The sequence below is a fragment of the Phyllobates terribilis genome, unplaced genomic scaffold, assembly GCF_046119375.1.
Source record: "Phyllobates terribilis strain yellow unplaced genomic scaffold, ASM4611937v1 Scaffold_364__1_contigs__length_1914224, whole genome shotgun sequence".
NCBI lineage: Eukaryota > Metazoa > Chordata > Amphibia > Anura > Dendrobatidae > Phyllobates > Phyllobates terribilis.
Genome location: NW_027363124.1, coordinates 1,545,190 through 1,667,085, shown reverse-complemented (window position 1 = coordinate 1,667,085; position 121,896 = coordinate 1,545,190). Strand labels below are relative to the sequence as shown.

Genomic DNA, 121,896 nt, shown 5'->3' with positions numbered 1-121,896 from the left:
CGGCTTCGCTCCGTACACCTTGCACACACACGGCTCTGCTCCGTACACCTCGTACACACGGCTCCGCTCCGTACACCTCGTACACACACGGCTCCGCTCCGTACACACGCGGCTCTGCTCCGTACACCTCGTACACACACGGCTCTGCTACATCCACACTGTAAACCCCTCCTGACCCCACACATAAACTTCAGCTCATCCAGCACCATGACAACCAGCACAGCAGAGTCCTGCATCCACTGAGGCCCCTGATCATGTGACCCCTGACTCCTCCCCTCCTGTGACCTCATCACAGCTCCTGTGCGCACAGAGCAGCCATATATGTGGTGGCGGCTCTGCAGGTGGAGGTATGTGGAGACCCCATTACTGGGCGCAGGGGGCATTAACCCCTTCAGCACCGAGACTCTTTTAGGGTCTTGTGTTGCCCCTTTATAAGAATCATAAGGTTTTTGATCTGTTTCCTGTAATAGATACATACGACCCAACTATGGAGACAGGAAGGGAGGAAACGTATTGTTCTCATAGTACAGGACCCCTTTACTGCCCCCACAGTGTAATGCCCCCATTATGCCCCTTATGCAGGATGTATGATGCCCCACACAGTGTAATGCCCCCATTATGCCCCTTATGTAGGATGTATGATGCCCCCACACAGTGTAATGCCTCCATTATGCCCCTTATACAGTATGTATTATGCCCCCACAGTGTAATGCCCCCATTATGCCCCTTATGCAGGATGTATGATGCCCCCACACAGTGTAATGCCCCCATTATGCCCCTTATGCAGGATGTATGATGCCCCCACACAGTGTAATGCCCCCATTATGCCCCTTATGCAGGATGTATGATGCCCCCACAGTGTAATGCCCCCATTATGCCCCTTATGCAGGATGTATGATGCCCCACACAGTGTAATGCCCCCATTATGCCTCTTATGCAGGATGTATGATGCCCCACAGTGTAATGCCTTCATTATGCCCCTTATGTAGTATGTATGATGCCCCCACACAGTGTAATGGCCTCATTATGCCTCTTATGCAGGATGTATGATGCCCACACACAGTATAATGCCCCCATTATGCCCCTTATGCTGGATGTATGATGCCCCCCACAGTGTGATGCCCCCATACAGTGTAATGCCCCCATTATGCCCCTTATGCAGGATGTATGATGCCCCACACAGTGTAATGCCCCTTATGCAGTATGTATGATGCCCCACACAGTGTAATGCCCCCATTATGCCCCTTATGCAGGATGTATGATGCCCCCACACAGTGTAATGCCCCCATTATGCCCCTTATGCAGGATGTATGATGCCCCCCACAGTGTAATGCCCCCATTATGCCCCTTATGCAGGATGTATGATGCCCCCACACAGTGTAATGCCCCCATTATGCCCCTTATGCAGGATGTATGTTGCCCCCCACAGTGTAATGCCTCCATTATGCCCCTTATGCAGTATGTATGATGCCCCCACACAGTGTAATGCCCCCATTATGCCCCTTATGCAGTATGTATGATGCCCCACACAGTGTAATGCCCCCATTATGCCCCTTATGCAGTATGTATGATGCCCCACACAGTGTAATGCCCCCATTATGCCCCTTATGCAGTATGTATGATGCCCCACACCGTGTAATGCCCCCATTATGTCCCTTATGCAGGATGTATGATGCCCCACACAGTGTAATGCCCCCATTATGCGCCTTATGCAGGATGTATGATGCCCACACAGTGCAATGCCCCCATTATGCCCCTTATGCAGGATGTATGATGCCCCCCACAGTGTAATGCCTCCATTATGCCCCTTATGCAGGATGTATGATGCCCCCACACAGTGTAATGCCCCCATTATGCCCCTTATGCAGTATGTATGATTCCCCACACAGTGTACTGCCCCCTTTATGCCCTTATGCAGTATGTATGATGCCCCACACAGTGTAATGCACCCGTTATGCCCCTTATGCAGGATGTATGATGCCCCCCATTATGCCCCTTATGCAGTATGGATGATGCCCTCACACAGTATAATGTTCCCACAGTATCGCCTGAGGTCCTGCAGTTGGAATACGTCCTGAATTTTTACTGTTGGAATAATCCCTCCGGCAATGGTTTTCCCTTTGCCTGCTCCCCTACATGTAGACCCTCGAGCATGTATACATGCATGTAGGGGAGCAGGCCTTACTAGATATCGAGGCTTTGTACAGTAATATATCGCATGAGAATTATATCAGAGGCGTAAGATGTTTATAGAAATCGAGATCCGTAGAGTGTAGCAGACATAATGACTTTGTGGAGGATCTTCTAAAATTAATTCTTACTCATAACGTCTTTCTTTTGGCAGGAAGTACTTCCACCAGCTCAGGGGTACTGCGATGGGGAGCCCCTGTGCCCCCTCATTTGCTAATCTATTCCTGGGCTGGTGGGAGGAAACCAAAATACTCAGGGATGATTATAAGTGGTGGCAACCATATATTAGGTCATGATATAGATATATAGACAACATTTTTATCATCTGGTCAAGGACGAGTGAACAATTTCTTGAATTTGTCAGGGAACTCAATATCCATAGAGTGGGGCCTTAGATTTATATCAGTTTAATTATTACCAGTTGCCTTTCCTGAATGTACCAATCAAGAAAGTACGGGATGGGAGCCAGGGCTGTGGAGTCGGTAAGCCAAACCTTCGACTCCTACTTCTAAATTTCCATGACACCGTCTCCGACTTCACGACTCCAACTCCCTCATACATGGCTCATGTTTAAGTGATAAATTTACAGTAGGACACATTTTTCTCAGCTAAAAGTCTAGACCCTTAGATCAGGAATAGGACAGGCATTTATAAGACATTTCATAACTTTCCCAAATTCTTATGAAAAAATATTCCTCACAAACTGCATTGAACTATTGTACCCAATTTACTACATATTTTAGGCGTCGGAGTGGGTCCCTTTTATACCGACTCCGACTCCACCAAAATGGGTACCGACTCCGACTCCACAGCCCTGGTTTGGACCCTAGGGACACTCATCTACCATAAACTATTAAAGTGGGATAGCCACCACCCCATCCTCCTTAAAAAAAAAACAATATCCAAGTGCTAATGTTTACAGTTGCGAAGAAACTGCTCTAATGTCACAGATATTAATATACAGGCAATAGACATAAACACCAGATTCAGGGAAAAAGGTACCCACAGTACATTTTGGATTCCGCACGATTGTTTGCAGAAAAACAAAGAGAGACACTCCTCCATACCTAACCAAGACACCAAGAAAAATATGGGATAACACAAGTAATAGGAACTTGTGACAATCAGAGTGACCATATCTTTAATATCCTCAGAAAACACTAGGATGTACTTGTGGCCGACCTGGACCTGAGGGTGCTGTGTGATCTACTCCCACAATAACTTTCAGAAAGGGTTGGTCAATTAGGGACCGTTTAGTGCATAGTTTCTAAAAAAAAAACTGCACCCAAGGGGACATGGCAAGATAGAAGAATCTGTGGTTTATTTAGATGTGTAGAAAGTTGTACATGTACAGTGCTGGCCAAAAGTATTGGCACCCTTGCAATTCTGTCAGATAATACTCAGTTTCTTCCTGAAAATGATTGCAATCACAAATTCTTTGGTATTATTCTCTTCATTTAATTTGCTTGCAAGGAAAAAGCACAAAAGAGAATGAAGCAAAAATCAAATCATTGATCATTTCACACAAAACTCCAAAAAAGGGCCGGACAAAAGTATTGGCACCCTCAGCTTAATACTTGGTTGCACAACCTTTAGCCAAAATAACTGCAAACAACCGCTTCCGGTAACCATCAATGAGTTTCTTACAATGCTCTGCTGGAATTGTAGACCATTCTTCTTTGGCAAACTGCTCCAGGTCCCTGATATTTGAAGGGTGCCTTCTCCAAACTGCCATTTTGAGATCTCTCCACAGGTGTTCTATGGGATTCAGGTCTGGACTCCTTAGAAGTCTCCAGTGCTTTCTCTAAAACCATTTTATAGTGCTTTTGGAAGTGTGTTTTGGGTCATTGTCCTGCTGGAAGACCCATGACCTCTGAGGGAGACCCAGCTTTCTCACACTGGGCCCTACATTATGCTGCAAAATTTGTTGGTAGTCTTCAGACTTCATAATGCCATGCACACGGTTAAGCAGTCCAGTGCAAGAGGCGGCAAAGCAACCCCAAAACATCAGGGAACCTCCGCCATGTTTGACTGTAGGGACCGTGTTCTTTTCTTTGAATGCCTCTTTTTTTTCCTGTACACTCTATGTTGATGCTTTTTCCCAAAAAGCTCTACTTTTGTCTCATCTGACCAGCGAACATTCTTCCAAAACGTTTTAGGCTTTCTCAGGTAAGTTTTGGCAAACTCCAGCCTGGCTTTTTTATGTCTCGGGGTAAGAAGTGGGGTATCCTACCATACAGTCCCTTTTCATTCAGACGCCGATGGATAGTACGGGTTGACACTGTTGTACCCTCGGACTGCAGGGCAGCTTGAACTTGTTTGGATGTTAGTCGAGGTTCTTTATCCACCATCCGCACAATCTTGCATTGAAATCTCTCGTCAATTTTTCTTTTCCGTCCACATCTAGGGAGGTTAGCCACAGTGCCATGGGCTTTAAACTTCTTGATGACTCTGCGCATGGAAGACACAGGAACATTCAGGTCTTTGGAGATGGACTTGTAGCCTTGAGATTGCTCATGCTTCCTCACAATTTGTTTTCTCAAGTCCTCAGACAGTTCTTTGGTCTTCTTTCTTTTCTCCATGCTCAATGTGGTACACACAAGGACACAGGACAGAGGTTGAGTCAACTTTAATCCATGTTAACTGGCTGCAAGTGTGATTTAGTTATTGCCAACACCTGTTAGGTGCCACAGGTAAGTTACAGGTGCTGTTAATTACACGAATTAGAGAAGCATCACATGATTTTTCAAAGGGTGACAATACTTTTGTCCACCCCCTTTTTTAGGTTTGGTGTGGAATTATATCCAATTTGGCTTTAGGACAATTCTTTTTGTGTTTTTTTCATTGAAGACAAATTAAATGAAGAGAATAATATCAAAGAATTTGTGATTGCAATCATTTTCAGGAAGAAACTGAGTATTATCTGACAGAATTGCAGGGGTGCCAATACTTTTGGCTAGCACTGTAATTGAATGAGACCATGTAAATCTTTCTCGAGTTCCTCTACAGGTGAAACCTTTTTTCAGAGAGATTATTCCAACTGTAAAACCTCAGGACTTGTATATGTGGCCACATGCCCCTACCTCCTAGATTATGTATGCACGACCAAGAGGCAGTCTAAGAGGAGTGTGAAGGGGGCATTTGGGCGAAATACGCCATGGTTGGGTGTCACGGTGTGTCAAAGGTGACAGTCGCCTTGCAGGGGTTTGCAAGTGATCTCCACGTTTGGCAATGCAGACATCTGCCTAGATGGGAGGCTGTGTTTAGGACCCAGATTCTACTTCCATTTAGTCTGGGTGTATATATACCTGGTGTGTCTATGTTGGCGTCGCCGGGTATACTCATTTCTACTTGGAACTTGGCTGAAGCAGCATCACGTCCTCTTTGGAGTCTTGAGGCCGTGTGCCCTGTTGGAGTTTCCTCTAAAGCGAAGTTGTAATTCCCCTGTGTTGTCTTCCCCTTTTGTCTTTAGAGTGCTAGTGGAGGTAGACTAGTGCTCATCTCCTTCCACCCCCAGCTATAGCCTTATGCCAGGGATAGTTGGGCGAGGCATGTGATGGGCGACAGCTGTGGAGGCTGTATAGGGACGTTAGGGAGAGACAGGGTGATGCTAGTCCAGATTAGGAGGTCACCTCTTCCCCCTTTTCCCTAGTATCTGGGCTCCCTTTCCCTTTCTCCTCTGTGTTGCACTCACACCTGGCGTGACTCTCTGCGTTGCACTCACACCTGGCGTGACATCAGGACACCCCATTAGTGAGACACATGAACAGTGCACAATGAGGTGAAACAAGAGAAATCTCCTTTTGCATCATTGAAGTGGTTAAACCCAATGTGATAGGTGGTGATCTTAATAGATGTATCCTCAAAAAGGAAAGTGAGTGGATTTCCAGACTGGATTCACTAGGCCCTAAGGGACTGAATGAGCAAATTTCCTATGCCTGTTTTGTATGACCCATTCCGGATTACATTTTATACTCTACCCATTGCTATTCAGTTCCCTGTGAACGAGGTTCACATATTGTTTTACTTCATCAAGAGATCTGAGCTTCTATATCAGAATTATTTCTTATCCGTTATATCCCAATTATACTATTTAGTAACTAGCAAGTGTGGTGTTCCTTGTGTATCTCTAATTATGCAATAGGGGTCAAATATGACCATTTAGGAGTATACTGTGGGCCACCATCCCATATATTTTGTAGTGATAAAGTAGATCCACATGCCGATTGCATGATGGGGGGATGTGCAATACTTATTTTTAGTCTCCCATGATACTGATCTCAGAGAGAGGATTTTTCTGTTGGTGGAATGCAATCCAATACCATATGCGCTCCGGTGTGGAACGCAGACATCTGGGCATGCACAGTTGTGGATAATGATCCTAGATGGAATGATAACTACGGGCATGCGCAGTCACAGGTACGAGTGGCGCGGCGGCAATCAGTTTATCTGGTGTTTCAGCATAAAGCACGTCACTTCCCGACATGCACATTAGGTGATGGACATTATCGGACCTCTAGCTCATGAGAAGTAGCGTAGGCGCAGTATATTATTGTAGACAGACTCTATTCTGTATATCCTGTGAAAATTCACCTCTAGGAATGGGAATGAGCCTCCTAATCTGGGAGGGATTTTGGATGAAGTGGGATATTTAAACATGGACACCTGGCTATTAGGCACACTATGCTGAACATCATGAATTATTATCCCTCTATCAAGCCTCCTAATGAACCTGTTGGGAAAATGTGTTGAGGCGGATTATTGAAACATTCTCTGAGTACCATACCCTTTCCTTTATACATATTGTAGGGGTTTTACTCACTGGGGCACAATGGGAGGAAAACAGGAGGCATGTTCCTTTAAAATTTCATGTGGGTTTATTACTTCATAAACCCAGAAGCCAAACAGAAAAGCAAATGGCCTTTAGATCAGGCAAACAAAGTAAATGTCCTTAGCAGGTCTCTGCTCAGCCAGGCCTGTGTGGCACACAAGCTGGGGTAGCGTCCAGTGTCCTGGCTTGGTCTGAAGACAAACATACACAGTAGGCCTTCTACCTCCAAACATACAGACCATGTGCCAAACAACAGCCTTCATTTTATAGGCTGTTAACCACACCCAGAGGTGAGGTATGTGGGTAGCTGGACTCACCCATTCTCTCCTAGCTACCCGTAACCCGACTCCCAGGTGCACCAAACGATCCTCTTAGTGCTTATGTGCCCTAGAGAAACACTCTGGGTTACATCACAGAGACCAGCCATCTCTGTGACACATACCTCTCATCGACTACGCGACCATTTGCCACCTTACATACCCCCCCCTCTGCCTAAAGCCGTGGGCTTGACACCTTTTACTACCAGACAAGGGATTCTCGAGAGAGCATCGGCATTACCATGTAGCTTCCCTGCTCTATGTTCTACAGGGAAGTAGGAGTCCTGTAGGGCTACAAATTCAAGGGTGACTCTGGCATTTTTTAACTTTTTTCCCTCATCCATCTGAGTGGAGCATAGTCGGATAATAATCTAAATTTTCGACCTAACAGATAGTACGGTAAGGTGTCCACTGCACACTTTATAGCAAAGCGTTCCTTCTCTATGACCGAATAATTTTTTTCGCTGGAGGACAGCTTTCTACTCAGGTAGAGGACTGGGTGCTCCTCCCAGTGTATCTCCTGGAAAAGGACTGCTGCTATCCCGACATTTGAGGCATCTGTCTGGAGTATAAACTCTTTATTGAAGTCCGGGGCAACCAGGACCGGTTGCCTACACAGAGCCAATTTCATCTTTTGAAAGGACGTCTCCGCCTCTGCAGTCCACTTGGCCTTGGCTGATTTTGTCCCTTTAAGGAGGTCAGTCAGGGGTGCGGCCATCATGGCGAAGTTTGGGATGAATTTCCTGTAGTATCCCACGATTCCCAGGAAGGCTCTGACTTACTTTTTCGACACCAGTCTCAGCCAATTTTGGATTGCTTCTACTTTAGTATTTTGGGGTTTTATCTCAACTCTACCCACTACATATCCGAAGTACTTGGCTTCTTATTTCCCCATGCCACATTTCTTCGAGTTTATTGAAAACCCCACCTTCCTCAGAGCATCAAACACAGCCTGAATCTTTTCCAGATGACTCTCCCAGTCTGGACTGAAGATAGTATTGTCCAGGTATGTTGTGCATATTTCTTATGGGATGCAAGGATGCAATCCATAGCTCTCTGGAATTTTGCAGGGGCCCCTGCAGTCCAAACGGCATCCGGGCATACTGGAAGCATCCGTCGGGCGTAGAAAACGCAGTCTTCTCTTTGGCTACCTGTGTCATGGGGATCTGCCAATATTCCTTCGTCAGATCCAAGGTGGTTATGTGCCTTGCTGGCCCAAGCCTCTTGATCAGCTCGACGACGCGTGGCATTGGATATGCATCAAATTTGGTAACCTCATTCAACTTCCGATAGTCGTTGCAAAATCTCCACTCACCATTGGGATTTGGGACCAAGACGATCAGGCTCGACCAACTGCTCTTGGATTCTTCAGTGACACTGAGCTTCAGCATACAAGCTACCTCTTTGGATATCAACTCTCGTCGGGCCTCAGGTATCAGATAGGGCTTCAAGTTCACCTGCACATGTGGCTCCGTCAGAATCTTGTGTTCTGTGACCCTTGAGCAGCCCGACAATTCCGAGAACATATCCCTGTTCTTCTGCATCAACTCCCGACACTGCTGTTTCTTGGCCTTCGTTAGCGTTTCCGCTATTGCGACTCCTCCAACGTCACCTTCTAGCTTGCCCAGCAAGTATGGAGCTTCCACAGCCTCTCTGTCTTGGCACGGCTTGATGAGGTTGATGTGGTATATCTGGTACGGCTTACGTCGTCCCGGTTGATGAACCTTGTAGTTCACTTCACCCACTTTTTCCACCATCTTATACGGCCCTTGCCACTTGGCCAAGAACTTACTTTCCACCGTAGTTATTAGCATGAGGACGCCGGTCTCTCGGATTGAATTGCCTCACTCTGGCTGACCGGTTGTAGACTCTGGCATAAGCTTCTTGTGCCTGGAGAAGATGTTCTTTTACGATGGGCATCACCTTCACATTCCTCTCCTGCATCAGAGCAACGTGCTCAATGACACTCCTGTGGGGCATGAATTCGGCTTACCAGATTTCCTTTGTGACATCCAGAAGACCCCGCGAATGTCAGCCATACAGAATTTCGAATGGCGAGAACCCTGCAGAGGCCTGTGAAACCTTTCGGTTGGAGAACAACAGATACGGTAGGAGACAGTCCCAGTCTCTACTGTCCCTTTCTATGTCCTTCCTCAGTATACTCTTCAGAGTCTTGTTAAACCTTTCGACTAGGCTATCTGGCTGAGGATGGTATACTGAAGTCCTCAGTTGGGAGATTTGGAGGGCTTTGCATAACTCCCTCATCACCTTACTCATAGAGGGAATTTCCTGGTCGGTGAGTATCTCCCTTTGGTAAGCCTGTTGGGGATAAAACTCACAGGATATATTCTTTGCGGAGGAGTTTCTCAGTGGAATCACTTCAGGATAGCGTGTGACATAGTCCAGGATAACCAATATAAATTGATGCCCACGAGCACATTCAACCAGGGGACTGACCAAGTCCATAGCAATTCTCTCGAACGGCACTTCAATAATGGGCAATGGCACGAGGGGACTTCAAAAGTGAGAGGTGGGGGCGGTTAACTGGCACGTAGGGCAAGACCTGCAATACTTAAATATTTCCCGGGCCAATAGAACCTTTGTAAAAGATAATGCCTTACCAACACCAGATGCAGCAAGCCTCCATGACAAAGGCGGGGCCAGCACATGTGCAAAATACTGATGCAGACAGCCACTCACTAACCTACCAATTCATGAAGGGGGTGGCTGTATAGTATTATACACGCACACCGATGGAGTCTGCATAGGGCGCCAGTCACACAGATATGTGCGATGCACAGTTTCTGGCTTTCAGCTTGTTGATGACGCCCATACTATTAGATCAGGTGGGCTGCCCAGCACTATATACGTGCACCCCCACAAGACAGACGCCCCAATTCACCCAGCCAACACTAAAGAGGCCTGGCCGCATCCTGCAAAAAAATGTGCAAAAAAGATGAAAAATAGTGTAGAAGATAAATACACCACATGAGGTATTGGTCGATATTTTGGCCAAAATACACAAGCTCGCAACCCAAACGTCAAGGGTCCTCATACTTGCGAGTCCTAACACTAAACATTAAAAATGGTGAACATTGGACATGATTTCAAAAAACATCACAGTAAGGCTGTATGCCCACTATGCGTTTTTTAAGCGTTTCCGCAGCGGCAATTCCGCTGCAGAAGTGCTTAAAAAACGCTTGGTAGAAGGTCTGCCATGTTCCCCAATGATAATCCCATGTGCTGTGCACATGCTGCGGAAATTTCCGCTGCGGATTATCATTGCGGAAAATTCCGCAGCACTACCAATTATTTTGCGTTAGCGCGGCATTTTCGCCGCCATTGACTTACATTGGAACACATGGAATCCGCATCATAGCATCTGATGATGCGGAATCCATGCGTTTCAATGTGCGGATGGTACCCAGGTTTGGAGAAGAGGAGACTCTCCTCCGGACCTGGGTACCATAGAACCTGTAAAAAAAAGAATAAAATAAAAAATATACATTATACTTACCTTCTGATGGCCCCCGGTGTCCTTAGCAATGCTTCTCCGCTTGCCGGTAGCTCGCGATGGTCTGAAAAGGACCTGCCATGACGTCAACTAGTCATGTGATGGGTCACGCGACCGCTGACGTCAGCAGGTCCTTTAGTCTACCGCGAGCTGCCGGCAAGCCAGGACGCATTGGATAAAGACACCGGGGGCCATCAGAAGGTAAGTATATATTTATTTTTTATTTTTTACCATTCTTTCGGTCACCCTATATAAATCCATGCCGGTTGCATGTATTTATATAGTGTGACCAAGTTGTCAAGCATTTTCCAAGTGATGCTAAAATGGCTTGGAAAGCGCATGACAACCCGCTTGCGGAAATGCATGTGAAGAACGCTTCACTTCCGTACAATCCACATGCGTTTTTTCTGCCAGGGAGATGCCGAAACACTAAGGAAAATATCCGGAGCATTTCTGCATCGTGGGCACGTGACGGCGCCTCTTGAGAAAGAAGAAGCGAAACGCGCGTCGGGGCGCGTCCTTTACTACCTGCACTTTCTGTGGCTCCCCTGGGATCTGGCCGACTGTTCTATACTCAGGTTTCTACCCTTCTGCTTGCTTGGGTGAGTGCCATGTACTAGACTCTAGGTGCGTCCTGGACACTGCAATCTACTATATATTGGTGCCTGATATGGGTGCATTTTTTATTTATTGCTTTAAGTCCTTGTCAGTCACTAATTATTGCATTAGACTCAATATACTGTTTTACTGACTGTATTGGATTTCCCGCCCCACAATGGGGCTGTTTCCCTCTCAATTGAGGGTTTTTGATTGATCTATCTATGCACCCATATCTGGACTCCTTGTCCTCCTGTTAGATGTACCTGCCAGGGTCGGATATCCCACTGTATGATCTCCAGGAGATGCCTTAGTTCTGGCACCTCTTTTTACCTCATTGCTGTGTTATCTCCATATGACTTTTAACACTTTGTTAATGTATTTTTGAATAAAATTGCTGTCTGTTTTGCCATATTGCTCTCTTTGTTCTCCTTTTTTGCATCTGATCAACGAGTAGGCAATATGAACCTGGTGTCTGATTCATTGTTTTCAGCTCCAGGGTTCGTCTTATATTATGCATTTGGCCAGTTTGTTTCTCATCGTGGGCACATAGCTTAAAAGATAATGCCTTACCAACACCAGGTCAGATCACCAATGCACTGCAGGATGCGGCAAGCCTCAATGATAAAGGCGGGGCCAGCACATGTGCAAAATACTGATGCAGACAGCCACTCACTAACCTACTATTTCATGGAGGGTGTGGCTGTGTAGTATTATACATGCACACCAATGGAGTCTGCATAGGGCGCCAGTCACACAGATATGTGTGATGCACATTGTCTGGCTTGCAGCCTATTGATGACGCCCATACTATTAGATTAGACGGGCTGCCAAGCACTATATACATACAAGCCCACAAGACATATGCCCCAATTCACCCAGCCAACACTAAAGAGGCCTGGTGGGGTATTTATCATGTGGTGTATTTATCTTATACACTATTTTTCATCTTTTTTGCACATTTTTTTGCACTGTGCATCACACATATCTGTGTGACTGGCACCCGCCCTATGCAGACTCCATCGGTGTGCATGTATAATACTACACAGCCACCCCCTCCATGAATTTGGTAGGTTAGTGAGTGGCTGTCTGCTTCAGTATTTTGCACATGTGCTGGCCCTGCCTTTATTATGTAGGCTTGCTGCATCCTGCAGTGCATTGGCAATCTGACCTGGTGTTGGTAAGGTATTATCTTTTACTGTGATGTTTTTTGAAATTATGTCCAATGTTCAACAATAGAACCTATGCACGATCCGTTCCTGCGTTTTTTCAACTCCCAGATGTCCCCCCAAGACATGTGAATGGGCCATGTCCAACACCTTCCGTGTAAAAGGGCCCAGCACTATTAACTGCTCCACACTCTCCTCCCTCACTTTCTTGACCCGGTACAACAACTCCTTACTCATCATAAAATGGGGAAACCTTGTGTCAGCCCCCGACTCCTGTGCAACCCCATTTATAATAGTGACATTATTAAAGGCTTCCTTCAGAGTTAGGTCCCTATGTTGGGCAGACCCAAGGCTGTATGGGCCTCGGCAGGGAGTGCACAAACCAGTCCATCACTACCCACTGTACCAACTGCGCAGGCATTGAGGCCTCTGGCTGCGCCACTTCTGGACCAGGTTCAGCAGGTCAAACATTTGGGACGGAGGTGGTTTGTTCCGGTGATAAGAACCCGCTGTGCCCTGATAGTCATTGTCAACCCCAAGGGTGCGAGAATCTCACTTTTTAGCTTGCCATACTCTTTGGCATCCTGCAAAGCTAAATCATAGTACACCTACTACGCGTAATTCTGGGGCTCTCCAAGTCAAGTATGGCAACAGTACCTCTGCCCACTGCTCTTGTGTAAATTTCTCCCTCTCGATGACCCTTTGAAACATCATCAGGAAGGTCTCAACATCATCCCCCCAGGGTCATTTTCTGCAAAGCCCGTCATACCGCCTTCCGGACATGGGAGTCATCAGTCGGACCTGGGGTTGGAGCGCTCATCCTGCCCTGGATGGCGGTTGCCAGAAGCTGCATCTGCTGATGTTGTTCCTGCTAGTGCTGCTGGATCTGCTGTAACTACAGCCTGTTGGTCTCCTGTTGATGCTGCTGCGACTGGACCTGGTGTTTCAGCTGGTCCTCCATTTTGTCTGGCGATGCTTGCTGGCTTGCGACAGACTTCACCCAGGGCATGCAGTCCATCCTGTAGCAGTCACACTTCTCTGCTGGGAATGCTGCCCGCAAGTCTAACACTAATTGTGGAGGTTTTACTCACTTGGGTGTGACAGGAGGAAAACAGGAGGCATGTTCCTTTAAAAGTTCATGTGGGTTTATTGCTTCATAAACCCAGAAGCCAAACAGAAAAGAAAATAGCCTTTAGATCAGGCAAACAAAGTAAATGTCCTTAGCAGGTCTCTGGTCAGCCAGGCCTGTGTGGCACACAAGCTGGGGTAGCGTCCAGTGTCCTGGCTTGGTCTGAAGACAAACATACACAGGAGGCCTTCTCCCTCCAAACACACAGACCATGTGCCAAACAACAGCCTTCATTTTATAGGCTGTTAACCACACCCAGAGGTGAGGTAAGTGGGTAGCTGGACCCGCCCATTCTCTCCTAGCTACCCGTAACCCGGCTCCCAGGTGCACCAACCGATCCTCTTAGTGCTTATGTGCCCTAGAGAAACACTCCTGGTTACATCACAGAGACCAGCCATTTCTGTGACACATGCCTCCCATTGACTACACAACCATTAACCACCTTAGAATACCTTGATACATATCTGGTTTTATGATTACCCCACGGCTGATGAAAGGGAATCTGTCACGCCTTGGGACTTATCTGACCTTTAATATTGATATACAGGTGATAGAAATGTGAATCTATACATACCTGTATGCCTCATATTAGAGGTCTGTTTGCTGAGAAATGGCTTTTTATTCAGTGAAGATTCTGATGCTTGCTGGCCGTGGGGTAGTCGGTGGAGTGGATTCCCTTTAATAAATACTCACTTAGCCCCATTCTTCGTGCAGATACTAATAAATCCAGGACCTATGAGATTTTTACCATATGATAGTTGGATAGTTAGGGGTGTATCATCCATAGCAGCAGCCCACAGGGCCACTATGGTGCCCGTGAAAAAACACAGAATTTGAGCTTGGTTTAAGTTGGTATCCATGCAGCACATAAATGCATGTTTACTATGGCCATAAATCAGAAAAAAAACTATAAGAAGAAAAATGATCATAAACCCTGCTGTAAATAAATAAAAACCAAAAGTGCATTTAAATAAAATAGGGTTCTTAGTAACACTGTTTTTGAGCATGAAAGCTATCCCACCATGGTAAAATGAACCCATTCGGCATAGTCCTACACTGTTTAATATTAAAAACCTTACCATGTATCAAACTTCTGTGTGTGAATCAGACATGAGATCTAACGTGATAGAAGATTACAGTCCGGGGAAGACGGGAAACATTCATATAGACGGCCGGTGGAGATGTAGTCAGTGAAGAACTCTGGCTAAATATGTTTGTAGAGCCGTAGTAGAAGATGAAGATGTCGTCCTCCTCATGAAGTAGTTATTTCTCATGTCACGTGTAATGAATATCTCCTGCAGTATTGCTAATGCCGATTGTAGTGTCGGTAAATGAGATGAGAATTAGCTTTATGGAAGATGAGTCTATGAGAAACGTATTCAGCTACAGACTCCAAGGAAGAAACTTCTTGTTGTCTGTGGCATAAAATATATAGGTTTTATTACTAGATGTAAAGCAGAAAACTAAATACTGTAAAATAATATATCTCCTCATATGTTTCCCCTTATTATCTCCAGTAATTGTATTATTACACAATTTCAGATCCTCTCAGTGAAGATCTTCTACTTAAGAGAATTTTCCTTATGGACCCATCAAAGATGAATATGAATAGAGACAAGATGGCAGAGAGGATATTAAACCTCACCCTAGAGATCCTCTTCCGTCTTACTGGAGAGGTGAGAGATTCTGATGACGTCACATTACATCAATTTTATCTATGGGAATAACAGATGGACAGAACTGGAGAGGTGAGAACTCTGGAAATGTCTGGAGTGAGAGTTATTAATGTGTCTTTCCATAACCAGGGTTACACAGTAGTGAAGAAGACCTCTAGTGAGCGCAGTCAGGCCCCTGTGTCTGAGGGATGGGGAAGACCTCTGAGCCCAATCACTGGGCCTCCATCTCACCCCCTGATACATGAGAACATCAATGATCAGAAGATCCTAGAACTCACCTACAAGATGATTGAGCTTCTGACTGGAGAGGTGACACTGCTGGGAATGCTGGGACATTATACAGTAACTCTATGAAGGGATCGGGGGATGACGGTATCATTGTATGTGTCAGGTTCCTATAAGATGTCAGGATGTCGCTGTCTATTTCTCCATGGAGGAGTGGGAGTATTTAGAAGGACACAAAGATTTGTACAAAGACGTCATGATGGAGGTTCCCCAGTTCCTCACATCACCAGGTAATAGACAGGACTAAATACACACGGCCTATAATTATCTGTATCTAAAGAATAAATTCCGTCCCTGTATGTGTTTCCTCCAGATCTATCCAGTAAGAGGACAACACCAGAGAGATGTCCCCGTCCTTTTCTTCCACAGGACTGTAAACAAGAAGATCCCAATGTTCCTCAGGATCATCAGGTAGATGGAGAGAAGGTGTCATGAGATCTCCCCTATGATGTGTAGACGGCTGTGAAGGTCTTGTGCTCAGTCTTGTTTTATCCACCAGTATTATGTGTTTTCTATTTGTGTAATGAGAACGGTGGAGATGGCAGGATTAGAGCTGATCATAGATGGGACTTCTCATCTGTTTGTGACTTTTACAATATTTGTTTCAGGGTGAAGATCTGACCCATATTAATACTACAGAGACATATGTAATGGGTGATGAGCGGTGTACAGAGGAGATTCCTACATATGACTACCCAGGTGAGTAGTAACCACTAAATGCAGAGAAGTCACAGATTCTTCTCAGTCACCGGCTGTGGCTGCTTTATCGGTTGTGTAGTCCGGCTCTATCACAATCGTGTAATCACCATTACTTTTTCATTTTTACGAATCAATTTGTGAAGCACTTAGGGGTTCCAAGTGCTCACTATGCATCTAGATAGGTGCCTTGGGGGGTCTAGTTTCCAAAATGGGGTCACTTGTGGGGGAGCTCCAATGTTTGGGCACACAGGGGCTCTCCAAACGCAACATGGCGTCCGCTAACAATTTGAGCCGATTTTCCATTCAATTTGTTAGCGGACACCATGTCGCGTTTGGAGAGCCCGTGATGTGCCTAAACAGTGGAGCTCCCCCACAAGTGTCCCCATTTTGGAAACTCTACCCCTCAAGGATTTTCTTAAGGTGTATAGTGAACATTTTGAACCCAGAGGTACGGCACAGAATTTGTTTACATTAGGTCATCATATTGAATAAGTTGTCATTATTCTTGAGCGCAAGTGCTCGCTACTTGAGTTTGCATCGGGTACTCAGGTATGCACCATGTACAGCGTGTGCTTGAGTGACATGCTCGAGTCCCTGCTCCACATGTTTCACGGTTATTAGACACCCAAAAAAAACATGCAGGGATCGCTCGTGCATGGCAGGCAATCCCCGTAAAGTTTTTTGGCCGCGAAGCATATGGGGCAGAGACTCGAGCATGTCACTCAAATACCCACGATACTCAATGCATACCAGAGCACCCGATGCAAACTCAAGTAGCGAGCACTTGCTCTCAACACTAGTCGCCATATCGTCATCTTTTTTTCTTACTTTTGAAAAAAATCCCAACCCCAGCCCTAACCCTAGCACAACCCTAGCCCTAGCACAACCCTAGCCCTAGCACAACCCTAGCCCTAGCACAACCCTAGCCCCAGCACAACCCTAGCCCCAGCACAACCCTAGCCCCAGCACAACCCTAGCCCCAAACCCAGCTCTAACCCTAGCCCAATCCTAACCCAAGAGTTTATTTTTGACGCCGTTCCTTGTGCGGTATAAGTGATTAGACAACTTTATTCTTTGGGTCGGTGTGATTACAGCAATGCCAGAATCATATGGGGTTTTTATGACTGACAGCTGTCACACACTAAAAGACGCATTTTTTGTAAAATCTAGTTTTTGCATCGCCATATTTTGAGAGCTATAATTTTTCCAGATTTTGGCAGACAGTCATGTGACGGCTCGTTTTTTGCGGGATGACTTGACGTTGTTATTGGTGCCATTTTCAGGCACGTGACATTTTTTGATCGCTTTCTATTCCGATTTTTGGGAGGCAGAATAAACAAAAACCAACAATTCAGGAATTGTGTTTTTTTTTTTTTTTTTTATTCTGTTCCGCGTGTTGTAAAATTGATGAGGTAGCTTTATTCTTCGGGTCAGTACGTTTACAGCGGTACCACATTTGTATCATTTTTCTATGTTTTGGCGCTTATACACAATAAAAGCTATTTTATAGAAAAAAATATTTTTTAGCATCGCTTTATTCTGAGAGCTATAACTTATTTATTTTTCGGCTGATGGAGCTGTATGGCAGCTTGTTTTTTGTGGGACGAGATGACGTTTTCAGCGGTATCATTTTTATTTATATGCGTCTTTTTGATCGCGTGTTATTCCACTTTTTGTTTGGCAGTATGGTGATAAAGCATTGTTTTTTGCTTCGTTTTTTTATTTTTTTTTACCGTGTTCACTGAAGGGGTTAACTAGTGGGACAGTTTTATAGGTCAGCTTGTTCCGGACGCGGCGATACCAAATATGTGTACTTTTATTGTTTTTTTTTTATTTTTTTTATAATAATATTTATTGATGGGTACATTATATTTTTATTTTTGGTGTATTATTTTTTTTATTTTTTTATAATATTTTTGCAAATGTTTTTTTTTTTTTTTTTTTCCACTTTCACACAGTTTATACACTTTATTACTTTGTCCCACTCTGGGACTTTCACTTTTTTTTTTCTGATCGCCTGCATGGCACAGGAATGGAGCACCATCCCTATGCCATGAAGGCTGTCAGAAGTGCACAGTGTGAAGATTGCTTGGAGATGCACTGCGCATGTCCAAGCAATCTTCCTGCTCTCTGGTGACCCAGATGTTGTCATGACGACATCGGGTTGTCATGGCAACACCCAGGAAGCCTTTGCAGACTGCGCTGGAAGCCGGAAGAGGAGGTAAGTATCGCCGATCACCTCCCCTTGCCCCCGCAATGCCGCGATCGATTTCGATCGCAGCATAGCGGGGGTTAATGTGCTGGGAGCGGTGCAGGACCGCTCCCTGCACATAGTACCGGGTGTCAGCTGTGACAATCAGCTGACACCCGGCGGCGATCGCGCCCGCACAGCCTGTGTGCGCGCGCGATCGCCATGACGTACTAATACGGGTCTGGGTCTTAAGTCCCAGGGCACAGACGCGTATTAGTACGTCAGATGTTATTAAGGGGTTAAAGATGCACACAGATGAAGCTTGCATAGGACGCCAGTCACACAGGCAGGTGTGATGCACAGTGTCTGGCTTAGGATAGTGATGATGCCCATACTATTAGATCAGGAGGGCTGCCCAGCACTATATAAGTGCACCCCACATGGACAGACACCCCAGTACACCCAACCAACACTAAAATGCTAGTGCATTTGTTATCTGATTTGGTGTTGGTAAGGCTGATTTTTTTCTGTGATATGTTTTCTTGTTAAATAATGATACTTACTCTGTCACCTCATTGGGGAACACAGGACCTTGTGTGTTATGCTGCTGTCCACTAGGAGGCGACACTATGCATAATCTGGAAAAGATTAACCGTGGCTCCTCCTCTGCAGTATACACCCCTGAAAGGCATCAGCCTTCTCCAGTTTTTGCTTAGTGTCGCATAGGAGGCACACGTAAAACCTTTACTCCGTTTTCACTGATGGGATTACAGATGAAAAAAAGTGGGTCTAGTGCGAGACTCCCGGCATGGCTCCTTCCTCGGCCCCTTGATACAGGGTGCACGGTTGAAGTCAAGATGGCTATTCCCCATGTCACTTCTTCCCCAGCCCCTCGTGTGCTGGTTCGAAGTCGAGACCCCCCTCCTTCCCCAGTTCCTTTCGGTTTCTGGGTTGAGGTCGAGGCGAGGATATAGCCCCCTGATGGTGACGGCCAACCTCCCTAATCCCCCCCTGGGGGTATTAGGTTGAAACGCCTCAGGTAGGGCCTGTACAGGCACCAAGGACCCCAGCCCTACTGCGGGCTCCTGTTGGGGCCGGGGAAGCGCAGGCAGGCATGATACAACAGAGGCACAGGCCTTCCTGCGCCCTGTTTCTGCGGCAGCACCAGTTCTATGGTGCCTCAGGGGGACTCTTCACAGGTTCACAGGGCCCCCCCCCCCTTTCGCTTCTACCCCACCGCTACCCTGCCTTTAAATCCGGGGAGGTCTGGTTCAGATCCAGCCCCCCTCCCGGACTTCTGCGCCGGCCTGGAGTCCCTTTGGGCATCAGGCACCCAATTTAGGCCGCGACTTCGGCCTAGCCGAAGCCGTCACCTCCTCTCCCCAGCCCGCCCCCCAAATGACAAATATTACACTTTACAGTGTCATAGAGGTGGCAGATCGAGACTGAAAGGGCGCGATTTTACACAGTTCTGTCGCCCTTTCAGCTCTCCGCCCCCCTTCTTTCTTAACTTTACTCCAGCGGCCATTATCTGCTGCTGAATAAGGGACACAGCCAGTCTCTGGGGGGCACAGGACTGCGGATCTTTGGCTCTGGACCTAGGGGCACACTGGTGGGATAAGATCACAGCTGGAGTTCTTCCTCGACTGTGAATCCATTATTCCTTATAGGCTCCTCTGCATAGCCTCCCCTGTAGGGCCCTCTGCATAGCCACCCCAGTGCACTATGCCGGGGTCAAGGTCCAAGAGAACCAGGCAGGACTGCTATTATGCACTCTGTACAGCCTGCAGCAATACTCTCCCCAGCGGCAGCATGTATCCGCACTGCCAGGACTGCATCCATACTACTGTGCCAGAGCCCCAAGAAGCCCCTTCCAATGCTTCGGTGTCTAATGCCACGCTGGAATGGGTCACTCGGATGTCGCAATCTATGACACAGTCTATAGATAACCTAACTTCCACATTGCTTCAGGCTCTGCAGAGTCATGCCTCGGCTATGAACGCTACCCAGCAAAGGGAAAGCTCGACTCAGGGACATGTCGACTCAGGCACATCCAGGTCAGGACGCAAGCGGACCCACAGGTCATGTTCATCTGCGTCATCCCATAGCACACGGTCATCCCCTTCTAGGGAGACATACCGTAGTTCCAGATCATCTAGACCGTCCCCTACCAGGGACAAACAATACAGTTCTCTGCAGCGATCCCTGACCAGAGAAGGCCTCCACCCCGGTTCACCCAGCAGGAGACGCCTTAGCGATACACAGGATTCAGAAGGCATCTGTGATTCCGACTCAGACAAGGAAACTGAAGGGTCCCTGATCCCAATTCCCCCTAGCAATAGAGCGCTAGTTGAGGACGTAATCTCGTCCATCCATCAGGTGCTGGACATTTCTGATCCGCCCCTGGAGGCACCACAACATAAGATTTCCTATGAAGGAGTTCTGAAGCCGCCTAAGGTCTTCTTTGACCACCCAGAGCTTAAGTCGATTCTTAAAAAGCAGTTCTCACAGCCTGAGAAGAAGTTTACCAATCGGAAATATCTGGAAGCGCGGTACCCCTTCCCACAGGAGACCACCAAGGAATGGACAGATCCACCCAAAGTGGATCCCCCAGTCTCTAGGCTAGCAGCACAGTCACTCCTTTCACTGCCAGATAGCTCAATCCTCAGGGACGCAGCAGACCGGCAGGTAGAATGCATGGCTCGTTCAATTTTCGAGGCTGCAGGGGCCTCCCTGGCTCCCGCGTTCGCTTCAGTTTGGGTTGCCAAGGCCATCCTGGCTTGGGCCCAAAATTTACAAGCTGGCCTCCAAGTATCTGTTCCTGAGCTGTCGGACCAAGCGGTTCAAATAGCAGTTGTAGCTGATTACATGCTTCATGCAGCTCTGGATTATGCAAGGGGTGCAGCGGGGATAGCATCAAACGACATCACGATTCGGCGTATCCTCTGGCTGCGGGAATGGAAAGCAGACGCAGCCTCAAAGAAGTCCCTTACGCACCTCCCGTACCGCAGTGCTCGACTTTTTGGTGAACAGTTGGACACGATGATATCCAACGCCACCAGGGGTAAGAGTACCTCTCCTCCCCCAACTGAAACCCAAACGCACTTACAATAAGCATAACCAAACTCGATTCCGATCCTTTCGGAACTCTTCTGGCTTGTCCGCCTCACGGCCAGCACAAAATAGCAACCGCCTCCCACGCAGGGACAACTCGCGGCTGACGCAAAAGTCGGACAAGACCTGGCAGTCAAAAGCAGGCCAGTCAAAGTCCAAAGGAGGAAAACCTCAAACCTTCTCCTCATCATGACTCACTGACTCCGAAAGACACCCCACCTGTAGGTGGCTGACTTTTGCTCTTTCATCAAGTATGGTTGCCTATTACAGAAGACAGGTGGGTCAGGGAACTAGTGTCTTCGGGATACAAGATAGAGTTCACTTCCAACCCACCAAACAGACTCTTTATTTCTGTTCCCCCAAAACCGCCACACAAGGCTCGTGCCTTCCGCCAAGCGGTCTTCTCTCTTCTTCAAGCAGGAGTCATAGTACCAGTCCCCGCGGCCGAGCGCTTCCGAGGGTTCTACTCCAATTTATTCGTAGTCCCCAATAAAGGAGGCGGTGTACGGCCCATACTGAACCTAAAGCAGCTCAACAAATATGTACGGGTACGTCACTTCCGCATGAAGTCCCTTCGGTCCATCATTGCGTCTATGGAAAAGGGAGAATTTCTCGCCTCCATAGACATACAAGACGCATACCTGCATATACCAATTGTGCCTGCCCATCAGAGAGTTCTCAAGTTCGCAATTGACCAGGACCACTACCAGTTCGTGGCTCTCCCGTTCGGACTCGCCACGGCTCCCATAGTGTTTACCAAAGTCATGGCAGCCACCATGGACGTCCTGCACTCCAGAGGCATAGTAGTCATTCCATACCTGGACGATCTCCTTATCAAGGCTTCCACCTTCAAGGACTGCGAGCTCAGCGTCTCAATCACAATCGACACTCTGAGTCGCCTGGGCTGGTTAGTCAACCTACAAAAGTCATCACCAACCCCGAGTCAGTCTCTGACCTTCCAGGGAATGCTATTCAACACCTTCAGGGGTCTAGTGCTCCTTCCCAAGGACAAGGCACTGCCTCTCTGTCTAGGAGTTCGCACCCTCCTCAGCAAACCCCCTTGATCTCTCCGGTTTGCCATGAGAGTCTTTAGCAGGATGGTGGCGGCAATAGAAGCGGTCCCATTTGCCCAGCTTCACCTCAGGCCTCTCCAACTAGCCATCCTCAAGTCATGGGACAGGAACCCTCTTTCTCTTGACAGGGAGTTCCAGCTGACATCGTCAACCAAGAGGTCCCTCCACTGGTGGCTCAACCCAACCTCACTAACAAAGGGGAAATCCTTTCTCACTGGTCAATGGAAGGTTCTGACCACCGACGCGAGCCTGACGAGTTGGGGTGCGGTACTCCTACACCACAGAGCACAGGGCAAGTAGTCCCCAGTGGAAGCGACCATGCCCATCAACATCTTGGAAATTCGTGCCATCCTCCTGGCATTGAGAGCCTTCCATCACTTACTGGCAGCCTCTCACATCAGAATACAGTCGGACAACGGCACGGCTGTGGCATATGTGAATCACCAAGGGGGGACCCGCAGTGCCCAGGCGATGCGAGAAGTGACACACATTCTCCACTGGGCGGAAGACACAGGTTCGGTTCTCTCTGCGGTCCACATTCCGGGTGTGGACAACTGGGAAGCAGACTTCCTCAGCCGGCAAGGAATGGACTCGGGAGTCCCAGTTCCAGTTCCTGTACATTTTTCCACCTCTTCCCCTGATATCCAGAGTGGTGAGGAAGATCAAGTAAAAGGGAGTTCCAACCATCCTAATCACACCGGACTGGCTCAGACGTACATGGTACGCCGAAATTGTACAGCTCACAGCAGATGTCCCCTGGCGTCTCCCCGACCACCCCGATCTTCTGTCACAAGGCCCGTTCTACCACCAGAACTCAGGGGCCCTCAATTTGACGGCGTGGTCATTGAGACCTGGGTTCTAACCCAGTCAGGGTTCTCGCCTGACGTCATTGGAACCATGTTCAGGGCACAGAAGCCAACCTCTGCTAAGATTTATTACTGTACCTGGAAAGCCTTCTTTACCTGGTGCAAATCTCTAGTGGCCAGATCCCATTCCCTTATTCCCTCCCCAGGGTACTTGGGTTTCTCCAATCGGGTCTGGAGGCCAGACTGTCCCTGGCCTCCCTTAAGAGCCAGGTGTCAGCTCTCTCAGTGCTTTTTCAGAGGTGCATCGCTAACAAGCCGCAAGTAAGGACATTTCTTCTGGGGGTTTCCCAATTGGTTCCCCCCTACAGACGACCACTAGAAACGTGGGACCTCAACCTGGTGCTGACAGCATTGCAGGAAACACCCTTTGAACCCCTTAGGGAAGTCCCACTCCGCCTTCTATCCCAGAAAGTGGTTTTCCTGGTGGCAATCACCTCGCTACGCAGGGTGTCTGAACTGACAGCACTCTCCTGCAGACGGCCTCCCTGGCTTTTCACCAGGACAAGGTAGTCCTCCGTACGGTCCCATCCTTCCTCCCGAAGGTTGTGTCCAACTTCCACCTCAATGAGGAAATTTCACTGCCATCCTTCTGTCCGGTCCCGGTTCATAGAGTGGAGAAGGCTCTGCATACGCTTGACCTTGTCAGGGCATTGCATATCTATGTGTCTAGGACTGCGCCCTTCTGGAAGTCTTATTCTCTTTTCCTTCTTCTGGAAGGCGGCAGCAAGGATCTGCCAGCTTCCAAAGCTACCCTTGGCAGGTGGATCAAATCCACCATACAAGAGGCCTACCACCTCAAAAATTTTCCTCTTCCAGCTGGTATTATGGCACACGTAAGGTAGGGGCCTCCTGGGCCATTTGGCACCAGGCTTCAGCACAAGTGTGTAAGGCAGCCACCTGGACTAGCCTACACACGTTTACCAAACACTACAGTGTTCATACCCAGTCCTCAGTAGACGCGAGCCTGGGCAGACGTGTTCTGCAGGCAGCGACCGTCTACACAATATTCGTCCATTGCTTCCCACCCAGGGATTACTTTTGGACGTCCCAAGCTCCTGTGTCCCCCAATGAGGCGACAGAGTAAAGGAGATTTTTGTGTACTTACCGTAAAATCTCTTTGTCTTAGCCTCTAATTGGGGGACACAGCTCCCACCCTGTTGTCCGTTCTGGGCCGTTGTTATGTTGAGTTCTCATATTGTTTTTCCTTTGAGCTCGTACATAGTTGCCTTCTTATAGGCATGGTTATGTTATCCATGTTACGTTCCTCCTACTGCTTTTGAACAAACTGGAGAAGGCTGATGCCGTCCAGGGGTGTATGCTGCAGAGGAGGAGCCACGCTTAATCTTTTTCAGATTATGCATAGTGGACAGCAGCATAACACCCAAGGTCCTGTGTCCCCCAATTAGAGGCTAAGAGAAAGAGATTTTACGGTGAGTACACAAAAATCTCTTTTTTACATAAAGTACATTTTTACGGAGAGTTTAAGTAAAAATATTCAACAACATAAATTTTAAGGATATGTTACTCATAAATAATAATTGGTTTTATTCTTGGCAGATGACTGTACCAGGAGATCAGAGGGACAGCTGACATCTTCAATTTTTAAATCAGATGATCTTGAGATCCCACAGGATACAATTGAAGTGAATGCCATTACTCCAGATTTACCATCATCCCTTCACTGCAAAGATCTGTCATCTGATCATTTGAAACAGGTTCTGTCTTCTGATTCATTACCGACTACTAAGGAAAATCAAAGTCACAAAATAAGCATTAAAGAACAAACTGCTCCTAAAGCAAAGAAGCCATTTTCACGTTCAGAATATGGAAATAGTTTTTCCCTCGAAAAGTTTTTTCTTAAATATCAAAGCATTCACACAGCAGAGAATAGATTTTTTTGTTTCAAGTGTGGGAAATTTTTTAACCAGAAATCAAATCTTGTTAATCACCAGAGGAGTCACACAGAGGAGAAGCCATTTTCTTGTTCTGAAAGTGGAAAATGTTTTACAGAGAAATCAAGTTTAATCAGACATCAGAGAACTCACACAGGGAGAAGCCTTATTCATGTTCAGAATGTGGGAAATGTTTTAGCCGGAAATCAGGTTTGGTTGAGCACAAGAGAACTCACACAAGGGAGATGCCTTTTTTCTGTTAAGACATGAGATCTAACTTGATAGAAGATTACAGTCTAGGGAAGACTGGAAACATTCATATAGACGGCCGGTGGAGATGTAGTCAGTGATGAACTCTGGCTAAATATGTTTCAAGAGCCGTAGTAGAAGATGAAGATGTTGTCCTCTTCATGAAGTAGTTATGTCTCATGTCACGTGTAATGAATATCTCCTGCAGTATTGCTAATGCTGATTGCAGTGTCAGTAAATGAGACAAGAATTAGCTTTATGGAAGATGAGTCTATGAGAAACGTGTTCAGCTACAGACTCCAAGGAAGGAACTGCTTGCTGTCTGTGGACTAAAATATATAGGTTTTATTACTAGATGTAAAGAAGAAAACTAAATACTGTAAAATAATATATGTCCTCATATGTTTCCCCTTATTATCTCCAGTAATTGTATTATTACCCAGGATTTTTATGATGTTACATCAGCTCATCATCTTCTCATTCAGGTCCGTACAATATCAGATCATCTCAGTGAAGATCTTCTATTTAAGAGAATTTTCCTTATGGACCCATCAAAGATGGATATGAATAGAGACAAGATGGCAGAGAGGATATTACACCTCACCCTAGAGATCCTCTTCCGTCTTACTGGAGAGGTGAGAGATTCTGATGACGTCACATTACATCATTCTTATCTATGGGAATAACAGATGGACAGAACTGGAGAGGTGAGGACTCTGGAAATGTCTGTAGTGAGATTTATTTATACGTCTCTCCATAACCAGGATTACACAGTAGTGAAGAAGACCTCTAGTGAGCGCTGTCAGGTCCATGTGTCTGAGGGATGGGAAAGACCCCTGAGCCCAATCACAGGGCCTCCATCTCACCCCTTCATACATGAGGACATCAATGACCAGAAGATCGTAGAACTCACCTACAAGATGATTGAGCTGCTGACTGGAGAGGTGACACTGCTGGGAATGCTGGGACATTATACAATAGTGCTATGAAAGGATCGGGGGGATGACTGTATCATTGTATGTGTCAGGTTCCTATAAGATGTCAGGATGTCACTGTCTATTTCTCCATGGAGGAGTGGGAGTATTTAGAAGGACACAAAGATTTGTACAAAGACGTCATGATGGAGGTTCCCCAGCCCCTCACATCACCAGGTAATAGACAGGACTAAATACACACGGCCTATAATTATCTGTATGTAAAGAATGAATTCAGTCCCTGTATGTGTTTCCTCCAGATCTATCCAGTAAGAGGACAACACCAGAGAGATGTCCCCATCCTCTTCTTCTACAGGACTGTAAACAAGAAGATCCCAATGTTCCTCAGGATCATCAGGTAGATGGAGAGAAGGTGTCATGAGATCTCCCCTATGATGTGTAGATGGATGTGAAGGTCTTGTGTTTAGTCTTGTTTTATCCTCCAGTATTATATGTTTTATACTTGTGTAATGAGAACGGTGGAGATGGCAGGATTAGAGCTGATCATAGATGTGACTTCTCATCTGTTTGTGACTTTTACAATATTTGTTTCAGGGTGAAGATCTGACCCATATTAATACTACAGAGACTTATGTGAGGGGTGATGAGTGGTGTAAAGAAGAGATTCCTACATATGACTACCCAGGTGAGTAGTGACCACTAAATGCAGAGAAGTCACAGATTCTTCTCAGTCACCGGCTGTGGCTGCTTTATCGGTGGTGTAGTCCGGCCGTATCACAATCGTATGATCACCATTTTGCCTCTAGACCACAACATTCTCCTTCACCCAAAACTGTTCAAATTATTTTGGGCATTTAAAACCCTTTTCCATAGAACTTACAACCTGGAGGATCCACCTACTCCCTGTGATTAGGAGACGTTACCTGCCCAGATCTGTAAATCACAAAGCCAGAAAATCACTTGAAGAAAAATATTATGATGAAAGCGGAGGGTAATGATGCTGTTGGCTTGCTAGGGCCCTGATATCTTATTGGATGAATCCACCTTCCCTCCCTTCTGTGCTGCTGAATGTGCTCATATGGTCCCTACAAGACCAGGTCCAGTCTTTCTGGCCAAACTTCACTTTTATGATCGACAACATTAAATATGCAGTGAGGGACACGTGTGAATTTCTGTCCAATAACAACAGAGTTTCCCTTTATCCTGACTTTTCAATTTCTTTTAAAACTGACTAACTTCAAACAGAATTGTGATAAACTAAACAAAAATAGCATTACACCTGTGTCATGATATATCTCTAAGCTAAATTTAAGACGCCTCATCTCTGCACTATTATAAAAAGTTCTCTTTGAACATCTGATATTTCTTCTTGAAACTCCTCTGACAGAAAATATTGTCCCTTAAGATAGTTTAGATTGCTAAGAGCCACCGAGCCCCATACTCTAATTACCACAGAGAGGTTTCACCACTAGTTACTCACTACTTACTGATGGAGACTGCTGAGATTGATTATTTCAGTAGATAAGTTATTGTCTATACTCAGTTTTTGACTACAGTAGTTAGTGCCCAAAATACTCTGATTTAACCCCTTCCTGCAGCCAGTTTTGTGTTCCTATCTGGACCCATTTTTAAAATCTGACGTGTGTCACTTTATATGGTGATAACTTTGGAATTCTTCACAAAGGATAATAGGAAACAAATGGACCTTACAAATTATATTCCATCTTCTCTTGAATCTGACAGTCCCCTATATACAGTTGTACACTACTGTCTGGGCACATGGCAGGTTAAGAAGGGAAGGAGCGCCATTTAGCTATTTGAATGCAGATTTTTCTGGTATAGTGTGCAGACACAATGTATTGGGGACACTGTTCATTGTCACCTGGCAGCTCAAAAGATGGCTACCACAAACAGGCTTGGCACTATCTACTCCATTTTCCAGATCCCAGGGTTTGCCTTGCTCATCACCCTTTAACCCCTCTACATGTATTTGGACTTAGACAGAGACCCCCTAAGATTGGGCCACAGTGTTACCTAATGTTCTGTGGTGTGAGATGGCAAGAAGAATAGTCAGATAGCCGGGTCAGAACATGGAGGTCAGAGAAAATACAAAATCACACAAAAATAGTCAGTAAACGGGCCGAGGTCACAACAGGAAACAAATACACAAGCCGGGAGCTGAGCACAGAGGACTGAACCAGAGGAGAACAAGGCTGGATCTGGCAGCTTCCAGCAATATGCTTCCAGCTTTAGTAGGGTGCGGTGCTTTCCAGTTGGCTGAAGCAGAGAGCAGATTACTCCAGCTGGACAGTACTCACACCCATACTGCCAGACTATATGGTACTACTGGTCCCAGGCACCCTAATCTTAGTGGCTGGACAGAGCCTGCGCTGCCCAGAGCTTCTGATTCTGACATCTCCTCCATCACCAGCGCCGCCTGCAGGATGAATAAGACGGCTCTTGGTGAGAGAAGCAGACGTCGCAGGAGCAGATCCCAGAGGAGATGGGACCCACCATTTGCAGAAGCCCTAATGTGACCAAATTGCAGAAAACCAGAGCAGTAGAAATCCCCATAAAGTGACTCCATTTTGGAAATTATAACCCTCAGTGAAATAATCTATAGGAGTAGTGACTATTTTGACTCCACAGGCGCTTTCCGGAAATTAGCACGCAGTGGATGATGGAGAGTGAAAATTACAAATATATAATTTCATTACCCAACACATAGTGCCCAGATTGTGCTCCAGGAGACACACACCATCAATTAAGTGGGTTCTTCTCACTATAGTAATGTCAAATACATGGATGCTGAGTGTGGTTTGGGCGCACTGCAAGGCTCAGAAGCGAGGGGGAGATTTGACTTTGGGAGAGTGGATATTGCTGGATTGGTTTATGGAAGCCATGTTGCTTTTCAAAAGCCTTTGAGCCACTAATAATGTGGAAACCTCTGGTTTTCCATTGACAGATGATGGACCTGAGTGGGGACTTGTTTTTTGTGAGATGAGTAGAAGTTTTTATTGATATTATTTTTGCCTACATAACGTTGTTTGGTGGCTTTTTATTCCATATTTGGGAGGCAGAATTAACAAACAGTTGGACACCACGCTCTACTGGTTCATCCTATGAGGTTTTCTATTAGACTGTGAACTGTTATTGTCTTGGTGAATAATGACGGCTAACATAGGGCAAAATTTAAAAAAAATCACAGAAAAAGATACAGCCTTACCAACACCAATCATATAACAAATGCACTAGCAGGATGCCGCAGACACCCATGATAAAGGTGGGGGCAGCGGCAGGTGCAAATTACTGATGGAGCAACCACTCACAAACCTACCAATTCATGGAGGGGGTGGTTGCCTAGTATTAAAGATGCACACAGATGAAGCTTGCATAGGACACCAGTCACACAGGTAGGTGTGATGCACAGTGTCTGGCTTAGCCTAATGATGCCCATACTATTAGATCAGGAGGGCTGCCCAGCACTATATAAGTGCACCCCACATGGACAGACACCAGTACACCCAACCAACACTAAAATGCTAATGCATTTGCTATCTGATTTGGTGTTGGTAAGGCTGATTTTTCTGTGATGTTTTCTTGGTAAATAATGATACTTTTACATAATGTACATTTTTACGGAGAGTTTAAGTAGAAATATTCAACAATATAAATTTTAAGGATATGTTATTCATAAATAATAATTGGTTTTATTCTTGACAGATGACTGTACCAGGAGATCAGAGGAACAGCTGACATCTTCAATTTTTAAATCAGACGATCTTGAGATCCCACAGGATACAATTGAAGTGAATGCCATTACTCCAGATATACCATCATCCCTTCACAGCAAAGATCTGTCATCTGATCATTTGAAACAGGTCCTGTCTTCTGATTCATTACCAACTACTAAGGAAAATCAGAGTCACAAAATAAGCATTAACAAACAAATTGCTCCTAAAGCAAAAAAGCCATTTTCATGTTCAGAATATGGAAATAGTTTTTCCCTCGAAAAGTCTTTTCTTAAAGATCAAAGCATTCACACAGCAGAGAATAGATTTTTTTGTTTCAAGTGTGGGAAATTTTTTAAACAGAAATCAGATCTTGTTAATCACCAGAGAAGTCACAAAGAGGAGAAGCCATTTTCTTGTTCAGAAAGTGGAAAATGTTTTACAGAGAAATCAACTCTTATCAAACATCAGAGAACTCACACAGGGGAGAAGCCTTTTTCATGCTCAGAATGTGGGAAATGTTTTACATTAAAATCAAATTTTATGAGACATCAGAGAACTCACACAGGGGAGAAGCCTTTTTCCTGTTCAGAATGTGGAAAATGTTTTACCGCGAAATCAAGTTTTATCAGACATCAGAGAACTCACACAGGGGAGAAGCCTTTTTCCTGTTCAGAATGTGGAAAATGTTTTAGACGGAAATCAGATTTGGTTGGGCACAAGAGAAATCACACAGGGGAGAAGCCTTTTTCCTGTTCAGAATGTGGGAAATGTTTTAACCAGAAATCAGATTTGGTTAATCACCAGAGAACCCACACAGGGGAGAAGCCTTTTTCCTGTTCAGAATGTGGAAAATGTTTTAGCTGGAAATCAGATTTGGTTAAGCACCAGAGAATTCACACAGGGGAGAAGCCTTTTTCCTGTTCAGAATGTGGAGAATGTTTTAGCTGGAAATCAGGTTTGGTTAAGCACCAGAGAATTCACACAGGGGAGATGCCTTTTTCCTGTTCAGAATGTGGAAAATGTTTTAGCTTGAAAACAGATTTGGTTATACACCAGAGGACTCACACAGGGGAGAAGCCTTTTTTCTGTTCAGAATGTGGAAAATGTTTTAGCTTGAAATCAATTTTGGTTAAGCACCAGAGAACCCACACAGGGGAGAAACCTTTTTCCTGTTCAGAATGTGGGAAATGTTTTAGCTGGAAATCAATTTTGGTTAAGCACAAGAGAATTCACACAGGGGAGAAACCTTTTTCCTGTTCAGAATGTGGGAAATGTTTTATCCAGAAATCAGTTTTGGTTACGCACAAGAGAACTCACACAGAGGAGAAGCCTTTTTCCTGTTCAGAATGTGGAAAATGTTTTGTCTGGAAATCAGATTTGGTTAAGCACAAGAGAACTCACACAGGGGAGAAGCCTTTTTCCTGTTCAGAATGTGGCAAATGTTTTAAAGATAAATCAGATTTGGTTAAGCACCAGAGAATTCACACAGGGGAGATGCCTTTTTCTTGTTCAGAATGTGGAAAATGTTTTAGCCGGAAAACAGATTTGGTTATACACCAGAGGACTCACACAGGGGAGAAGCCTTTTTTCTGTTCAGAATGTGGAAAATGTTTTAGCTTGAAATCAATTTTGGTTAAGCACCAGAGAACCCACACAGGGGAGAAACCTTTTTCCTGTTCAGAATGTGGGAAATGTTTTAGCTGGAAATCAATTTTGGTTAAGCACAAGAGAATTCACACAGGGGAGAAACCTTTTTCCTGTTCAGAATGTGGGAAATGTTTTATCCAGCAATCAGTTTTGGTTAATCACAAGAGAACTCACACAGGGGAGAAGCCTTTTTCCTGTTCAGAATGTGGAAAATGTTTTAGCTGGAAATCAGATTTGGTTAAGCACAAGAGAACTCACACAGGGGAGAAGCCTTTTTCCTGTTCAGAATGTGGCAAATGTTTTAAAGATAAATCAGATTTGGTTAAGCACCAGAGAACTCACACAGGGGAGAAGCCTTTTTCCTGTTCAGAATGTGGGAAATGTTTTGTGAAGAAATCATCACTTTTTAGTCACCAGAGAACTCACACAGACGAGAAGCCATTTTCATGTTCTTAATGTGGGAAATGTTTTACACGGAAATAAACTCTTAACAAACTTCAGAGAAGTCACACAGGGGAGAAGCCTTTTTCATTTTTAACCGAAAATTGTATCTTCATAAAGGGGTTGTCCACTACTAGGACAACTCCTTCTCATTCCTCATCTTTGGCCTTGTTAAAATAAAAACACTCATACCCACTTCCTGTTCTGGCGCTGTTCCATTGGTGTCACAACTCGCGTTTCCATAAGGCTGTTACATCACACAATCTTGCTCCCAATCAACGCCATCTTTAGACGTATTGAACATCAACAGCAAGGACATGGCCTGGACATAGCACCAAGAGAATGCACACACTGAAAGCACTCTCTTCAGACCGTGTTCTTGTGGGAATTATAAGCAATTTACAGCCTCAAACATGACTTTCGATATGGGAAAGAAAGAAGAGATCAGAGGTTAATCTGAGGTCCTCCACCTCTGTCAGCATGTCTGGTATTCAGCGTTTCTTATGGAAGGTCTTATCTTCCTGCTCCGGAGCTATTACTGCCTCACCTCAGCGTGGAAAAAGAAGCAGTCTTAACCCTCATGATGCCAGACAGCTCCAGCCTGTAAGTCCTGCTCCAACTTCTCTCAATGTAGGCCTCACAAGAAAACAGCTCCACAAATCTCCATGTACTCTCACCAAAGCACATACTGAGCAGCGCATACTTCACAGGGACATTTACCCCCCAGCCACAGGTTATTCTGATATGTGAAACAACATAACTTATTTGTATATCAGATTGCGTCTATCCCTACTAAAGAAGATATGGAGCAATATATTCAGAGGCTGGAGACCACATACAATACTGAAATACGTCCCCTCACTTCTATCCTGTCACAGCTTACGGACAAGGTACAGAGATTAGAGGATAATGTCGTCCAAGTTAGAGGCCATCATAATGCTCAGAAACTAACACTGGATCTTCACAGCCAGTAAATAAACCACCTGATCAAGAAAATCACAATCATATCTGGATAAGGGGTATACCTGAAAGCATCAATGCACAAGTGATTATGCTTACACTGCGATCATTGTTCAATAATATCCTTGGTGATCCTATTGATAAGGAGGTGGAGATTGAAAAAGGCGCACCGTACAATAGGCAATCATGGCCCAGATCCTGAGTGTCCAAGGGACATTATCTGTCGCATACATTTTTTCAATGTAAAAGAGGCCATTGCGAGGAAAGCAGAGGAGTTGGGTCCTGGTGATTTCAATGGAAACGCATATAATTGCTCACATATCTATCCTGAATGACACTTGCTAAAAGAAGGGTATTGAAACCACTACTTGATGCCATCCGGGAAAATGGCCTGATGTACTCCTGGGGGTACCCATTCCAGCTGTATATTTTCTAAGATCCAAGCAACATGAGACTTATTTGTGATGCCCTGGACATTCCATATATCTGACTGGCCACCTGCTCCACCATTGCCACAGAGAGTTCCAGCATGTCACAGAAGGTGTTCAATGGATCAGGAACTTGATGGTGATGCAGCCAGATGGGAAAGGAACCTGCCAATCATATGAGCTCCTGAAATGAATCTTGTCTTCCCTGATGAGAGACAGTTTGCAGATGCTTACTTATTTCTTTAAGCATATAATTAGATACATCTAAATAGAGCATTAGGAGCCACTCTTCCACTCTATAGAATGTCTAAGTTCATATAAGATCTTAGACCAGGATATAAGTTGAGTTCACATGATACTACTGTAATATCTGGCTGTATTACTTTACTTGCTTTATATTCCATGGTTCCACCTAATAGGAATCCTAGAACTGAAAGTTTGACTTACGCCTGTAAAGACAACCCCCAGTTAGGGACTTGCATTGGGATCTGCTTGTTTCGCAATTTCCTACTGTTTTGATATATTCATAATCTATACTTCTTAGACACTGAGAGGTTGACGTTACTATCTACCGTCTATACTTCCTCTTTTCTCTTAACCTTTCTCTCTTCCATTCCCCCTTTTTTCCATATAATATGGCACAACTCAAAACTTGCTCATTGAATGTCAGAGACTTAATGTTCCAGAGAAAGGAGCTCAAGTGTTTTATCGTAGGCACAAACAGCACGTACATTTTCTCTTACTTCAGGAGTCACACTTTAGAGGCGATCATATACTGTACCTCAGTTTACTAAAAGCATTTTTCTGGGATGCCAAGATGATTAATGTTTTGAAGTCTAAGGTGCTGAGTACAGGCTGCCACAGATCACTGCCGCATACTATTGTAGAAACACTGTCTGACACGGAGGGGAGGTACGTGTTTGTTAAGATCTCCATCTACTCCAAAATTTTGACTTTCGAAAACTTCTATCTCCCTAATTGTGACCAAATTAAGACATGCCGTCATTACTTAAACAAACTAAAATATTTTGCGGAGGACCTTATCATCATTGGAGGTGACTTTAATCTTGTCTTGGATCCTTTTTTAGAAGCTGGGCTGGAGTCACCAATCTAAAACACAAACAAAAGCTTTGCTAAACGTGCTCCGGTCTCAACCGGTCGATGTATGCAGGATACTACATCCAGACGTAAAGGATTATACCTATTATTCTCCTTTACACAATATGCATAGCCATATAGTCCTTTTCTTAATTAGCCGTCACTTGCCTACATGGCAACCTACATCTCAGGTAGGAACTGCTGTATGGTCAGATCATGCTCCTGTATGCCGCACTCCACCAAGGCTTCAGATGTTGGAACCTAAATGATAATCTGCTGAAGGACTCTGTGTCTCAGACCTTCTTGAGACTATAGACTCCTTCAAATATATGAGCATGATGAAACTGTCCTACCATTTAAATGGGAAGCACTCACATGCGTCCTCAGAGGGATAATAATAAAACATAGATAAAGGCTAAAAAAAGGAGAGAACAGTTAAAGTCTCCCATTTGCTTGAGCGGATTGATCTTCTTGACAAACAACATAAACGATCTGCTTCCTACCAGGTATATGCAGACCTGCTTAACGCTAGAAGGGAGCTAAAGTAGTTTCATGGATGGGGTACTTGCAAATATTGTGTAATTTCAGGGCACCTACTTATGGAAGGAACCAAGTGGACGCTTCCATTCTCGGTACTAGATATGGGGCCTCCTCGAGAAAATGACTTAAAATGTCGTACACTAAAGTTAGTACACAAATTATACTCCTTTATGGCATAGCTATAACTTACCAGAGCTATATAAACTAAAAAATGTTAGTGAGTGGAAGGATAGGGGTATATGTTTGGTGTCACAATGTTAAAGATAAGATTCTAAAATCTACTAAAAAACATTATATGAAACTCTGATGTATACTAAATATCTATACTTATATTTTGTTATATGTTATGAATAGTGTTGAGCGATACCTTCCGATATCAGGAAATATCGTATCGGATTGGATCGGGCCGATACCCAAAAAGTATCGGATATCGCCGATTCCGATACCGGAAACCAATGCAAGTCAATGGGACACAAATATCGGAATGAAAATAAACCCTTTCTTTCCTTGTAGGTTAATTCTACATGAAGTAAAACAACTAAGAATAATGTAGAATGACATGAAAAGCCGGCAATTCATCAGCGGCATTCACCGGTACCCGACAATTTACAACAGAAAGAATAGAGCTTCACACATAGATTAGGTAGATAGAAACATGTCAGTCACATATATATGAAGTACAGTGACAGTGTTGATTACTGTACTTGTCATTTAGTGTAAAGGATTTATTTAAAAAAATATTAGTGTTTTCGTGCACCGTCTCTTTAAAAAAGCCGGCCGGCAATTCAGCAGCGGTACCCGACAATTTATAACAGACAGAATAGAGCTTCACACATAGATTAGATAGATAGAAACATGTCAGTCACATATCTATGAAGTACAGTGACAGTGTTGCTTACTGTACTTGTCATTTAGTGTAAAGGATTTATATAAAAAAATATTAGTGTTTTCGTGCACCGTCTCTTTAAGAAAGCCGGCCGGCAATTCAGCATCTGTACCCGACAATTTAGAATAGAAAGAATAGAGAATCACACATAGATTAGATAGATAGAAACATGTTAGTCACATATATATGAAGTACAGTGACAGTGTTGATTACTGTACTTGTCATTTAGTGTTAAAATAAAGGATTTATTTAAAAAAAAATTGGCGTGGGGTTCCCCTTAATTTTAGGCTCTAGCGGAGGTTAAGCAGACAGCTGGGGCAAATGTTTGAAGCCTGGGAAGGGGGTAATACCCACGGAGCTTCCCAGGCTACTAATATCAGCCCCCAGCTGAATACCTAGCCTTTACTAGCTATTAAAATGGGGGAACCCCCCCAAAAAAATGACGTGGGGTACCCCCTAATTTAATAGCTAGCAAAGGCTAGGCAGACAGCTGGGGGCTGATTTTAATAGCCCAGGAAGGGTGCCATGAATATTGGCCCCCTCCCAGGCTAGAAACGTCAGCCGCCCCAGAAATGGCGCATCCATAGGATGCGCCAATTCTGGCACTTAGCCTCGCTCTTCCCACTGCCCTGTAGCGGTGGCAGTGGGGTAATAGGGCTGGGGTTGATGTCAGCTTATAATGCCAGCTGACATCAAGCCCAGGTTAGTAATGGAGAGGCGTCTATAAGACACCCCCATTACTAACCCCATAGTCAAAGTTAAAGAAAAACACAAACACCCAGAATAAAGTCCTTTAATTGAAATAAACACACAATTCTTTATTGTTCTAAATTAAACCATACTTACAGTCACGCCCATTCCAGCTGAAGCCAACGATCTCCTGCATTAAAAGAAAAATAATAAAGCAACCTGATCCTTACCTTTCCATGGTTCCCACGACAGCTTCAGCTCTGCTACATCGAGATGACAGGCTGGACCGCAGCAGAACGCTGCCATCCAGCCTGTCATCCCGCAGACACTGAGAAGCGCAGGCTTGCTTGCGCTCCTCAGTGTCTGGCTGTGACGGCATAAAGATGAGCCGAGGTCAAGTCCAATGAACTCAGCTCACCTCATGCACGTCACTGACAGCGTGGGAAAATTCTCACGCTGAAGCGCTGAGTGCAGGAGAATTTTCCCACGCTGTCAGTGACATACATGAGGTGAGGTCATGTCCAATGAACTCAGCTCACCTCATGCACGTCACTGACAGCGTGGGAAAATTCTCACGCTGAAGCGCTGAGTGCAGGAGAATTTTCCCACGCTGTCAGTGACGTGCATGAGGTGAGCTGAGTTCATTGGACATGACCTCACCTCATGCACGTTACTGACAGCGTGGGAAAATTCTCCTGCACTCAGCGCTTCAGCGTGAGAATTTTCCCACGCTGTCAGTGACGTGCATGAGGTGAGCTGAGTTCATTGGACATGAACTCGGCTCATCTTTATGCCGTCACAGCCAGACACTGAAATAATTAAAAAAAAATTGACGTGGGGCTTTGCACTATATTTGTGTCCAGCCAGGTACAGCAGGCAGAAACGGGCTGCCCCCAACCACCAGCTGCCTATTTGTACCTGGTTGGACACAACAATATAGAGAAGCCCTTTTTTTCTTAATTATTCCATGAATTTCATGAAATAATTAAAAAAAAAAAAAACGTGGCGCTTCTCACTATTTTTGTGTGTCCAGCCAGGTACAACTAGGCAGCTGGGGGATGGAATCTGCAGCGCAGGGAGGCCCAAGCTTTCTGCCCCCCCCCCCCCACGCTGAAAATTGCAGTCCGCAGCCGCCCCGGAAAATGGCGCGTTCATAGAAGCTGGATGCTGTACCTGGCTGGCATACAAAAATATGGCGAAGCCCACGTCAAAAGTTTTGGGAAACATTAATTAAAAAATAAATAATAATTTAGGGACTGCATCTTTATTAACTCCTCAAATGTCATTTAGTGTTAAAATAAAGGATTTATTTAAAAAAAAAATGGCGTGGGATCCCCCATAATTTTAGTCTCTAGCGGAGGTTAAGCAGACGGCTGGGGCAGATGTTTGAAGCCTGGGAAGGGGGTAAAACCCACGGAGCTTCCCAGGCTACTAATATCAGCCCCCAGCTGAATACCTAGCCTTTACTAGCTATTAAAATGGGGGGACCCCCCCAAAAAAAATGACGTGGGGTCCCCCCTATTTTAATAGCTAGCAAAGGCTAGGCAGACAGCTGGGGGCTGATATTAATAGCCCAGGAAGGGTGCCATGAATAATGGCCCCCTCTCAGGCTAGAAACACCAGCCGTCAGCCGCCCCAGAAATGGCGCATCCATATGATGTGCCAATTCTGGCACTTAGCCTCGCTCTTCCACGCTGCCCTGGTGCGGTGGCAGGGGGTAATAGTGGTGGGGTTCATGTCAGCGCCAGCTGCCATGAAGCCCAGGTTAGTAATGATGGGCGTCTATAAGACACCCCCATTACTAACCTACAAAGTGTTAAAAAGAAAAAACACACTACACCCAGAAAAAAATAATTTATTTGAAATAAAACACACCATTTTATTTAATTCTTAGTTTACTAAAAAAAAAATAGTTACCTGTCCACGTTCCTGCGCTGATCTCCCATGCACAGCTGTCACATCTGGAGATGGTGACAGCTGTGCATGGCTGCTGTAAGCTCACGCTGCCGGGAACACGTCCGCTCCCGGCAGCGGGAGCCCCTGACTGAGGTCACCGGAGTGCATTCAGTCAGCGCTGCTCCGGAGACCTCCTTTACGGCAGTGCTGTACCGTGGGAATTTCTCACGATACAGCAGGGCCGTAAAGGAGCTAACCGGAGCAGCGCTGCCTGAACTCCGGTGAACCCTTACGGCCCCGTCATTCTAACGGCGGCAGAGGTTCAGAGCGGTCACATTCTATGTGGCTGCTCTGAACTGGAGATCTTCGTGGGACACTCGTGGACTACTACGGAGGGGTAAGGATAAGGTTGTGGTTTATTATTTTATATTTTATTACAGGAGATCGATGGCTTCGGGGAATTAGGTGTCTAGGTGAGTATAGGTGTAGTTTTTTATTTTTTACTTTATTTTAGGTGGCGATCGGCGGGGACAGGTAATGTATGAACTAATTTATTGTAGGTAACCACTGGCCACCAATGACATGTATTTAAAATTTATTGGGGCACAGTAGGGCAATTTAAATAGCAGGATCAGGCTGATGGGAACTACTGCTCCCATCGAGCTGATCCTGCTGGCACGAGTGGACAGGGGACAGACATAGGCCGATGGGAGTAGTAGTGTCACATCGGCCTATGTCTGCCTGCACGCACAGACACCGCGCACACCCGCACAAACATCGCACAGACACCCCGCACACACACGCAGACATCGCACACACACCCCGCACACACACGCACAGACACCCGCGCACACACCAAGCATGACCGGTCTGATGGTCTAGGAGGTGAGGCTGACCTGTGCGGCCGTGGGAAAGTTCATGTGAGTTCATGCAGTCAAGCATGAACTCACATGAACCCTCTGAGGGCACCGCGGCTACTTCAAATGAACAGCTGATCGGCATCAGCTGATACCTCAGCTGTTCATTTGAAATAACCGGTGGGAAAGCGCAGCACAGAACGGGAAAGCCGGCGGTGAAGTCTTTTCACTGCCGGCTTCCCCGCCCGGGTCCTTCGCTCCCCGCTCCTTGGTGCTGCGCTCCCCGCCCGGTCCTAACTTACGATCAGGATGGGAGGTGGCGAGGGGAGCGGAGGATCGGGGTGGGAGGCTGCGGGGAAGCAGTATGGGGCTGTGTGATTGTTTAAAAGCCGGCGGCTTTTTACCGCGCGCCGGCTTTTAAACAATCAGGAGAATTCTCTCACGCTGGGATGGCATTCTGATGACAGGCTGGATCTCAGCTGAGCGCTGCCATCCAACTTGTCATCCTTCACAGACACTGCAGAGCGCAGGCATTATGGGAACTTCCGATTCCGGTATTCGATATTGTAAAAGTATCGGAATTAAGTATCGGAATTCCGATACCGCGAATATCGGCCGATACCCGATATTTCAGTATCGGAATGCTCAACACTAGTTATGAATCTTGTTTTGCATATATCTGTTATATTGGATATCATTTAGTCATATATACCCTCACTTTAATATATAATATGAAAACCTTGATATATATATTAGATATCTGCACTCTTGTGTCACTATATATATATCTATCCTGAAGGAACTAGTTGTAACTGGTTACAGAAGTGGACTTTCAAATTGTTTACAAGAAGAAGACAAAGGATTCAACATGACACCTCCCAAAAGAATACCCTGGTGAATGAGGAGAATATCTGGGGAGGAAACATTTAACCCCATAGGACAACATAATGACACTTAGTCTCTGGCCCATGGTATAGATATTGTGATCGCTTAATTGCCTCAGGGCGACACCCTATTGGGACCTTCCTTTATACTGAATATATATGTTATGCTGGAATAATAAACACATCTTTCTGCGCCATCTTTCTTCAAGAGAAGTTCAGTATCTGACTCTGTCCGATATCAAAGCTTCACGTATACACTTGAATAAGTTAATTTGGCAAGGGATAAGCAAAGAGTTGGGGTCCTTTGAATCTCACTTCCACAATTGGCGCAACCAACGTGGGGCACCACACCAGGGCAGACCGAATGAAGGTGTCCACCTGTGGATCGTGGATGACTGGATGGGCCTGATCACCCCCCTTACACGGTAAGTCTAGTTAATTACATTGTAATTACAGACTTGCTTGTGTTTCCAGTCGAGTCGGTCTGTTGTGGTAATCCTTAAGTGGGGGTAGGTGTGACCCTGCTGGTGTTATCGAAACCCACTCACATTCCAATCCACTGTAACCTTTGCTCATTCTAATTTGTTTGTGTTTGAGACTGTGATTTAGTGGATGGGCTGTTGTGTGTGACATATAAACAGAATACTCTCCTGGTTGTAATCTCACATTGCATCTCCATATACCTCCTGTTCTTGAAAAGAAAAAAAAAAAGAGAGAACGTAGGGGGGATGATGTGAGGAAGGTAAAAAGGTTTTGCAGTTCTGTATCGCTCCCTAGAAAACGTCCTGTTCTTGGAAGATAGAACGCACGAGGGTGGATACAGAAGCTAGACTGGCCAGCTAGAATCTGCCGTTATTGTTTATATAAGGGGATTATTCTGTTTCATTGAGTCATACTGACACGAATTCACTCTGTCTAGTCCGTCTTTCTGTTTGTACTGTGTTAACATTCTTCAACCATGCAGAAATTCTTGAGACTGTTCACAAAGAAAGTTGGTGTCGAATAACAGCTATATGGCTCAGACACTGGTGGCTGACAGGGAAGGGGTTAAGTATGTTGCTAGAGTTAAACAGTTAATAGACATTGTAGAAATGAATAAGAGGGGAAGACTTCAGCCGGGGCTGTGGAAAATAGCTTTAAAGGAAAAAAATGGTAGACTAGAGGATACAGATTTATTATCTGCAGCTATGGCCTGGGGTCGTATAGCAAATGACATAGAAAAAGAGGGATGGGAAGAGGAAGAGAGAACAGATGATAATGATGATGTATATTACATGTATGTTAAGCCCCATGTTTTTAATGTTGCTTTGAAAACTGTTGAGCCACCATCTTATAATGGCCTCAGGGGGTGGATATGTTCTAGGAGTGATGTGCAAATGTTAGACTCTCGGGACAATTGTTTATATTGTGGAGTTCATAGCTCATTCCCCCCCCTCCCCGACTGACTTTGTAGCCACAGCTCCTTCTCCTCCCCTTGACTGTTCTCGGACGGACACACCACCCGGGTGCCCTCCCACCTCTGGAATGCATGACTCAAAGGAAGTCGCACCCACAGGTATTTCCTGTGGCGGCCATCTTACTCCACCCGGAAGGCCTGATAACAATGAGACGACAGATATTCCAAAGCCTAATGCCCAATTGTTTTTCTCCACCAGTTTCTTTATATCCAGTTGTGACTATGCAAGGACAATACCACACCCCACCTCAGCAATCTACCTCAGCATCTCCCCCACCTCCGACACCAATGTTCCCAGCTCTTACATCACCTGTCCCTCAGTCAGGTGAAGGGGCTTCATCTGTTGCCCCATCATATCAGCATGTGGATAATGGCAGCTTTGTGTCAGGCCCCCCAGAGGACTGGGATCCTATTTTTGAGAAAATGATTACCCAGGGACAGACGGGCTGGGGTACTAATCTCTGTGGGTGTAGGGAACATGGTCACTCAGCGGGTGGATGCTATAGTGAATGCTACCAATAGCCACCTGCAACACAGGGGTGGCCTGACTAGAGATATTGTTATGGCAGGGGGAGACAGTATTTAAAGGGAAAGTGATAATATTGTACGACGACATGGTCCTTTCCAGCCAGGAATGGTCACGGTTACAGAATCAGGCAATTTACCCTGTAACACTATTATTCATGCAGTTGGGCCCATCTATGACCCTTCCTATCCAGATAATAGTGCACGGATCTTGCGCCAGACTGTACACACAGAATTAGACACTGCAAACAAGACTGCTGGCATTAAGACTATAGCGCTTCCTTTAATTAGCTCCGGTATTTTGGATACCCAGTCAGAGCATGTGCTAGGGAGCTAGTACAGACAGTGATAGAAGAGGCCTCTAAGCCTTCTTGCCATCAAACCGAGATACGCCTAGTCAGTAAACAGACTGACACTGCAAGGGCAATGAAAGATACTTGTCAAACAAATGTGACTCCCATCACACCAGTACCAATTAAAAATGATGTGGATGAAGAAGAGTTGCTGCCAGGCCTACCTAGACCACCATCTAATTTAAACCTTAAGCCTATCACGCCACCACCTGCTCTTGGCAAACCAGAACCTATCATGTATGTAAAATTCACACCGACTGAGGCCATGACACTCTGCAACCAATTGCCAGACCCAGAGAAACAACCCATGCCTTTCTACCGTGCAGTTTTGGCTATTCAGAAGACATATTCAGCTACGTGGCAAGATTTGTCCTCTCTTGTGTCTGTTAAAGCAGGAGAAATTAAGCGACCAGTCGACCAATTTATCAGATATTACACAGGAGGAGAAAGAATCAGTGAAAGGTCAGCCAGATAAATTTAGACTTGTATAAGATCTCAGAGCCATTAATGATGCAACAGTGTTGGAATCTCCAGTGGTCCCAAACCCACACACTCTTCTTTCTGAAGTACCCCCAGATGCCACGCACTTTACCGTTATTGATCTTGCAAATGCTTTTTTCAGCGTACCGCTCCACGAAGACAGTCGTTTCTTGTTTGCCTTTACTTTTCAAGGATCCCAATTCACTTGGACAGTAATACCACAGGGAGCTCAAAATTCTCCAATCAGTTCACTCAGGCCTTGTCAGTATGTCTCCAACCATGGAAAGATTCACATTCAGACTATGCTGCTACAGTATGTTGATGACCTTCTTCTCTGCGCCCCAACCTTTGAGGATTGTGAGAGTCTATCTCTTGATCTCCTTCTATATCTTGCTGCACAGAACTGTGAAGTCTCCAAGAACAAGGTTCAATGGTGCCACCAGAAGGTTGTCTTTTTAGGCCATTGTCTATCCCAGGGCCTCTGACATTTAACGGATGAAAGAAAATAAGCCATTGTGGATATACCTTTCCCTAACGGGTATAAACAACTCCAAACCGTCTTAGGCCTCATCACCTACTGTAGACAATGGATCCCCGATGCTTCAAGACTCATGCAACCTCTATGATGCCCTAAGAGAAGGTAATTTTATCGCCTATGGTCATAACATACCCAGCCAGATGTATGACTCCTTTGAGAAGCTAAAAGAAGCTATCGTATCTGCCCCAGCCTTGGGCATACCTGTTTATACCAAGCCCTTCTACATGTTTGTACACGAAGTCAAGGGACATGCCTCTGGAGTTCTCGCCCAGAAACATGGAGGCAGCATGAGACCCGTTGCCTACTGCTCAGCAAGGCTTGATCCTGTTGCCAGAGCCGCCCCTTCATGTCTCAGAGCTGTTCAGGCTGCTCACTTGCTTCTTGACAAGATGGCTGATGTGATCCTCGGACATGAAACCCGTGTTATGGCTTCTCACGACCTCAAGGCTATCCTTGCTCAGACACAGCCAAGATTCCTATCTGCGCAAAGACATGTCCGTCTTGAGTGTTCCCTTTTGCTTCCTAAGAACATCACTCTCCACAGATGTACAGTACTTAACCCTGCCACTCTGCCTCTTTCCAGGGGGGATGATGTGGACAATTCTCCTCCCGTTAATCTCAGGCCCCATGATTTTGACCCAGACGGCCCGAACATAGAAGATCTCCTTGAGCATGATTGCATTGAACAGATGATGTCAGAAGCACAACATAATTTGAAGATCCAAAAAGAGCCCCTCCCCAATCCAGACCTCCAGATGTGGACGGATGGCTCTAGGTTTGCTGATAAAGCAGGAAGATTCACGATGGACCAGCCTATCTCAATAGGCCCATTGCCTCCGTCCATGTCAGCTCAGGAGGCGGAGCTAGTTGCACTCACAGAGGCTTGCAAGGCAGGGGAGGGCAAGAAGATTAATATCTATACTGATTCAAACTATGCTTTTAGTGTGGCACATGATTTTTGTTATCTGTGGAAGAACAGAGGATTTCTTACAGCCACCGGGACACCCATCAAACACAAAGGTCTTGTAAAAGACCTTTTGGAGGCATTGAAGTTGCCAGAAGAAGTAGCTGTAATCAAAGTCCGAGCACACAGATGCTTGAATACAAAAGAAGCCCTGGGTAATCATTATTCAGATGACGCAGCCCTTCAGTGGTGCCCAGGGAAAGAGACAGCAGAAGTGGCATGACAGGAACAACAAATCCCAGCCCAAACAATGGTTATGACAAGAAGTCAAAGACAAATCCAAGACCAGAATGAGAGTGAACATATAACACCACCGTGGACCTTACTATACAAACATCAGGCAGAAGCTGGAGCAGAAGAAAAAGAAGAAGTCGGGAGCCAAGCAGGACAAGTATGGCCTATGGATGTTAGGTCCAAGAGTATGCCTTCCACGAACACTATATCCAGCGGCAATCTCATGGGCTCATGGAGCCACACACCTGGGAAAAGATCAGATGTTCCAAAAGATAAACAAATTATACTTGGCATCTGGAATAATAGCACCCATTCTGCGATATACAAAGGCCTGCTTGATCTGTGCAACTTGCAATCCAGGAAAAACAGAGAAGACTCCACCAAACATCTGGCAAAACCACTATACCCATTTCAGAGAATCCAAGTTGACCATATTCAGATGCCCAAAGTAGGGAAATATGAATATGTTCTGGTAATAGTGGATATGTTTTCAAGTTGGCCTGAGGCCTACCCAGTCACTAACATGACAGCCCGCAGCACAGCTAGGAAACTGATGACAGAGGTTGTGTGTAGATTTGGTGTACCAGAAGTAGTAGAAAGTGACCAGGGACCATCATTCACGGACCAACTCTACAGGGATCTGAGGAGTATGGTAGGAACCAGCTTAGGCCTTCATACACCTTACAATCCCAAAAGTAGTGGGAAGATTGAGAGACTAAATGGTACTTTAAAGTCCAAATTGTTGAAGATTAATCAGGAGACACAAATTTCCTGGCCAGACGGCCTTCCCATTGCCCTGTACTCAATCAGAAACACCCCGACAGGCCAACACAACCTGACTCCCTATGAAATTTTGTTTGGAGGAGCCCCAAGGTTGGGATGGTATTTCCCCCAAGAGATGGTTACAGGTAGTGATACCATTGTTAACTATGTAATATAATTGTCCAAAGAACTTGCAATAACACATGCTGCAGTCTTGTCTTCTATCCCAGATCCTGACAGTGATGAGCATACTCACTCAATTAAACTTGGAGACTGGGTGTTCGTTAAGAAGCACATCCGGAAGTCCTGCCTGGATCCCAGATATGAGGGCCCATTCCAAGAGATCTTGATGACACCTACATCAGTCGAAGGGAAGGCCATTTGGATCCACGCTTCACATTGCAAGAAGACCCCAGCACAGCCATGAGACTGTATATCCTTTACTGCATTGTTTTTGTGAGCGCTCAGAATCCCGAGTCCCAGGTAGCAATTACTAAAACGGGAGGTGTACCTACCTTCTGGTATAATGCCACCAGCATTCAAGTGGCAACGTTTAGATTTGATTATTGTAGCATTGTTCCTTGTTATCATGAATATGCTCCACAAATAGGTAGGGCCGCCCAATTGAGGAGAGGGTGTCAAGAAATCAGAAGGTCTCCATAGGACAAGAAGGGGAGTGGGAATAAAAATCTGGATCCCCATGTCTATATTGATGCTATAGGAGTGCCAAGGGGGGTACCAGACGAGTTTAAAGCCAGAAATCAAGTTAAACAGGATTTGAATCCTTCGTCATGCCCCTGGTAACTATCAACAAGAATGTAGATTGGATAAATTATCTGTATTATAACCAGCAGAGATTTGTAAATGCTACTAAAGATGCCCTACAGGGTTTGACAGATCAACTAGGTGCTACATCAGTAATGGCATATTGAGTTGTTCCTTGTATACGGAAACTAATTCAAAAAACTGTGGATCCTATAATGGTAATGACTGATGAGGAAACTAATAACTGGATAGAAGAATCTTTGACAACAATCCAGATTAAACAGTCAGTCTTAAGTAATAAGTCTAACACTTGATTGTGGCAGCTGTATAGTTCCCTTGTTTGTCGTGGTTTGTGTGTTGGTGTCCATTCGGCAGTGTAGCGGACAGGCTTGTCTGGGGAATCCGGCCTCGGCTGGCTCCTCCCACTAGGGGCGGAGAAGTACGTGGGCGGGTCTGTGTGTCTGCACTTCGGCTGGAGCGTTCACCCACTGCCAGAGGAGAAGGGAGCTGTGAAAGCAGTATTCATTTACTTATATCTAGAATTTATATTATTAAATGTAACCTCTAGATTCTTTTGTGTGAAATTTTTGCTATGTATTTCTACAAGTGCTAAGCAGAGAGGGGGTCTGATGAAGGGTTTCAAAAATGTTTTTAGGGGGGACTGTTAAAGATAAGATTCTAAAATCAACTAAAAAAGCATTATATGAAACTCTGATGTATACGAAATATCTATACTTATATTTTGTTATATGTTATGAATCTTGTTTTGCATATATCTGTTATATTGGATATCATTTAGTCATATATACCCTCACTTTAATATATATTATGAAAACCTTGATATATATATTAGATATCTGCACTCGTGTATATATATATATAAATATCCTGAAAGGATTAGTTGGAACTGGTTATAGAAGTGGACTTTCAAATTGTTTACAAGAAGGAGACGAGACAAAGGATTCAACATGACACCTCCCAAGACAATATCCTGACGAATGAGGAGAATATCTGGGGAGGAAACATTTAACCCCATAGGACAACATAATGAGACTTATCTATACCATGGGCGAGAGACTACTGTGATTGCTCAATTGCCTCAGGGCGACACCCTATTGGGACCTTCCTTTATACTGAACATATATATATTATGCTGGAATAATAAACACATCTTTCCTGCGCCATTTCTCTTCAAGAGAAGTTCAGTATCTGACTCTGTCTGTCCGATATCAAAGCTTCACGTATACACTTGAATAAGTTCATTTGGCAAAGGATAAGCAAAGGGTTGGGGTCCTTTGAACCTCACTTCCACAACAACTCTTGAGGGATGGATTATTCAAGAGGTTTGAACAAATAAAGGCAGGTTTTAACCTTCCACATAGGGTATTTTATCAATATTTGCAAATACATCTTGCATATACTACACAACTAAACTAAACACCATACTGATTGATAGACATCACCCAATAGATACTATTACTACATTGTTGGATACAAAAGGTCTAATATCCCTTTTTTATAGGCAGTTACTGGCCCTACATTTGGATAAATATCCTTTGATAGTTAAGACAAAATGGGAGGAGGGTGTGGGTCCTTATCTGAGGAGCAATGGGGGAAATACTGGATTTGACACCGAAACTTTCATTGTCACAGTCACAAAGATTGTCCCGAATTCTTCTCATTCATAGGGTATATAGATCCCCAAGTATTGTATTTAAAATTGAAATACAAACGGATGACACATGTCCTAGATGTGGTCAAAAGGACGCCCACCTGATGCATATGATGTGGGAATATGTAAATATTGGCGACTAATGGAACGTGGTGATCGCTCTTGTACTATCTGTATTTGGGATACAACTTCAGTTGGAACCTAAAATCTGTATCCTGGGAGAGGACGTAGACCCAGACTCCATATGGCAATAGGTAGCTCAAGAATATTATTCCAAGCCAGAAACTTGTTGGCACTACATTGGATAGACAATTCTCCCCCAACAATAACAGAACTAAAATCCAGGATATAAAAAGGAACGCTCTCAAGAAATTCATACACATATGGGAGCAATGGTTAATTACCCTAGGTGTTGCTTCAGAAATACTATACTGGACCATTTGTACATATCCCTGCAGTAAACCAGGAATTTATATCCTTATTAGTGTTGAGCGAGCATGCTCGACACTGCTCGGTACTCGCCCGAGCATCACGCTACTCGGGATGTTTGAGCACCGAGCATTTCCGGGTTACTCGGGTGGGAGCTCGGGTCTCCGCCCTGCATGTTTGGCGCTCTTTACAGAGCCAATGAACATGCAGGGATTGCCAGCCAGTCACTGTAATGCCGCAGCCATGTTGGTTGTGGGCATTACATTGATTGGCTGGCCGCACAGCGTCACCTCGAGTATTTAAAACCGGGCGCCGCCATCTTGGACACAGACGGCTGGGATCAGACAGTGTAGGGACAGCGCTTCTGATTTAGGGAGAGATATATACTGCAAAATAGTTAGTGTAGGGTCTGCAAAGACTGCCAGATCAAACAAACAGTCCTTCTCAGGACTAATATCCATCCCAGATATCAGGCAGGCAGGATGTATAGGAGACGCAGTGGTTATACCAGCAAACGCTGCATTACAGTCCTGTGTGCTCCTGTTGCTTAAATTGCTGGACTTAGCTCCAGGTGTCGGGGGCCAGGAAAAATCCTTTTTTTTTCATCTAAATCCTCTTTTTTTTCCTCCTTCACACTGTACAAATACCCGTCTTATTAACCTTTTGGTGTCCCCCCCCCCCAAAAAAAAAAGTGTCCCTGATTTTTCAGACACAAATATATCTGTTGAAAATAGTCAGATAATAGTGGTTTTGCTATTCCACAGTAAAAAATCTCTATTATCCTGCTTTTGGCATTTTTTGCTGTAAAGAAAAACAGTAGTGTCTCCTGATTTTTCAGACACAAATATATCTGTTGAAAAGAGTCTGGTGTAGGCCCGAGAAATACAAGTGTGGTTTTGCAGTTCCACGTTTCAAACCTCTGTATTATCCAGCTTTGGGCCATTTGTATCTAAAAAAAATAGTTTGAGTGTGTCGCTCACTGTTCAGCCGCAAATATATCTATTTAAAATTGTCTGGTATACCCCAGTAAATAATAACTGTGGTTTTGCCATTCCACGGTAAAAAATCTCTATTATTCAGCTTTTGGTATTTTTTCCGTAAAGAAAAACAGTAATAGTTTCTCCCTGATTGATCAGATTGTTTAAAAGAGTCGGGTGTAGGCCAGAGAAATAGAACTGTGGTTTTCCTCTTCCACAGTTCTAATCTACTTTTTATTACCCTTTTTCCATTGATAGTGCGAGTGAAAGCTATTTTACTTCCTTTACAATGGGCAAGAAGCGTGGCAAGGGACGTGGAACTGGACGTTCTGGTGATGGTGCGTGCAGAGGTCGGGGCCGTGGCCAAGGTGAAAATGTGCCACAACCAACAACCACATCTTCTCGCTCCCACTTCTTGACCGAATTACTAAGGAAAGCACAGAACAACACCAGTATTGCAAACTGATCAGTGTGAACAGGTTATTAATTGGATAGCAGATAATACTTCCAGTTACCTGGGCACCACCACCTCCGGTCTGTCTTCCACACGGTCAACTCTTTGTAGCCGTGAGTCTCGACCGCATACTCCTCCTCACCCTGATGCTCCTTCCTCCCACCATGCCGAGTGTCGTCAGACAGCAACTGATCCCACACTTGGACACTCTGAAGAGCTGTTCACTGGTCCATTTCCATATTTGTGCCCCTCGTCTGCTCCGCTTGAAGTGGTGGAAGAGGAGATCCCATGTAGCGATGCCCAAATATTTGAACAGCCACGGCCACAGGAAGTCGACGCTGGCAATTTGTCACAAGAGGTGGACGATGATGAGACACAATTGCCAGGAAGTGAGGAGGAGGATCGTGGTGCGCAAGTGGAAGAGGAGGAGGTGGAGGATGATCTAGTAGCTGACCCAACATGGCAGGAGGACATGCAGAGCGAGGCCAGCAGCACACAGGGTGAGGGAGGCAGAGTACCCCAACAGGCAGGAAGAAGCAGTATGGTGGCCGCACTCAGAAGGCGGGCAACAGTTCCCCATAACACCAACACGAGGGACGTTGCCAGTACAACCGGTAGGTCTTCCAGAGTCTGGAATTTTTTTAAAGCCTCTGCTGATAACCCTAAAAAGGCCATTTGTACCACCTGCCATGCCAGCATCAGCAGAGGTGACAAAACTACCAGCCTGACCACCACCAGCATGATCAGGCATATGGCAGCAAAGCACCCGACTTTGTGGGGCGAACCCAAGGGTCCACGACCAGTGTCAGCTGGTGTTACCACTGCTTCTTCCGCTGTTGTGCGTGCAATAGAACCCCCTGTTGTGCGTGCAAGGCAGTCCCCTGTCCATACTGCATGCAAAGATGCCCCCTCCTCTCAGTCTTCACTTGTTATGGCAGTTTCTCAAGAAACAGCATCAACGTCCACGTCCCACCGCAGCGTTCAATTGTCCATATCCCAGACCTTTGAACGAAAGCGGAAATTTGCAGCTAATGCCCCACAGGCCACAGTCCTAAATTCGCACATTTCACGGCTGCTTGCATTGGAAATGCTGATTTTTAGACTGGTGGAGACGGAATCCTTCCGCAACCTTATGGCGGTGGCCGTCCCTCGGTACTCGGTCCCCAGCCGACACTATTTTGCCCGGTGTGCCATCCCCGTACTACACAAGCACGTGTCCCAAAAATTCTGCCGTGCCCTCAACAACGCAGTTACTGGGAGAGTTCACCTGACAACGGACACGTGGACAAGTGCTTGTGGCCAGGGACGGTAAATCTCCCTGACGGCACACTGGGTAAACATATTGGAAGCCGGGACCCAGTCGGACCTTGGGACGGAACACATCCTCCCCACACCGAGGATTGCGGGCCCTTTGTCAGTCAGAGTTGCCCCCACAGTGTACAGCTCCTGCGCATCATCATCCTCCTCCTCCTCCTCATGTTCAGTCTCCATCTCAGATATCACCACATCAGTTACAAGCTGGAAGCACTGCAGTACTGCCTCCGCCAAGCGGCAACAGGCTGTGCTGAAACTCATAAAATTAGGTGAGAAACCTCACACTGCTTGTGAGTTGTGGACAGCTGTGAAAGAGCAGGCAGATCTGTGGCTGAGACCGCTGAACCTACATCCAGGCATGGTCGTGTGTGACAATGGTCGTAACCTGGTGGCGGCTCTGAGGCGAGGCGAGATCACACACGTACCATGCCTGGCTCATGTGCTTAACCTCGTGTTTCAGCAGTTTCTTAAATCGTACCCCGAGTTGCCAGATCTGCTCGTCAAAGTACACCACCTGTCAGCTCATTTTCGCAAGTCGGCTACAGCTTCCGCCGCCCTTGCTGTGTTGCAGCAGCGTTTGCAGCATCCGTCACACCGACTGGTGTGTGATGTCCCCACACGTTGGTACTCTACCCTCCACATGTTGCAAAGGATTTGTGAGCAGAAGAGAGCAGTTTTGGAGTACCAGTTGCAACAAGGCCGTCGATATTCAGTTCAGACTCCACACATAAGACCTCAGGAGTGGACCTGGATGTCTGACATATGTACCATCTTGACAAACTTTGAGGAGTCCACCAAGATGGTGAGTGGCGATGATGCCATCATTAGCGTCAGCATTCCACTTGTCTGTCTTTTGCAACGCTCTCTGCAGAGAATTAAAGAGGAGGCATTGCAGCCAGAGTATGATGAGATGGATCAAGAAGCCGTAGCGGTCGATTACACACAGCCCAGCCTCATCTCATCCCAATGTGCATTGGGGGACAATGAGGGAAAGGAGGAGGAGGAGGAAGAACAGGAGCTTGTATCATGCGCTGTAGATGGTAGTACCTGTACAACTGTCATACCGTCGGTTCAGCGTGGGTGGCCTGAGGACAGGGGAGGAGGAGGAGAGCATGGTCTGTCGTCATCTTGGTGAGGACATGGAAGTCTTGCCCGTTACCAGCCTGGCACGCATGGCTGACTTTATGTTACGCTGCCTTAACTGTGACCCTCGCGTTGTTAAAATGTTGGGTGACAGTCATTACTGGTTGGTGACACTTTTAGACCCCCGCTACAAGGAGAACATTCACTCAATAATTCCTGAGGTGGAGAGGTCTACAAAAATGGGGCAGTACCAGAAGGCCCTTGCTGCAGAACTGTTAAAAAAATTCCCATCTGAACATGCTAGCGGCAGAGGTCACAGTTCGTTGACCAACCAAGGCATACAAGCGAGAGAGAGGCAACTCCAATCCAGCAGAGGCAGGGGAACACTGTCAACGTTCCGGGACAGTTTTCTGAGACCCGCCCAGCTTACAGGCCCTGAGACGCGGGGTACTCTCACAAGGAGTGGAAAGTTTCAAAAGATGGTGAGGGAGTACCTTGCTGACCGTACCAGCGTCCTCTGTGATTCCTCTGTGCCTTTTAATTATTGGGTATCCAAGCTGGACACTTGGAATGAATTCGCTCTGTACGCCTTGGAGGTCCTGGCCTGCCCTGCCGCTAGCATGTTATCGGAGCGTGTTTTTAGTGCCGCTGGGGGAATTATAACTGATAAGCGCACTTGCCTGTTAGCTGACAAGCTGACCCTTATCAAAATGAACAAGGGCTGGATTGGGCCAGACTTCTCATCACCACCAAATGACAGCAGAGTAACATAAAGTCAAATCCACTGTGTTATTTTGGGAGGTGTATTCACATGCACCGCTTCACACCCACACATGGGTATACGCTTCCTCATTTCGGCTGTTTTATGTTCTTCTCATTATCCTCAGCCTCCACCACCACTATAGCACCAGGGTGACCATGGTCCGTGTTGCCATTATTGAAAGTTCCTCCGTCCTTATTTTTGTCACCTTTTGCTTGGAAGGCATAAGCAAAGACTGTGGGAGACCCACTCCCCAATAATGGGAATAATATTTTTAAGATGCTGTACTGTATGGCTCTTGTAAGGGGCATTAAAAGCGTCTTGTTAAGCTACTGCGACCTCCACCACTTTTCCGAGGGGCATTAAAAGCGTCTTGTTAAGCTACTGTGACCTCCACCACTTTTCCGAGGGGCATTAAAAGCCTCTTGTTAAGCTACTGTGACCTCCACCACTTTTCCGAGGGGCATTAAAAACGTCTTGTTAAGCATTGGGACCGCCACCATTTTTCCGAGGGGCATTAAAAGCGTCTTATTAAGCTACTGTGACCTCCACCACTTTTCCGAGGGGCATTAAAAGCGTCTTGTTAAGCTACTGGGACCTCCACCACTTTTCCGAGGGGCATTAAATGCGTCTTGTTAAGCTACTGGGACCTCCACCACTTTTCCGAGGGGCATTAAAAGCGTCTTGTTAAACCACTCTGAACTCCACAGCTCTTCCAAGGGGCATTGAAATGTTGTTTTTAATTAACTCTAACTTCCACGACTCTTCGAACGGGCATTGCATTTCCTCCTAATTTTTGGCAGCTTTTGCTTGGAAGGCATAAGCAAATACTATGGGAGACCCCCTCCCCAATAATGGGAATAATGTTTGTAATATGCTGTACTGCATGGCTCTTGTAAGGGGCATTGCAAGTTCCTCCGTCCTAATTTTTGGCAGCTTTTGCTTGGAAGGCATAAGCAAATACTATGGGAGACCAACTCCCCAATAATGGGAATAATGTTTGTAATATGCTGTACTGCTTGGCTCTTGTAAGGGGCATTGCAAGTTCCTCCGTCCTAATTTTTGGCAGCTTTTGCTTGGAAGGCATAAGCAAATACTATGGGAGACCCACTCCCCAATAATGGGAATAATGTTTGTAATATGCTGTACTGCATGGCTCTTGTAAGGGGCATTGCAAGTTTCTCCGTCCTAATTTTTGGCAGCTTTTGCTTGGAAGGCATAAGCAAATACCATGGGAGACCCACTCCCCAATAATGGGAATAATATTTTTAAGATGCTGTACTGTATGGCTCTTGTAAGGGGCATTAAAACCGTCTTGTTAAGCTACTGTGACCTCCACGTCTCTTCCAAGGGTCATTCAAACCGTCTTGTTAAGGTACTGTGACCTCCACGTCTCTTTCAAGGGGCATTCAAACCATTTTGTTAAGCTACTGGGACCTCCACGTCTTTTCCGTTGCATTAAAACCATCTTGTTAAGCTACTGTGACCTCCACGTCTCTTCAAAGGGGCATTAAAAGAGTCTTCTTAAGCCACTCTGAACTCCACAGCTCTTCCAAGGGGCATTGAAATGTTGTTTTTAATTACCTCTAACCTCCACGACTCTTCCAACGGGCATTGCTTTTCAATGCAAAGGCGAAAACTATGGGAGACCCACTCCCCAATAATGGGTAGAAGGTTTTTAGTACGTTGTAATCCACGTCTGTTTCAAGGGGCATTGCAGTTCCTCATAATTTTTGGAAAGCCTTCTATTCACTGCTTAGGCCAACAGTGTACAGGAGACCCAGTTGCTATAAATTAAAAAAAACGGTTTAGTTAAGGCCCTCTGACCTCTATGTCATTTCCAAGGGGCATTGGAGTGCCTAAAAATTTTTGGTAGGCATTGCACTCACTGTATGCCCTATAACTGTGTAGCCGAACCGCTCCTTTTGTTACAGAAACATATCCTACAAGACATATGTGCTTGACTGGCCTGATATTGATGTGAATGGTCCCTGTTCCTCCTGCTCTTTCTCCTTTGCCACCACCTCATCCATAATTTATCACCTGAAGATTTGTTTTAACGGGAGTCATAGAACTGGGATAGTAGCAGGAAAACATCCAGCAATCCTCGGAGGAGGTAGGATATGCACCAAAACGCTGACCACCTCAGGCCTAGCCGCTACTACATACATGCGCTTGCATTAAAAGAAAACAAAGCAGATGCTAACTTCTATCATCATCATCATGGTCCTCACCTTGGCACTCTCAACTTCCCTGATGGAGAAGCCAGGGCCCACCGGAGGAGTCTGGTTCTCTGGTGGGCTCGTCCAATGCTGCCCTAAAGCAGGCCGGGCTAAGAAAAGTGTGTGTGGGATTTTCCAAGGAGAAATAGGGGCGGCTGGGGACTGTTTATGGACACCCGGCTGCCCCCAGGCGGCAGGGGACCGTGAGTGGACACTCGGCCGTGGGGTGGCTGGGGACCGAGTATGGACACCGGGCCGCCCCCTGGCGGCTGGGGACCGAATGTGGACACCCGGCCGCCGAGCGGCTGGGGACTGAGTATGGATTCCAGGCCGCTAACGCAGCCATGACGTGGTGGCCAGATTCTGCCTCCACATGCCTAAAAGGCCCAATTTCAAGTGCAAGCAAGCAGTATGGTATTGCAGCCTGCTGTTGGGTGGGTGGTTGGCTGCACATTTGCGCTTGCATTGCAAGGAATGGGGGAGGTACAATTGAACAGTGCCCTGGGACAAGAACTTGCACGGGGATAGTTGCAAGTCTGCATCTTCTGATGCGGCAAGGATGACTTCTGATTGGCACACTTTTAGGCAGTGACCTGGGTGTCAGAGATGCTTCCAGGGGTCTTCCCCATGCTGTTCCCATGTCTTTTCAGCACTGTATGCATGTGTCACACACCACATGGCCAGATAAGGTTGTAAAATGTTAAAATGACATTTCCCGGTGAATGCATTTGTCACGGTTGAAAGCAATACAAAAGTGCAAAAACGCATAAAAAATGCTACTTGTGAACATAGCCCAAGGTGTGGAGGAGTATTTTGTTTTTTGGTTATTTATTTTACCTTATACACAAGTCTTTACCCTGGAAAGGAAATTCCTTAACATATTTCACAGGAAAGCAGTTTCAGTTTCGTTTTTGAAGGTTTTATTGTGAGCCCGTAAAAGTGGCTTAATACCTCTGACCACGTTGTTGACAGCAGTGACCTGGGGGTCAGAAATGCTTCCTGGGGCGATCCCCATGCTGTCCCCATGTCATTTGAGCACTGTCACTATCGTTTTGGGCACTTGTTAGGCTTTTAAAAGACTGCCAGGGGTGCCGCCGCAAAAATGCTCGGGTCTCCCATAGACTAACATTGGGCTCGTTGCTCGGGTCGAGCACCTGAGTATCACAGTGAGCTCGGCCCGAGCTTCAAGCACCCGAGCATTTTAGTGCTCGATCAACACTAATCCTTATACCTAAGGTGTCAGCAAATAATAATTGTCTCAGTCCACACAATTGCCCCTTCTTAGATATATTCTTTTTCTTTTGATGTCCCAATAGGGAAAAAAAAGCCGTCAGGAAGTATTCAGATATTTATGTACAAATGTAAAATTACTATTCCAAAACATTGTACTATAGAGCAATATTGGGATTTATATCATTGTAAACCGGTTGTTGTATTGTTTACTGGTTTTTCTTTATTTTTATTTTTTTGGGCACAAAGTTTATATGACAAAAACAAAATGTTGGTTTTTCTTTTGTTAAATAAAAATGATCTGATTGAAAAAAAGAAAGGAGCGAAGGTCTTTAATAGATCAAACGTATACAAAATATCAAGATCGCATGTGAAGGTACTCGTATGAATTCACAGATAAATGTGGTCTCTCATTGACAAGGAAGTTACATCCACGGATGCAAAGGACATACGGCTCCGGCAAAAATGAAGAGACCACTGAACAGTTTTCTATTGGAAAGCATGGAAAGACTGGTGGAAAGCATGGCAAGACGCATGGAAGCTGTGATTAAAAATCATGGTTAGTCCACCAAATATTGATTTCACACTTAAAACATGAGTAATTTGAAGTCTGAAAACACTTGTTTATTTTTTAGTATTTTGACGCTTTATCATTTGCTGCAAATAAATACAAATTTTTAGCTTTGAATTTCGGAGACCTGTTGTCAGTAGTTTATAGACTAAAACAACAATGTACATTTTACTCAAAAATATACCTATAAAGAGAAAAATCAGAGAAACTGAAAATTTTGCAGTGGTCTCTTCATTTTTGCCAGAGCTGTATGTATCCAAAACAAAAGGAGCACGACTGCTATAAATTCATAACCCCACTGACATAGCTGACGCATTTCATTGCTGTTATAGCTCACTACATAATATTCATGGAAAATACCGTGACATGCCACCTAATTTTCTTGAAACAAAAATTGACAAATATATTAGGACACTGCCGTTCCTTCCTTACAGACCCCTGAGCAGGAGATACTAGACAAAGCTTTCACTGAACAACAGATAGGAGAGGCCATTAAATCATTCCCTATCGGGAAGAGCCCTGGGGCAGATGGATTCAATAATAGATTTTATAACATGTTTGCACCTCTGTTATTACCATTAGTGTTCAATAATATCTCAGAAGACTCCCCCTTTGTCCCCCAATCACTTGAGGCTCACATAACAGTTTTATCAAAGCCTGGAAAAGAACTAAATGCCCTAATGTTCATCCAATTTCATTAATATATACATCAAAATATTCTCTAATATAATTGCACCATGGCTCTCCCACTACCTACCCTCAATTGTTAGCAGCGATCAGGTTGGCTTTGTTAAGGGTAGAGAAGTGCGTGATAATACAGATAAAACATTGTTAGTTTCACATGCAAAAAAAACAGGGGATCCGAATGTGTCTTGTTTCTGTGGACGCTGAAAAAGTGTTTGCCAGAATGCACTGGACTTTCTTGAAGAGCACCTTACGAAAAATTGGGTTGGGCTCTTTCTTGTTATCTAAAATTCTATCCTTCTACACTGACCCTAAAGCGATAGGGTAAACGGCCTTCTATATAACACATTTTCTATTAAAAATGAGACAAAGCAAGATTGTCCCTTATCACCTCTCCTATACACATTGGTGATGGAACATTTCGCGGTAGCATTAGAAAAAAATCCAGATATTAGTGGAGTTACTATAGACTCACATCACTATAAACTAGCTCTATACGCAGATGACTTGTTGCTCTGTTTTCAAACCCAATTATCTAATTACCTTCTATACTAAAGGAATTCGAAGAATTTGGCCAAGTAAGCGATTTTAAAGTCAACTACTCTTAATCAGAAGCAATAACATAAGACAACAGCTAATTTTTAACTTTCCCTTTAAGTGGCAGAAAGACACATCTAAGTACCTCAGTACACAAATTCCAGGCAACATGGATGATCTGTGTAGTTTAAATTATATCACTGTCTTTGAACAAACTCTTCAAAATTTAATGAATTATAACTTCAAACCCTTGTCCTGGTTTGGTTGTATTTATGTGATAAAATGGACATTTTGCCAAAACTTCTTTATATATTCCAGACCGTTCTTGTCTGCATTCCTCAGACCTTTTACACACATCTCAACAACGCTATTAGGTAGTATGGGGAATGTTGAGGTCTAGGATTCGTTTTAAAATATTGTGATGTTCCAAAAAATAAAGTGGGGTACTTGTATGCCTGACCTAAAAAAATTACCATCAATCTTTGATTCTTATGAGAGCAGTGGACTGGTTCACGTCTGTTGAACATAAGCAATGGGTGAAACTGGAAGGGGACCTCTATCCGTGGATACTCACATCTCTACCTTGGATTGACTGACTAAATACATGTACAAACTAAACAATTACCAATACCCACTCAACACTTTTTGAAAACATGGGATCAAGTCTTAATCTCATCGTCTATACCACGTAGGTTGGGTCCATTAACGCCCTTGTTTGGCAACCCAGATTTTCCCTCTGCTTAAGGTACAGACTCATTTCTAATCTGGGACTGATCTGATGGGGTTAGATTGAGACACATTCTCATGGGATCAGGCTCTTTTCCTTCCTTTATAGAACTTCGCGGCTCCTTTCCAATTAGGAGTCTATCCTGCCTGGCTTATTTCCAGCTCAGGTCATTTATAAATTCTCACATGTTTGTAGTATAAAGGATGAACTCACTCTGTTTGAACCCTTAATCACTCAAGTAGGTCCTTGTACTAAACTTCTATCTTGCATACACAAAGCAACACAAATGGATACCAGCAATGACCCTCTACCCTTTACTAGGGTTGGGAGAAGGAATTGTGTCATCAAATTTCAGAGAAGGATAGGCAAAAAACATTCATACTCTCCCACAAATTATCTATTACTTGCCGTGCCCAGGAGAAAAACGATAAGATTCTATCTAGATGGTACCATTGTCACACTATGCTACGTAGCATCTTCGGACTTGTGCTGGCGGTGTGGTGGTGCAGACTGGTCTGTATTACATATATGGCGGAAATGTCCATCATCATCGGATTAGGTGGACTACGTTGGACCACCTGCATGCTTTTTTGGGGGGGGTTTAATAAATTAGTGAACCAGGAAAAGTGTTGGGGAGTGTTCATTCAAATTAAGTATTTTTTCGTGGGTGTTTTTATTTTTGATTACTGGGTCAGTAATGGGGTTGTCTGATAGACACCTCTCCATTACTATCACCAGGGTTTGATGCCAGCTGTGAGTTTTGACAATCCACAGCTGACATTAACCCCAAGATACTTTACATCAATTGTCAATGCATCTGGGCAATAGGGAAGAGCAAAGGCAAAAAGCCATAATTGGGGCATCTCATGTGATGGGCCACTTCTGGGGTGGCTATGAGTTGGTATTTTTAGGCTGGGGAGGGCCCAATAACCAGGGACCTTCCCAACTTGATAATATCAGCTCTCAGCTGTCTCCTTTACCTTTGCTGGTTACAAAAAAATAGGGAGACCCCATGTTGTTTTTTTTTTATTATTTATTAGGTTAAACAAGGCTCAACTCCCTTTAATTCCAGATGAAAGGCTCTAAAGGATGCAAATTTATAATATATAGGGGGTTGTGAAATGATATATCTGCAGGACATCTATCTGTTATCTATCATATCTCTAACATCTTTCTATCGATATCTGTATATAAGATTGTTTTCTTCATTTTGTAAACCAGCTTTATGTCACATAGAGGATTATAGTCAGTAAAAGACGATGTTAATAACGCATTGTATATGGATGCAGGCGAGAAAAACATCGCACACTCGCATGACCCTTGTCCAATTATTCGGGATGAACATCAGAGCGATTTATAATCCGCTGATGTGAACGAACCCTTAGCCAGACTCTTCTGAATATAGTCTATTAAGGTAACTGGTAATAATCACCTCATGTGTCGTATATTTGTCTCCAAGCAGAGAAAATCCCACGTTACATTCCACACATAAAACTGTAGAAAAGGCGGCGCGGGGTAATTGTGCCAGTAGTGAGGGGCAAATAATGCCGGAAATGTCACTGACTGCGGAGACGTCTCCATGTAGCGTCTTCACTCCGGATATCACTGTACAGGAGCCGCACAGTTCACACTGTGCATCCACTGAGGCCCCTGATCATGTGACCCCTGACTCCTCCCCTCCTGTGACCTCATCACAGGTCCTGTGTGCACAGAACGGCCATATATATGGTGGCGGCTCTGCAGGTGGAGGTATGTGGAGACCCCCCATTACTGGGCGCAGGGGGCATTAACCCCTTCAGCACGGAGACTCTTTTGGGGTCTCTGTGTGGTGTGAACAGTGAGGTAACAGCTGTGGACAGAATGCGGCTTAGCTGGTTCCCGTCCACATTAGATCCATTCAGACGACTGCAGGATGAAGGACAGAAGCCCAGAGAAGTCCTCACACAACGCCATTATTTCTCTCCTAGTTCCAGCACAGTAATGTAGATAGTAGTGATAACCGTCCACACATAGGGGACGATCCAGGACCTCAAATAACATAAAACTTTTATTCCTTCATTTTATAACCTTATATCACAATAATGATGGGACGTCATCAGAACATTGGAGGAAAGAATCCAGAGAGAATTAAGGTGGAGGTGACGCGTTTCGGAGTGATACTTCTTACCCAGAACCAAAGGTAAGAATGAAACCCAAGCAGGATATACAAGTGGTGTTCAAAAGTCCTGCATAGGCATGAAGAAAACTATATATTTCATACTTCTGCATCTCTACAGTGAAACTGGTGGAACATATATGTTTTTGTAATCTCTTATTGTATGCCATACTCATTTTTGAATGTCCCAAGTGTATAAATTGTTATGGTATGCGCATTTTTGATAATTTTTTTACAGCATAACCATACATACACCAGTACAGTGTGTAGAATGGTGAACAGGTTTCTAAGTTCATTAACTTCCAATGCAAGTTCACACAGACTTAAATTTTACTTTTTAAGATTTATTATATTTTATTTAATTCAGAGTCCTGAAAAGGGCCTTTTGAGTGCATCTTTAGCTTCTAATACTTTATTGGCCAGCCTTTGCTCTTGAGCACCAACTTGCATCTCTGTGGCATTGAGTGAACAAGCTTCTGCAGATGTTCAAGAGTGATGATGTGGTTCCAGGCCTGTATCAGAGACTCAATCAACTCTCTCTTGGTCCTTGGCTGTTTTTTAGATATCTCTATTGATACCTTGTGCCACAAATTTTCAATTGGATTGAGGTCCGGGGACTAGGCTGGCCAGTCAATAGTAGCCATCTTGTTCTTTTTTTTCCATTCCGTTACTGTCTTAGCTCTGTGACAAGGAGCATTATCATCCTGGAAGATATAATCCCCTGAAAACAGGTGTTGAGCAGAAGGCAGCATTTTCTTATTAAGGATGTCTATGTATTTTTTTGCATTAACCATACCCTCCACAATATGAAGCCTTCCAACACCATTGGCATCCATACAGCCCCAGACCATTACTTTCATCGGATGTTTCACAGAGAAGCTCAAATACTCTGGCTTGTACTCTTCATGTGGAAACCTTCTCACATAAGACTTGCCATCATTTCCTAAAATGCAAAAAGTGCTTTCATCACTAAATAGCACTTTTTCCCACTCCTCCTTCCTCCATTTTGAATATTTCAACGCCCACAGTTCTTGCCTTTGTCTTTGTATGGCTGTCATCAATGGCTTCTTTCGGGCCTTGCACCCTCTCAATCCTGCTTTCAAACATCTCTTCCTAACAGTTGATGTTGATACCTCAATATTGCACTTTTCTTGCCATTCTCGCAGAAGCTGAGCAGAGGTGAGCTTTCGATTGGCAAGGGATGTTCTTATCAGTACTCTATCCTCCCTTTTAGTTGACTTTCTGGGCTGACTAGATCTGGGCCTGTCCTGGGTAATTCCAAGCTGCTTATGTTTCTGCAAAATTCTTACGACTGTACTCTGATTACAGCCGACCTTCCTTGCGATCTGGGGGCCAGTATAACCCTCTTCATGTAGCACCACAACTCGCACACGATCCTCCGCTGACAAAAATCTGAAGGCTCCCATCATAAAGCTCTACAGTATGATTCACTAGATAGACCAACAGATAAAACAAACAAAGCAGCGGATGTGATGCAATGTAATGGAATGTGATTGGCTGCCATATCCAGGTTATGATTGGTCACAAGAACCTCATCTGTGATTGGCTAATTTTGAATCTGAAGCTGTACAATATTTAGTTGTGCTTTCAATTCCCATATTGTTGCAATAATTTCAGGCAAAACTGCTTCAAAAACTAAAAATATTACAGGGAGAGAATGCAAAATTGAATTCTGAACAAAACCATATATAATATGTCATATTAGCATCGAAGATATTCGACAGAAAACGTTTAAAACTTGAAAAATCAATTTATCCTATACCTATGCAGGACTTTTGAACACCACTGTAAATGTCTCTGGAGCAGCCGCTCCTGTGCACAGGATGAATGGCGGCATTAATAGATGTAATAGATGTTATACAAAGAAAGACAATGATGAAACACAATCATCTTACAGTCATCACAATATGGCCCCTTCACCGGTCTGGTAATGTAAGATCAGATCCGTCCTTCTCTTTATACCCTCCGGTACGATGGATTTACCCTCAGTGTCCAGGAAGCTTCACGGTTCAGCAATGCTCCTCCGCCATCTCCCCTCCACCTGAACGATTTACCCTTTCAATGCCACAAAACTGAAAGTTCTTGAAGTCACCGTTGTGTTCTCTTAGGAAATGTGTGGAAATATTGGAGGGGTTAATGGCCGCGGGATTAGTGGGGTCTCCTATGTGCTCATTAATTCTCTGCCTTATTTACGGGAGGTGCAGCCGACATATCTGACATTACACTCCAGACACTGAATACAATATACTACAAATTCTCTGCTGCAGGTGATGCATTGTGTAATGAAATGTTTTATTTAATGTGATTAAATCTATTTCTTGTGTTCGGCATATTTACATGGTAGACATTTATCAATGCCGCATTTGTGAAAACCCAGAGGTGTAAGCCAGGTTCTCGTTATGTGTTTCTCTTGCGATTAAACTAGGAGACAGGAGTTGTGAAAGGGTCGGGCCGAGAACAAACAACCATCTCGTAATAACCATCAAACCACCATCTCGTGAGAAACTTATTCAGCTGCAGATTCCGAGGAAGAAACTGCTGATCTTCTGTGGCCAAAAATATATAGGTTTTATTACTAAGTGTAAAGAAGAAAACTAAATACTGTAAAATAATAAATCTCCTCATTGTCTCCAGTAATGTATTATTACACAGGGTTTTTATGATGTTACATCGGCTCATCTTCTTCTCATTCAGGTCTCTACAATATCAGATCCTCTCAGTGAAGATCTTCTATAGAAGAGAATTTTCATGATTTACCAAAGATGGATATGGACAGAGACAAGATGGCAGAGAAAATATTATACCTCACCCTAGAGATCCTCTTCCGACTTACTGGAGAGGTGAGAGATTCTGATGACGTCACATTACATCATTCTTATCTATGGGAATAACAGATGGACAGAACTGGAGAGGTGAGGACTCTGGAAATGTCTGGAGTGAGATTTATTAATGTGTCTCTCCATAACCAGGATTACACAGTAGTGAAGAAGACCTCTAGTGAGCACTGTCAGGTCCCTGTGTCTGAGGGATGGGGAAGATCCCTGAGTCCAAACACAGGATATCCACCTCACCCCCTGGTACATGAGGACATCAATGACCAGAAGATCCTAGAACTCACCTACAAGATGATTGAGCTGCTGACTGGAGAGGTGACACTGCTGGGAAATTATACAGTAACGCTATGAAGGGATCGGGGGGTGACAGTATCATTGTATGTGTCAGGTTCCTATAAGGTGTCAGGATGTCGCTGTCTATTTCTCCATGGAGGAGTGGGAGTATTTAGAAGGACACAAAGATCTGTACAAGGACGTCATGATGGATGGTAATAGACAAGATTAAATACACACGATCTGTAATTATCTGTATGTAAAGAATGAATTCAGTCCCTGTATGTGTTTCCTCCAGATGTATCCAGTAAGAGGACAACACCAGAGAGATGTCCCCGTCCTCTTCTTCCACAGGACTGTAAACAAGAAGACCCCAATGTTCCTCAGAATCATCAGGTACATGGAGAGAAAGTATCATGAGATCTCACCTATAATGTATAAATGGTTGTGAAGGTCTTGTGTGAGAACTTTGGAGATGGATTAGAGCTGATCATAGATCGGACTTCTCCTTCTGTCTGTGACTTTTACAATATTTGTTTCAGGGTGAAGATCTGACCCATATTAATACTACAGAGACATATGTGAGGGGTGATGAGCGGTGTAAAGAGGAGATTCCTACATATGACTACCCAGGTGAGTAGTAACCACTGAATACAGAGAAGTCACAGATTCTTCTCAGTCACCGGCTGTGGCTGCTTTATCGGTGGTGTAGTCCAGTTGTATCACAATCGTGTGATCACCATTTTACCGCTAGACCACAACATTCTCCTCCATCTGAAAATGTTCAAATTACTTTGTGAATTGGGAAAGCCCTTTTCTAGAGAACTTACAACCTGGAGGATCCACCTACCCCCTGGGATTAGAAGATGCTGACCGTTACCTGCCCAGATCTGTAAGTAAAATACAAAGCCAAATGACAGCGTATGTAGAATATGCTGACATGTTAGAAAATCGTCTAACGCAAAACAACCCTTTTTCCTAAAAGATAATCTTTAATAATCACAACATGACACATACAACATGAAAAAAGTGCCCATAAAAAAGTGACTTAGTGCAGGTAGTTTTTTTTTAGATACTAACCCTATGCGGTCCCTTCCCCCACACCCCCGCCAGAGGCGATAAACAGATTTTTTTTGCCACTGGATATGCAATATATTAGTGTGAGGTTTCAATTTGAAAAAACCTTAAATGCATAAATCACTTTGCAGAGAGAGAGCTCTCTGCAGGATGACTGGATCTAAAAAAAAACTACCTGCACTAAGTCACTTTTTTTATGGGCACTTTTTTCATGTTGTATGTGTCATGTTGTGATTATTAAAGATTATCTTTTAGGAAAAAGGGTTGTTTTGCGTTTGATGTTAGACTATTTTGCCTTTATTTTCAATCAAGACCGTGTGATCTACGTTAGAAAATCACTTGAAGAAAAATTATAATGGCCTCTAAGAGAAAGTGGAGGGTAATGATGCTGTTGGCTTCCTAGATCCCTGATATCTTATTGGATGAATCTACCTTCTCTCCCTTCTGTGCTGCTGAATGTGCTCATATGGTCCCTACAAGACCAGGTCCAGTCTTTCTGGCCAAACGTCACTTTTATGATCGACAACATTAAATGTGCAGTGAGGCCAAGTGTGAATTTCTGTACAATAACAACAGAGTTTCCCTTTATCCTGACTTTTCAATTTCTTTTCAAACCAACTAACTTCAAACAGGATTGTGATAAACTATACAGAAAGCATTACATCTGTGCCATGATATATCTCTAAGCTGTGCGTGGCTGATGGCTGTAATATACATTTATTCACGTCTGCAGGAGATGTGCTGGCATGGCTCCAGCCCTGGTTTCATGAATTTGCTCAACGTCATAAATTACATTATGCTTTCAATCCTAAGGAATACAGATTACTGCACAATCTCTCCTGAAATGGAGGCGCTAATAGTTTCTCTACTCTTATAGTCAGGACTCATAGTAGCTCCAATGGTCCACCATAAATGAGTTTAACTCCCATTTAGTGTTGGAGCTCTCCCCTCATACATAAGTTCTTATTGGAGATGTAGCATATTTTTTTTTATTCTATTTGTTTACAGTTTCTCGTTTTGTATAATTTGGGGTGGGATTGTCCTGCCTCACTTATGTGAGTCTGCAACTCCCTGGTAGTCTTTAAAAGAAGGTCTCCATTGTCTCTTCCAAATGCCCAAGGTCTAACTTTACAGGCTGTTCTGTGCTGTGAGATGGGAAGAAGAATAGTCTGGTAGCCGGGTCAGAACCAGGAGGGCAGAGAAAATACAAAATTAGAAGACACAAGAGTAGTCAGTAAACGGGCCGAGGTCACAACAGAAACAAATACACAAGCCGGGAGCTGAGCACAGAGGACTGACCCAGAGGAGAACAAGGCTGGATCTGGCAGATTCCGGCAATATGCTTCCAGCTTTAGTAGGGTGCTGTGCTTTCCAAATTGGCTGAAGCAGGGAGCAGATTACTCCAGCTGGACAGCACACACCCATACTGCCAGACTGGATGGTACTACAGGTCCCAGGCACCTTGACCAGAGCCTGCACCGCCCAGGGCTTCTGGTTCCGACGTCTCTTCCATCACCATCACCGCCTGCAGAATGAATAAGGCGGCTCCTGGTTACAGAAGCAGACGTTGCAGGAGTAGTTCCCAAAGGAGATGGGACACACCATTTACAGAAGCCCTAATATGACAAAATGTCAGAAAACCAGAGCAGTAGAAATCCCCACAAGGTGACTCCATTTTGGAAATTGTAACCATCAGTGAATTAATCTATAGGAGTAGTGACTATTTTGACTCCACATTCTCTTTCTGTAAATTAGCACGCAGTGGATGTTAGAGAGTGAAAATTGCACATTTGCCATTTTATTACCCAACACATTGTGCCCAGATTGTGCTCCAGGAGACATACACCGTAAATGAAGTGGGTTCTTCTCACTATAGTAATGCCAAATACATGGATGATAAATGTGGTTTGGACACACTGCAAGGCTCAGAAGTGAGGGGGAGATCTGACTTTGGGAGAGCGGATTTTGCTGGATTGGTTTATGGAAGCCATGTTGCTTTTCAAGAGCCTTTGAGCCACTAATAATGTGGAAACCTCTGTTATTCCATTGACAGATGATGGACCTGAGTGGGGACTTGTTTTTTGTGAGAGGAGTAGAAGTTTTTATTGGTATTATTTTCGCCTACATAACATTGTTTGGTGGCTTTTTATTCCATATTTGGGAGGCAGAATGAACAATCAGTTGGACACCACACTCCACTGGTTCATGCTATGAGGTTTTCTATTAGACTGTGAACTGTCATTGTCTTGGTGAATAATTCAGTTTTCTACATAACTTGCAGACAGTTTAAGTAGAAATGCTCAAAAATATAAAACTCAAGGATATTTTATTCAAAAGTAATAATTGGTTTTATTCTTGGCAGATGACTGTACCAGGAGATCAGAGGGACAGCTGACATCTTCAATTTTTAAATCAGATGATCTTGAGATCACACAGGATACAATTGAAGTGAATGCCATTATTCCAGATATACCATCATCCCTTCACAGCAAAGATCTGTCATCTGATCCTATGAAACAGGTCCTGTCTTCTGATTCATTACCAACTACTAAGGAAAATCAAAGTCACAGAATAAGCATTAAAAAACTAACTGCTCCTAAAGCAAAGAAGCCATTATCACATTCAGAATATGGAAATAGTTTTCCCCTTGAAAAATCTTTTCTTAAACATCAAAAAATCCACACAGAAGAGAATAGATTTTCTTTTTCCAAGTGTAGGAAAAGTCTTAACCAGAAATCAGATCTTGTTAGTCACCTGAGAACCCACACAGTTGCAAAGCCATTTTCTTGTTCAGAATGTGGAAAATGTTTTTTATGGAAATCATATTTAGTTAGTCACCAGAGAAGTCACACATGTGAGAAGCCTTTTTCCTGTTCAGAATGTGGGAAATGTTTTAAACAGAAATCAGATCTTGTTATTCACCAGAGAATTCACACAGGAGAGAAGCCATTTTCTTGTTCAGAATGTGGGAAATGTTTTAACCGGAAATCTGTTTTTGTTAGTCACCAGAGAAACCACACAGGGGAGAAGACTTTTTCCTGTTCAGAATGTGGGAAATATTTTAACCATAAATGGAATCTTATTTTACACCAAAGAACTCACACAGGGGAGAAGCCGTATTCATGTTCAGAATGTGGGAAATGTTTTAACCAGAAATCAGATTTGATTAAGCACCAGAGAACCCACACAGGGGAGAAGCCTTTTTCCTGTTCAGAATGTGGGAAATGTTTTAACCAGAAATCAGGTTTGGTTAACCACCATAGAACCCACACAGGGGAGAAGCCTTTTTCCTGTTCAGAATGTGGAAAATGTTTTGTGAAGAGATCCTCTCTTCTTAATCACCAGAGCAGTCACGCAGGAGAGAAGCCTTTTTCATGTTCTTAATGTGGGAAATGTTTTACACTATAATCAACTCTTAATAAACATCAGCTTAATAAAAATCAGAGTGTCACCATTCCTCCGCTCAGAGTGTCTTGGATGCTGTGACTGACACCTCAGTCGTCCATTCTGGTGCAGGGGTGTGCTCAGCTGTCGATGCTTTGATGGACAGCTCAGCTGTCCAATCTGAGTCTGAGAGGTGCTGAGCTTCTTTCAGGTGTTCCCTGTTCCAGGTGATTACCCAGTTACTTAGCTGAGCTGTCATTCTCAGACCTCTGCCAGACTTACCATCTGCTCAGTGGTTTGTCTTGTATTTCAATGCTCTGATTGTTTATCCTTTGCTGTCTGACCTTGGACGTAGTTCTGACAATTTCTTTGTCTAACCTATTTGCTCTGATCCGCTATCTTCCTGGTATTATGACCTCAGATCATGACTTGACTTCACCTTTGTCTTTTCACTTTAGTTTTCTATGTGCTTTCTTGGTATCTGACCTCAGAATGTTTGACTACCGTGTCTCACTGCCTGTCCATGAGTGACATTACGTCTGGCCGATACTTTTTTTTCCCCACCAATGGATCCAGTTTGTACACTCTGTGATCACGTGGCAAATTTGACCCAGATGGTCCAGGATCTGGCCCAAACCAGTAGTATGTGGAAAGGAAAGAAAAGTGGAAAATCCGTGCTGCTAGTAGATAACAGTAAATCCAGATCCACACTAGAATAATATATATATTTTTTTATTGTCTAACCGTTTTGAAGTAGCATACTAGCGACTCATGACAAATAAACATATGCCAAGTGACAGAACGCAGCCATATACAGTATATACACTGGTGAATTTGAAAAAATGTGGAGCCAGAAAAGAACACATGATATGTGAAAGTTCATCTTGGGCAGTTTAACATTGTAAATAATTTAAGACGAAATGATAAAAGATTTCAAAATATATAATTACATATTGTTTATAAGATGAATGAAGTTGAGAAAATAATAATAAAATGCATGTGATAAGTTTCATCCAAAAATAAATATAACATGATGTAAAAATATCAGTAAGTAAGTCGGACTAGAAGTCACAGAATCAAAGTATCAAAATTTGTGTGAGTGATGTGATGTTGGCGTGCCACGGAGAAGAGTGAATGAACCAGAGGATTAAAAAAGAAGGGGGGTTGGGATGTATAGAACCTATTGATGAGCGAGCAATAAAATGGACGGGTGCTCATTGCTTGGGTCAGGCAAATCATAATGCTTGGGCGCTCGACCCGAGCAACGAGCCCAATGTAAGTCAATGGGAAACTCGAGTATTTTTCTGGCGGTCCCCCCCCCTCCCCCAGAGGTCTGGAGGGGGCCTAAAAATTGGTCAAATCGATGGGAACAGTGCTCAAATGATATGGGAACAGCATGAGCATCTCTGACTCCCGGGCCACTGCTGTGAACAATGTTGTCAGAGTATTACGTCACTTTTACAGACTCACAATAAAACATACAAAAATGAAGCCAAAATGGATTTTCCTGGAAAAAATGTAAAGGAACATTATTTCTAGGGTAATGACTTGTATATAAGGCAAAATAAATAACCAAAAACAAAAATGCTCCTCGACACCTTGGGCTATGTTTACACGTACTGTTTTTGATGTGTTTTTCACTTTTTGCCTTCAACGGTGAAAAATATATTCACCGGTAAATGTAATTTTAACATTTTACTACCTTATCTGGTCATGTAGTGTGTGAGACATGATCAGACACATCCTGTTTCATTTATGAAGGAGGGACTGTGAAAGTCACAAAGCCTATTTTTACAAGGCCATCAGTCGGCCTTTACTATTGTTAGAGGGCCAGCAGTCGTCCCTCACTATTGTTAGAGGGCCATCAGCCGGCTATGCTTTGTTGTTCCCATTATTAAGGAGTGGGTCTGCTATAGTGGTAATGCCCATGCTGTGACTGCAAGGGCTGCCAAAAATTGGACGCACTCAAATACCCCTTTAAAGAGACGTAGAGGTCTTCATTAAAAAAATTGTTCCTATGGGCATCATAAACAACACCCTTAAGAAAAATTATGTGGGTGTTGCATCACGTTCAACCTGGTGATATGGTGGTGGAGAAGGAGGAGGACAACAGAAAATGGACAAAATCAGGAAGCGAATACCAACAGGTATGAGGACAATATAATGTTCATAAATGGCTATATTGCCGAATACACACTATAACACAGCAAAATTAGTGGACATTAGAACATGGTAATACCGTTGTTTGTAGATGGTGGATAGTGCTCCATTATTATACTAGCTACATTACTTATTATACTGACATATTGCCATTGTAGCATGTCAGATATGGCAGTGTTAGTGATATCTTAGGGCAGTGGCAGTATCACTTTGATTCCCTGTGTGCACATCATTAACTATTTTTAATATGTTTATTTCTATTATGTTGATGCTCTTTTTTCTGTGTCACTATATACCCTACTTGTTCCAATAAAGGTCTGTTTTATTTAAACATATGGCCATTTTGTCGGATGTTTATGTATAGGTTTTTTCCATGTCTGGGTGTGTAGAGGTGCATGGGAGTAGACCTCAAAAAAACACTGCTATCATCCGGTGGTGTTGAGAAGTCCGTCCCAATCCAGCTTTTGTTCATTTTTATAAGAGGTAGCCTGTCAGCATTTTCAGTTGAAAAACAGATGTGCCTATCAGTTATAATGCCTCCGGCGGCACTAAAAACCCGCTCTGACAAAACGTTAGCGGCAGGGCAGGCCAAGACCTCCAAGGCGTAGAGAGCAAGTTCATGCCACGTGTCCAGCTTGGATACCCAATAATTATAAGGCACAGAGGAATCAAGGAGTAGGTTGGTACGGTCGGCAAGGTACTCCTTAAGCATCTTCCAAAAATGTTTCCTCCTTTGTCAGAGTACCCCGCGCATCAGGACTTGGGCGCTGGGAGGGTCTGAGAAAACTGTCCCACCCCTTTGACATTGTTCCCCTGCCTCTGCTGGATTGGATTTGTGTCTCTCTCTCCTGTACTCCTTGGATGTCCAACGAACTGTGACCTCTGCCCCCAGCGTTTTCAGATAGCAATTTTTTTAATAATTCCTCAACAAGGGCCTTCTGGTACTGCAACATTCTATTACACCTCTCCGCCACAGGAAGGAGAGTTAGAAAGTTCTCCTTGTAGCGTGGGCCTTGAAGTGTGGCCAACCTGTAATTACTGTCATCCAAAATGCATACAACGTAAAGGGTCACGGGAAAGGCAGCGGAACATAAACTCAGCCATGTGTGCCAGACTGCCAACAGGCAAGACTTCACTGTCCTGACCAAAAGGACGACTGCCCATGTTCTCCGCCTCCTCCTGGTCCTCCTCCTCATTCTCCCTCTCCTCAGGCCATCCACGCTGAACAGACTATATGAATGTTGTGTGGGTATTACCATCTGTAGCGCAAGAAACCAGCTCCTGTTCCTCCTCCTTTTCCTCCTCATTATCACCCAATCTGCACTGAGATGAGGCTGGTTGTGTGGCATCACCCTGCACAGTTCCTTGCTCCATCTCATCGTGCTCCGCCTGCAATGCCTCCTTTTTAATTGTGAGCAGCGAGCGTTTCAGTAGACAGAGAAGCGGGATGGTGATGCTAATTATGGCATCATCGCCGCTCACCATCTTGGTGGAGTCCTCAAAGTTTTGGAGGATGGCACAGATGTCAGACATCCATGTCCACTCATCAGCTCTTATGTGCGGAGGCTGACCTGAATATCGACGGGCGTGTTGAAGCTGGTACTCAGCAACTGCCCTCTGCAGCTCACAAATCCTTCTCCACATATGCAAGGTTGAGTGAGTATGTTCTATTAACCCTTTCGCCAAGTATGCTTGGGCCGAGCTCCGAGTATTTACAGTTGCTCGGTGATGTGTTTGAATCGCTCTCGTGTGCATGATTTGCAACTGTTTGACATTTTTACTACATGTAAGGAATGTCTATTTCTTACACATTCTTCACATGTAATAAAGCTGTCAAACAGTTGCAAATCATGCACACGGGAGCGATTCAAACATATCACCGAGCAGCTGTAAATACTCGGAGCTCGGCCTGAGAATACTCGGAACAGAACATACTCGCTCAACACTAGTGGTGACATCGCACACCAGTTGGGTGAGCTGGAAGCTGCAACGCTGCTGAAGCACGTTCCCGCCATTGCAGTGCTCACTGCTTATCCACAACGTTAGTTTATACGGTTTATTTTGTGCAATCTGTTGTACTGATGAAGGTCTCTTGACTGAAATGTCTTCACTTGTTGGATTGCAGCACTTTAAATAAATATATTCATAATATTCTTTGATTCACTACGAGTGAAAAGTCTTTTTCTACAGTTTTCAAGGGATTAGATCCTACTTGTGCACCATACATAGGAGTGCCATGGTACCACTTTACTGCCAATAGAAGGCTGACATGAACCCCAACCCTATTATCCCACTTGCCATCGCTACATGGCAGTGGGAACAGCGGAGGCTAAGTGCCAGATTTGGCGCATCTTGTGGATGCGCCTTTTCTGGGGCAGATGAGAGCTGATGTTATTAGCCTCGGAGGGGGCTAGTATCCATCGCCCCTTCCCTGGCTATTAATATCGGCCCACAGCTGTCTGTTTTGCCTTTACTGGTTAGATTTTATAGCGGGAGCCTACCTCAATTTTTTTTCTGGGGTCCCCCTGTAAACTATGTATCTATTATCCATTTATCTATTAATCTATTATCTATCTAGCAGTCTATCTATCATCTATATATCTATTACTTATCTATCTATATAACTATCTATCCATCTACTGATAGACTGATAGATAATAGATAGATAGATATATGGATAGATAGATATCTAGATGGATATATGGATGGATAGATAGATATCCAAAAAGAGAATGGAGGCAGCACACAAACGGATGATGAAAAAATTGTCTTTTAATAGCCCATGTGGCTGTAGCAACATTTTGGTCCAAAGATGTGGACTTTTCTCAAGCAATGTGAAAGTGCAATGTGCAGAGTATTTAAGCCTGCTTAATCACACAAATTGATTGGCAGTAATTAATATAGCATATACATTTTAGATATGATACAAATACCATCAATAAATCATTTGTCATGATTCATATAATACAGTCATATGAAAAAGTTTGGGCACCCCTATTAATCTTAAGCTTAATGTTTTATAAAAATTGGTGTTTTTGCAACAGCTATTTCAGTTTGATATATGTAATAACTGTTGGATACAGTAATGTTTCTGCCTTGAAATGAGGTTTATTGTACTAACAGAAAATGTGCAATCTGCATTCAAACAAAATTTGACAGGTGCATAAGTATGGTCACCTCACCAGAAAAGTGACATTAATATTTAGTAGATCCTCCTTTTGCAAAAATAACAGCCTCTAGTCGCTTCCTGTAGCTTTTAATGAGTTCCTGGATCCTGGATGAAGGTATTTTTGACCATTCCTCTTTACAAAACAATTCCAGTTCAGTTAAGTTTGATGGTCGCCGAGCATGGACAGCCTCTTCAAATGATCCCACAGATGTTCAATGATATTCAGGTCTGGGGACTGGGATGGCCATTCCAGAACATTATAATTGTTCCTCTGCATGAATGCCTGAGTAGATTTGGAGCGGTGTTTTGGATCATTGTCTTGCTGAAAGATCCATCCACTGCGTAACTTCAACTTTATCACTGATTCTTGAACACTATTGCCAAGAATCTGCTGATACTGAGTGGAATCCATGCGTCCCTCAACTTTAACAAGATTCCCAGTGCCGGCATTGACCACACAGCCCCAAAGCATGATGGAACCTCCACCAAATTTTACTGTGGGTAGCAAGTGTTTTTCTTGGAATGCTGTGTTTTTTTGCCACCATGCATAATGCCTTTTTGTATGACCAAACAACTCAATCTTGGTTTCATCAGTCCACAGGACCTTCTTCCAAAAAGAAATAGGCTTCTTCAAATGTGCTTTTGCATACCTCAGCCGACTCTGTTTGTGCGTACTTGCAGAAACGGCTTCTTTCGCATCACTCTCCCATACAGCTTCTCCTTGTGCAAAGTGCGTTGTATAGTTGACCGATGCACAGTGACACCATCTGCAGCAAGTTGATGCTGCAGCTCTCTGGAGGTGGTCTGAGGATTGTCCTTGACTGATCTCACCATTCTTCTTCTCTGCTTTTCTGATGTTTTTCTTGTCCTGACACTTCTGGCCTTAACAAGAACTGTCCCTATGTTCTTCCATTTCCTTACTATGTTCCTCACAGTGGAAACTGACAGGTTAAATCTCTGAGACAGCTTTTTGTATCCTTCCCCTGAACAACTATGTTGAATAATCTTTGTTTTCAGATCATTTGACAGTTGTTTTGAGGAGCCCATGATGCCACTCTTCAGAGGAGATTCAAACAGGAGAACAACTTGCAAGTGGCCACTTTAAGTAGCTTTTCTCATGATTGCATACACCTGGCTATAAAGTTCAAAGCTCAATGAGGTTACAAAACCAAAAAAAGTGCTTTAGTAAGTCAGTAAAAAGTAGGCAGGAGTATTTAAAACAAGAAAATGATAAGGGTGCCCATACTTATGCACCGGTCAAATTTTGTTTGAATGCAGATTGCACATTTTCTGTTAGCACAATAAACCTCATTTCAAGGCAGAAACATTACTGTGTCCAACAGTTATTACATATATCAAACTGAAATAGCTGTTGCAAAAACACCAATTTTTATAAAACATTAAGCTTAAGATTAATAGGGGTGCCCAAACTTTTTCATATGACTGTATGTGCAATATATAAAGTGCATAAGTGCTAAAGAGACAAAAAAAGTTCAGATCATCATTATAAAAACCATTTCTACTAGTAATTGATCACCAGCTGTACATATTTATGTAGTGCCGGCGTCCCTGCCCTCTGCTAGGCAGGGACGCTGCTCTCCTCACCGCTCTGCTCCGTGCCCGGCATCCTCCCCCCGCTCTGCTGTCAGCGCGCGCTCCGTCCCGGCGTCCTCCTCCTGCTCTGCTCTCAGCGCGCGCTCCTTCCCGGCCCCTGTGCTTAGGGCGTGCGCGCGCGCGCTCCCCTCCTCTTAAAGGGGCCGCGCGCGCCGCCCTAAAGAGTCCCCGGCCAATGGCCGGAGGACTTCATCATATATAAGGCACCTCCTCCAAAATGGAGGTGCCCGAGCAATGTTGTTTGCACCTGTGTCTCACCTGTGCTTCAGCCCTCAGGTCCCGTTGCCAGTTTCCTGCCAGTTTCCTGCCAGTTACCTGCCAGTTACCTGCCTGATTCCTGCCTGAATACTTGTTACCTGTCTGCCAGTCTGAGGTCCGACGGTCTGCCTTACTACTCCTGTCAGTCTGTCTAAGGACCAGCCTGCCCGCTCACCTGGGAGCGCATATCAGCTACCTGCCTGCTTGCCTGAGGTCCGACGGTCTGCCTTACTACTCCGGTCAGTCTGTCTATGGACCAGCTTGCCCGCTCACCTGGGAGCGCTTCTCCGTTATCTGCCTGCTTGCCAGCCCGGAGGCTCCGTTGTCACGTGCTGTGACCATCAGCTACTTCAGAGACTCTTGCCCGCTCACCTGGGAGCGCTTCTCCGTTACCTGCCTGCTTGCCAGCCCGGAGGTTCCGCCGTCACGTGCCGTGACCACCTGTTATTCCAGAGACTCTCGCTTGCTCACCTGGGAGCACACATCTACCATCTGCCTGCTAGCCTACCCGGAGGCTCTGCCATCACAGGTCGTACCTACCCTTTACCCAGAGACTGCCCTGATCACTTGCCGTATCTCCCTGTCCGTTCATCCAGAGACTGCCACCCGCTCCCTTACAAGGGCCGCCCCCTTGTATAGTAGCTCAGAGGTTCCGCCTCCCAGACCCGTTACAGTTTGCTCGGGCCATGGAACCCGGTGGCACCCAAGCTCCCTCGCTCACGGACCTGTGTCATGAACTGTCCCGTCAAAGGTCCCAACAGGAGTCCATCCTGGGTCACCTGCGGAACGTCAATACTCGCCTGGACACTCTGACTGCACCACCTGCAGCCACTGCCAGTACCATGACTCGCAACCCGGCAGCTCCGCTACCCACTAATACCATGGTAACCTATCCCGGTCCCCGGCTGTCTGCACCTCCTCGCTTCGGAGGCGACTCCGTCCAGGCTCGGGGCTTCATAAATCAGTGCACCCTGCACTTTGAACTTTTGTCCCATCAGTTTAATTCCGACCGGGCCAAAATTGCCTTTATCATGTCCCATCTCACCGGGGAGGCCCTGGCCTGGCTAAATCCTCTATGGGAGAGAGGAGACCCCCTGTGTTAGAACCTTGCTGTTAGGTTTTTTTTCCTTTGCTGGTCACATGACCTTGTTGGCCTATTTAATCCTGCTCCGCCCTTCTGGCTTTGCTGGACTTCATTGTATATCTACTTTCTAGCTAGCCTGTGCTCTGTATCTAACTCTGTTAGTTTGCTTGGTCTACGGACCTCTAGGTTCTATCTATTTTGTTTGTTCGTCTGTCTGCTGCTATTTCTGTTAGGAGGTGTCCCATATTCCTCCCAGTCCTTAGTACTTGTAGGGATTCCCTCACCAAATCTATAGGTCTCCGTACAGACTAGATTAGGACTTTAGCAGGTCTGATCGCAGGATCAGGTTCCCTGTTACATCGTAGGGATTCAGCTGAGTCTTATAGTAGGGACAGATCTCCTCTCTTTCCTTAGCTTTGGTAGCAGAACATAACAGTAAGTCCAGCCTGTAAATTCTCTAAGGAAAGATTTTTTTTTGTTCCATCATGGTGTCGGTTCAGGATTTGGCTAAACACCTGCAGGGACTCTCTCTGGAAGTGGCCGAGCTCCGTCAGCACGTGAGTAACTGTCCTGGAGCATATTTCTTGGAGCCTAAGGTATGTTTGCCAGATTTATTTTTTGGTGAACATCGAGAATTTTTTTCATTTAAAAATGCTTGCTTATTGTATTTTCGTTTGAGACCCAAGTCCTCTGGGGATGAATCCCAGCGCGTAGGGTTCATAATGTCACTTTTGCGCAAAGAGCCTCAGGAGTGGGCCTTTTCTTTGCAACCTAGTGATACATGCTTCAGATCAGTGGATAGTTTTTTTTCTGCTTTAGGACTATTATATGATGATCCTGACCGTGTGGCATCAGCTGAGACTGAGTTGAGACGTTTAAAACAAGGATCAGGTAATATGGAAAAATATTGTACACATTTTCGTCGTTGGTCCACTCAAACAGGGTGGAACGATTCTGCTCTGAAAAGTCTATTTCTTGCTGGGCTCAGTGAAAAGGTTAAAGACCTGCTAATTGCTTATCCTACACCTGAGGATTTGCAACAGGCTATGCAATTAGCTATACGGGTGGACAGAAGACTGCGTGCTAGGGTTAATGAGAGCAAATCCTCTGCTATGTCAGTTTCTGGTTATGATAATGTGTGTACTAACCGTGGTGAACCGATGGAGATTGGATCGGTGGCACCTCGCTCTCAAGAAAAACACCGTCGTTTTTCAGAAGGCTTGTGTTTCTATTGTGGAAAATCTGGTCATTTGATTAAAGGCTGTGAGCTTCGTATGAAGAAAGAAAAAAAAATGGTCAGTCACGCCCGTATTGCCTGTTTAAATTCCAAGGGTATATTTTTAGCTGCTTCCACGATTGCTCAGGAAAAATTAATGGAATTTCGGGTGTTTGTTGATTGCGGGTCTACACTGAATGTTATTGATGGGGGATTCGTGGAAAAACTCAATTTAAAACCTGAACCTTTATCATCCCCCATTGCTGTGGTTTCTGTGGATGGCTCCCCTTTGAAGAATATTACTCTCAAGGTCAGTGAATTTCCTCTCACTATTAATGGTGTTCACCATGAGAAATTGGATTTGGTAGTGTTGAATAACTTGCCTTCTCCAGTAATATTGGGTTTGCCCTGGTTAAAATTTCACAATCCTGTACTGGATTGGTCTACCAGTGAAATTAAATCCTGGAGCCATAAATGTTATGACAAGTGTTGTAACGGGCGTATTGCAGCTTTGGATAGGGGAGAATTGCCTGTTCCTATTCAGGATTTTTGGAGAGTTTTTTCTGAGAAAGAATCGCAGGTTTTGCCTCCCCATAGAGACTATGATTGTTCTATTGAATTTGTCCCTGGAGCGACTCTTCCTAAAAGTCGTTTATTTAACCTTACTATTCCTGAGAGGAAGGCTTTGGAGGAATACATACAGACAAGTTTGGCCGCCGGTCACATTAGGCCCTCTAAGTCTCCTGTGGCGGTTGGATTTTTTTTTGTAAAAAAAAAGGACGGCGGTTTACGTCCTTGTCTGGATTTTCGTGAGATTAACAAAATTACGGTACGCAATCCTTACCCACTGCCATTGATTCCTGATCTGTTTAACCAGTTATTGGGGGCCAAGTGGTTCTCTAAAATTGACCTTAAGGGGGCATACAATCAGTTGCGCATGAAGGAGGGTGATGAATGGAAGACTGCTTTTAACACTCCTGTGGGTCATTTTGAGAATCTGGTTATGCCTTTTGGTCTTACTAATGCTCCTGCATTTTTTCAGAATCTGATTAATGACATCCTTAGACCTTTGATCGGTAAAAATGTGGTTGTGTATTTGGATGACATTTTGATTTATTCGCCAGATCTGGAGTCTCATTGGCGGAGCGTGCATGAGGTATTACAGTTATTAATGGACAATTCGCTTTTTGCTAAGCTGGAGAAATGTGAGTTCGCTGTACAGAGAATTAGTTTTTTGGGCTACATTATCTCCAGCAAAGGTTTTGAGATGGATCCGGTTAAGGTTCAGGCTGTGCAGGAATGGCCTAGGCCTATTGGTTTGAAATCAATACAGAGGTTTTTGGGTTTCGCCAATTACTATAGAAAATTCATAAAAAATTTTTCTAGTATTGTCAAACCTCTGACTGATCTCACCAGGAAAGGTGCTGATGCGGTTCAGTGGTCTTCTGAGGCCATTGAAGCTTTTGTGTATCTCAAGGAGAGGTTCACCTCTGCTCCCATCCTTATGCAGCCTGATGTTACTAGGCCGTTTTTGGTTGAGGTTGATGCTTCCTCTGTGGGGGTTGGCGCAGTATTGTCTCAGGATAACGGGGATGGATTACATCCCTGTGCATTTTTTTCAAAAAAATTTTCGGAGACTGAATTGAATTACGATATTGGTAATCGGGAATTATTGGCTATTAAACTCGCATTTGAACACTGGCGCCACTTCTTGGAAGGTGCGGAATTTCCCGTTCAGGTTCTTACGGATCATAAAAATCTGATATATCTTGACGCTGCCAAGCGCCTGAATGCCCGTCAGGCTAGGTGGGCACTGTTTTTCTCGCGGTTTAATTTCTCCGTTACTTACATCCCTGGTACTAAGAATGTTAAGGCGGATGCCTTGTCTCGCAGTTTTTCTCCCATAGTCGGTGCTGAGAAAGAGGAAAACATTTTACAAGAAGGTGTTGTGATAGCTGCTTTAGACTCCGTTTTGGAAGATGAGATTCTTAAAGCTCAGGAGAATGCCCCATCTAACACTCCTCATGGGAGGTTGTTTGTGCCTGGGACCTTTAGGAGAGATTTGTTTGTTGAGTGTCACGAATCTCGGTTGGCAGGTCATCCCGGAATCTCTGAGACCAAGAGACTGGTGGGTCGCAGTTTTTGGTGGCCTGGATGGCAGAAGGAAGTCATTAAGTGGGTGCGCCAATGTACTATATGTGCTAGATCTAAGTCCTCACATACTCCTGCTGCGGGGTTGCTTTGTCCTTTGGAGGTCCCCAGTGCTCCTTGGACACATTTGGCTATGGACTTTATAACTGACCTTCCCCCCTCTGAGGGTTTTACTGTCATCTGGGTGGTCGTGGACCGTTTTAGCAAGATGTGTCACTTGGTTCCCTTCGTCAAACTGCCCTGCGCTAAAACTCTCGCTAAGGCCTTTGTCAAGGAAATTGTCAGACTTCATGGCGTTCCTACTGACATTGTTTCTGATAGGGGTCCTCAGTTCGTGGCTCGTTTTTGGCGTGCCTTTTGTGACAGGTTGGGAATTCATTTGTCGTTTTCCTCCGGATATCATCCTGAATCTAATGGCCAGACAGAAAGGAAAAACCAGGATGTTGAGCAGTTCTTGCGTTGTTTTGTGGCAGACAATCAAGAGGGGTGGTCTGAGTTTCTGCCACTTGCCGAATTTGCTCTGAACAATCATACATCTTCTTCTGCTGGTTGTTCGCCTTTTTTTTGTTGTTCTGGGAGACATCCGTCGTTTGGGTCGTTCTCCAAGTTGGGATCTGCCGTGCCTGAGGAGGAGAATTTTTCCGGTGATTTGGAAAGAGTTTGGACGGATGTGCGTGGTAATCTTCAGGAGGCCAACAGAAAATCTAAAGACTACTTTGATAGGAAACGACAGGAGGTTTTGTTCGCTGTTGGTGACATGGTTTGGTTGTCCTCTAGGAATCTGCGGTTGAGGATTCCTTCTAAGAAATTGGGTCCCAAGTTTGTAAGGCCCTTTAAGGTGCTTCAGGTTGTCAACCAATCTGCTGTTAGGTTGGAGGTTCCTACCTCCTGGAGAATTAATCCGGTCTTTCATGTCTCTCTGTTAAAAAAAGCTGTTGTGTCGGATGGTGACGCCTCTGCCTCTGTTCCTCCGGTGGTGGAGGACGGGGAATATGAAATTTCTCGCATCCTTGACTCTAGACGGTATAGAGGTAGTTTGCAGTATCTTGTGGCCTGGAAAGGTTTCGGACCCGAGGATAACTCTTGGGTGAGGTCAGATGATGTTTCCGCGTCCAGACTTATCAGAGCGTTTCACAGGAGATTTCCTGATAAGCCTGGTCCTAGGGGATCCGGAGGATCCTCTTAGAAGGGGGGGTACTGTTAGAACCTTGCTGTTAGGTTTTTTTTCCTTTGCTGGTCACATGACCTTGTTGGCCTATTTAATCCTGCTCCGCCCTTCTGGCTTTGCTGGACTTCATTGTATATCTACTTTCTAGCTAGCCTGTGCTCTGTATCTAACTCTGTTAGTTTGCTTGGTCTACGGACCTCTAGGTTCTATCTATTTTGTTTGTTCGTCTGTCTGCTGCTATTTCTGTTAGGAGGTGTCCCATATTCCTCCCAGTCCTTAGTACTTGTAGGGATTCCCTCCCCAAATCTATAGGTCTCCGTACAGACTAGATTAGGACTTTAGCAGGTCTGATCGCAGGATCAGGTTCCCTGTTACATCGTAGGGATTCAGCTGAGTCTTATAGTAGGGACAGATCTCCTCTCTTTCCTTAGCTTTGGTAGCAGAACATAACACCCTGGTGTCCAACTTGCCTGCTTTTCTCTCGGCTTTCCGGAAAGTCTTCGACGAACCCGGACGGAAGACCTCATCCGCATCCTCTCTGCTACGCCTCCGTCAGGAGGGTCTCACCGTGGGTCAATATGCCATACGGTTCCGCACCCTTGCCTCGGAGCTGGCCTGGGATAACGACGCTCTGGTATCCGTCTTCTGGGAGGGTCTGTCCGGTCGTATTAAAGATGAACTTGCTGGTCGGGACATTCCTACCTCTCTCGATGATCTAATAACCCTTGCCACCCGGATTGACCTACGGTTCCAGGAGCGTGCCAAAGAGGTCACCCGTGAGAGAAGGATTCCACGTTTAGCTCCTACTTTCCAGAAACCCGTCATTCCCTCCATCTCTCCCCAGGTACACTCTCCTGAGCCTATGCAGGTCGACCAGACCAAGATGGTCAAAACCCGTCAGGACTCACGCCGTGCCGAGGGGAGCTGCTTCTACTGTGGCAGTAAGGAGCACCGGATCCGTGCCTGCCCGGAGAGGTCGGGAAACGCCTGTGTCTAGGTTCGCTCAGAGAGGTCCACCTAGACAAGAATAAATCCTCTCCATCCCTGCTGTTGTCAGTTTCGATCATCTACGGGGAGAACCGTTATTTCGAACTAGCCCAACTTGACTCTGGAGCAGCCGGGAACCTTATTTCACAGTCCCTGGTTGAGAAATACCGTATCCCCACCAAACCTCTGGCTGTACCCTTGTCTGTCGCTGCCGTGGATGGGGGCCTCTTACCTCGCCCCATTCAACTCATCACCGAATCCATTACCCTGCAGGTGGGAATGCTGCATTCTGAAAGTATCTCCTTTCATGTTCTGCCTGGACTCTCTCACGCCCTCTTGCTAGGTCTGCCCTGGCTCCAGAGACATGCACCCGTGCTAGACTGGCAAACCGGAGAGGTCCTTCGCTGGGGACAAGACTGTCATAAAACCTGCCTGGTTCCCGTCCATCCCGTCCGTCCCTCTCCTACCCCAGCTAATCTACCTGGACTTCCGATTCCTTATTGGTCTTATGCAGATGTCTTTAATAAAAAGGAGGCAGAGACATTACCACCACATAGACCATACGACTGTCCCATCGATCTGCTACCCGGTACTACTCCTCCCCGTGGGCGTATCTATCCTTTATCCGCTGCTGAGACCCGGTCAATGTCCGAATATATTGAGGAGAATCTGGCCAGAGGATTCATCCGGAAATCTACCTCCCCGGCGGGAGCAGGCTTCTTTTTCGTCAAAAAGAAGGACGGCTCTCTCCGTCCCTGTATAGACTATAGAGGCCTAAACCTGATCACGGTGAAGAATAAGTACCCCCTTCCGCTCATTCCAGAATTATTTGATCGTCTGAGGGGGGCTAGGATCTTCACCAAACTGGACCTTCGTGGGGCGTACAACCTGGTTCGTATTCGTCAGGGGGATGAATGGAAGACGGCATTCAACACCCGGGACGGCCACTATGAATACCTGGTAATGCCCTTTGGTCTCTGTAACGCTCCTGCCGTCTTTCAAGAGTTGGTCAATGACATCTTCCGGGACCTTCTCTACTCCTGCGTAGTGGTGTACCTGGACGACATCTTGGTCTTCTCTCCGGATCTCCAGACTCACCGGAGGGACGTTCGTCAGGTCCTGCTCAGGCTAAGGCAGAACCATCTCTACGCTAAATTTGAGAAGTGCCTCTTTGAGCAGACCTCGCTTCCGTTTCTGGGCTACATTATCTCTCAGACCGGCCTACAAATGGATCCTGAGAAACTGTCTGCCATCGAGAAATGGCCCCGACCGGAGGGGTTGAAGGCCATTCAGCGATTCCTGGGCTTCGCCAACTACTACCGCCTCTTCATACCACACTTCTCTTCCCGGACGGCCCCAATTTCTGCGCTCACCCGTAAAGGTACTAATCCCAAAGTGTGGCCACCCGAAGCAGAGGAGGCCTTTCTTTCCCTTAAACAGGCCTTCTCTTCCGCCCCGGTGCTGCATCGCCCAGATGGCAACAAGCAGTTCTTCCTGGAAGTTGACGCCTCCTCCTCTGGAGCCGGAGCGGTACTTACTCAAAAATCATCTTCCGGGAGGATGGTAACTTGTGGCTTCTTCTCTAAACTCTTCTCCTCCTCTGAGCGCAACTATTCCATAGGAGACCGAGAGTTATTGGCCATCAAACTGGCATTGGAGGAGTGGCGTTACCTGCTCGAGGGGGCTCTTCACCCGGTAATAATTTACACTGACCACAAGAACTTGGCTTACCTCCAGCATGCCCAGAGACTTAACCCGCGCCAAGCCCGGTGGTCCTTGTTTTTTGCTCGTTTTGATTTTGTCCTTCATTTTCGCCCGGCTGACAAAAACGTCAAGGCGGACGCCTTGTCTCGATCCTTTCTGGTGTCTGATCTCGAGGAGGATCCGAAACATATCATCGATCCCGCCAGAGTAATGCAGGTGGCTCCCGTGAGTCTAAATCGTCTTCCTCCTGGTAAGACGTTCGTACCAGTACCTGATCGGGAGAAGATCCTACACTGGGGTCATTCGTCTAAACTAGCTGGCCACGCCGGTCAGAAAAAGACCCTCCAGCTTATTACCCGGCACTACTGGTGGCCTAACCTGCACAAGGATGTAATAGACTTTGTTTCTGCCTGTGTGTCCTGCGCCCGCAACAAAGTTCCGAGACACCTGCCGGCCGGCCGCCTCCTACCTCTGCCAGTACCTGCTGCCCCCTGGCAGCATATAGCGATGGACTTCATTACTGATCTGCCCGTCTCTGCCGGTTGTACGGTCATTTGGGTGGTCGCTGACCGCTTCTCCAAGATGGCTCACTTCATTCCTCTGCCAGGTCTTCCGTCTGCACCCGAGCTGGCTAAAGACTTTATCCGCCACATCTTCCGTCTTCATGGCCTGCCCCGTCACATCGTGTCGGATCGTGGGGTACAGTTCACTTCCCGTTTCTGGAGAGCCACTTGTAAATTGCTGGACGTCACCCTGGACTTCTCCTCCGCTTACCACCCACAGTCTAATGGTCAAGTGGAGCGGATCAATCAGAACCTGACCAGTTACCTTCGGCACTTCGTTAATGCCCACCATTCTGACTGGGTGGATCTCCTGCCATGGGCCGAATTCTCGTACAACAATCACGAGAGCGAGTCTTCCTCCAAATCCCCGTTTTTTGTAGTCTACGGTCAGCATCCTCGGATCCCGTTTCCCGTCTCCACCTCGGCGGACAATCCGGCTGCGGAATCTCTTGTTAACAAATTTTCCTCCATATGGGAGAGTACCCGGTCCGCACTCCTTCTGTCATCCGAGCGTATGAAAAGACACGCTGACAAAAAACGTCTGGACCCTCCTCAATTCCGCCCTGGGGATAAAGTCTGGCTCTCGTCCAAATATGTCCGGCTCAAGATCCCTTCCTATAAGTTAGGGCCTCGGTTCATCGGCCCACTGGAGGTCATCAGTCAGATCAACCCGGTGGCCTATAAATTGAAACTCCCGGCCAACTTACGGATCCCTAACTCCTTCCATGTGTCTCTCCTCAAACCTGTGGTGCTTAACTCTTTTTCCAAGTCTACAGGTACGCCTCCTGCTCCGGTTTCTGCTGAGGACGAGTTTGAGGTAGAGAACATTCTTGCCACCAAAAGGGTAAGAGGAAAGACCTTTTTCCTGGTAGATTGGAAGGGGTTTGGTCCTGAGGAGAGAACGTGGGAGCCCCGGGAGAACATCCATGCCCCTCTCATCCTAGCTAAATTTCTGTCTGGCCTAAAAAAGGGGGGGCCTAAAGGGGGGGGTACTGTAGTGCCGGCGTCCCTGCCCTCTGCTAGGCAGGGACGCTGCTCTCCTCACCGCTCTGCTCCGTGCCCGGCATCCTCCCCCCGCTCTGCTGTCAGCGCGCGCTCCGTCCCGGCGTCCTCCTCCTGCTCTGCTCTCAGCGCGCGCTCCTTCCCGGCCCCTGTGCTTAGGGCGCGCGCGCGCGCGCTCCCCTCCTCTTAAAGGGGCCGCGCGCGCCGCCCTAAAGAGTCCCCGGCCAATGGCCGGAGGACTTCATCATATATAAGGCACCTCCTCCAAAATGGAGGTGCCCGAGCAATGTTGTTTGCACCTGTGTCTCACCTGTGCTTCAGCCCTCAGGTCCCGTTGCCAGTTTCCTGCCAGTTTCCTGCCAGTTACCTGCCTGATTCCTGCCTGAATACTTGTTACCTGTCTGCCAGTCTGAGGTCCGACGGTCTGCCTTACTACTCCTGTCAGTCTGTCTAAGGACCAGCCTGCCCGCTCACCTGGGAGCGCATATCAGCTACCTGCCTGCTTGCCTGAGGTCCGACGGTCTGCCTTACTACTCCGGTCAGTCTGTCTATGGACCAGCTTGCCCGCTCACCTGGGAGCGCTTCTCCGTTATCTGCCTGCTTGCCAGCCCGGAGGCTCCGTTGTCACGTGCTGTGACCATCAGCTACTTCAGAGACTCTTGCCCGCTCACCTGGGAGCGCTTCTCCGTTACCTGCCTGCTTGCCAGCCCGGAGGTTCCGCCGTCACGTGCCGTGACCACCTGTTATTCCAGAGACTCTCGCTTGCTCACCTGGGAGCACACATCTACCATCTGCCTGCTAGCCTACCCGGAGGCTCTGCCATCACAGGTCGTACCTACCCTTTACCCAGAGACTGCCCTGATCACTTGCCGTATCTCCCTGTCCGTTCATCCAGAGACTGCCACCCGCTCCCTTACAAGGGCCGCCCCCTTGTATAGTAGCTCAGAGGTTCCGCCTCCCAGACCCGTTACAATTTAAAAAGCCACATGACTCACCCCATAATGTAAACATGAGAAGCGCCGAAATCTCGGCGTCCCCGCTATCTCTATTGCGCATGTCCGGAAGTAATATAATGGTTCTGGAGTGCAATTGCGTTCCAAAAACCGGAAATGCCGGTGCCGTGATAGAAACCCATACAAAACTGACCACGCATACGCGAGAAGGCGCAGACACGTCCCACTCTGCGGTCAAAGGCAGACTCATAACCTGGGCATCCATGTTTATTAAGGGCAGCTCGCCCACATCTTGCTACATCAGAGCGCAATACGCATATATATACATTATACAGCTGTAGGGGACACAGCACTACAGTGCTCATTGTGACAGAGTCTTACACTCATTTAAAGGTAGGAGTTACAGATATTTATGCCTGAGAGGCATGGGAACGCCCCTCATTAGCTGGGGATGGCAACCCAGTGGCCTTACTGGGATGGGAGAAAGGTACCCATAAGGCAGTGGTGGGCAATTAATTTTCCCGAGGGGCCACATGAGAGACCGTGACTGTTGGGGAGGGCCGAACCAATAGGCTGAAATTAATTCTGCTCAATATTAATATTAACATGAGCATGAGCCCCACACAGCCTCTCCCCATGTCCAGCATGAGCCCCACAAAGCCCCCCATGTCCAGCATGAGCCCCACACAGCCCCCCCATGTCCAGCATGAGCCCCACACAGCCCCCCATGTCCAGCATGAGCCCCACACAGCCCCCAAGTCCAGCAAGAGCCCCACACAGCCCCCCCATGTCCAGCATGAGCCACACACAGCCCCCCCCCATGTCCAGTATGAGCCACACACAGTCCTCCCGTGTCCAGCATGAGCACCACACAGCTCTCCTGTGTCCACCATGAGCTCCACACAGCCCCCCCATGTCCAGCATGAGCCCCACACAGCCCTCCGGTGTCCAGCATGAGCCATACACAGCCCCCCATGTCTAGCATCAGCCCCACACAGCCTCCCATGTCCAGCATGAGCCCCACACAGCCCTCCCATGTCCAATATGTGCCCCACAGAGTCCTCCCGTGTCCAGCATGAGCACCACACAGCTCTCCTGTGTCCACCATGAGCCCCACACAGCCCCCTATGTCCAGCATGAGCCCCACACAGCCCTCCCGTGTCCAGCATGAGCCATACACAGCCCCCCATGTCCAGCATGAGCCCCACACAGCCCTCCCAAGTCCAGCATGTGCACCACCCACCCCCATGTCCAGTATGAGAGCTCGAGAGCCTCCTCATGTCCAGCATGACAGCCCTTCCAAGTGTCCAGCATGACAGCCCCCCAGTGTCCAGCATTAAAGCCGCCCAGTGTCTAGCATTAAAGCCCCCCATGTCCAGCATGAGAGCCCCCCCTGTGTCCAGCCTGACAGCCCTCCCTAGTGTCCAGCATGAGAGCCCCCCCTGTGTCCAGCATGAGAGCCCCTCTGTGTCCAGCATGACAACCCTCCCTAGTGTCCAGCATGAGAGCCCCCCTATGTCCAGCATGAGAGCCCCCATGTGTCCAGCATGACAGCCCTCCCTAGTGTCCAGCATGAGAGCCCCCCCTCTGTCCAGCATGAGAGCCCCCCTGCGTCCAGCATGAGAGCCCCCCCCTGTGTCCAGCATGAGACCCCCCCTGTGTCCAGCATGAGAGTCCCCCCTGTGTCCAGCATGAGACCCCCCTGTGTCCAGCATGAGACCCCCCTGTGTCCAGCATGAGAGCCCCCCCTGTGTCCAGCATGAGACCCCCCTGTGTCCAGCATGACAGCCCTCCCTGTGTCCAGCATGAGAGCCCCCCACTATGTCCAGCATGAGAGCCCCACTATGTACAGCATGAGAGCCCCCCTGTGTCCAGCATGAGAGCCCCCCCTGTGTCCAGCATTAAAGCATCTCTTGTGTCCAGCATTAAAGCCCCCCTGTGTCCAGCATCAAAGCAAAGCCGTCCCTGTGTCCAGCATTAAAGCCCCCCCTGTGTCCAGCATATACTTACTTCACTCCCCGTTTCCCTACGCTCCTGTCTCTGATGCACTGACTCTCCGCAGTGTGCAGGCTGATGCCATTGTGTCAGCTGTTTCTAACGCTGATTGGTGGAAGAGGGAAGTGGCGGCCCCTCCTCCACCAATGCATTCACCGCGGATTGAGACCACGGATTGAGACAGCGGTGACGGTGTGCAGGCGGGCAGTGACGGCGAGCGGTGACGGCGTGCGGTGCAGTGCGGCCCGTGGGCCACTGTTATCAGCCCTTCGGCTGTCTCGGTCCGCGGGCCGGACTGGAACAGCCAGAGAGCCAGATGTGGCCCGTGGGCCGCACGTTGCCCAGATCTGCCATAAGGGCACCAGTCTCAACCCCCCCATTACACAGGCTACCTCATAGACTGTAAGCTTGATAGCAGGGCCCTCACTCCTTTCGATATGAGATATGCTTATTCTGTATTGTCTGTATAAGTCCCCCCTAAAATTTGTAAAGTGCTGCAGAATATGTTGGCGCTATAAAAATAAAAAATTATTACTATTATTACCTACTGGTCCATATACTCCCATAGATAATTGTGTAGCAACCCCTCGGTACATTGTAAATAAAGGATTTATCACATGGAGCCCAATTCATATCTTTTATCATCATATTCGTATACAAACATTGCGCCATTTTAGATGAAAACTATCAATTTTAATAAGGATGAATCATGTTCTCAAACATAAGACAGTGGTGGTAGATCTATAAAGAAAAATAAGGAAAAAATATAGGTATTAATAAGAATTCTAAAAAATAACCACATCATGTATGACTAAGAAACAATCACAAGGAGGAAATGGGCAAGCAAGCATCCCTAAACAGTTACATTCAACTTATAATCAACATTTAATCCATTAGGTTTAAAGTTCTAAGTCTCTTAATCCATTACATAGTAGTTACATAGTTACATAGTTAGTAAAGCCGAATAAAGACTTGCGTCCATCAAGTTCGACCTGTTAGTTCTGTAATTGCTAAAGTTGATCCAGAGGAGGGCAAAAACCCCAAATGATTTAGCCAATCTTCACCTGAGGAAAAATTCCCTCCCGACTCTGAAACCAGCAGTCAGAATAAATCCCTGTATCAACCTACTATTTTATTCTATTTTTAAGTATATGCAGAAATCTGCCTGGTATCTAGAAAAGCATCCAGTCCCCGCTTGAACTGGTTTAGTGAATCCGACATTACCGTCTCCTCACTCAGTGAATTCCATATTCTCACTGCTCTTACCGTAAAGAACCCCTTCCTATGCTGGTGCTGAAACCTTTTCTCTTCCAGTCTTAGTGAATGCCCTCTTGTTACCGTAATATCCCTCCTTTTGAACAAATCCCGGGCAAGGTCTCTATACTGTCCCCTAACATATTTGTACACATTTATTATGTCCCCCCTCAACCTTCTCTTTTCCAGGCTGAATAGTCCTAGTTTTGCCAACCTCTCTGGGTATTGCAGTCCCTCCATTCCCCTTATTAATTTTGTTGCCCTCCTTTGTACCTTTTCAAGCTCATTTATATCCTTTCTATATATTGGGGCCCATAACTGAGCACAGTATTCCAAGTGTGGTCTGACCAGTGCTTTGTACAGTGGAAGAACAATGTTCTCATCCTTTGCAGCTATACCTCTTCTGATACATCCCATTACCCTGTTTGCCCTTACAGCAGCCGCCTGACTTTGGGCACTCCAATTTAGTTTGCTATCAATCAAGATGCCCAAGTCCTTCTCCATCTCTGAATTCCCCAATGGTTTCCCATTCAGTGAGTACTGGTGACTTCCATTTTTCCTTCCCATATGTATGACCTTACATTTCTCCTCGTTAAACCTCATTTGCCATTTAATGCTCCACCTACCCAGCTTATCCAAATCCCTCTGTAGGTCTTCACTATCCTCTTTTGTATTAATTGTTTTACATAACTTTGTGTCATCTGCAAATATTGATATTTTACTATTTATCCCGTTGACTATGTCGTTAATAAAGATATTAAATAACATTGGGCCTAGTACAGACCCCTGTGGTACCCCACTAGTGACGCTTACCCAATCTGAGTATATTCCATTTATAACCACCCTCTGCCTTCTATCCTTTAGCCAGTTAGCTACCCACTTGCAGACATTTTCCCCCAGCCCCATCATTCTCATTTTGTATACCAACCTATTATGTGGCACGCTATCGAACGCTTTTGAGAAGTCGAGATACACGACATCCACTGGTTCCCCATGATCTACTCGAGAGCTAACCTCCTCGTAGAAGTCAATTCGGGAGCCAATATCTGCCCGAATCAACCTATCCTTGATGTTTTTGGCATGTTTGTAAGACATCAGGGGAGGCAATTGAAATTCTTTGATTTCGGGTAGACATTTATTTAGCATTGGCCAATGGCGTTTAACAATATTAGCCACCATCTTACTTTCCTCACAAAAAGACGTTACCATCGGTATTCTATTCAAATTTCCATGTTTTTTCACTGGTTTATTCAGCAGGCAATTGCGGTCCACTCCCTTCACTTTATCCTTCCATTTATCTAGGAGTTTGCATGGGTAATTCCTCACCTTAAATTTATCAATCATTGAATCCAAAGAAGCCTCCAACATACTATCCTCACTTACAACCTCCTAACTCTCAACATCTGGCTATAGGGAAGCGACTCAACCATTTTGCGTGGATGGTGACTATCATATTTCAATAAATTATTTCTATCCGTAGGCTTAACAAATAGTTCTGTACTCAATCTATTGTTATTATATTTAATCAATACATTAATAAATTGTATCTCTCTATCCGAATGCACCAAAGTAAACCCAATGCCCTCAATCAGATCATTAAGAAAGACATGAAAATCCAACAGTTCCTCCAAGGAATCGGACCATAGGAGGAGGACATCCTCTATGTATCTCCACCACCCACATACATGACGGAAGTGGTGGGACACATAGATAAGGTCCTCCTCCATGATTCTCATCACCAAATTTGCATAAGCGGGCGCCATCCTGGTGTCCATCGCTGTTCCTCTGCACTGCATGTAATATTTGTCACCTTATCTATGTGTCCCATCACTTCCGTCATCTATGTGGGTGGTGTGGGCACCCTTACTGAGCAAGTTTCTGGATGCGTAGAGGGTGTTCTTAAACCCCTGTTAAATAATACACCCAGCTACATTCAGGACACAACGGACCTGAATAAACTAGCAGCAATAGGTCCTCTTCCAGAAGGAACCATCTTGGCTACCATGAATGTGGAATCTTTGTACTCTAATATCCCACACCAGGAGGGATTAAATGCCTGCAAAATCTTCATGGTAAATACAGGAATTGATGCTTATTTTGTGGTGAAACCTACAAAATTCATCCTCACCCACAATTATTTGAATTTGATAACAACATATATCTACAGGAAAATGGTACAGCGATGGGAAGTAAAATGGTTCCACAGTACACAAATCTCTTCATGGCCAAGCCTCTGGCCTACTATGGTTACATTGACAATATTTTAATCATCTGGATGGAATCCGAGGAACAGCACCATGAACACTTTAATCAATTTCATCCCACCATCAATCTAACACTCAACTACTCCTGCACTGAAATTAACTTTTTGGACACCGCCATCAAGCTACAGAACAATGAAATAGAGACATCCCTGTACCGGAAGCCAATCGACTGTCCATTATACCTTAAATGGGACAGTTTCCATCCAAAACACATAAAAAACTCTATTGTCTACAGCCAAGCCATCAGATACAACCAGATATGTTCCAACCCTATGGATAGAGACAAACACCTTGATGGCCTCAGAAAGACCTTTTTGAATCAGGGCTACCATCCAAGAACAGTTGAGAACCAGATTACAAGAGCCAACACAATATCAAGGAATCATCTCCTACATTACAAAACCAAACAAGAAAGCAACCGGGTGCCTCTAGTAGTCACCTACAATCCTAAATCTGGAGGCGCTAAGGGGAGCTGCACGGAAACTACAACATTTACTACAAAAAGATGCCTGATTACAATCCATATTTCCAGACCCCCCACTTCTGTGTTTCAGGCAGCCCCCAAATCTAAGAAGCATCATTGTCAGAAGCTCCCTGTCATCTCCACCAGCTACAGGAACCTTTCCCTGCAACCAGAAAAAATGTAAAACCTGTCCATTTATAATGACCACAGACAAGATGAAGATACCCAACTCACATCAGGACCACAAGATCCCAGGTACTTTTCAGCTGCATCACATCTAATGTGGTGTGCTTAATTATATGTACCAAATATCCAGCTGTGGGTCTGTAGGGGAGACAGGGCAAAAACTTAGAACTTAGCATCAAGGACATGAAATTACTCGTATTAAAAGGTAATTTCAAATCTCAGAGAGACAGAAAAGTTTGGGAATATAGAGTCATCATGACCTTTGACACCTTCAGAGCTGGAATGAATGTGTTGCATTGATTTATGTCATTCTACATCAATTAAGGAATGTGCTCCTCAGACTTGTGGGGTCATCACAACCCTGGACCAGACCTCAATCACAAGATAATAAAACTTTCACACTCCTTATCTATGAACTATTCTAATATTTATGGCCACAACTGTTTATCCCTCTCCTATAGTAATACTTCTGCTTTACGTCATTTGTCTCATCTATTGCATTATTTCTGTGTCTTGCTGGGTATAAATATGTGACTCTTCAAATTCTGTTATACTATGCTTGCAATTTGTTACCATCTTTTCAGTTAGCCATTAAAAGGTATCAACCACTGAGGATTCTTAAACCTAAATATTCTTCATACTTAACCAGTAGTGATGAGCGAGCACTAAAATGCTCGGGTACTCGTTGCTCGGGTCGAGCAAATTGGAATACTCGGGTGCTTGACACGAGCAACAAGAACAATGTAAGTCTATGGGAAACTCGAGTATTTTCCAGGTGGCTCCCCCCGGCAGTCTGCAGAGGGTCTAAAAATTGCCCAAATCGACGGGAACAGTGCTCAAATGACATGGGAACAGCATAGGGAAGACCCCTGGAAACATTTCTGACTCCCAGGTCACTGCTGTCAACAATGTTGTATTACGCCAGTTTTATGGACTCACAATAAAACATACAAAAACAAAACCAAAATGGATTTTCCTGGGAAATATGTTAAGGAACATCCTTTCCAGGGTAATGACTTGTATATAAGGCAAAATAAATAACCAAAACCAAAAATACTCCTCCACACCTTGGGCTATGTTCACACGTAGTGCTTTTGATATGTTTTTGCACTTTTGCATTGCTTTCAACCAAGACAAAAGCATTCACTGGGAAATATAATTTTAACATTTTACAACCTTATCTGGCCATGTGGTGTGTGACACATCATCAGACACATGCATACAGTGCTGAAAAGACACGAGAACAGCATGGGGAAGACCTCTGGAAGCATTTCTGACTCCCAGGTCACTGCCTAAAAGTGTGCGCATCATAAGTGATCCTTGGCGCATGCGAAGATACCTCCCGCCATGCACCTGTCATTGCAGACTTGCAACAATCACAGTCCATGTCCTTGTCCCAGTGCAGCGTTCAGTTGTCCCTACCCCATTCCTTGGAATGCAAGCGCAAGTATGCAGCCAGCCACCCACCCTCCCACAGGTTGTAATACTATACTGCCAAATTTTTGACAGCTGCTTGCACTTGAAATGTGGCCTTTTAGGCTCGTGGAGGTGGAAGCTGTCCACAATTTTATGAGTATCCATACTCGGTCCCCAGCCACCACTATTTTTCCGGGTATCATCTCTGCCTTCCACAAGCACGGGTCCCACAACATTACCCCAGTGCACTTACTGGGAAGGAACACATGGACAGGTAAATGTGGCCAGGGACGGTACAGTGCCAGTCCACAACTTTTTTTTCTGAGTTGTATTTCACCACAGCCATATTCTGTAACTTGGTGAAAGGACTTGGGAAACCATATCTACCCAGCTGTCATTTCTCCCAGGAAGTCCACTAAAGCTGCTTTCACTTGAAATGTGGCCTTTTAGGTTCATGGAGGCGGAAGCTTTTCATAACCTCATGACGGCGGCGGCCGGGTGTCCATACTCGGTCCCCAGCCGCCACTATTTCTCCCGGTATCGTCTCCGCCTTCCACAAGCACGGGTCCCACAACATTAAAATTGCCCTCCCCAGTGCACTTACTGGGAAGGACCACCTAACCACAAACACGTGGACAGGTGAATGTGGCCAGGGACGGTACGGAGCCAGTCCACAGCTTTTTTTGCTGAGTTGTATTTCACCACAGCCATATTCTTTAGCTTGGTGAAAGGATTTGGGAAACCATATCTACCCAGCTGTCATTTCTCCCAGGACGTCCTCTAAAGCTGCTTTCACTTGAAATGTGGCCTTTTAGGCTCGTGGAGGCGGAAGCTTTTCATAACCTCATGCCGGCGGCAGCCGGGTGTCCATACTCGGTCCCCAGCCGCCACTATTCCTCCTAGTATCGTCTCCGCTTTCCACAAGCATGTGTTCCACAACATTACCCATGCCCTCCCCAGTAGTGCACTTAACAACCTAACCACAAAACACATGGACAGGTGAATGTGGCCAGGAACGGTACGGAGCCAGTCCATGGCTTTTTTTGCTGTGTTGTATTTAGCTCGGTGAAAGGACTGGCATAGAGGGAAACCGTATCTACTCTGGCTGTCATTTCTCCCAGGAAGTCCTCTAATGCAGCTTGTTGCAGAAGCAATGGCAGCACGTCCAACATCAACTCGCACTTGTCGGTGGTGCTTTGACACACAAACATCTTTCTTTGCGCATTTAATTTCATGACTACAGAGTTGGGCAATGGCCTGATCTGCAATGCGGTTTGAGAAATAACATGCATAAGCACGTCCGATCCACATTAAAAAAGCAGCCATAGAGTGTCCGGGAACCTTCCCCCACACTTTTCTTAGCCAGGGCTGCTTCACGGCAGGGATGGATGGGCCCACCAGAAAACCAGAGACTCCTTCGGTGGGCCCTGGCTTCTCCTTCAGGAAAGTTCATAGTGCTGAGGTGAGGCCATGATGATGATAGAGACCACCATCTGCTTAGTTTTCTGTTACTTGGAATGCAAGCGCAAGTATGCAGCCAGCCAGAATCCTCTCGTGTGTCCTGGCTTCTACCTCAGGAGAGTTCATGATAGCGCTAACTTTGCAGCGGCTCTTGAGCGGGGGAGAAAGGTGAGCCCTCAGCATCAAATCCTCTGGTGGGCACAATGTTTTTCAACCTGAAACAGCTTCTCAGTGGGAGTTGTATTTCACCACAGCCATATTCTTTAACTCAGTGAAAGGACCGGCATAGAGGGAAACCGTATCTACTCTGGCTGTCATTTCTCTGTCAACATGTTCCGCCCATTGTCACACATGACCATGCCTGGCTGTATGTTCAGCAGTGAGAGCCACAGATCAGGCTGTTGTGTTACAGCTTTCAACAACTCTGCAGCGCTGGGCGGTTTCTCACCTAACCATTAAGCATGTTATATTCAGCACAGCCTGTTGCCGCTTGGCCAAGGCAGTGCTGCCAGCTTGTGACTGATGTGGTCATTTCGGAGATGGAGGAGGAGGTGCAGGAGCTGAACAATGTGATTACATTGAGGTTAAATTGGCGACGCTGTTTTTTATACTAAAGAAAGATCCTATTGTTTTGGGGCTTTTTTACGTTATTTTTTAAGACAAATGCATTCACCGGGAAATGTCATTTTAACATTTTACAACCTTATCTGGCCATGTGGTGTGTGACACATCATCAGACACATCATGTTTTATTTATGATGGAGGGACCCTGAAAGTCATAAAGCCTATTTTTATAGGCCCATCAGACGGCCCTTACTATTCTTAAAAGGCCAGCAGTCGGCCCTCGCTAGCGAGCCATCAGCCGGCTATGCTTTGTTGTTCCCATTATTAACAATTGGGTCTCCTATACTGTTATTGCGTATGCAGTGACTGCAAGGGCTGCCAAAAATTTGGACACAACTCAATACTCCTTTGAAGAGACATAGAGGAGGTAAAAAAAATGTTCCCATTATAAAGGAGCGGGTCTCCTATAGTGGTAATTCCCAAGGGCTGCCAGGGCCCTTGGAAGGGCTGCCAAAATTTGGGAAAAGCCCCACTAAGAATTTAAAGACACATAGAGCAGGGCCACAGTAACAAGTACGACATGTTCCCATTAGAAAGGAGAGGGTCTGTCATACAGTTATAGGGTATGCAGTGAGTCCAACGGCTGACCAAATTTAAGAAAAACAAGAAAAACACCACTAAGAATTTAAAGACACATAGAGCAGGGCCACAGTAACGACAAATTCCGATTAGAAAAGAGAGGGTCTCCCACAGTGTTGGCCTATGCAGTGAATGCAAGGGCTGCCAAAAATTGGGAGACACTCCAATTCCCCTTGGAAGAGACTTAGAGGGCCTCATAAAAAAATGTTCCCATTAGAAAGGAGTGGGTCTCCTATACTTGTAATGCCCATGCACTAAGTGTATGGGCTGACAAACATTTACCCCTGGGGGGTATACATGAACATACTGTATAATTTTTTTTTTAAGGGCATCATAAACACCCTTTAAAAAAATTATGTGGGTGTTGCATTATGGACCACGGTCACTCTGGTGATATGGTGGTGGAGGATGAGGATTAGGATAAGGAGGAGGACAAGAGCAAATAGCCAAAATCAGGAAGCGTATACCCATGTGTGGGTGTGAAGAGGTGCATGGGAATACACCTCCCAAAAAAAGACACTGGATTTGAGTTTATGTTACGCTGCTATCATTCGGTGGTGTTGAGAAGTCTGGCCCAATCCAGCCCTTGTTCATTTTTATAAGAGTCAGCCTGTCAGCATTTTCAGTTGATAGGCAGATGCGCTTATCAGTTATAATTCCATCAGCGGCACTAAAAACCCGCTCTGATTAAAACGCTAGCGGCAAGGCAGCCCAGAACCTCCAAGGCATAGAGAGCCAGTTCATTCCACGTATCCAGCTTGGATACCCAATAATTAAAAGGCACAGAGGAATCACGGAGTACGTTGGTACGGTTGGCAAAGTACTCCCTCAGCATCTTACCAAACTTTGCACTCCTTGTGAGAGTACCCCGCACCTCAGGGCCTGTGCGATGGGAGGGTCTCAGAAAACTGTCCCAGAACTTTGACAGTGTTCACCTGCCTCTGCTGGATTGCATTTGTGCCTCTCTCGCCTGTACTCCTTGGTTGTACAACAAACTGTGACCTCTGCCGCCAGCGTTTTCAGATGGGAATTTTTTTAATAGTTCCGCAACAAGGGCCTTCTGGTACTGCCCCATTTTTGTAGACCTGTCCGCCACAGGAATAAGACATATGAAGTTCTCCTTGTAGCGTGGGTCTAGAAGTGTCACCAACCAGTAATGACTGTCACACAAAATTTTGGGAAAGGCAGCGTAACATAAACTCAGCTATGCGTGCCAGACTGCTAACAGGCAAGACTTCCGTGTCCTCATCAAGAGGATGACTGACCATGCTCTCCTCCTCCTCTGTCCTCTGGCCATCCACACTGAACAGACGGTATGACAGTTGTGCAGGTAGTACCGTCTACAGCGCATGAAACTAGATCATGTTCTTCCTCCTCCTCCTCTTCCTCATTGTCACCCAATCCACGTTGGGATGAGATGAGGCTGGGTTGTGTGTAATCACCCTGTATGGTTCCTTGCTCCATCTCATCGTGCTCCGCCTGCAATGCATCCTCTTTGATTGTGAGCAGAGAGAATTTCAGAAGACAGAGAAGCGGGATGGTGACCCTAATTATGGCGTCATCGCCACTCACCATCTTGGTGGAGTCATCAAAGTTTTGGAGGATGATATATATGTCTGACATCCATGTCCACTCCTGAGGTCTTATGTGTGGAGTCTGAACTGAATACCGACGGCCTTGTTGATGCTGGTACTCAACAACTGCCATCTTCTGCTCACAAATCCTTCCCAACATCTGCAGTGTAGAGTTCCAACAAGTGGGGACATCACATATCCGTCTGTGAGCCGGAACCAACAAACACTGCTGAAACACGACAAGGGCGGCGGAAGCTGTAGGTGACTTTCTAAAATGGGCATATAGGCGGCGTACTTTACCAAGCAGATCTGGCAGCTCCGGATAGGAGTTGAGAAACCGCTGAACAACGAGGTTAAGCACATGGGCCAGGCATGGTACATGTGTGAGCTCGCCTCGCCTCAGAGCCGCCACTAGGTTCCGGCCATTGTCACACACGACCATGCCTGGCTGTAGATTCAGCGGTGTGAGCCACAGATCTGCCTGCTCTTTCAGAGCTGTCCACAACTCTTCAGCATGTCCATGGCTAGGTGGACTTTCCCGGTAACTGAGTTGTTGAGGGCACAGCTAATGTTTTGGGACACGTGCTTGTGTAATGCGGGGACGGCACACCAGGAGAAATAGTGGCGGCTGGGGACAGAGTACAAGGGACGGCCGCCGCCATCAGGTTGCGGAATGCTTCCGTCTCCACGATATTTCGAGTGCAGGCAGTCGTGAAATGTGGAAATTTAGTACTGTGGCCTGTGGGGCATTGGCTGCGTATTTGCGCTTGCATTCCAAGGACTGGGGTATGGACAACTGAACGCTGCGCTGGGACAAGGATGTGCTCCCTGATGCTGCTACTTGAGAGTGTGCAACGACAGGTGCAGGGCAGGAGGCATTTTCGCATGCACCATGGACAGGGGATTGGCTTTCATGTACAACAGCGGAAGAAGCAATGGTGCCACCCGCAGACACTGTTCCTGGACCCTGGGGTTCGGCCCACAAAGTCGGGTGCTTTGCTGCCATGTGCCTGATCATGCTGGTGGTGGTCAGGCTGGTCGTTTTGCCACCCCTGCTGATGCTGGCCTGGTAGGTGGTGCAAATGGCATTTTTGGGGTTATCGGCAGAGTCTTTAAAAAACAACCAGACTCGGGAAGACCTAACAGTTGTACTGGCAACTTCCTTCGTGTTGGTGTTACGGGGAATGGTTGCCTGCCTTTTTCTGCGGCCAACACACTGCTTCTTCCTGCCTGTTGGGGTGCTCTGCCTCCCTACCCCTATGTGCTGCTGTCCTCGCTCTGCATGTCTTCCTGCCAGGTTGGGTCAGTTACTGTATCATCCACCACCTCGTCTTCCACTTACGCACTCTGGTCCTCCTCCTGACTTTCTGGCAATTGTGTCTTATCGTCCACCTCTTGTGATACTTTCCCACCGTCGCCTTCGTGTGACTGTGGCTGCTCAAATATTTGGGCATTGCTACATCTCCTCTTGCCCCGCTTCAATTGGATCGGGCGAGAGGCCCGAATCTATAAATGGGAAAGTGAACAGCTCTTCGGAGTGTCCAAGCGTGGGATCAGTTGTCTCTGGGCACTCTGAATGATGGGACGAAGGAGGTTCAGGGTGAGGAATATGCAGTCCAGACTCACAGCTATTGACACTTGACCGTGTGGAAGACAAGGTGGTGGTGGTGGCTAAGTGACTGGAAGCATTATCTGCTATGCAACCAATAACCTTTTCACACCGCTCTCTGTTCAATAGTGGTGTTCTGCGGTCCCCTATTAATTGGGACAGGAAGGTCGAACGAGAAGATGTGGGTAGTTTGTTGTGGAACAATTTCAGCTTGCCCACGGCCTCGGCCTCTGAATGTACCTTCATCACCATCATGTCCAGTTCCCCGTCCCGTGCCCATTTTAAATGGAGGACAATATCTTCCACGCTCACAACAAATGACTGAATTTGGAGCGAACTTACAGTACAGACCAAAAGTTTGGACACACCTTCTCATTTAAAGATTTTTCTGTATTTTCTTGACTATGAAAATTGTACATTCGCACTGAAGGCATCAAAACTATGAAATAACACATGTGGAATTATATACTTAACAAAAAAGTGTGAAACAACTGAAAATATGTCTTATATTCTAGGTTCTTCAAAGTAGCCACCTTTTGCTTTGATGACTGCTTTGCACGCTCTTGGCATTCTCTTGATGAGCTTCAAGTGGTAGTCACCGGAAATGGTCTTCCAACAATCTTGAAGGAGTTCCCAGAGATGCTTAGCACTTGTTGGCCCTTTTGCCTTCACTCTGAGGTCCAGCTCACCCCAAACCATCTCGATTGGGTTCAGGTCTGGCGACTGTGGAGGCCAGGTCATCTGGCGTAGCAGCCCATCACTCTCCTCCTTGGTCAAATAGCCCTTACACAGCCTGGAGGTGTGTTTGGGGTCATTGTCCTGTTGAAAAATAAATGATGGTCCAACTAAACGCAAACCGGATGGAATAGCATGCCGCTGCAAGATGCTGTGGTAGCCATGCTGGTTCAGTATGCCTTCAATTTTGAATAAATCCCCAACAATGTCACCAGCACCCCCACATCATCACACCTCCTCCTCCATGCTTCACGGTGGGAACCAGGCATGTAGAGTCCATCCGTTCACCTTTTCTGCGTCGCATAAAGACACGGTGGTTGGAACCAAAGATCTCAAATTTGGACTCATCAGACCAAAGCACAGATTTCCACTGGTCTAATGTCCATTCCTTGTGTTCTTTAGCCCAAACAAGTCTCTTCTGCTTGTTGCCTGTCCTTAGCAGTGGTTTCCTAGCAGCTATTTTACCATGAAGGCCTGCTGCACAAAGTCTCCTCTTAACAGTTGTTGAAGAGATGTGTCTGCTGCTAGAACTCTGTGTGGCATTGACCTGGTCTCTAATCTGAGCTGCTGTTAACCTGCGATTTCTGAGGCTGGTGACTTGGATAAACTTATCCTCAGAAGCAGAGGTGACTCTTGGTCTTCCTTTCCTGGGGCGGTCCTCATGTGAGCTAGTTTCTTTGTAGCGCTTGATGGTTTTTGCAACTGCACTTGGGGACACATTCAAAGTTTTCCCAATTTTTCGGACTGACTGACCTTCATTTCTTAAAGTAATGATGGCCACTCGTTTTTCTTTACTTAGCTGCTTTTTTCTTGACATAATACAAATTCTAACAGTCTATTCAGTAGGACTATCAGCTGTGTATCCACCAGACTTCTGCACAACACAACTGATGGTCCCAACCCCATTTATAAGGCAAGAAATCCCACTTATTAAACCTGACAGGACACACCTATGAAGTGAAAACCATTTCCGGTGACTACCTCTTGAAGCTCATCAAGAGTGTGCAAAGCAGTCATCAAAGCAAAAGGTGGCTACTTTGAAGAACCTAGAATATAAGACATATTTTCAGTTGTTTCACACTTTTTTGTTAAGCATATAATTCCACATGTGTTATTTCATAGTTTTGATGCCTTCAGTGTGAATGTACAATTTTCATAGTCATGAAAATACAGAAAAATCTTTAAATGAGAAGGTGTGTCCAAACTTTTAGTCTGTACTGTATATGTGATCCGTGTGACAGAGAAAAGACAGTTTTAAATACCTGGCCTGTAGGCAACTATTTTGAACAGCAATCTGGTGTCAATTGCATCACTGACACACTGCAACAAACCTTTAATGGAGGTCAGAAATGGCAGTATTTTCTGAAAACGCATGTGTGATCCGTGTGATGGAGAAAATACAGTTTTAACCCCTTAACAACATTAGACGTACTAATACGCGTCTGTGCCCTGGGACTTAAGAGCCAGACCCGTATTAGTACGTCATATCTTTAATGCGGCACCACGACTTAAGTCGCGGTGACAGCATTAATGTTACAGTGCCATCTTACCTCTTGGTAGATGGCGTCATCATCCCGGGGAGTGTCGCCGCCCCCCCGCACCAGCTATCACTGTGATTGGCTGTTCAAATCTGAACAGCCAATCACAGCATTTCTCACTGTTTCCGGCAATGTGATAGCCGGAAACAGTGATCTGCAGCCTAGGATCGGTGCTCCTAAGAGCACCGATCCTAGGCTGTTGCTAGGACACCCCAGCCCTGGCCCCAGACTGCTATGATCGGTGCGATCGCCGATCACATCGATCGTAGCGCGACCGCGCGGTGACAGGGCGGTCATGGGGTGGTGACCGGCTTGTGACCTGCCTGTCACCGCCCCATGACCCCCTGTAATGTGATTTAAGCCCCCAGACTGCTGTGATTGGAGCGATCGATAATGACATTGATCGCTCCAATCAGAGTACCTGAATACAGCCATGTCTGATTGGTGCAATCAGTGTCACCAATCAGATGGCTGGGGCACAGCATGCACCACAGGGGGTCACAGAGAGGTGACACCTCCCTGTGACCGCCTGGTCACCTGTATTCAGGAACTCTGATTGGAGCAATCAATGTCATCAATGATTGCTCCAATCAAATTACCTCCACCTGTCACCACCCCATCATCACCCTGTGACCACCCTGCAGACCCTCACACTTGGTGAGGATTTCTACAGAGTGGTCACATCTGATGTGTCTGTGCTGGGCCTTGTAGTGCCACAGAATATTCTGTGACACCACAAGACCATCTTCTCACCCATTCCAGTCGCTGCTGCTGCTGCCGCTGCTCCTGAATCTTCTGCTCCAGCGTCCTGGATCTTCTGCTCCTGACCTGCTGTGGTTCCTGCTCCAGAGCCTGCTGCTGATCCTGCTGCTGATCCTGCAGAGAAGACTTTGGTAAGTCTGTTCTCCCCTCATCCACCCCAATCCCCCCTTACCTTTTTTTCTGCGTCCTGCACCGGTCTCCAGCTCTAGTCCGAGTCTCCAGCTCCGCTCCCGGTCACCAGCTTCAGGCTCCTGGTCACCAGCGCCGGGCTCCTGGTCACCAGCGCCGGGCTCCCGGGCTCCTGCTCTGGGTCTTCTGTTCCAGTCCTACTGACTCTTTGGTAAGTCCATCTCTGATCTCCCCTCATCCACCCCAATCCCCCTCTTCCCACTCCCCTGTCTTTTTACCCCTCTTCCCACTCCCCTGTCTTTTTACCCCACTTCCCACCCCAATCCGCCTCACCCCAGTGTCCCTGTTAATTCTTTTGGTTCTGATCTCCAGCTCCAGTACCGGTCTCCTGCTCCGGGCTCCTGGTCTCCTGCTCCGGCCTCCTGCTCCGGGCTCCCGGTCTCCTGCTCCGGGCTCCCGGTCTCCTGCTCCGGGCTCCCAGTCTCCTGCGCCGGGCTCCCGGTCACCAGCGCCGGGCTCCCGGTCTCCTGCTCCGGGCTCCCGGTCTCCTTTTCCGGGCTCCTGCTTTCCTGCTCCGGGCTTCCGGTCTCCTGCTCTGGGCTCCCGGTCTCCTGCTCCGGGCTCCAGGTCACCAGCGCCGGGCTCCCGGTCACCAGCGCCGGGCTCCTGGTCTCCTGCTCCGGGCTCCTGGTTTCCTGCTCCGGGCTCCTGGTCTCCTGCTCCGGGCTCCTGGTCTCCTGCTCCGGGCTCCCGGTCACCAGCGCCGGGCTCCCGGTCCTGAAAGAAGAACAGAGAGGACTTTGGTAAGTAATCTCTGATTTGCCCTCATCCAACCCAATTCCCCTCTTCCCATTCCCCACACATCTGTGCGCACATCCAGCAGCTGCCGAGTATTGATCGGTGACATAGTTCACCAATCCACACTCGTGCTCGCTGTTTGCACCACATACAGTATTTCCTTTTTCCACACACTCTAAATAAAGTACTGACACACACACACACACACTCTCAATAAAGTATTGACACACACGCACCACATACATAACAAACAATGTCCTGCTCATCCCAAACTCAGTATTCAGCGGAGGAGGCATACGCTATTCTTGCCTCCGACACTGACAGCGAGGATGAGGATCCCACATTTCTTTGCTTTTCCGACTCCTCGTCGTCTTCCTCCTTCTCTTCTTCCTCCTCTTCCTCAGGTTCTGCTGGCCCGCCCCGCCATCGTCGCAGGAGAGATGTTCCAGAGCCCCCCACTACTGAGCCTATATGGACTTCGCCCCCCGAAAATTATGAGCCGCTGATTCCTGATTTCGTGGCGGAATCAGGAATCAAGTTTGACACCACCGGCCTCACAGAAATAGACTTTTTCATATAAACCTCATGGTGGGCCAAACTAATTTATACGCTCATCAATTTTTAGAACAAAACCCCTCTTCATTATTTTCTAACTGGTCTCCTGTAGACGCAGTAGAAATGATGAAGTTTTGGAGCCTGGTCCTTCTTATGGGGATCTTGAAGAAGCCCGAGCTTCGGCAATACTGGAGTGTTGACTAGAGATGAGCGTTGTTCTACTCGAACTGTTTGCCAATCTCAAATTCGAGCTGTTTTGGGCGGTGTTCGAGCCGTTCGGCGAACACGAACAATTTGAGAAAAATTCGGCTGTTCGAGGTTATGTTCGATAACTGTTCGTGCACCAAAATCATAACTGGATTTTTTCTCAGTAATGATGAAAATTAATGTTAATACGCAGTTTGAGTGTACAGCGGGGTGGGGGGAGGGGCAGGGGATGGATCTCTGCAGGAACAATGAAGATCTCCATTTTTTTTTCTCTTTCCCGCATTTACAGTGGGGAGGTGCAATCTGTCAGCCTATCAGCAGCGCACACACGGAGCGAAGTGCTTTTTTTCACACAAGCAAGGGCATGTGTCATTGGCAGTGTATGTCACATGTCCTTGCCCTATAAGACCAAGCCATTTTACCCGTCGCCACCATTTTCTCACTGCTGCAGCTGCGTGTTAGACGGCACCGCTGTTGCTGTGTGCGCTATACCTTGTTAATTTCAAGCCAATTTTCGCACAAATCTACAGATAGCTTGGGAGTAGGGAATAGTTGTGATTGCAGTCCTTTTAAGGACTAGGTTACAGCATTTCCTATGACTTTTATCAGGCAGGTCTGTGCTCTTAAATAGATAGGTTGTGGGAGTAAAGACTAATTGTAATTGGAGTCCTTTTCAGGACTAGGTTACATCAGTTCCTATCAGTTTTTGCCAGGCAGGTCTGTGCCAGTGCTGTGCAAGTTTTTTTCACAGCATTTGGCTGAATCTAGCAAAGCTAATCCTTTTTGGCCTATTGCAGAGTGTGTTAGTCAGTGGAGTAGCCTATCTGTGTTGCAAGATATACCACCTGTGTATAGAATACCAATTTTTTTACTGCACCTAGTGAAGTAAAATCTTTTGGGCATAGCATCATTCTATTAGTCCATCTATACTGACCTCCATCAGGTTGCAAATTGAATATAATTTTTTTCTGCATCTAGCTCTGAAAAAATATTGGGCTTCTAGCAGTGTGTGGGACTTTCTCTATTAGTCCATCTATACTGACCTCCATCAGGTTGCAAACTGAATATAATTTTTTTCTGCATCTAGCTCTGAAAAAATATTTGGCCTTCTAGCAGTGTGTGGGACTTTCTCTATTAGTCCATCTATACTGACCTCCATCAGGTTGCAAATTCAAAATAATTTTTTGTCTGCATCTAGCTTTGAAAAAATATTGGGCTTCTAGCTGTGTGTGGGACTTGTTGTATTAGTCCATCTATACTGACCTCCATCAGGTTGCAAATTAAAAATAATTTTTATCTGCATCTACAGTACCTCTGAAAAAATATTTGGGCTTCTAGCTGTGTGTGGGACTTGTTCTATTAGTCCATCTATACTGACCTCCATCAGGTTGCAAATTGAATATAATTTTTATCTGCATCTAGCTCTGAAAAAATATTTGGCCTTCTAGCAGTGTGTGGGACTTTCTCTGTTAGTCCATCTATACTGACCTCCATCAGGTTGCAAATTAAAAATAATTTTTATCTGCATCTACCTCTGAAAAAATATTTGGGCTTCTAGCTGTGTGTGGGACTTGTTCTATTAGTCCATCTATACTGACCTCCATCAGGTTGCAAATTGAATATAATTTTTATCTGCATCTAGCTCTGAAAAAATATTTGGCCTTCTAGCAGTGTGTGGGACTTTCTCTATTAGTCCATCTATACTGACCTCCATCAGGTTGCAAATTAAAAATATTTTTTATCTGCATCTACCTCTGAAAAAATATTTGGGCTTCTAGCTGTGTGTGGGACTTGTTCTATTAATCCATCTATACAGACCTCCATCAGGTTGCAAACTGAATATATTTTTTTCTGCATCTACCTCTGAAAAAATATTGGGCTTCTAGCTGTGTGTGGGTCTTGTTCTATTAATCCATCTATACAGACCTCCATCAGGTTGCAAACTGAATATATTTTTTTCTGCATCTACCTCTGAAAAAATATGTGGCCTTCTAGCAGTGTGTGGGACTTTCTCTATTAGTCCATCTATACTGACCTCCATCAGGTTGCAAATTCAAAATAATTTTTTGTCTGCATCTAGCTCTGAAAAAATATTGGGCTTCTAGCTGTGTGTGGGACTTGTTGTATTAGTCCATCTATACTGACCTCCATCAGGTTGCAAACTGAATATATTTTTTTCTGCATCTACCTCTGAAAAAATATTGGGCTTCTAGCTGTGTGTGGGACTTGTTCTATTAATCCATCTATACAGACCTCCATCAGGTTGCAAACTGAATATATTTTTTTCTGCATCTACCTCTGAAAAAATATTGGGCTTCTAGCTGTGTGTGGGACTTGTTCTATTAATCCATCTATACAGACCTCCATCAGGTTGCAAACTGAATATATTTTTTTCTGCATCTACCTCTGAAAAAATATTGGGCTTCTAGCTGTGTGTGGGACTTGTTCTATTAGTCCATCTATACTGACCTCCATCAGGTTGCAAATTGAATATAATTTTTATCTGCATCTAGCTCTGAAAAAATATTTGGCCTTCTAGCAGTGTGTGGGACTTTCTCTATTAGTCCATCTATACTGACCTCCATCAGGTTGCAAATTGAATATAATTTTTATCTGCATCTAGCTCTGAAAAAATATTTGGCCTTCTAGCAGTGTGTGGGACTTTCTCTATTAGTCCATCTATACTGACCTCCATCAGGTTGCAAATTAAAAATAATTTTTATCTGCATCTACCTCTGAAAAAATATTTGGGCTTCTAGCAGTGTGTGGGACTCATTGTAATAGGCCATCTATACCAAGCTCCACCAGCTTTGAAATTAATAATAATTTTTAGCTGCATCTAGCCCTGAAAATAATTTTTCCCAATAGTGGTAGCAATAGAAATATGGGGCGCGCGCCTGGCTAACAAAAATATACGCTTCATAACACAAAACACCAGCCTAGCGCACTGCATTAATAAGATGGCATCATCGTCTCTCCCAGTGCTAGGCCTACTACGCAGGCTAGCATTCCTGTGCCTAAAACACAATGTATGGGTCCGCGCTAGCCACTATGCTGAGGGGTATAAAGCTGCTGCTAACGCTTTATAACAATTCAATTGGCAGATTTTCACAGAGCTCTTCCACAACGCCCACCCATCGGGCAACAGTTGCCCACCCTCCCTATGGGATCTAGTGGCGAATAGTTGATGCCATTAATCAGAGCATCAGTTGCCCCGTCAACGTGGCAAGCATACGGTAAGGCATGGGAAGAGTGGACACGACTAGTAGCAGGCAGACGGGTTGACCAATGTGAACAAGCCAGATCACAAGTCACCATAGAATTTCTCCACCAGCTAATGATGAGGGGCATATCAGGGGCGTCAGCGCAGCGGTGTCTGACCGGAGTAGCATTTCACTTCCAACTACTGAATTGGGGAGATGTGACAAAGATTCATCATCAGACAATCCATAAAAGGGTGGAAAAGGGGTCAGCCAAGTCAGGAATGTAGACGTCCCGTCCCGTGTCACTAAAACTGATTTCTCACATCTTATCCCTAACACCATTAACATGACACTCACAATTTGAAGCAACACTAATGTCTACTGCATTTGTGATCGCCTTCTTCGGGGCGCTATGTATAAGCGAATTAGTCCCTCAATCCAAAATTACCACCAGCGGACGCTTATTACACCAGGAAGTAGTCATAGCCAATAATGCAATACGTGTACGCATACACCAATCGAAAACGGTTCCAGCGGGCAGGGGTACTTGGGTACTTCTACAACCCACAAACGGTACACTGAGTCGGGTAACAATAGTAAAAACATATCTAACCATCAGATCACAAAGTAATTTCTTCGTATCACACATTGATGGAACGCCATTATCAAGATACCTGTTCCAAGCTATATTTAATAAATGCATAACATCGGCAGGGAACCACCCCAAAGATTACGGGACACACTCATTCCGCATAGGTGCGGCCACGGAAGCAGCAAGAGCAGGACTGTCAGAAACGGAAGTTCAGAGGATAGGGAGATGGCGATCCACGTGTTTGGCGAGATACATAAGACCGGACTTGTTATCCTAACGTGGTTTGTTTCTTTTACAGGTGACGCTAAGCCAACAGTGTGAGTGATAGGCCACTCGTATATATATTGGGCACAAAAAAGGGCGAAAGTCCGCCCAGGCGGGAGGAAATTAGAGTTTCATAACACATATTTCAACTGGAGAGGTATTAGAGGCCTGCTATGGCCACAGGTACTAATGGAGGTAATCAAGGTAGGGAGAGAGGCAAGAGGTCCGGTCATCTTAGTTATACAGGCCGGGGGAAACAACCTAGGTCATCACAAGAGCGCATAACTAATGGCAATAATGAAACTAGACACTGAGCGCTTCAGAGAATTTTTCACAAAATTAGCTATAGTATGGTCAGAGATTGTGCCGATAGCGGTATGGCAAGGTGCGCGAGACATCACGGCCATCGAATGGACAAGGCGGGTAATAAATATTCGGATGGCAAAATTTAGAAGAGACAGAGGCGGTGTAGTGATACGACACCGACAACTGGAAGGAGATAAAGCAGGCCTCATACGGCCCGACGGTGTTCACTTAATAGATATTGGACTGGACATATTCCTGTCAGGACTCCAGGACGGAGTGGAACAAGCGTTAAGAGTGATGGGTGGGGGTCAGAGTCCTGCATACGAGTACGCTGGATCCTCCGTGGCCTGGAAATAGAAAGGATATGTTGGAGAGTTACACTTGTTGGCCAACTTGCCGGAGTGGGGACCCAGGGCATGCTGCAACAAGCTGAATTATTTTAGAAATAAAATGCCTTTCTAATGGAATGAGTATAAAGAGTTAATAAAGCTGTGACCGATCCTCACCCATCCAGTTGTAAGAGTTACATTATTGGGTTGTCCATGAAAGGGGGGCGGTAGGGGGGCTGAGCATCTGGGTTTGGTTGGGGGTCCCCACAGTCTGCCTAGGCTAGATTAATTTAAAAATTCTTATTAGATACACAGGCGGTGCAGCTTGCTTCGCAGCTGGGCTACTACACCCAAAGTATTGCCTAGGCTAGATGCAGTTAAAAATTCTACGCTGACTAGCAGACACTGAAGATTTGGAGCAGACCTCTGAGTAAACAGCTCTTCAGACTCAACCATCTGTGTTACCCCAAGCCATAGTGTATGTAGTTTCTTACAGTTAAAAGGGGGGGGTGCGACCCAACCCACCTGGAATTGACGATGCCAACGTCACGTAAGACACAGCAAGGGGACTCCCAAAATTGTGGCACAGACACCACTTAACCCTAGAACGCATACCTGTGGCCTTGCAGGCCCGCCCAGTTAATTGTTTTCTATTTTCTGCAAGATTTCTTTAGTTAGAATTTTGAAACTCTAGGTATTCTTCATGTATATAGTTGTTTGTCATTTGAGTTTGAGTTATTCCATGTTATTTGCACACGGGCCTAAAGGGCCCCAGGTATGTGAAAGTGTAGATTTTTATGGTCATGCGTTCTAGGGTTAAGTGGCATCAATTGCCCCACTGTTGCTTAAAACGGTTGGTGAGGTGGTTTTACCAAATCCCCAAGCTTTTAGTCTCCCAAGGATGACACAGGGGTAGAAATGTCCTTGCGAATCCATGATTTGATCATCTTTATGAACGTGAGTCTGTCTACATTCTCAGTGGACAGCCGCGTGCGCTTATCTGTCAGCACACAACCAGCAGCGCTGAACACACGTTCAGAGAGAACGCTGGCTGCATGGCATGACAAGATCTCCAAGGCGTGAGTGGCGAGCTCCGGCGATTTTTCAAGATTGGAATACCAAAATGAGCAAGGGTCCAGTGACACAGTCATGGCTTCGATGTTCACTTGGAGATTCTCCTGTACCATCCTCTCTAGGCATTGACTATGTGTCAGACTTCTTGTCTCCTGTGGCCTTGCAAAGGATGGTCTAAAAAAGTGGTGAAACGATTCCACAAAATTGCTGTTACCAGCAGATACTGTGTTACTGTTACTGTTTGAGTGATGAAGACTCGACAGTCCCACCATTGGCAAGTTAGAACTGTGAGATTCACTACGTGCACCACTGGTGTTTTGTGGAAAAGCACATGTAAGATTCTGCAACAGATACTCCTGCATTCGTCAATACCTTTTTATGGCAGGAATTATTTCGGCAAATATACTTTTGTACCGGGGATCTAAGAGTGTGGCAACCCAGTAGTCGGGATTACTTCGAATTCTGACAATCCGGGGGTCATGTTGCAGGTAGTGCAGCAAGAAGGCACTCATGTGTCTTGCGCATCCAGAAGGACCAAGTCCTTGTTGTGTTGGTAGCGAGGTAAGAATCATGCTTCCTTCCTCTGCCCTCTCCCTCCAACCTCGCACAACAGAAATGTGATCAAGGTCTCCCTCATCTGATGAGTCTTCCATGCCCATTGCCACTTCGTCCTCCACTTCTTCCTTGGCTCCTGCACCTTCCTCAACAGTTTGGCTGCTACCATGTGCCCTGGTTAATCCCTCTCCCCCACCCTCCCATGCCTGCCGCCTTGGTGCTGCCAACCGTCTGGACCTTGGAGATGTTATCCCTTCCGCATACGACTCCTCCTCTACTTCCTCCACCTCCTCTTGTCCCACCACCTGACTCCGAATTCTGTTTAACATGTGCTCCAGCATGTAAATCACCGTAATAGTCATGCTGATAATGGCATCGTCAACACTAAACATCTTCGTCGCCATTTCAAGACTGTGCAGAAGGGTGCATAGGTCCCTGATCTGAGACCACTCCTCCAGCGTGATTTGCCCCACCTCTGGATCTCGTTGGCCCAGGCTATACGTCAGAACGTATTGCACCAGGGCTTGTCGGTGCTGCCACAGTCGCTGCAACATGTGCAGAGTTGAATTCCACCGTGTCGGCACATCGCATTTCAGCCGGTGAACTGGCAGGCCCAACGACTTCTGTAGAGATGTAAGTCATTGAACTGCGGGATGCGAACGGCGGAAGTGAGCACACAGCGACCGTGCACTCTGCAGAAGGCCATCTAGTCCGGGATAGTGGGCTAAAAATTGCTGGACAACCAGGTTCAACACGTGAGCCATACAAGGCACGTGTGTGACATTGCCCCGGCGAAGTGCCGCACCCAGGTTTGCAGCATTGTCGCACATGGCCTTCCCTGGTTGCAGGTCCAGTGGAGACAACCTTTCATGAAACTGGGTCTCCAGAGCTGACCAAAACTCCTCAGCTGTGTGACTCACATTTCCCAGACATTTCAAAGTAAACACTGATGCGTTGAGCCCTGCTGCCAGCATAGTAAGGAGGTGTGCAGGATTCCTTCTGCGTAGTTAGAAAGCAGGTGGCATTACCAGACAGGCTTTTGGTGCAGGTGGAGGACCGAGAGGAGGTTGAGGAGGCAGAAGCAGTGGAGGAAGTTCGAGATAAAGAGGATTAACACACAACTCGTGGGGACGGTAAGACTTGGACAGCAGCCCCTTGTCCTGCTGTCACCATAGTTACCCAGTGCCCAGTCAGCGACATGTAACGCCCCTGTCCATGCCTTCTCGTCCAAGTGTCTGTGGTGAAGTGCACCCTGTCACACACAGAGTTTCTCAAAGAAGCGGTGATGTTGTGTGCGACATGCTAGTGGAGCGCAGGCACACCTTTCTTTGAGAAGTAGTGCCGACTGGGCATCTGGTACTGGGGCACTGTGACGGACATAAGGTCTTGAAAATCCTCTGTGTCCTCCAGGTGGAAAGGCAGCATTTCTGTAGCCAACAGCTTGCAGATGGTGAAATTCAACCTCTTAGCTTTCTCATGGCTAGGAGGAAATGGTCTTTTACTTTTCCACATCTGAGGGACCGAGGGCTGGCTGTTGTGCTTAGACGGTGTTGAGTAGGATGTCCCCGGCAACTGCCGGTCTGTGAGGAAGATGCAGGCGGACATGTTAGGTTGCCTTGATCCAAAGGTGGTGCTCTCGATGTCGGAGAGCGCTCAACACTAGCAGGTGTTTCCACTTCCCAATGAACTGACGACCTGCCAATCACACTGGCTGTTGCGGGTAAAGAGATGGCAGGTCTGCGTCCAAAAACATGTGTGACTGCTGTCCCCCCAGTCACAGAGGATGAAGAGGCTGCGGATGCACAAGATGGGGCAGACGGTGGTTGGCCCAGCCGGCTAGGCCGCATTGTAGCACAGTGAGCTTCCCACTGCAACTTATGCTTCATATCCATGTGACGGTACATGCATGAAGTACTCAAACTATGTATTTTTTGGCCTCTACTTAGCTTTTGCTGACAAATATTACAGATAACACGAGTTGGGTCATCCTTATCGATCTGAATAAATTCCCAGGCTATGCAAGGCTTAGAGCCCATGTGACCTGAAGAGCCACTACGACTTGTGGTCAGAGGCAGAGTTGTGGTTGAGGATGCAGTTGTTGACGTGCTTCCAGTACTCAGTCTCTGTTCAGGAAGGCGCAACCTAACCTCGTCGTCAATAGCATCTGTGATGCCCCGCTGCGCTTGGTATCACAGATCCTACAAGAGTGCATTGATGGAATGCTCCGCAAGAGGCCCCCATAAACATTCACACATCTCCACCTTCCACCTCAGACCAGCAGAGGGAGCCCGTTAGGGATATAAATAGGGAAGGTGGAGCTAGGCAGTTCAGTTCCTCTGAAGAGTTCCTGCAGTAGAGAAGCCTAATAGAGGTCAGTCTGCAGTGGAGCTCAGTCTAGTCTAGAGAACGCAGTTAATAGTTCAGCAGTGGAGCACGAGGCTCCTGCTTGCTAGATTCAGGGAGCCCAGATAGAGCTTAAGGTGTGCCGGTGCCGTAAGATCAGTGAAGCGCGGCAAGCTGCCGTTAGTGTGTATAGCCTAGTGAGGGCCCGAGTAGGCCGAAGGCGAGTGGCGAGTTAGTACATAAGGGGCAGAGGAGCTTAACCAGCTCACCCCGAAGCATTTACCGGACACAGGATCCGAGCTTACCGGTATCTCTATGACCCAGTAAGGCATAACCGGAATCCCTGGAGAACTACAAGTCCCAGGATCGCTAAGGTGCTGATATGTAACAGAGCCAGGAGACGCTTAGGCCCCGCATACTGGGAGCGTGAACTCCAAGAGAAGGCCCTACCACAAGGTCAGCCAGCGCAGGACAGAGACAAAGTTAGGCCTAGCTCCAGGCAGGTCAGAAACTTACTACGCAGAGGCAAGAAACAGGAGGCCCTACACCCGCTCATTGGGGAGGATCCTGATATGCACCCTTCACCCTACAGTGCTCCGGGATGTGCCTGAATTTCCACCAGTAAAAGGTACTGAAGTGACTACCGTGTCCGTTCCCGTTCTTGCTCTGACCCAGCTGGGTCTCGCCTGTCCTGCATTCCCCCTGCATACGCTGCCCTGAGACCTAGCTCCACCTGTGGGGAGCTATACCATCGAGCTGCCTTATCACCGGCCTCAGTGGACTGCTGCAGCGCTGGTGCTTGTCACCAGATACCACAGGTGGCGTCATGAACTCTTATAAAATTAACAATTATCCACCCTTTTAAAGAGAGACCCCAGGGTACGGGCCAGGGAGCCGACCACTGCGACATCCCCAAGGCCAGGCAAATGCCCGGGTACCGAGTCATCCCCATCCCCAGGGCTAGTCACATCCTCCTCCACCTCCTCTGCTGACCTCATCGACTGTCTGACTGTGGGTTGACAGTAAGTGGGATCTCCAACCTCGTCATCATCACCCTGTGTGTTATCACACTCGTCGCCCTCAGAGCCAACCTCTTCCTGCCCTGACCGAAAAGTCAAGTTGTCGCTCCAATCAGGTATTTGAGTCTCATCATCGTCTTCATCATTGTCTCCACCAACAGGAGTTACAGTTTGGGAACAAGGGTCTACATTATGCTCAGAACCTTCTTCATCTGGTCCTGGATCCAACTTATAAAGATTCTGGGCATCGGATCAGATCATTTCCTCATCTGGATTAACAGAAGCTCTGGAGCAGACCTCCGTTTCCCAGGCTATAGTATGAGTAAACAGCTGGGCAGACTCAGCCATCTGTGTTACCCCATAGTCAGACGGGCAGCTGGAGACTTGGGAGCTGTGAGGAAGCAAGTGCGATTGGGGTGACACCTCTGAGGACTGGAGTATTTGTGATGTTGAAATTGAGGTGATGGAGAGCCCACTTGAAGGAGCACTTGATATCCGTTGAAGCACCTGCTGTTTTTGTGCCTCATCTAGAATTTGTAGCGATGGGCGTGTCCGTAAGAATGGGATCGTATCACATTGTCCACGAAAAGAAGTCGACATCTTAGTTTGGCTGGAAGATGGTCTTTCTTCTGCAGATGTTACTCCCCCCCCACCGTGGGGGGCCTCGACCCACCGGCGGACAGGCACCAGTATTGGGATAGGGGGGCTGGCCGTCAGGGTCCACCGCGGCTCTGGCACAAACCCGGCGACACAGAGGTGGCACAGGCAGGAACGGACTGGCCGTGTCGGCTTCTCACTTTTTGGATTTTAGAAGGGCATGACATGCCTATATCTGTGTCTCCCCCTCCTTTTACTCCTCCACCTCTTTTCTTTTCGCATGACTATATGTACTTGTCACTTTTCCATGTGTTAGTTGTGTCTTCTGAGCAGTTTGTCAGCTTTTGGACACCTTTGAATGTGTTTTCTATGTGTTTCTATGTGTTTTTGTTTGCCTGCCATTGGTTTTAACGGTGTTCGAAGGTGTTCGACGAACAGTTCGACGAACAGTTCGGCGAACACACGGGTGTTCGACGAACCGAACCGAACTCGAACACTACGGGGGTGGCTCAACACTAGTGTTGACGTTTTGTATAACACTCCAGTGTTCCGAATGGTCATGCCCCGGACACGCTTTCAGGCCATCTACAAGTTCTTGCATTACCAAGATAATGCAAGGTGTCCTGCACGCGATGACCCGAACTTTGATCGTCTTTTCAAAGTTCGGCCGGTCATCGAACACTTCAACAACAAGTGTGGTGAAGTGTACGTGCCCCAAAGGGACATCTGTGTGGATGAGTCCTTAATTTCTTTTAAGGGGCGGCTTGGATTCCGGCAGTACCTGCCCAGTAAGAGGGCAAGGTACGGGATCAAGCTGTATAAACTTTGTGAGAGTACCTCAGGATACACTCACAAGTTTATGAAGGGAAGGACTCCCGGATTGAACCCCCTGAATGCCCCCCTGTTCTGGGAGTGAGTGGGAAAATTGTGTGGGACTTGGTGCACCCACCGCTTGATAAAGGTTATCACCTCTACGTGGATAACTTTTATACAAGTATCCCGCTCTTCAAGTCCCTCTCTGCGCGACGTACCGCAGCCTGCGGTACTGTCCGCAAAAATCAGAAAGGCCTCCCAAAGACGCTAATTGGGCAGCTGCTCAGAAGGGGTGAGAGCAGAGCCCAATGTAGCGACCACCTGTTGATCGTCAAGTACAAGGACAAGAGGGATGTCCTTTTCTTGACCACCATACATGGTGATGGCAGCACCCTCAGCACTGTACGAGGTTCCACTACACAGGTCGCCAAACCAGACTGTGTAGTGGGGTACAACAAGTACATGGGGGGAGTTGATCTCTCCAATCAAGTCCTCCAGCCGTACAGTGCTTTGAGAAAGGCCAGAGTGTGGTACAAGAAGCTGGCCGTGCACATTGTACAGATGGCAATGCACAACGCTTTCCTTCTGTCACGATGTGCTGGCCAGACTTCTGCGTCGTATCTTCAGTTTCAGGAAACAGTTATCAAGGCCCTGATATTTGGCAGTGGTGACGGAGCGGGCCCCAGTACATCTGGAATTGAAGGACCGAGAATTGTACCAGGCCAGCATTTCCCAGGGCAGATCCCTCACAGCGGAAAAAAAGGAAAGTCACAAAAGAGGTGCCGAGTGTGTTATAAAAGTGGAATACGCAAGGACACCATTTATCAATGTGACACCTGCCCTGACAAACCTGGCCTGTGTATGAAAGACTGCTTCAAAAGGTACCATACTTCGATGGACTATTGAATTAATTTCTGACGTATGACAACCTGACGAACACTACACAGCTGACGTAGTGTTCATCAGGTTGTCATACTTCAGTTGTGTAGTGTTCGTCAGGTTGTCCTACACAACTGACGTATAACACTACATGATAACATTCAAAAATCAACTACCACTACCAAAAAGGGGGCACTTGATGGGCATTTCCACTGTTTAGGCACATCAGGGGCAATTTCTCCTGGTACTCTTGTGAAAATATTTTTTTTTTGCATTTTTGTGGAAAAAATGTTTTTTTTTTATTTTCACAAGTCAACATTATAATTTTCTGTGACGCACCTGGGGGTTCAATGGGCTCACCACATATCTAGATAAATTCATTGGGGGGTCTAGTTTCCAAAAAGGGGGCACTTGTTGGGCATTTCCACTGTTTAGGCACATCAGGGGTTCTGAGAACATGACATGACGCCCGCAGGCCATTCCATCAAAGTCTGCATTCAAAAGCGTCACTCCTTCCCTTCCGAGCCCTGCCGAGCGCCCAAACAATGGTTTACCCCCACATATGAGGTATCAGCATACTCAGTAGAAATTGCACAACAACTTTTGGAGTCCAATTTCTCCTAGTACCCTCGTGAAAATAAAAATATTGCGGCTAAAAGATCATTTTTGTGGAAATTTTTTTTTTTTTTTTCACGCCTCTACGTCATAAACCTTTGCAAAACACTTGGGGGTTCAAAGTGCTCACCACACATCTAAATAAGTTTCCTGAGGGGTCTAGTTTCCAAAATGGGGTCATTTGTGGGGGGTTTCCACTGTTTAGGCACATCAGGGGCTCTCCAAACGCAACATGGGGTCCGCTGGCAATTCCAGCGAGTTTTACATTGAAAACGTCAATTGGCGCTCCTTCCCTTCCGAGCCCTGCCGTGTGCCCAAACAATGGTTTACCCCCACATATGAGGTATCAGCCTACTCAGGAGAAATTGGATTACAACTTTTGATGTCCAATTTGTCCTAGTGCCCTTGTGAAAATAAAAATATTGTGGCTAAAAGATCGTTTTTGTGGAAAAAAAATGATTTTGGCTCTACATCATAAACTTTTGCAAAACACTTGGGGGTTCAAAGTGCTCACCACACATCTAAATAAGTTCCTTAAGGGGTCTAGTTTCCAAAATGGGGTCACTTGTGGGGGGTTTCCACTGCTTAGGCACATCAGGGGCTCTCCAAACGCAACATGGGGTCTGCTGTCAATTCCAGCAAGTTTTACATTGAAAACGTCAATTGGCGCTCCTTCCCTTCTGAGCCCTGCCGTGTGCCCAAACAATGGTTTACCCCCACATATGAGGTATCAGCATACTCAGTAGAAATTGCACAACAACTTTTAGAGTCCAATTTCTCCTAGTACTCTCGTGAAAATAAAAATATTGCGGCTAAAAGATCGTTTTTGTGGAAAATTTTTTTATTTTTTTTTCACGCCTCTACGTCTTAAACCTTTGCAAAACACTTGGGGGTTCAAAGTGCTCACCACACATCTAAATAAGTTCCCTGAGGGGTCTAGTTTCCAAAATGGGGTCATTTGTGGGGGGTTTCCACTGTTTAGGCACATCAGGGGCTCTCCAAATGCAACATGGGGTCCGCTGGCAATTCCAGCGAGTTGAAAACGTCAATTGGCGCTCCTTCCCTTCCGAGCCCTGCCGTGTGCCCAAACAATGGTTTACCCCCACATATGAGGTATCAGCATACTCAGGAGAAATTGGAGAACATCTTTTGATGTCCAATTTGTCCTAGTGCCCTTGTGAAAATAAAAATATTGTGGCTAAAAGATCGTTTTTGTGGAAAAAAATGATTTTGGCTCTACATCATAAACTTTTGCAAAACACTTGGGGGTTCAAAGTGCTCACCGCACATCTAAATAAGTTCCTTAAGGGGTCTAGTTTCCAAAATGGGGTCACTTTTAGGGGGTTTCCACTGTTTAGGCACATCAGGGGCTCTCCAAACGCGACATGTGGTCCGCTGTCAATTCCAGCAAGTTTTACATTGAAATCGTCAATTGGCGCTCCTTCCCTTCCGAGCCCTGCCGTGTGCCCAAACAATGGTTTACCCACAAATATGAGGTATCGGCGTACTCAGTAGAAATTGAACAACAACTTTTGGAGTCCAATTTCTCCTACTACCCTCGTGAAAATAAAAATATTGTGGCTAAAATATCGTTTTTGTGGAAAAAAAATGATTTTGGCTCGACATCATAAACTTTTGCAAAATACCTGGGGGTTCAAAGTGCTCACTACACATCTAAATAAGTTCTTTAAGGAGTCTAGTTTCCAAAATGGGGTCACTTGTGGGAGGTTTCCACTGTTTAGTCACATCAGGGGCTCTCCAAACGCGACATGGGGTCCGCTGGCAATTCCAGCAAGTTTTACATTGAAAACGTCAATTGGCGCTCCTTCCCTTTCGAGCCCTGCCGTGCGCCCAAACAATGGCTTACCCCCACATATGAGATATCTGCGTACTCAGGAGAAATTGCACAACAACTTTTGGGGTCCAATTTCTCCTAGTACCCTTGTGAAAATAAAAAAAAATGGGGTCTAAAATAAAATGTTAGTGAAAAAAAGTTAAATGTTCCATTTTTTCCTTTCACGTTCAATTAATTGGTGTGAAGCACCTGAAGGGTTAATAAAGTTCTTGAATGTGGTTTTGAGCACCTTGAGGGGTGAAGTTTTTAGAATGGTGTCACTTTTGGGTATTTTCTGTCATAAAGGCCCCTCAAAGTCACTTCAAATGTGATGTGATCCCTAAAAAAAATGGTTTTGTAAATTTTGTTGTAAAAATGAGAAAGTAGACATGTGGGAAATGTTATTCATTAACTATTTTGTGTTTCATATCTCTCTGATTTAAGGGAATAAAAATTGCAAAATTTTCAAAATTTTTTTCACAAATAAACGCAAGTGATATCGAAGAAATTTTACCACAATCATGAAGTACAATAAGTCACAAAAAAACAATCTCAGAATCAGGGGAATCCGTTGAAGCATTCCAGAGTAATTACCTCATAAAGTGACAGTGGTCAGAATTGTAAAAATTGGCCTGGTCATTAACGTGCAAACCACCTTGGGTTGTAAAGGGGTTAATATGATCATTTTATGGATATGACGTCAAAGAAACTAATGAAGTGATTTGCAAAGTGCCATAATTTTCACAATTCTGAAAACAAATTGTAAGTTTAGATCCACTATAAGTTTATCAATGCGGTGTGTGAATTGTCACATGAAGCTTTGCTACATCTATACATAGTGAAGTTCAGGATCAAAATGCTGCAGGTCCCATCTCTGCTACAGAACGATCCCATGGAAATAAAGCTGATCATTTTATCAGACGGGATCATTAGACCTTACCTGGTTGGATCCTTTGTTTCTGGTGGTTTCTTTCCCAGGTCGTCATTAAGGCCCTTTACAATAAGCTCCAAAAACTCATCGGACTTTCTGAATCTTTCCAGCGTTTTCTCAATCACAGAAAGGACAGAAAGGACGCGCTTATCCTGGCAGAAGAGAATCACAGATATATTGTTCTACATCTTCCAGATGTTTGGATTTATTTACAGACTAATGATTAATCTCGCATGAAGAATGAGAATATTATAAGACATCACAATTTTGGGGTAAAATTATTCAATTTTAAAAAAATATATACATATAGCAATTACATTATTCTGACAAGACCAATTTTTTGTTTTTTTCCTCCCCTTTTTCCCAAAAAATATAACTTTGTTTTTTCATTCACATAGACTGAGGGCTTGTGTTTTGTGGGACTAGTTGTTGTTTGGAATGGCAACATTCAATTTACCACATAAAGTATTGAAAAATGGGGAAAATCAAAATTATTTTTGTTTGTTTGGTTTTTTTTATGAACATTTAATAAAAAAATGTAGTTTGTGAGACCATTTTCATCTTGCGAAGACCTAATTTTATAAAATGATCCCATTAATGGAGTTGTCGGCCTTTTCTTGTGGAGAGATCAGTAGTTACAAGTTTCTGATTGCATTTTTGGGAGGGAAGTAGAGTGACCCAAAAACCACAACCACAACCCTGGCACTTTAATGTCCTTTACAGCATTGACCCGACGTGTAATAGATTTATATATAATGAAAGATTGTACTTATGTCAATGCAGCAGCAACAAATATTGTTTTACGCTTTTTCTTTTTTATAGTTGGCCAGAAAACCGCAGAACCTTAAGCAGAAAATGACATGAATGAGAACATCTGACCGGCTTGTACCGGATCCGGGGGTGTTATGTACAAGGCGAAGGTCCCAGAATAAGGATTTGCTTCATTTTGGTGCAGAGTTTCTAGTAGTTTCTGGTTGCTACTGTTACAGGCAGATGCCGTCTGCATAATACAGCCAGCACCGCCTCAACCCCTCCATGCATGTGGACCCCGGCACAAACACTCCGGTACATCCTTTTATGCTAAGACATTAATAA

General features: G+C 45.7%; 1 protein-coding gene across 1 annotated transcript; it reads left to right on the top strand.

Moving 5' to 3' along the window:
- Window positions 1-288: 288 nt before the first annotated feature.
- Window positions 289-69,332, top strand: LOC141222887 (uncharacterized). Its single transcript, XM_073666720.1, has 14 exons — window positions 289-347; window positions 15,290-15,423; window positions 15,553-15,732; window positions 15,815-15,938; window positions 16,022-16,119; window positions 16,317-16,407; window positions 25,209-25,366; window positions 26,278-26,427; window positions 26,557-26,736; window positions 26,820-26,943; window positions 27,027-27,124; window positions 27,322-27,412; window positions 30,451-32,538; window positions 68,740-69,332. Exons 2-14 carry the CDS (start codon window positions 15,331-15,333, stop codon window positions 69,267-69,269), a joined length of 4,005 nt encoding a protein of 1,334 aa, XP_073522821.1. The 5' UTR covers window positions 289-347; window positions 15,290-15,330; the 3' UTR covers window positions 69,270-69,332.
- Window positions 69,333-121,896: the final 52,564 nt, after the last annotated feature.

Excerpts from the sequence above, each read along its gene's own strand:
- LOC141222887 (XM_073666720.1), top strand. The coding sequence starts at position 15,331 with ATGGACCCATCAAAGATGAATATGAATAGAGACAAGATGGCAGAGAGG. Across the intron at positions 15,939-16,021 it reads CCAGTTCCTCACATCACCAG|ATCTATCCAGTAAGAGGACA; the intron begins GTAATAGACAGG and ends TGTTTCCTCCAG. Across the intron at positions 25,367-26,277 it reads CATCTGATCATTTGAAACAG|GTCCGTACAATATCAGATCA; the intron begins GTTCTGTCTTCT and ends CTTCTCATTCAG.